Here is a 144,179-nt window from a genome sequence, read left to right as displayed (position 1 = left end):
TAGGCTAGTTGCATGCTTGGAGCCATTTGTGGCTCGCACACAGTGTATCGGCAAGTTCCTTGCATTGACACATGCGACAGACGCGCACATTTTTGGCGCCGCTGTTGGGGAATGCCATACACTAAGCTTGAATGGCACTCTGTGCTTCTTTTGTGGTGCAATTTCAATTGTAGGAAACGTACGGAAGGAAGTTATGTGTGTTGAGAAGAAGGATTTTGTTTTGCTACTGTGTATTTCTTTGTTATTGAAGTTTTGAAAGGTACTGTGTTTTTTCTGTGATAAGGTGTTAGTATTAAGCTTGTTAGTTCTGTATAATGTAAAGTACAGTAAGTAGGAAGTAGATCTGCTAGAGCTAATGAAGTGTGTTAGTGTGTAACATTAGGTGTATTAGTTGTAAGTAGTTAGGTAGAGTGTGTGTGTGTGTGTGTGCTCGCGCATAGGCCACGGCGACCTTATCCTAAAAATAATAATAATAATAAATAAAAATAAGAAATTTTAAAGGTAGGACCGGGATCGGGAATATCTCCCAGACCCAAGCCCAAGCTGACGCTCAGGCTCAGGCCGCAGTCGCCCTTTAAAATTACGTATTTTAGCTTCACACATAGCTAAAAATTGACTTCTTTGAGGACCATCGGAGCTTCAGCGGACCGAACGTTGTGTTGTAAAGCACACCGCGACCCTTTGAGTGATGCGCTCATTTTGAGCTATCACACACTTTAATCAAAAAACCAATCATTAAAAAACATAAAAATACGAGTGAAAACAGACGCCTAAAAAAGTAAGCGGTTAACCTTCGAGATTATTCATCGATGCTTGTAGGGTTCCAAAGGCATATGCATCTACGCTTTGGTCGTGTGCTAGAGATGGAGCAACTAGAGAGAATTTTGACTTATGCGCGTTCTCAATATCCACCTACATCAGGTTCCGAGCCCTCAGCGGGGACCCAAGGTAGTAGAAACCAAGACGCGAACACGGCTAGTGACTCTTCCTCTGACTACGATGTCATGGAGGGTTTCCCAATGTGTAATTCCGATAGCTTAAGCCAAGACATGCATGCCATGAGCCCACGGTCCAGGCCGAGCGTGCTTAGCCGCTTGAAGGAAACCTTTAGTAGAGCCACTCGCTCCGAACATGGAGTTAATGATGTAAATGAGGAGGGTGGGGAAGTAAATTTTCCATTCATGACCAACGTAGACCCTATGCCCTTAGAGAATGTGCACGTGAATACTTCATTCATTGCACCTCCTGACTCTTTAGAGCTATTCCCCTCCGAGGTTATATTACCTGATGGTAGAAGCCTTGCTGAAGTGCAAGAGGTTGAGCAATATATCATTGCGGATAGGGAAAAGGAAATCGAGAGCTTACAGAAGGTGGAGCAACGAAGAGAGTTAAAAGCGAAAGACCCTATGTCAATATCCTTGCTAGGAGAGCAATCAAGTGCTCCTAACTTAGCAACCACTAAGGGCCAACCCCTAGAAAGCAACATTGCATCTAGCTCAAAGGACACCCCTAGCACCTCAAGCTTAGATGGAGCATTACTAAATGAGAACTGGGAATACAAACTACAAACGGAAACTCTAACTGACCTATACACAGGTCACACCTATCACGTGGGTTGGTTAGATGTCCTACAATCCACAATAGGTGCTAATAGTGTGGAGGATCAACAACAAAGAGTTCGTGATGTCATCCATACAGTCATTGAGCTACAGAGACAGAACAAGGGAATCCACATGCCTTCAACGGGTCTCATGAGATTCTTTGATACAGGAAAGGCTAAACAACCAACCTTATTGCAAATGGAGACTCCCTTGGTAAATCCGATGGATCCTCCATATGTTGTTTCGCCAGGGGTCTCACTACAATCTGAGCCCGCAAGTGATAACTTTACCTTTCCAAGTCTAGCTCATCTTTCCCTTGATGACACCATGGCTACCATGCCTACTCCAATGATGCGCATGCCAAGAAACACGCCATGGACCTCATTTGTTAGTAAAGCACCACTACATGGTAGCTCAATGCCTCCAATAGTACCTACAAGTGTGTACCAATCGTACATACCCATGGGTCCTCGTACTCATGTAGCCCCTACTCCTCCCATTGTTTCAACTACCTATGCTCCACAACCACAACACCCAAGTTCTTATTTCCATGGGACTATACCAGCTAGCATTAGCATGTCACATCCGGCGTCTGCTATGCCTAGGGCCACACATATGAACTTTGGGCCACCACATGGCACAACATCGTACCCAATGTGGAATCCAAGGGCTTCCTATGCACCAAGACCAATGCCAATACCTACTCCACATGTAGTCTTTGGAGCGCCTTCACCCACGGTGCCTGCTCACTTAGGTGACTTGGCAACGTTTGCTCAAGCTATTGGTCGATCTATTGCTGAGAATATGCGTAACACGCCTGATAGAGAAACTAGAAGTAAGGCAGTACAAATATCCAAGCTCACACAAAAATTTAGTGGAGATGGGGATGTGAGAAATCATATCGAAGTGTTTGAACAAATATGCGATTCTCTAGGAGAACACAATGACATGCATAAGAGTAATGCTTTAAGTCTAACCTTAAGTGGGAAGGCAGGGGATTGGTATAGAACCCTAAGGGTGGAAGAAAAAACGATTTACCCTACTCTTAGGAGATTGTTCTTGAAAGAATACATACGAGAGGGAGTACTTTGGGGTGTAGCCTCTCAGCTCCAGAAAGGCCAACGAGAGGAAGGAGAGTCGGTGAGAGACTTTATTAGTCGCTTGAAGCATTTGAATTCTCGTTGTAATCCAAATGAACGCTTCAAAAATAACCAATTGCTTTATAGATTCATTGGGGGATCATGACATGAGGATATCTACAATGGCCTAGTCATTAGAGGTATCACCACTTGGGAAGCAGTCACCACCAATGCAATCCAATTGGAGGATAATTTAATGATTCAAGGAGAAAGAGTGTTTGTTGAGCTTAGATCTATTAGCTCACAAGCATCGGGGAATCAACCAATGACCCTAAAGCCTATTGCTAAGGAGCCAAAGATATCTGAGATGACTTTAGCAGATCTCACCAAGGCTATTCATGAAAGTTTTAGAGATCATATGTATCCAAGAAGGGAGCAACACTGGTGCTCAGTATGCTATGGAATGCATAGTACCATTGAATGTCCTACTTTTAGAGTAAAATTCAATGGGAACTGCAATGACTGCGAGAGGTATGGTCATCAAGCTAAGTATTGCATAGTATTTAAGCACGCGATGGCCAATAGACCAACCTTAGCATGGACAGACACACCTCAAGTGCCTGCATTGATGTCGGCCCCACCTCTTGAACAAACAGCACAACACACGGTCCCTAGGGACCAAAATGTTGTTCAAACAACACCCTTCTTACCTCCAGTGCTAGGACGACAACGACCACATCCAAGAATCACTTCTGTGAATCAAGTGGGTTGTGAGTCATCTATTGCTTGTTTGGAAGGCTATGATGAAGATATAGACCCTAATATTTCCTATGGGATGGATGTGCTTGAAGAAAGTCCACAATACTACATAGAGGACTAATGGGGATAAGTCAAACCTGTCTATCAAGTAGTTGCTCTTGCTGCAAGAGGCCAAAATACCAATTACACTGCTAAGAGACCACCTCTTCAATGCTATGAGTGTGGAGGTCCACATCGTGTAGCTGAGTGTCCTATTAGACTACAAAAGAATGCCACACTAATGCAAACCAATCAAGCTAGCACGTCTACAATGCTGATACTCATGTGTAATCGATGTGGCATAGATCATTTGATTGCCCAATGTCCAAATAATCCAAAGGCACTGAAGATCATGCCATTAAACTTGATTGAAGTTACCGAGGAGCCATCACAAAGTACACCTGTGATACCAGTAAACGTACTCACACGATGGATGCTCCAAAAACAAAATTATATTCTTGAGGAAAGAGACACGGCATCAATTGCCCAATCTCAAAAAAAGAAGAAAACACGAAGGAAGAGATCGCAAAAAACAGCGAAGTCAGACCCCAATTCAAAGACCAACATAAGGACTGGTGATGACCTCGTATATATGAACGACGCTGAAGAGGATTTTGATTCAGGTGAAACCATGGAGACCAAAACGACCACTAAGATAGAAACCAACAAGGAAGATCTTCATGAGCCACAATGGCCAGGATCCAAGAAGAAGATAGGAACTTATCCAAACCCTACAGAGGATATTGAGAGAGTCAAGCAATTAAGGAGCTTGGTAGAAGATGCCCAAAGGGATCTAAAACCAGCACCTAGGCAGATCCAGATTACAAACACCGTGTTCCCTACGCAACAACAACCTCACCAAGTCCATAGACCCTTAGCCATACCTAGTGTCATCCAAGAAGAAAGTGACTTAAAGTTATGGGAAAGTGGGCATACGCACTTCTTGATGGAAAGAATGTTTACAGAGGGACTACTTGATCCTATTGAAGAAATGGAGATCCCATCTTCCCCACGTCAAGGGACTAAAGCCCAAAAGGTTTCGTTAAACATTGCCAAATTGATGGATTTCATGTCTTCAAAAGTTAGAACCACCATCATGTCCAAACTATATAAAGACCCTGAGCTAGTCTCAGCTCTTCAAACCTTCCTCAATGGAGAACTAAAGTTTGGGCTACCACAATTTGCACAGATGGATGGAGCTGGGGAGATGCCAATAGAGGAAGAACACTTAGATCCACAACCCAACCTAAATGAGAACCTTGTTATAGAAATACCTGTTAACAAGTTCGGACAATACTTTGAGGGTGATGAATCCAATGCGACCATACCAATCACTACTAAGGGATTAACTGTGAAGGGAATCCTTGATGGTGGCGCTGGGGTTAGCATTGTGACTAAAAATTGATGGGAAACTATGGGAAGACCTCACCTTGCGACCACAACCATAGTAGTGAAGATGGCCAATGGCTCTATTGTTAAACCTATCAGGATGCTAGAAGATCTCAAGATCAAGGTCTTTGGACATAAAATAAGAGCTACCTTCATTGTTATGGATTTCTCCAAGCACACTATGGCATCTGAGTTGATCTTAGGATGTCCTTTCATGAGGGAAGCAAAAATGGTGCATGACTGGTCTAGAAACCATGTCTACTTGCAGTTACAAGATTCTGTTATTTGAGTAGATCTTGTAACTGGTCGAGCACATCCTCTAGGAAACAGGTTTATAATTGATCATAGATCTGACACCACAATTCACTCGGTCCCATTGCAGTATTGTTACACGTGTAAACCAGACACTGATGTTTGGGAAGATTCTCCTTATATGGATGTACTACCTGGGATAACTGAGTCGGAAAATGTGGATTGGGTCCACCTAGCAGCAACCATAGACACTTTGGGAAACAGGGGGACGACCTGGGTAACACCTGAGGGGGATGAAGTGCCTGTACCCTTAAATATGCTACAAGCAATGCATATGGATTCTGACAAGACTCATCCTAATATAACGAAGAAAACATACAAGTAGGTCCCTAAAGCTTCTTTAGCGACCATAGCTAGTGCTAAAAAACAATGCCTTGTAAGAAACGTCCCACTCGCTCCAAGAAATGTAAGGTAATGTAGTGATTAGCAAAGTTCTTTCTTCCCACTGATGTGCCTCCTAGAGGTATTCCTTGTGTTTCCTCGTGTGTACAAGAACGTGTTACTGTTGTTAGGATTTGGACCTTCATGGAATCTTTCTCTCGCTCACACTTCAAATCAAGTGCGACCATCAACACAAACAGGTGTTTCTTGTCCACTAGCATTTCCCCTTATCTTTTTGCATCCATGTTTGTCTGCTTAATTGTAATTGGTAGCATAATATTCAGCACATTTGCTTAGTATCAAACATTAAATTCAATGTAATGTTTTGTCATAATCACTTGTCTAGGTTTAAAATCAAGCAGTCTAACTAAGCTAACTTGACCAAGCTAGGTGTTAGAGATCTTCTCTTAATACCATGGGGAATGCCTTTCTAATTATCAATGGTTACTTAGGTTCTTAATCCGATTTAGGCAGCGTTGTGTGAAATGTACTAGGGCTTTCTAGTGGGCTTAGTCCCTATTGACCTTTAGCTTAAGTATTATAAAGGGAGTTTACTAGTGTGATGAGCCTGGGGAGGGTAACAATGTTATATGACCCCCCAAAGTTACAAAATTAAAATGCTGAAAACGAACAAACAAAAAATCAAAGTGCCACGATGAAAAATCTTAAGCTCGAAGAGAAACCTCGGCTTGATTTGGTACTCCACTCACATGTATCGCCTATGGTACTAGAGCCCTAGAGGTTCCCAGTGTGGGCGCTTTTCCTTGAAAAGCAAAAAACCCAAGGCATACAAAATAAGCACACACATCAAAATTGAATCACTGTGAAAAGACTTTGGGGGGTCAAAGAAAAGGTAATCAGTCAGGCGATGATTTCATGAGAAATTCCTTTTAACTACAAGGTCTTCTAGGTATAGCCTCTAGTCAACCCTCGGACATGAAATACTTGGCTCTCGCGATTAAACAACTTAATTGACCAGAGAAAATTGAGAAACTTGCCCATGGTATTAATAGTCGATCTTTAGTGCCTTTCGATCGTTAAATTAGCGATCCCATACTTGTTTAATTTTTTACCTTTACAATTGTTTATGCGTTTGATTATATTGCAATTTAATGTTTATTGCTGACAAATGGTTTAGAATTCTACTACCAATCAATTTGTCTGCCTAAAACTGCATATGCTTTTTAATTGTATATGAGAATGCAATTACTATGCCAATGTTGTTTGATTTTGCAGTGTGACTGAAGAAGGCTAAGGACGTTCATCTCAAATGCTCTTCCACCTCAATGAATGAGCTTCAACTCAATAGATTTCGAGGATGGAATCTACATTAGGAAGGGGGGCATGTTAACCCTCACGCACATTCCTATCACCTACAATGGGCGCTGTATTATTTATTTGGTAGAGTCAGGTACCGGGCTTGTCGGTCCAATAGGAAAAGGGTAAGAGTGATCGCCGATGAGAGGCGCACTCTAACTGGAACATTCAAAGGATTAGTTGGCTAAGCATGGGTGTCCAAGTGTGAATGGGACGAGCTCATATAGAAGTCAACTAAACCTAAAATTCACTCATTCTCTCATTTGTGCAATTGAAGGAGTGCTCTTGCTCCATCTCCATCTTCTTCTTCTTCATCTCCTTGTGTGTGTGTGTGTGTGTGTGTGTGTGTGTGTGTGTGTGTGTGTTTGTGTATGCGTGAGAGAGTGCGATCGAGCATTGCAGCGGCACGACGATGGCGAGGCGGTTGAGCGCGGCGTAGCGGCGTCTCCCTCTTCTTCGCGGCGAGGAATCCTCCACGACAACAAGCGTAGAGCGATGAGTGACACACCATCGTCTTCTTTGAGCTTACTAGTTTAGGCTAGTTGCATGCTTGGAGCCATTTGTGGCTCGCACACAGTGTATCGGCAAGTTCCTTGCATTGACATGTGCGACAGACGCGTACAACATGTTAGAGGGAAACTCTTATTGCTCCTTCATCAAATTGGCATCAATCTTGTGGACTTGGATGATAAAAGGTGTGTGGCACTCCTTGTGTCTCACTAATTTTTGTGGGGGAGTTGCATATTGTGATTTTTTAGTTTTTCTTCCAATCTTTATCTTTCTTTGTGCTTGGTACTTAGAAGTCTCTTATCTTGCCTACTTGGTTTGAAGCATCTAGAGGAACAACCCATGTAGAATAAATTTTCATCCCTTTCGCTTGTACGACCCCTTAGAATCAAAGTATCATCCATAAAACCCACTTTCAAAAATTATTAGTGTTTCTCTTTGGACCCAAACAAATGCGAGTAACTCTTCCTTCTCAAAGAGTCAAGCCTCTGCTTGGTTTCACTATGAACCAGGAAGATTTATATACACAGCTTGTCCCACTTGCTAGGCAGAATATATAAATCATTGTGAGTGCTAGACTACAATTTCAAAGGACAATTTGTACCATGTTTGGGCCACAAAGGTTAGCTACCATGAATGCATCATTAACCCCCTTTTATCCTACCCATGACTAGATATGAAATGAGCTTCAACTTTTTTTTTTTTTTCTTGTTTTGAGTGAGGGTGTTAACTAAATCAATGTCAGTTATAACAGAAGCTACTAAAGACCGAAAACGTACGGATGCACACCAAGGATGAATACAAAGAAGCAGTGAAGATTGAAGTTACACATTTTTCACGTTTTCTCAAAATGGTCGCGTATTGTAAATTCCGATTTATTTCAAGCCATTGTAATATTTTAATGTGTTACGGGCTCAATGGGAGTTCCAAGCTGTAAAGAACAAATCAGCTAGTGTGCCTAGGTAGCAGATTTAGTAAGTGGTGGAGCCCTAAAGGCCTTGGGCACCCGAACATTGGATATTTTTACCCTACTACATAAGGCAGTGTGTGTAAAAGAAATTAGGGTTCTCAAGTTCATTTGTTGAGAGCACTCTTTGGTGAGAGCTCTTGAGGTGTGTGGCTATGGAGTCCTTGAGCTTCTCCTTGCTCATGAGACTTGATTAACACTAATCATTGATTCATTCTCTCTCACTATGCCTCTCTTATGCTTCTTATGATTAATCGCCTATGATGCTTAGATTAACTAGATCTTAACTAATTAGTGGTTAATCCCTCTCGGAGCTCCCAGGAATGATGGATAATTGTCCACCTCAAACTCTTTATTGGTCTCTCTTCCAATGATTGATTTAATCAAGCCATGAAACATCCTTCATAAAATCTAGTGGTACAACTTGGATCAAATCAAATGTGTAGCTCCAATAGTAGACACTAATGCTAAGAATTGAGAGAGAGAGAGAGAGAGAGAGAGAGAGAGAGAGAGAGAGAGAGAGAGAGAAACTAAAATGTACTATTGATGTCTTCAGAAAGACAAAATGACCTATGAGACCAAAAAGTTGGAGCCATAGTGAGGCCAATACAAGTACCTTGAACCAAAATAAAACTAAGGTAAGTAAAATCAATCACAATGCTAGCAATAGGTGAGGTACTCTAATACAACATATCAAGAGTGATGGGTACAAGAATCACTAGAGAAGAAGAGAGGAGAAATTTTACCGTCGTAGGAACAATTCCAAGAGATTGCAAAGATCTATTCTTCAAGTCTTGAACTCAAAACCTAATACTCCAAAGGGAACTACCATCTTTAATCTACAAAAGTAGACGTTTATGTTAAGAATTGAGAGAGAGAGAGAGAGAGAGAGAGAGAGAGAGAGAGAATTAATTATGGCCGTATGGAAGTCATCATTGATGTGAAATACACAAGTTTTGAGTACTTATATGAATGCTCTTGCTTGTAGAAGTGGAACCATATTACAAAGATCACTTGTAATTAACAAGTCAATCTTGCTAGAAATGCATATTCAAATCCATGCTCCAAGTAACCAATGCACACCTACAAGACCAAAGATCTTATGTCGCCAATTGAGGAATGAACTCATTGTATCAAAAGAAGAAGAGTTTAACGTCGTAGGGACAAACCCGAGAGACCTCAAAGATCTATCCAACAAGTCTAATTCAAGACATGATACTCCAAGGGAAGATCCAAATCCTCTATGTAGCCTCCGCACCTCTTACATACAAAGACCAAACACCCCTTCAGTTTTTTGTGATTATAGCATTTTATGTATAAGCTTCTCTACATCGTATCTCACAACCCCAAAACCTTGTTTTTGACAATGATCGAGAAAAACTAATCTTCATCCTCCACTGCATTTACACCTCATTGAAATATTTGAAGGATTGAGTTCATGAAACTAATAAGGTACACCAATCAGAGCCAAAAGAAACTTCCTGTAGTTATTAGTAGTGTCTGAGTGATCCATAGCCGACAAGGGCTTCTTGTATCTCCGGTAAAAGGCAGCTTTAATGTTTGCCAAGTCAATATCCGCATGAGTAACAACTACACGGATAAGAGTGTCATCATCGGTTCCAAGACCTTTCATGGACTTGTATACAACCTAAACAAGTGCAAACACTAAGTATGAGAATACAACCACCCAAGAAAAAGTATAACACGGCCCACACTCTATATATAACATATTGATCTCTTGAGCGCACATGACATAGAGAGCTTTTGATGATTGACCGCCATTGGATGACAAGCAACAAATAAATAGGCAAAAGCACGACCAAACAATCGCACATTATCAATATGCTCATGCATGGTTTAGTTATACTAATCTCCCAAAGGATTCATACAAAAAATGTAGAAGTATCACCTAAAGTTCCTCATAAGGGGTGTATTAATTTTAATGGAGTTATAGGTTTACATCTACAAGAGGGGATTTTCAATTCAGTTTAGAGAAAGAAATGTAAGCTTCTTAAGAAAGAGGGGACATTTTATCCATAAAAGTATATATGTGAGGAGGGACCCCCATTGAGCACACGTGATATAGGAAATTCTTTATAAATGAACCACCCGAGACCAAACTTCAAGCATGGAAGGTGCTTGTATTGGAATAGTTGCAAAACTGAAAGCAATATTACAACTAAGCTCACATGTGAGCATCTCACACGTAGGCTTCATTATTTCAAGAATCTAGATAACTAAGCCTCATGTGAGCATGCAAAAAAGACATTGTGAGATCGGTAACACTTGGAAATGACCCAAATAGACACCAAATTGAAAACCAAGGTTACCACTGTGTTCGCAAAGCAAAGCAAAACAAGAGACATAATTCTGGACCAATTCTTGAAACAATGTGCAATTGATAGCTTAGCCTCACCTCAGAAAAATATTCTTATGGACTGCTTACACATTTGGCGATCGTCATCACCGTTGTGTGAAATTCATTTTTGCATCTGTCATCCATCTGATTGATAACCTATGCAACCATATAAAACTTCAAAACCTATGCAATTAAACAGAAAAGAGAAGTAGTCCAATGCAAGAGCTTCACCTCATAAGCATCCTGTCCATGCGTGGTTCGATAAGCATCAAAAATTCTGCATAATTGCCTTTGCCTTTTGCTTGTCAAAATATGAATGGCAGTTGTGTCGTCAATGTGTGTGATTAGCACATTGTGGAGCTTCCAAACATCTTCTAACACAAAGTGAGGTTCAAGATCCACGGCCTCATCCTGAGTCCCACAAAGATACTGAACAAAGAGCTGCATTGAATGTGTGCATGCCGCATACATGTGTAAGAAACATGAGCAACACACAACACACCTCATGATAACACATGTAATGGAACCCCCTTTATAAGTACCTTTTGACAAGAGCCTGACAAAGTAGCTTCGATGTCATCTTAAAGAGGCTTGCCATTTAAGAAATGGTAAGCCTTGGCTATGGAATTGACATCATCCATCCTTTTCGTGCTAAAAACCTCAGCAAGGATCCGATTCCGTCGCAGCCCATTGCTGGTCTTCAGCGCTCCTCTAAGGATCCTGGCATCCCTCTCAGGAGCTTCCCTCATCCACATCAACATGGCCTTCTATTCAAGTCACAACATTCCAAGTGAGAGCTCATGAGGGATGTGAATGCGCAATCGCAGGCGTTTGCACAATGCTCAAACCTCACCTCAAAGTGATAATGAAGCTCACTCTTGAGACGCTTGCAAATCTCCTCCTCAAACATATTCTTGTACACCATTCTGATTTGAGCACATTGGGAAGCATTCCAATGGGCGAGTATTCTGATGACCTCCTCTGCATCGCATCCAAGGCCTACCCCGAAAATGCATGTGAGACCCAAGAATGGTTGAGGAATGAAGATCTTAACACATGAATCAGCCCTCTCTCCGTGCGTAGAAGGCTACAATTTGCATTGGGGGTACAAGCAGGGCATCATCATACAACCCTTCTGCGCATCGATAGGGAAAAACGCATGATTTGATCACAAAAATGGTGAGAAAGCAGCATACCTTTGAAAGCTCGATGCAGGTCCAGGAAGTCTAGATTAGGGTTGGGAACCATGGGAGGTAAGCAGATGCTTGACATGAAGAAGCAAGACGCCAACCAATGGATCAGAAGAAGGTCGACAATGTATATGTCCTCTGCGTGAGAGAGAGAGAGAGAGAGAAGGAGATCCTTTGCTCCAAGTTTTGGCCAGCCCGTCGGCTATCAGAGAACTTAGAAGGCACCTTCTGCTTAACGACAAAGTCAACGCTGCCAAGTAGGCACGGAGAGAAGAGAGAGCCTCCGCCATTTTTTGTTTCCCTTGATTTTGAAGGTGAATCTAGGCTACTGAGACTACGCGTACGTCCACCGTCCCCCTCGACTTTGAAAGTAGGCGAGAGAAACACCGCATGGTTGGGCGCTCTGCTGGAGGTAAGGTGGAATGGTGGGCAAAGCTTCGCACCAGTCCTGTCTGCTGAACGCAGTACTGTACGAACAAAACTGAGCTCGCGAGTTCACCTGCAGCGAAAGACTTAAACACAAAATACCCGTCCACATGGACGGCATCGCTTGGAGGACGACTAAGCTGACCCAATACTAGGGCCTTTCTTCAGCAGGCCAAAAAAAAAACTTCTAAAGCTTGCTCCAATTATAAGGCACTCTGTATGTGATGGAAATACCATGAGGGAATTTATGAGCCACAAGATCCACATGGACTCAAGGAGTGTGAGTGAATAGATTGAGATTGATGCGTATCAACACATTGAGATTGATGACTATAGCACACCACACACTCACAAAATGGACACAGCTCCACTAAATTAAAAATGTGAGCATTCAGCACTTTTGCAAGGTCTACATATTTCTCTCTCTTATGCGATCTTACATGATTCTCATGTTACATCCATTCCAAAGGTACGCGTTAGAAAGAAATACCACAAAGGCATATATGAGTCTCAAGATCCACATTGAAACCTATTCAAGGTTTGAGTGAACGGATTGAAATTGATGCCTATCAACATGGTTGCCAACAAAATCTCAAACACACACGCACACTCATGCAATATGGACATTGCTCGAATACATATATACTCTATCAACCGTTCCAAAAACATTACGTTGTGTGACAAACATTTTACACTTTTGCAAGGTCCTCACATTACACTCTCATATGCAAATTTACATAGATGAACAAGCATATTATGGTTTACATCCATTCATTCCAAGGACATTCAAAATGATCCCACTTTTGGACAATATGCTTTTGATTGTATTGCTTTCCATGTGAGATGCTTTTGAGAGGCCAAGGGCCTTTAAATATGTACATATGGCTGTCACTTTGGCATTCTACCGCATGGAAAAACATAGCAAGGTTCTTAGAGCTTGTACTTTGCTAAAGAAATACAAAAAGGGGTACTAAGGTTTGAGGTCCGTTTACGAGTGGAGCTCTACCACTTCATCTCTCTCTCTCTCTCTCTCTCTCTCTCTCTCTCTCACACACACACACACACACACACACACACACATCAGTTGTTTTGAAGTGTTAAAAAGCTTGTTCTTTTTAGTTGGCATGTGGTGCCATCCCATTATAGAAGTATCAAAGCTTCAGACGTGTGCTTTTTTGAAAGCATAGTGGTTCATTCAAGAGCATCAGAGTGAGATGGTGATTCCAATTCTACAAAAAAAAATCCCCTTTTTCAGGAGAGAAAGATAGAAAGAAAGATTTATAGTTCCTGCACTAGTTCGATAACATTTATACAAAGATCTCTCAAGCCACCTCTTTTCTCAAAGGCAATGCTATGCAGTGGTGGAGTTCAAAGTTGCACACTTCAATGACTTGGAAAGCTTCCAAGAAAACTTTTGCTCGGAGTTACATGAAATCCTTCTTTTAAGTGCAACTTCTCACCCACTTCTCACAAAGTGGGGTAATATTAAAATGTTTGCCACAGAAACTATGGAAGACTACAATAGGAAGTTCCTAGACATCTACCTTCAGGTCTCTCTCTTCAAGTTGATACCCTTGGAGGACCAAAGTTACCGATATATTATTGGAGTGCCATCACCGCTATGAAAATACTATTTGAGTAAGCAAGTTTTTGCTAGGGAAGAGCTTATGGAATATGCCACAATCAACTACAACCTTATGAAAGGAAAAAAACCATAACTTTGTGCAATCCTCTTTCGACTTCGACTGACCAAGATCCACCTAGAATAAGTTTAAGTTTGCTTTACCTTTAGGTACTATTGAACTTTGTTTGAGAATACTATTTTGAATTTTTTGGCCTGTCCAAAGGACAAGGCTATAGTGTTGCCTTCTCTTTTTGCTGACTAAAATAGGAAAAAGATTGAGTTGTATTTTTAAGCATTTTTTGATAGGTCAAAAATGTTGATTGGTTGAAATAAGATAGTGGGCATTCATTGAAATGAATTGTGTAAATCTAATGATGGACATGTCTTTAGTTTTGAAATATGGAATGAACTCTCATATCAAGGAAAAGATTTTGGGTTACCCAATGAAAGTTTTGAAAGCATGGAACGTTGACAGCCTTACTTGTTAAATGATAAAGCGTTAGAGGGCTCCACAAATCCTAAGAGTCACCTTTTCATTTTGAAATTAAAGAAGTTCTTTTAGCCACCTTTTCATTTTGAGAATTTAGTTCACCCTATGAAACTTTAGGTGATAGACTAAAGTTATCATTTTTGTTACTTAAAACTTTATGGGAGGAATTTATCATTTAGGGCTTTAACCTTTAAAGATTTTTTATTTTAATTTTTAAACATTTTAAAGCTAAGTTTAGAACTTGAAGATGTAGAACTTTTAAAGTAAGGTCTCCAATGATCTAATCAGGACTTAGAGTTTTTTTTTATTAGAAGGTAAAACTTTGAATTAAAGAAGTTAAAAATGTTACATGGATTCACAGGTAGGGGAAGGTCACCTCGAGACGCTAGAGTTTTAGGACTTAGAACTTTAAAGCTTTTAAAGTGGAATATACAACTTAGGGATCACAATTTTAAATTTGTAAAAAAGGCTCTAGAGCATAAAAATGCAGAATTTTAATAGCGGGGTGTAGAGCATAGGGATCTAAAGCTTAGGGTGTAGAGCTTCAGGGTGCTTTTTTAATTCAACTAGTAAAACGGCGCCACCTTCGGCGGCGGTATGGCCCCTCTTACCCTCAAGCTCCTTGCTCTTGAAAAATTTCATAAAAGGAGATCAAGAAAAGCTCTCTCTCTCTCTCTCTCTCTCTCTCTCTCTCTCTCTCTCTCTCTCTCTCTCAGGCCAGTGGAGTCTTTATTTGTCTTGCCTAGATTTTGAAGGAAATAGCGTTTTAAATTGGCTAGAATCTACTCTAATTTTCACAATTTTCTATTGGAAAATCAATAAAAAGGAAATGATTGCCAAATAGTTTTTCTTGAACACTGTAGCTCTCTCTCTCTCTCTCTCTCTCTCTCTCTCTCTCTCTCTCTCTCTCGTTGTGGAGAATGAGCACCTCAAGAAGGTTCTTGAAATGCAAACAACACGCTTGATGCATCTTGAGAATGAAGTTCAAGAATGTAAACGCTCTCTTGTGGACATGAATGTAGTGAAAGAGCGCTTGAGCAAAGTTGAGAGTGATCATGTATTGAAAGAGGAAACGATAGATACAATACGACATGATGTATGTGAGATGAGAAATGCATCCAAATCATGGGCTGATATATGTAAGGATAATGTGGTTTCTACATCTCCTATCACGCAAGCCGTTGTCCAAGCAAAGAATGTAGAGAATGTGGACACTCAAGAATTGCAAGAACGACAAAAACGCTCAAAGAACATCGTCATTCGTGGAATCAAGGAGGAAAGCATGGAAACACCCCAATCTCTTGCGGTTGCTATTGAAGAGTTTTTTGCTACACACTTTGGCATGTCAGGAATCATGGCTTATGGTGCACATCGAGTTGGAATGGTTGGATCTACCTCAAAGGAACGGGTTGTAATGTATATGAGGATCGCACTCTTATGCAACAAAATGTACGTCGCAAAGCATACGAGGAAAGAAGCAAGAAGGTTAAGGTATCATCTCAAGAAGAAAAGTCACTTGAGGAGGATGTAAGTCCATCCAACAAATAGGGACACATGATCTATGAGACCAACTCACGCTTGCGAATAAGCTTTTGGAATTGTAACGGGTATCCATGGAATGCGGAAATTGGCATTGATGAGCTTACCAATGACTCCGATGTGATACTTCTTGTCGAAACATGGGAGCATGATGCGCAACGAATTCTTGGATTTGACAAATACGATGTACATTCTTTGATGTGGGCCAAAAATGCAAAGCAACGAAGAGGCCAAGGAGGCGTAGCATGTATGACCAAAAAGGGTTTGAAAGATGTTTCCATTGTCAAAGAAGATAAGTATAAACGCTACTTATGGCTGAAAATCAACCCACCAAATGGTCAAGTCATGTTTGTGGCCGGCTGCTACATTCCTCACTATGACTCCAACTTTTATGCTCGCTTGAATATGGATAGAGATCAGCCCTTTGTTGAACTAGAGGAAGACATTGCTCATTACAAGGATCAAGGTGAAGTCATTGTTTTTGGAGACATGAATGCTCGCACAAATATGTTACAACACGACACACAACAAGTCGACATGCCGCATGTATCAAGAAGAGTGGATGACTCATACATGTATAATCGAAGTTCTAATGATGCAAAAGAAGTGGATCACTATGGAAAGTCACTTCTACATATGTGCAATAGTACCGGAATGCTCATTGCAAATGGTGTATCTCTATGGCAAGGCACCAATGACTTTACATGTAGAAAGCACAATGGTGCTAACGTGATTGACTATATGTTGTTCTCAGAAGCCACTCTAGAATGCATACAAAGCTTTACACTTGGTGAATGGAATCCGGAATCGGATCATAGGATGTTATGTATTGACCTCAAGTGTGGTAAACGGCCCGAGCATGTAGCCTCCAATCATGATGTGAATCATTTGTACCTACGTCTAGACTTCAAACGAGCACTTATATATGCTGATATGGTGGACCAAATGTTAAGCATGATAGAGCATCAAGGGAGCCCAACATTAGAATGCAAGTGGAAAGTTTTCAAAGAAGTAATTTTCTCTTGTGCGAAGGAATGCTTTTCGGTGAAACACATGTCTTGCAAAAGGTCTAAGAAGGGTAGCACCAAGAAGAAATGGTTTGACATGGAATGTAGTCAAGCCCGAAAACACTTGCTAAGATTGGATGCAATCAAAGACAAGGAAGTTTACTTGGAATGTTCACACACATACAAAGCACTTGTTCAAAAGAAGAGGAGAAGGTGGGAAGTCGAAAAACAACTTCTTTTAGCACAAGAGAAAGCACATGCATGTGGCAAGTTTTGGCAAAATCTAAAAGGCAAGCGCGTTGAGAGCTTTGGTGACTTGACTCTTGAGGATATGTATATGCATTGTAAAAACCTCTATGAGCAACCCAATGTTGATAAGATGGAGGGTTGTAGCTCCCTTCCATTTATGTCTCCCTTCTTTACCATTGAAGATGTATGCCGCGCGCTTGAGAAACTTGCTACTCGCAAGGCAGGTGAACTTCAAGGTGTCAAGGCTGAAATGATTAAATGGACAAGCAAGAAAACACGATATTGGATATGCGATATGTTTAACCTTGCACTTCAGTATGGCATGCCTCATGATTGGAGTGCAAATTGGATCAAACCTTTGCACAAAGGAGGAGATGTAAACAATGTGAACAACTATCGCACTATAATGGTTGGTTCTTTGATGGCAAAGTTATTTGGATGTATCATGGAGATGAAGATAAGTGAATGGGCTGAAAAGAATGGCAAACGTGCACTTGGCCAAGCAGGTTTTCGAAAGCATCATAGCACTATTGATCACCTTGTCACTCTTCGAGTTCTTATGGAAGCGTCTCGATTGAAAGGAAAAAAGTTGTATTGTTGCTTTGTGGATTTCAAGAAAGCTTTTGACATGGTACCGCGAGAAAATCTTTGGAGACGTATGCAAAGCCTTCAAGTGCCGAGAGAATTTATGCATGCAGTCTTTCGCATCTACCAAAAAGTGATATGTCGATTACGTATGGGAGATGGAACTTCAGAATTTTTTGCAAGCACTATTGGTGTCAAACAAGGATGCCCACTTTCCCCAACCCTCTTTGGGCTACTCATTGAGGAATTGGAATACATGGTTCTTGATTTTATGCAGCAAGAAGGCATATAAGAGGTTAAGATTGGAAATGCGGTGATCATGCTTTTGCTTTATGCCGATGATGTAGTGCTCTTGGCACATACCTTAGAAGATGCACAAAAGCTTATGAGTGTCTTGGAACGCTTTTGCCTACATAGCGGGCTGATCGTGAATGGATCCAAAACCAAGGTTATGCTTGTAAAGACCCTCAATGACGAAAATCCATGCATTGTATACAACAATGAGAAACTTGAAGTGGTAGATCACTTCAAGTACCTTGGCCTTGAGGTTCCATCCAATCATAAATGGAAGGATTGTGCAATGCGTCGCTTGGAAGCCGGAAAGAGGGCTTATTATGCATTTGAGAACATGTGCAATGCAGGAGAGATCAAGTGTTGGGCTCTCAAAAAGTACCTCTTTGACACATTGGTGACACCGGTGCTTCTTTATGGAGTGGAGGTGTGGGGTGGAAGCATCGGGAAGTCTACTTGGAAAGAGTTTGAGAATGTCCAAAAGCGTTTTCTCACCAATTTTCTCCAAGTCAAGACACAAACACCCTACATGCTCTTACTTCTTGAGTCCGGATCGCTTCCCATTGAGGTCTTGGGCATGGAAAGGGTTGTGGAGTACATGCGTAAGACACAACGTAGCCCTTTGCATCGACTTCCTAGAATCGCATATGAAGCAAGTCAAAAGGTTCAAAAGACATGCAAGAGCAAAATACTAAGTTCGGGGTGGATGCTTGATATCAAGAAATGGTTTGGAAGATGGGATGCATGTCACTTGGTCAAGGATGCGTCGATCGACTCCCAAGTTAATGAGGCCTTCTTACAACGCCAATGTATCATGGCTTGGGAGAAATCCGGAGGTTCTCGCTTCAGCCATTACACCACACACGTTGCCCCAAACTACAAATCTCTCTTCTTCTCGGAACGAGGTAACCGAACCCATTCCTACATCCTTGAGCCCATCCCGTTGAGTGCGATCCGCACCATTGCCTCCATTCGTCTTAGCTCCCATTCTCTACGCTGCGAGACAAGACATTGGGGCACTGGCGAGGAGTGTCATCGACTTTGCACCTTATGCCCTCGTCAAGTGCGAGAGAGTGAGTACCACACACTACTTGAGTGCTTAGCTTTTGACCACATTAGGTCCTCTTTTCCCCATATATTCAGCCATGAGCTCTCCCTACATACCTTCCTCTCCCAACCATGACGTGGACTCTCTATTGCGACGCTCATTTCAGCCATTTTTGAGCATCGAGAGTCACTTATGAACTCCACTCACACCACGTGACATGTTCATTTGGTCCCATAGGTCATATTTGACCTCCCAGGACGATAATAGAACTATCTATCTATCTATCTCTCTCTCTCTCTATTTGTTGACAGATAGATTAGAGGTAGACTCCAACGGGCAGCTGGCAATCGGCACCACACAAGAGAGGCTTAGATCTGAATTGTACTGTAGAAGGAGGCCGAGAAGGACCTCTCCATTGATTAGTGGATCAAGAAGCTCCTCAAAATTATGAGCGTCAAAAGACATCTATATGGGCCCCATATATTCCGTGTATCCAAACTCTTGGGCGGACATCTCCAGCACCTGCATCGACAAAGGATATGCCAGTAGGGTGTCCAAATGATGTAGCAGTTGCACTAAGTAGGCCCTAGCAGAACTGGCACGATCCCTTTTGGGATCTTCATGCACTCTTCACCTTCATGACTTGTGACCTCGGCCTCTTCTTCTAAGGTGTAGTGGCTGATGCTAGAGAGAACGATGCCTAGCTTGTAGATGCTCATCATGCTTCATGTAATTATGGATGTTGAGACACTCATAAAGGGGCAGGTGTTTGGAGAGCTGCTCACTACGAGACTTAGCATGGACCGCTTCCTCGGCCTCATGGCCAAGAAGCCCACAGACCGACACCAACGATAATTTATGGCGCTCGAGGTCAATACCTCAGAATCTGCAAGAAAAAAATCTCGACCCGAGCACCAGCCACATTTGTATCGACATCTCTAGCCTTGCATCTCTGAAGCCTGCCGTCCTCGAACAACCAATCCGTCGCATCCACTCTACCTATATCAAAATCATACCATCACAACCTAGTTGGAGTACAACGCGTCTACCCCCTTCATTCGAGTGTGGGCAACCAACAGCAACAGCAACAGCAACCAAGTGCGTGCTCCAAATCCAATTTTGAGCATTGTTCAAAACCTTCGCAGGCAGTATTTGAGAATCACACATCTTTGTTGGAATCGCAATAGCATCTGGCAATAACTCTCAAGCTACTATCCTCTACTGCTAGAGGTCCACCATAGTGGAATCGCAGGAGATGTCTTAATCATCTCCACGCTGCCTTTGCCAAGGCTCCACCACCGTACAATACTCCTACGTGTCAACTGAGCAGCTCAACTACTACAGAGGGAGGGATTGGGGGTTGCATTATGAGCCAGAGAGAGAGAGAGAGAGAGAGAGAGAGTGCCACCTTCTATGGTTTCCTCATGCCCCCACCCTCCTGAATTCATCCGCCTATTGCTTGGATGCCATCGGCTCTGTGCAGTCTGCCCCGCCATGTTTGCCCTTGCTTTAAATGTAAGCGCTGTCCTGCTTGCCATGTGCCCCCTCTCCCTATTTCATCGGCCCTTGTGGCCTAAGCCCCTTGCTCTCAGTAGCTGCCCATGAAAGCATCCCCAACATCGACTTGACTGGTCGGCCTCTAATTGCCTCACCGTCCAGGTCTGCTGACTTCGCGAGGCTGGTTTGCATGCACCCATGGGAGCTAAAGCTTCTTCGGCCAGGTCTCAAAGCACAATCTCTCTCTCTCTCTCTCTCTCTCTCTCTCTCTCTCTCTCTCTCTCTCTCTCTCTCTCTCTCTCTCTCTCTCTCTCTCTCTCTCTCTCTCTCTCTCTCTCTCTCTCTCTCTCTCTCTCAAGTCATCACACAGAGTTCTATGTCCGCAGGTTACCACAACTTGCACCAGACCACCTTTTGCAGGAGGCGAGGAGTTAGGACGAAGGGAGTTTGGGAAGTTTACAGCAACTTGATCTCAAGAACTCTTAGTTGCTCTTACAGGCTAGAACCGTACACGCATAATGGAGTGAAGCCTTCGGCAAGGTCGGCCAGTTAGCTGGGCAGATAAGCTGAGAGCTATCCATGGTGGCTGAAGCTAGGTGCATCTCAGCAAGCCGACATCATTCATGGCCAAGCTTCGACGTCGCATGAGCGGGCTCCTAGAGGATTTCAACGCCATGCTGGGCTACTCCGAGGTTGGCCTGCCCATGGGCAGCACACATGAGCCCTTTGAGACTTCCCCTCCCCCAAGGATTACGATGCCCATGTCCTACTCCACCAAGGCTCTCTTTGCCCAACCGCTTAATTATATAAGCCCCAAAGCTGATTGATAAGCTCCAAACATCACTGTCGATGTTCTGCTTCTCCACGACAACTCTCAGGCTCTCATGAATGGCGGGCCGACGTCTACCCAAGGCACCTGGGAAAGTGTAAAAGTGATGACTATTGACATGACTCCCCCTCTCCGCCATATTCTCTCTCTCTCTCTCTCTCTCTCTCTCTCTCTCTCTCTCTCTCTTCTCTCTCTCTCTCTCTCTCTCTCTCTCTCTTCTCTCTCTCTCTCTCTCTCTCTCTCTCTCTCTCTCTCCTCTCTCTCTCTCTCTCTCTCTCTCTCTCTCTCAGCGCACTGTACCCTCGACTGTAAGCCACACTGTCTAAGATGGCCGTAGAAAGCAAAAGACGACACGTGTCGAGGGGGGGGGAGCCGGAATCCCCTCCCCCATTATCTATTAGTATAGATTCTCTTTGCTTATGTTTTTTTTTTAAAGCTTAAAGATGTAAAACAATCTCAAAATTGCCTGTCATTTTTTGTATTTATATCTTTAAGTTAACGTTATATATGGAAAATTATATAAGTTGACTGCATTGCACAAAGCATATGAAAGGGGGCTTGAAAAATTGCATGTCAAAAAGAAATTTTTATCATGCCTGGCAGGCCTGGTGATTTTATCACTTGTTTAAGTAGAATTTATCTAATTTGAACTTAATTTGGTGCCAATCGGGATTGCTTGATTTTGGTTTTGATGTTGATTCCAATTATATTTTGGTGTATGAATAACTTAGGGCTCGGACATCGGTCTGGGGAGGAGTATTGAATCATGTGAATAACTCATGGCTCGGGTCTTGATCTTGGGAGGAATATTTGTGTGAATGTGTAATTAGAAACCTGTAAATGTGTAGGCTATGGTATGGGGAGCGTTTAGTTGTCGATGGAACCTCTAAATGACGAAGGTTGCGATCTGGGGAGGGTTTGGTTGTATCAAACTTGTGAATCTCATGGCCCGAACTTCAGCTTTGGGGGGGAATATTCATGGGGATGTGTGTCTTTGAATTTCTCATGGCCTCAGATCTCCATACTCAAGGGGAGTATGCATTGGTCATTTTATGTTTTTGTGTCCTGTAACTACATTTGTAATCATATGTGTTGCAGACTTGCCAATTGTATCTGCTCCATATTGGGTGAGATTGCCTAGGAATGTAATTTTAGTGCATTGAGACACCCCCTTTAAAGATGAGCGCAATCCGGGTGTGATGGATAATTTTCTACACAAGAATATCAAGAGCTTCGATATGAGATGAGAAAGCCGATTTACCCTCAGATTTTTGAACTAACTTGATTGAGTTTTGTAGGTCTAATCGTGGATGATTAGTTTTTTTTCAAGAGGGGGGTATGCCACAAATTGCTTACGTGGCAAACCCTACAGACTCGGCCAACTTACTAAAGCCAAGCAAGGGGCTTTAAAACTAGAAACAAAAGAAGATCTCCCAACTAACCCTTAATTGAAGACACAAGGGGTTAGGATTAAAACCCTAACCCTACCAACTTGCAAAACCTTGGTCGAGGGGCCTAAACCCTAATTAAATAGCAAAACACTCACACGCGCACACATACACACACATAAATCGCATGGAGAAAGATGGTGCAGTAGCATGGTATGAACATGCCCGTGGATCACTGAACTGGATATTGATAAGGCAGTGTTGTATGGATAGCCTCATGGGCGTGGGCTTTTGGACCAAACACTTTTGGTTGTACTACTTTTCATGTGAGATTCTTTTGAAAGGCCACATGCCTTTAAATATGTTCACAATGCTATCACTCTGGCATTCTGTCGTGTGGAGAAGTAGAGCAGAGCTCTTGGAGCTTATACTTTGCTAGAGCAATATAAAGAAATGCCGAACGGTGTGCCAAGGTTTGGGGCCAATGCCATCTATGAGTGGAACTCCACCACTAAGTGTCTCTCACATGGGTTCTCTCTCTCTCTCTCTCTCTCTCTCTCTCTCTCTCTCTCAATCGTTTTGAAGTGCTTAATAGTTTGTTATCTTTAGTTGGCATATGGTGCCATCCCATTACACTACATGATATACAAGGATGTTTATTTTTAGGCATTATTATAGAGTCAAATAAAAATGATCAAATTCTAGAAAGTTACAATGTGTGATGAGCAATGCTCATTCCTGTGAGGTCTTGATAATATTCCAAAAACTTACAACTTGCAATGAGTATTGAGCACTTATGAAAGTTCCTCATTAGCAAGCTTAGACTGACTTATAAGCATGTTATGGTTTACATCTAATCAAAGATATTTAAAGCTTATGTAGTAAATATGTTTGCATGCAAGATATGACCGTCCTTATGTTGCTCAATTGGCAAAGCCTCTACATGCATAAATTGGGTTTGTGGCAATGTGCACTTCATGCACCTCATCATGTACTTGTGAACTTGAAGTAGCCGCAATAAATCTTTCATGCTATTTTTTATTGATTACAACATGGCCCTCAATATTTGCCTTCATAGATATCACAAAGTATATTTGTTCAGCAACATCAGCTGAAATTCTTGGACAATACAACACATTTTTTGGCTCTGTCTCACCGATCGCCTTTGAACCTTGAATCCTCCTGCCTCCAACATTCTTAATTCACTTGATGTCAAATTTGTTCCTTTCTCCATTAGCAATGTATTTGGCACTCTACTTGGACATTGGGTAATCGTATTGTAAATTTGCCAATGCAATTCACACTATCATTGCAAAACCACATGTGATGTGCTTTTGCCCCTCAACCCTTCTCAATGTCCTCTCCACTGTCCCAAGTTCTAATTTCCTAGAATGATGGTGTTGTAGTTCCATGCCAATATTTTTTATATTCTTCTTGCATTTTCTAGCTTGACCCCCAACTTCCTTGGCATTGTACTTTACTACCTCTAGGTATTTTTGGTGAACTCAACATCGAAGGAGTATGGAGTTTTTGGACAATAGTTGTAACCCGTTAGGTGATGTAATTGGGTGGCAAATCATACCCAAATCCTCCATCTCTAGCCACCCCTATGGGGGCTGATTTCCCTCAATCTAGAGCAAGTTTCCTTGCCGTTAAGATATCTATCACAGTCAGCCAGGAGTTGGGTGACTTGAGCAAAAATTACAAGGACTCCTTGTGTTCTGGAGATGGATAGCATCCCTACATAGCAAAAAATGAGGGCCCTAATAATCACACCAAAAGAGTTGAACAAACTCAAAAATCTTCCAGGTATCTAGCTTTATTTTGATTGGACAAGTTGTAAAGGTTACTTTATCTCCCTCCCTCCCTCCTCGAGACTTGGGAGCCCAAAGTGGCCTTGGCAAGTGGTTGGGCCACACCTGCAGTCTCTGAAGGCTTTATATGGAAAAGACAATAGAGTGCCTAGCACCCTAGCTACTTCTCGTCCTTGCCTATGATATTCCTGCAATTGCACGTGGGTGTTGCTTCACCTCCCTTCTTGTCCTACGAGTGGATGCATGGTAGGGTGGACTGAAAAGAACTGTCCCGAACATAGGTTCACTACAAGAGTTTGTGTGCACTTGTGACATTTTTAGCGACGAAAATACATTGGGTTTTTATACTCCCCGGCGTCGCTAAGACCGTCGCTAACAGCGTCGCTATGGGAACGTCGCTATGGGCATCGCTATAATCATCACTATATAGCGACTCTTATAGCGACGATTACAGGCTACCTATAGCGACGCTCATAGCGACGTTGCAGAGCCTTATATAGCGACGCCCGAGAGTAAAAAAAAATGTGTGGCAGGGCATTCAATGCCCTAATGCCCTGCCACCCATCAACCATATTGAATGTTTCAATAATAGAGTAAACCTAAATGAATCCAAGATAAGCCCAGATTCACCTTTGAAAGAAAGTGTAAGGTATAGACCCAAAGTAGTCAACCACAAGACAATATAACCATTAACTCCATCATCCATAGTATTGTTTGCAGAATAAAGATACAAAACTGACAAAAGTAAATTGATGAAAGTAAATCAATGACAATTGTACACATCATAGGCAAAATCACTTGATTGTTAAGCTTTGCAAATGTAATAGTTACAAGACCATTGTCGTTATTGAGAAAATATACATGGTTTTCCAATAGTTACAAAAAGACGTATACACATCATCTCATTATACGTGCTATGACAAAAGAAAACTAATGCTATCTAGCTACGGTTAGACTGACGTTGTTTAATCAGACGTCTCATCGCGTCCAAGCGGCGTACCTGTCGGATTCTTTAAAAAAACAATAAGACAGCTTTCTGTAAGTATAAACATATAATTTACAAAACAATACAACAAATAGAAAAGAGTAAACCCTAATACTAACCATGCCGCCGTGAGAACTCAGAATGTCCATCAAGGCGTTTAAGCCCTTTTTGCCTGCGTACTCGCGCTCATACGGTGTGGGGTCACGTCCTGTCATTAACCACTGTTCAAAACATAGAAAGAATCCACTATGTTAGAATCTAAAAGTACAAATAGACGTAACTACCAAACCTAAAGAGCAATGCAAAAACACTTACAAAATCGGCCTCAAATGATGCCCACCCGCTGCTCCCCAAGTGGTGCGAGCTCTCTGCCTCTACTCGCGCTTTGGCTGCCTCCTTTTGTTGCTTCCACTTGTCAGGATTCTCGTGCGCTGCTCGCCTCACATTCTTTCAATCTTCTTTGGCCAAGCAATCTGGTCTGTTTCACCCATGCTTTATTGCTTTTTGCACTTCATAATGCTTGTGCTTGCAGTATTCGCGCATTCAAACCTTCATCAGGTCTTCATTGAATCGCTCATCCCGCGTTGACACGGGAAACTCGTCATGCAGCATGCTGATGACTCTGTCTTTTAATTCGCTTGGTACTTCACTCCAGGTATTTAGTATGTAGTGTCTAAACACCTGAGAGCAAAGACCGTGCATGCGCGAGATCACCTTCTTGCCTTCAAGATGATGTCGTCGCTGAAGTCGACGGAGTACGACAAGCCCTCTTGCCTGTGACACGCGAACCTGGGTGTCCCGACAGGGGTCTCTAGCGGCGTGTCGATGGAGGTACGGACGTCAGGTGTCCACTGGATTTTGGGTCCCGAAGCAAGGAGTGTCGATTGGGGTGACTCCCAGATGAGTAGGTAGGTGTTTAGCCAAGAGCGGCCAATAGCCACGCAAAACTTGGTGTAGATGGCGAGGTTGTGGCTGGTGTGGGGGCGGGCAAAGAAGGGGAAGGTAAAGAGCCTCGTCGAACATGAGGTGGTGTTGAGGCATCAGCGGTGGAATCCCCACAACAACCGCCACTGCCATTACTAGAGCGTCGGTTCCTAGACGAGCGTGAAGATCGTCTCGTCGACACCGAAGCTTCGGAGCACGCTTAATGCTCCGAAATAGAGGGAGACACTGAAATAGTAGAACGACGTGATGGTGCTCCAGAGCGATGACGATCCTCGTACCATTGCCTCTGTTGGGGTGACAGAAGAAAGAAACTTATCATCATCCATACATGCATTAAACACACAAACATTTAATCTTAATATTGAATGGAGAAGAAAACATGGACAAGTAGAGAGACAGAGAGAGAGAAACAGAGAGAGAGAGAGAGAGGACTCATAAAGGGGGAGGGATTCCTGTGTAGAGAGATTCCTGTGAAGTTCTTGTGAATTTGTCTTCTGTGTGCATTCTACGTATCTTGTAAAAGCATTGCGCTCCGAGTGCGATGGAGACTGAGGCTGCAATCGCGAAGGAGGTGATCCGTCTCTACTCACAAGGACTGTTGTTGACTAAACTGCTCAAATTTTGCCATGATTCTACAATCTTGAGTAAAATGCTTTTTGTTGGTCCGTTCCACCCTAAAATGTCGACCCTTACACCTTGCTGTTGTGTATGACTTATACTACAACCAACAAAGATTATGAGTGGCCGTTCAAACATCTAGAAAGTCACTAATCGTACATTGCAAACTTACCTTGGTCGCACAACCCCGAGGGTACTCCCACTCCTTCTCAGTCACAGCCATTACTAGAGCGTCGGTTCCTAGACGAGTGTGAAGATCGTTTCGTCGACACCGAAGCTTCGGAGCACGCTGAATGCTCCGAAACAGAGGGAGACACTGAAAGAGTAGAAGGACGTGATGGTGCTCTAGAGAGATGACGATCCTCATACCACTGCCTCTGTTGGGGTGACAGAACAAAGAAACTTATCATCATCCATACATGCATTAAACACACAAACGTTTAATCTTAATATTGAATGGAGAAGAAAACATGGACAAGTAGAGAGAGAGAGAGAGGACTCATAAAGGGGGAGAGATTCCTGTGTAGAGAGATTCTTATGAAGTTCTTGTGAATTTGTCTCCCGTGTGCATTCTACGTATCTTGTAAAAGCACTGCGCTTCAAGTGCGATGGAGACTGAGGCTGAAATCGCGAAGGAGGTGATCCGTCTCTGCTCATAAGGACCGTCGTTGACTAGACTGCTCAAATTTTTCCATGATTCCACAATCTTGAGTAAAACGCTTTTTGTTGGTCCGTTCCACCCTAAAATGTTGACCCTTACACCTTGCTTCTGTGTATGACTTATACTACAACCAACAAAGATTATTAGTGGCCGTTCAAACATCTAGAAAGTCACTAATCGTACATTGCAAACTTACCTTGGTCGCACAACCCTGAGAGTACTCCCACTCCTTCTCAGTCACTTCTTCACCGCACTATTGTGCGCTTTTCAATTGGTTGTGCAACCATCTGAAGCTCATGAATGTTGGTAGGCTCTCCAGACCCGCCGAATAATGCAATGGTGGTCGTCTTCCCCGTCTCCACTCGATCCGTGCCCTTTGTTGCTCTTGCCTTGCATCCTCGTATTGTAAAATCCACTTTTGCATCACTGGATTATGAAGCATGCAAAATCGATTGATTTTAGCCTCTAGATCTTCCAAGCGTCGTCTTCTTCTCAACATAGAGATTGCACATGACAATCCCAGATATGCGCTTATCATCTATGGTTTGCCATAGTGTGTCCCGGGCTTTATCAAATCCGTCTAGCTACTCTCCAATGTAAACTAGGAACTTTGATACCATCCAACCTTCTACCATGCTAGCCTCTGGATGTGCCTTCTGACGCACATATCTCTTAAGTGTTTTCATGAAACGTTCTAAAAAGAACTTCCATCTGGAATGTACTGTGCTAGCTATTTCCACCTCATCAACTATGTGAACAAGACGATGCATCTGAATGGTTAGCATGGTAGTAGGAAAGTGTTTCTCAAACATGCACACAACCTCCACAGCGTTTAGTTTCTCTAGAAGATACGCTTGATGACCTTCGTAGATTTGTTTCTTCAATGAGGGCGCCCAATGTGCATTAAGTTTAGGTCCACATGTGACACATGCTCTGTATCCACTTGTTTGAAGCCCTGCATGGATACACATGACAATAGATAAGCTTGAAAAAAACCAATATTTACAGTGTTTGAGTTTGAGTGTAAATCACCTGAGCATTCTGTTAGTCCGGGATAGTCACGCATGGTCCACATTAGAATGCCTCTGATCAAAGCATTCCGTCAACCTGTGTGTCGACTCATATCCACCACTTCTATGCCAATCCACAATTGTTGTAGCTCTTCCAATACTGGACGAAGATACACATCCATATTCTTCACTTTATACCGCCCCAGCACAATCAAGCTTAGCCACAGGTCCCCCTTCTTGGTAGTCAACCATGGGGAAATGTTGTAGTTGACAATGACAACGGGCCATACACTGTAAGATGTTGATCTTTGACCAAATGGATTTACGCCATTCATAGCCAGGCCTAGGCGCAAATTTCGAGCTTCCCTGGAAAAATCCGGCCATGTTTCGTCTATATGTTTCCAGGCTGCGCAATCTGCAGGAATCCGTAGCACACCATTCGAAGATTTATTCTCCTCATGCCATGATGCTAGGGTGACCATGGACTTACATTCAAAGAAATGCTTGATGCGAGGAAGCAGAGAAAAATATCGCAAAACCGTTTGTGGAATTTTTGTTCCGTGGAGATCTACTCGATATCTCTCGGGATCACATTTCAGACACTTCTCCATGTCTATGTATTCCCCTCTGAAAAGAATGCAGTTGTTAGGACAAGTGTGAATCGAATTGTAATCCATTTCCAAGTTTTGCAAGATATTTCTTGCTTCCTCTCTGGAATCTGGCATCACATTATCAGTTGGCAGTATGTGCTCTTTGAGCAATCTACTGTGTAAGTAATCTATCAGATCATTATACATCTAGAGTTTTTTATTAAAGTAAACACATTGTAATAGATCACCTGAGAAGCGTTGTGATGCTTGTGTCACTCCATCCAAACTTTGCCTGCATGTTGAGAAGAACCAGGAGCGCCTTCAATCTAGACACACGTGCTCCATCATACAATGGCGTATCGGCTTCACTTTTCATATCATCATAGATAAGCCTTTCTGAATCCATGATCGTCTCGATCATTTTATCGATCTCGGGCTCAAACATTACCTCGTTGGGAATGTGGTCTGCATGATCATCTTCCGAGCTGCCAGAGGCTACATCTTGTGGCCTCACGTATGCTGCTTGACCAAAGCGCCTACGAACACGTCTATTGGGTTGCAAGATTGCTGCCTGTTGGCCAGTATCAAAGTCCGACGAGTTATAATTGGCAACAACTCTATCTATAATAGATGGATCAAACTCACCAAATTTGCGAACGTGTTGCAAAGAAACGCATCTTGTCTGTCGCACAGCATGCTTGCATTGATTACAAGGACATAAGATCCTTGTTGAGAGATAGGTGTTTTGGTTGGACGGCCCCACATCCTCTTTACTACTCATAATAAAGGTAAAAACCTTATAACCTGTACATAAATTTAATCTTCTATTGGCATCCTTCGTATTTTATCTCGTCTTTTATCTCTCTCTCTCTCTCTCTCTCTCTCTCTCTTTGTTCACACTGTAAACTACCTCACATTCTCTAGTCATGTCCAATCCCCGCACACCTCGGTCTAGAGGTGCACGGAGATCAGAACCACCGGGTTATAATCTCGTCTTTATTGGTCAATGCCTATATTTGTGAGTACGAGAAATCTACGCACCCACGTCTACATGATAGTGCATGTAGTGGACAAAACCCCTTTGCCTCTTCTCTAGCTGTAGCAATTCACAGCATCTTAACATCTCTTCACAGCATATCTTTGTTCGAGGGATTACTTAGCACATTACATGTTGGCCTCCAATCTGAGTATCATGTCATTGAAAGCTTTAATTTCCAACTTAAGGTCGCATCCGTAGAGAGGAAGAGAGGGATCACCGTTCGCCTAACTCTAATTTGTTTTACCGTAATCCCGAAGGTAGACTTTAATATAAAAACTAAATCCAAAAACTAATCTTAAATCTAACCTAATTGAACATGTGGTGATTCACTGCTAATTGAATATGGTTAGTGTGTGAGTTAATAGGTGTCAGATTCTAATGGGAATATACATATTGTTGTGTAACTAGTGTTTGCTCTTTGGACAAAGCGCACCTTCATTGACATGCACTAAAATCTAACATAAATCTAATCTAGTCTTAAATCGAACATAAACTCTAGATCTAATCTAATCTTAAACTCAAAATAAACTTAAATCTAATCTAATCTTAAATCTAACTTAAACCTAAATGTAATCTAACTTAAAACTAAATTTAATCTAGTTAATTTTAAATCTTGTCTTAATTTTAAATATAAATCTAATCTAATCTGAAACTCAACATAAACCTAAATCTAATCCAATCTTAAATCATAAACCTAAATGTAATCTGATATAAATCTAACATAGCTAGCTAATCTTAAATCTTGTCCTAATTTTAAATCTAACATAATCTTAATCTAACGTAAATTTAAATCTAACTTAATTATAAATTTAATTTAAATATTAACCTAATCTCTCTCTCTCTCTCTCTCTCTCTCTCTCTCTCTCTCTCTCTCTCTCTCTATTTTCTCCCCTTACCTCTCTCTTTCGTTTTCTCCCCCCTCTCTCTCTCTTTGGTTTTTTATTCTCTCTCTCTTTCTCCCTCTTTCTCTTTCTCTTTGTTTTCTCCTCTCTCTCTCTCTCTCTCTCCTTGTTTTATATATCTCTCTCTCTCTCTCATCCTCTCTCTTTACTCTCTCTCTCTCTCTCTCTCTCTCAATGTGTGTGTATGCATTCTTTGTTTATGCATGTGTGTGTATGTGTTTTTTGTTTATGCATGTGCTCTCTCTCTCTCTCTCTCTCTCTCTCTCTCTTTCAAAGACACAATGTATGTGTGTGTGGAGAGAGAGAGAGAGAAAGAGGGGAAGGGAACATCAGAGAGAGGAGAGGGAAGGAGCATACATGGCTCTCCTTCCTCTCCTCGTGTGTGTGTGTGTGTGGAGGGGGGGAAAGAAAGAGAGAGAGGGAGGGAGAGCGCGGGTTACCTCTTTTGCTTGAGCGCCGAAAACTCAGATCTGAGATCTGAGTTTCTGACGCTCTCGGTTTATTTTTTACCCCTGTCGGCGTCGCTATGCAACAAATAGAATAGCGACGTCCATAGCGACGCTGTGGGTTTTCACTTTTGAGCGTCACACTGCGAGCGTCGCTAATGTGAAGTACCTCTTGTAGTGGTTTCTAACACTGAAAACTACATTTGTTTGGGAGAACATTTTCTTTTTTAAAAATGGGGTTTTTAAAAATTTATGAGTGTGTAACGTCCCAGGAACATGGGTAGTGAACCACAAAATGATTGGAGCCCATAGAGCAACAACTCATCTTTGTGTGTGTGTGTGTGTGCGCGCGCACGTGCACCCGTGCATGTGTGTGATGCCTCTCTTGCTTCTTTTTGCTAGAGACAGGGCATTGCAAGATAGTCAGGCTTAAACGTAGCTCCTTCTCCTTCACCTTTAGTAAAGCTTCATTTCTCTAGAGGCAGGCCCTGAAGAAGATGTTGCTCTTCATCTGCAAGTGTGTGCACGTGTGTGCATAGCTGGAGGCAGGTGCTGTAGCAGCTACTACTAACAATTTACAAGTGTCTACATAGCTCAAGGCTGGTACTGAAGAAGCTTCAGCCAACCATCTACAAGTGTCTGGATAGTTGCCAACCATCTGGAAGTGTGAGCACAACTGGTACAATGCAATATGAAGAATCTCGTGTAGAGCCATCACAAGAACTACCATGCAACTCACTCATAAATTGAACAAGGGACATCATAAGGCAATATGAGGCTGAGCGTAAACAAAGACAACGAGAGAGGGCCAGACTAAACAAACCACTTTGTCCTACAGAAAACAATGATATCAGTGAGCAAAAAAGATGTAAGATCTGCAATGAAGTGGCTCATTGTTTTGATACCTACACGAGGGGCCCAAACTCAACAATAAAAAAAGAAGTGCTTGATCAACTCCTCCTAAATCCGTCTTTGAAGGACATTACAGATTCAATGGAGGAGCAAGCTGTTCAAGTAGCACTTGCCTCAAATATTTGAAACACCCTAACATTTGTGAAGCAACCAAGATCCTCATATGAGCTTTTCTTGAAAAGATCAGCCATGTTGATGCTAGTGAACAAAAATAAGTCTTCTGAATCGAAGGATCTAAACATTGCAAGAGCTTCTAGAGTTTTGGGAGTCCATAGGAGGAATTTCTATTCAGTTGAACATCGCATAAGGCTAGAAGAAGAGGATGGCTCATTTCCATTGGCAACATGCCGAAGACAGCAACATACGAGCACCCTTACCCATGAAGTGAAAGACATTGTTTTTTACTTCTAGACTACTGAAGCAAGGGTCTCTCCATGAAAAAAAGATGTTTGCCATCATAAGCGCGTAGGAAGAAACACTTACGTCCAACATCCTGCTCTCCATAGTTGCATCAAAGGACCTTCGAGCATCTTGACATTCTTTATCAAACCACCTTGATCTATCTTTGTTGATACCATGAACATGCTTTATGGGAAAGCATTCTTCGGCACAAGAACAAATAACTTTCTTGAAAGCTTCCCATTTAGTTTCCAATGGTGTGTCATATTGGAACTTTTTCATCCATAACTTTTGCTCAACCATTTCAATATACATAGGTGCCCATTCAAAATCCATACATAGTGATAGCTTCTCTCCCCTTTGGCTAAGATTATCATGCTTAGTTTCTTCTCTACGTGCAAGGTCAATACATAATGTACGATGGTTTGATTTTTGGGTCCATTGGCCAAGCATGAAACTCTTTATGCAATACATGATGGCTTTGGAGAGTAGCATATAGTCAATCACACTATCCCCATTATGTTTTCTACTTGTAAATCCATCGGTTTCACTTCACAAAGATACACCATTGGCAATGAGCATACCTGTGCTATTAAACATGTGTAAAAGTAACTTTCCATAGGAATCCACTCTTTCTCATCCATTGAAGTACCATATACAAGTGAACTTCCTACAACCCTTGAAATGTATGGCATATCAAATTCATTATAATCCTCCAACCCGTTAATCCTTTTGTGTATCGTGCTCCCAAGTTTCAACAAGAAGTACAATGTCGACTTTGCTCGTTACTTCATCAAATGCCAACCCTCGCGTTCCATGGGTATTCATTGCAATTCCAAAAGCATAATTTCAATTGTAACTCGGCCTCATAGGTCACCCATTCCTATTTGCTTGAGGGACTTGCCTCCTCCTTGGGCACATTTTCTTCATGAGAGATTTCCTTGTTTTTCATATTCCTCTCCTCATATGCAGTGAGACACATATTTTATTGCCTGATAGTGCAATCTTCACATACAAAACATATTGTATCCCTCAAATAGATCCAACTATCATCAAGGATATTATTTTGTTTCGTTTCATCCTGCATGGTGCATACAATTGGTCATTCTCCTGTGCAAGGAGCTCCTTGCTAAGAGTTTGATTACCCACTCTATGTGCTCCGTAAACCATAACTCCTGACATGCCAAAGTGGGGTTTGAAGAAATCTTCAATAACAATGGCAAGAGAAGGAGGTGTCTCTAACTTCTTCTGAGAATTCTATGAATAACAATGTTCTTGGAACGTCCTTCTCGTTCCTTCAACTCCTCTACACCCACATTCTCAACATTCTTGGTTTGTGCCATAGCTTGCATGAGGGAGGAATTAGGACCCACTTTGCTACCATATATATCAGCCCAGGACTTATTTGTGCATATATTTTTCATGTCAACATACATCTCGCCTCATGGTGTCAAATTTCCCCTCTTTCAATACATGGTTATGCTTGACTTTTCTCATGCGCTCCTTCAAGCTTGACTTCCTATTCAAGTTGCATCAAACGTGTTGTTTGCATCTCAAGTGTCCTCTTGAGATTCTCATTCTTAACCACAAGAACCCTTAGCGTGCCGTTTTCCATTGCAAGTGCCAGTAAGTGTTTACGATCTCTTGCAACGATAACAAGTATGCCATGATCATGGTTTTTGATATCGTTGGTTGAGTGGTTGTGTTGTTAACTCCACACTTAGGAGATTTTGGATCATTTTCTACAATGGTTGTGGACCTTGTTACCTTGATTATGCAAGAAAGATTTCTCCCATACAGGAAGGGGAGGTATGCCACTTGGCATGCGTGCGTTGATCTCGTAAAGCTAAAAGCTAAGCTAAAAATATGTAGAAAAGCAAGCAGCCCGTTCTTAGCGTGCAGAAAAGCAACAAGCAGCGTGCACGCGCGCGCGCACACACACACACACACATAGAGAGAGAAATCGACGACGTAGAGAAGAAGAGGTAGAGGTTGACGTAGAAGCTGAAGACGCAGACGCAGATGAGAAGAGGTAATTCGTTCCTTTTTTTTCCCATGCTACTGTCGGAGAGAGAGAGAGAGAGAGAGAGAGAGAGAGAGAGAGAGAGAGAGAGAGAGAGAGAGAGAGAGAGAGAGAGAGAGAGAGAGAGAGAGAGAGAGAGAGAGAGAGAGAGAGAGTGCTGCATGTTCTGCAGAGGCATGCTACTGTCGGGGGGGGGAGAGAGAGAGAGAGAGAGAGAGAGAGAGAGAGAGAGAGAGAGAGAGAGAGAGAGAGAGAGAGAGAGAGAGAGAGAGAGAGAGAGAGAGAGAGAGAGAGAGAGAGCTACTTGGCCAGGAAGCATTGCGCTGTTTTCAGCAAATGCGAAGCGAGAGCCTCTCCCCAGACACAATCGCCTACGCTCGCATCTTGCAGACATGAGTGCATTTGAAGAGATGGCGAGCACATGAAACAGCATGGAAAGAACCGCCACCCTTTGACTGGGAGAAACGAGATGAGGGATAGGAGTCGCCAAGAGGGCACTTATTTTGCCATGTCGAGATGGGGAGTTGTTTGGAGAGTAGGGTGACCAATATATGGAGGATGCACGAGAGGGGGTCGCGAGCGAGGGGCATGGTCATGAAGTGCAAGGAGTGGTAAGAGCCAAAGGAGGGATGCCGCCATAGTGTGTATGAAGGTGATAGCGCTGCATCATGAGAGAGAGAGAGAGAGAGAGAGAGAGAGAGAGAGAGAGAGAGAGAGAGAGAGAGAGAGAGAGAGAGAGAGAGAGAGAGAGAGAAAACGAAAGAGAGAACCTCCTCTGTAGTGTTCTAAGATGGCATGATAGGATTGCCGAGAGAGGCCAGGGGATTATGATCACCTACGCTCGCATCTTGCAGGCATGCGTGCATTTGAAGAGATGGCGAGCACCTGAAACGGCATGGAAAGAACCGCCACCCTTTGACTGGGAGAAACGAGAGGAGGGACAGGAGTCGCTAAGAGGGCACTGATTTTGCCATGTCGAGATGGGGAGTTGTTTGGAGAGTAGGGTGGCCAATATATGGAGGATGCACGAGAGGGGGTCGCGAGCGAGGGGCATGGCCATGAAGTGCGAGGAGTGGTAAGAGCCAAAGGAGGGTTGCCGCCATAGTGTCTGTGCCCCCCATGAAAGTGATAGCGCTGCATCATGAGAGAGAGAGAGAGAGAGAGAGAGAGAGAGAGAGAGAGAGAGAGAGAGAGAGAGAGAGAGAGAGAGAGAGAGAGAGAGAGAGAGAGAGAGAGAGAGAGAGAGAGAGAGAGAGAGACAAACGAAGGAGAGAACCGCCTCTATAGTGTTCTAAGATGGCATGATAGGATTGCTGAGAGAGGCTAGGGGATTATGATCAGTAAGAGAGAGCCGAATGGGGATGTGAGAGGCAGCACATCCTCCCCATTAAGATGGCGCTGGTGTGTATGCATGGAGTTTGAGAGGGGAGAGAGACTTGTCGCAAAGGAGAATGAAAGAGAATAATATCGCGAGAAGGAGCCGAGAGCGTGAGAGGGAGAGTCTCTTTGCAGGATTGCTACTTTAGGACTTTCAAGTACATGTACATAGGTTAGTTGTCATTTATTGTGACAACCTTAGCAGCATACAATTGGCATAAACACAGTGTTTCATACAAGAACAAAGCACATTGAGGTGCACTCCCACTTAATTAGAGAGAGGGTCTTGGCATGTGACATTAACCTTGAGTACGTGGCAACGGATGAACCAATTGCAAATATCTTCACATAGGCCCTTGTAGCGGAGAAGCTAGGGTGATTTTGAGCGATTCTTGGCATACATGAGATGGCATTGAGCTTGAGGGGGAGTGTTGAGATGTCAAGCTCAACATGTATGACTCTTGGATGACTATCACTGACGGTCATTCTCATCGATACACCTTGGTGGATATGCATATATTTGCTAGTGATACTACAACTGTACTACACTGAGTTGGTCTACCTACCAGGGTGATGGCACACTTATCTATTCATTTCACTCACTAACGGTTCACAGTAGACCATTGTACTAGTTTCTCTTTATGTTGTTATTTTCCCTTATGTTTTGTAGACCTCTTATCTTGAGTTTGTGAAGAAGAAGAAGAACATGTCTTGCCTTCATGTGTGTGTGTGTGCGCTTGCAAGAGCTCAAGCTCTCTCCTTCCCTCTCTCTTATTAACACACACTAAGGCTGGGTTCAAACAAGGCACAAACAACTAAATCAAAAGAAGCATGGAAAGTGCATGTTGCTTAACCATTGGAGCTACTTGATGTCTCTATTTCTCGACCCACCTTGAGAACAAATGGCCCTCCCCCCTCAGAAAGAAGCAGACTTCGGCCTACGGTCAAGGACATGCTAAAGTCAGTTGATTGCTGCCAACTGCAATCAACAACAAGATGTCATGTATTCATCCTAAGCCTAGGCTACACAAGTACGAACCAATCAAGCCTTTCTATGCTTGCTTCTACTCATCCTTACTGCTGGCCTTTATGAACAAGTAGGGGGGAAGTAGTAAGATGAGGAGAGTGCTACCACCACTCACGTTTGAACTCAGCCTAAGTACCACTCGATCCTTAATACCCTTAGGGGATGGAATCTACGATAGGGTGAGAATTGGCAATCGAAGGATTTAAAACAACTTTATGACCATGCTACCTATGGGTCTAGAAACCCTCTCCATCTAAGTTGACATGATTAACGTCTAGTAAGGTAATAAATAAATCAAGATTGCCTCTCCTACTACGCTAAGTTGACATGATTAACGTCTAGTAAGGTAATAAATAAATCAAGATTGCCTCTCCTACAACGCTAAGTGGGCATGCCTCCATGCCCAACCTTGTCCATATGTGACATGGGATGGGCATCAAGGGATCAATAACGCAAACATGCCTGCTCAAATCTTGAGGTGCATCAGGTTTGACATAGTGAAGGGATTAAGGGTAGAGGTGAAAAGTTGCATCAAGATTTAATGCATGTCAGAGGTCCGATCACACACTAATTCAGAGCTCGAACCCGCATCCAAGTTTGCTAGTCTATCCAAGAGCGCCATGCACGATTCGTCGCTCAATCGCAATGCAGCTCTGATTATATGCATATCCAATGAAAGTAAATATTTATAGGTTCATCCTACTCAGTCGAAATTCACTAAGCCCATTAATTAGTTTATGAGATTCTAGGGAATCTTAGAGAATTTCAGCACCCCAAAGGCAAAGTTTTCACCATGCTCCCTCGTCCGCCCCTTCGCTATCGCCCCATTGCCATACCCCCCCCACCGCCCCCCAAACACTGTCTCCATGATCCGCGCCATCTCCAATGAGACAGAGACACAAATGTGCCTGCGCTATCCCTCCGGACCTGCCAAAAGAGAGAGTACCATTCTCTTGAGACTGTTCTTCTAATCAAACCCCACATCACCTCTACAACAATGGCTCCAGCCATTGCCCTGATCTACAATACTGCGTGCAGTCCCTCGAGACATCGAGAAGCTTCCAATGAATAGAGACTTCCCTACTCGCATCTAACTACCTTGCATTGCGCCAAGCAACACAAACCTCCTTTGTGCCCATCTTCTCAGATTCTTCTCTGCCATGTGCACATCCCTCCCCGGCATCGCCGACCCAATCCTTGATTTGTGCAGTATGTCCACACATAGAGAGTACTGACTATTTGCACTCAGCTGAGACACACACACACACACACACACACACACACACACACACACACACACACACACACACACACACACACACACACACACACGCGTAGACCTCAAGATCCTCCCTGGCTTGCTCTCCATCCTCACACAATGCTAGATCTGGGGTGTTATGGTGTGCACACACACACACACACACACACACACACACACAGAGAGAGAGAGAGAGAGAGAGAGAGAGAGAGAGAGAGAGAGAGAGAGAGAGAGAGAGAGAGAGAGAGAGAGAGAGAGAGAGAGAGAGAGAGAGAGATCCTCCGTCTTCCCTCTCTGAGTCTGCAGACAAGCACTAGATAGACCAATAGAGAAGAAGACCAAGCCTGCCCTCCCATGCCCGATCACGGCGGACACCAAAAGGCTTACTCTGATCACCTGCCAGCAAAAATCTCTCTTCGTATGCGCAACTGCTGGTGCATGGCGTCTCTCTCCTTCACGTCCTCCACCGTCCGTATTCGCCTCACGCTTGCCATCTGTGCCCCTGTAACTCCCTTTTCTTTTCCTATTCCACTTTTATACCCCCTAATAAGCCCCAAACTCAAAATTGGCAGCCCTATTTGTGCCAATATACTTTTTGTGCAGAGGTTACTTTTTCTGTGGCTACGTCAAAATGGACGATCCTCTTAAATTTGATCCAACTTTTCACCTCTACCCTTGATCCCTTCACTACACCCAGTAGCAAAGAAACTCTGGCTCCCCAGTTTAAATTCGTCGATCCTGTGCCTTAGGCTGGTGTCACATTGGGGCGGGCAAAAGCGTCCCATGCTGAGATGGCGCCCGTATATTGGCTGGGGCGAAAAGTAAAACATGGCCGCGAGACCCTGTCAGAGGGACGGCCTTGCATGCCCGCCCAAGTTTCTAAAGGTGCGGCCATCTGACAAAAAGCAAGGCGCTAATGCTAACTATTCGATTTGAATTCTACACGTCAGCGTGAGAACCGGTAGCTCTACCAAGTGGCCAAAGCTGGTTTGTTGAAACTGATGGACACTTTTTTAACTAAAGCCAAGCGTGACATGAAAGGGACGGCCATGCTCGTGAAAGAAGGGGGGACGCCCGTCCCAGTGTGACACCAGCCTTACTTCTGAGGTCGAGCGCTAAGGGGACTTAGCTGCGAAACTATAACTTGTTCCTCCGTGCCCGACTTCCCTTCGGACCCCGGCCTTACGCCTTTTGCGGAGCAGGTAGACAACCTGCAGTCGAGGACTTCTTCCATGTTCGCCATCCTCGCAGCAGGTAAAGTTTTAGTTGTTACATGCTAAAGCAATCATTCACCCATCAATGCCAATTGAAATGGAAAACAGTGGCTTAACAGATCGCCTCATTTATTGCAACTTCATCTTGAGGCCATGTTAATTTATGATGATTATTGATGGTCAGCAATGAGGTACCAGCTGAAGTAATATAGGGGAATTGTATCTTTGCTCAAACATTTAGAGTAGTGGATTGACAACACATTTCATAATGGAAGTCCCGTAATTTGGATTGGACTCTGGTCAATTTGTTAATGTTGTCTATAGTTTGAAGTTTTGGATTTCTTATCATCTTATTGAAAGTGTGATTGTCGCTGTATGGATGCTTGCTAAGCACTTCTTCAAATCCTATGCCTGCTCAAAGGATATAACACCCATTGTAACAGTAATTACTTTAGATTGTGCACTTTGATTTCCACGTATTCATGTAACGTACTTTTGGGTCCTGAAATTAGTGCATGGATTTATGATTTGTGTATAAGATGAGTTTGATCTATGTTAATAAATGAATGTATAGGGTCAGGGCCTAAATTTCACAGATATACCAGAATTTTTTAATGATAGGTACTATTCCAAGTGCCACTTTCACATGCTTTGTGAAACATGATATAAGTTTGATATGTGATTCGTGCATAAGATGAGTTTGATCTTTGTTATGAAAGAGGAAGAATTGTTTGACTTACTGATGGTTTGTGTGCTCTTTTCTATGACATAAGCAGTGCAGTTCATTATAATTATTTTCTGCATCAGCCTTTTGAATTTAGCACCTGCTGCTAATGTTACCTTTTATGCTGCCAAATAGGTTGCCTGAAGAATGAGTAGGTTATGGAGGCTCTGCAGTGTTATGCCTCTGACAGTGATTCATCAGAGTCAGAAGTTGATATTCAAGAGTCACGGAAGAAAGCGAAGCTAATGGAAATATTTAATGGGAAAGTAGTAGATGCAGTTGGATTTCACACCCCTCACGGAATCGCACATTTGGAGTCAGCTAGTGCTGATGCTTCCTCGTTGCCACCTCCTCCGCCAGACCTGCTAACTGCTTCCAATTCTTGTAATTTTCTACTTGTTTTTATCTGTATTTGAGGTGCTTTCGATGCTATCTACACTGATAGGTAGACACACATGTACAGCATGCATACATTTGTTGTATGTGTGCGTGTGCGCGCATGCGTACATGCGTGTGCGTTTCACCCAGAAAAAAGTGTGTGTATGTGTGGAGTAATGCATAGAAGTGGATGCTTTCCTATGTATGTACTTTTAGACCATTTCCCAGACCAGAGTTTACACATGATTACCCACACCCACACCCACACCCACATGCACTGCATACTCATTCACACTATCACACACGTACATATGTCCGACCCTCTCAAGGGTCCCCACTGCGTTACGGGAGTGGTGTATGCTTTCCATTGCTCAAACAGGCCGTACAACAGATGACATACTCAATGCAAGGACTGACTCCACTCTAGGAAGATTAACGTCATGGAAACTCTTCAAGATAAAGCATCTCCAATACTGATCTGATGCACCGATGAGAACCGAGTCGAGGTGGGCTGCGTATGGTCACCATGAGGTAGATTCGATTTCCACACCTGATGTGAGAGGGTTCAAGGGCTGAGGCTGGTTGCAAAAATGCAGATGACTAGGGCAGATAGGGCATGGTGCCTCCAAGGGAGCCTTGAAATGGGCTAGATGGAGGCGGATATGCCTGCCAGAGGCTGATTGCTCAAGGCTGAAACAAAGCAGCATAGAGGGCTTGCAATCTGGAGCAGAAAGTGCTGGAAGGAGGGGTCGACTTGTTGTTGAAAAATGCTGCCAGAATGGGCCAAAAGCATGCCCTATGATTAGGCCAGCCTCTGTTTCAGGGTTTTTTTGCACCTCGAGCTTCGTAGGTGAGGGGTTCATTTGTGAGTGCACAGTTGCACACATTAAGTTTTAGGGTTCTAACATAGCTGTTTCTCTCAACGCAGTGATGCAAAACCGCAGATCGGAAATGTTGAAATCACATTAGAGTTGCAAAGTTGCAAGGAACATGGGGGTTGGTGATGGTGAAGATGATGGGGGCAGATAGGGCAGTAGATGACGCCTCCAAGGGAGCCGAGAGATAGGCTAGATGGAGGATGATATGGCTGCCAGAGGCTGATGGCTCGACCCATCTGCTACGGTCCCCCCATTCAGCTTTTGGGAATCTCAATGGGCTCTCACACCTCTATGAACCAACATGGCAACAGTAGAGGGCTTGCGATCTGGAGTAGAAAATGCCTGAGGGAGGGGTCGATCTGTTGCAAATACATGCTTCCAAAATGGGCTAAGAAGCATGCTCTATGTTGAGGCCAGGCCCTGCTTTTATTGGTTTTTGCACCTCGAGATTTGTAGGTCAGGGGTTCACTTGTGAGTGCACATTTGCACACATTAAGTTTTGGGGCACTAAAATAGCCGTATCTCCCAACGTAGTGATGCATTTGACTTGGGAACTGGAATAAGACCTTGCAATTATCTCAGGCTACATGCTTGTTTTCCCACATGTCCACCAAGGTGTAAGAACATCCGTCAATCACGTTTATGAACTTTTACAGTTCTGACCGACAAAACCTAATCTAATGGGATTGTTTGGACACGCAGTTTCTGTGAACAAGCTAACGAAATTGCTGAACAATAGGTTTAGCATGTGCACTTGGCACCAGAGTGAATGTGCTGTAGTTTTTACCACTATCTGTTGAAAAAATCATCGAAGAAGATTTTCTCGAGGAAGCTAAATAGACGCTAGGAGGATTTTGTGGAGGCATGCACTGTTTGATAGTTTAAGGACTGTTGTAGATTCTTTAGATATGGTAGGCTGCTTTGCGGTCAAATTCTTTGCTTAACAAGTAAATTCTACAATTTTCTCTAAAATCTTGGCATATTCTTTGGACTTCATAACCTCTCGATCTCAAAATTGTAACAGATTTTAGGATTGGTTTGCTTGTTGGAAAAGCAAACTTTTGAGCTCTGATACTCAAACCCTTTGATGGCTAAAACATTCATTGTGGTTTACGCGATGTTTAATTGAGGAAAATCAAAATGAAGACGTCTCGTTACCCCTTCCTAGGTAGTCTTGGACTTCGTGTTCTATTATGTCTTGGACCTCGAGTTCATGCATGAAACGATAGACTTGGCTTTCTGCTGGGCCTTGTGCTCGCATGTACATGCTCGGAATTGCCACATGGGCTAGCTTTTTGTACATTGTGTGCTTGTGTAGGAAGTTGAAACACTTCTAGTCATAGGCTTACGAACACAGATTGTTGATATCGATGCTCTACCGATGTTGCATTGCATAACATATTTATGTGCTTGCGTGCCTTAATTATGCATGCTACATTCTTGCATGAATATCGTGACCTGTTTTGGAGAATGGGGATGCCCCTTTGAAACCGTGCCTTTGCTGTTTGCTAACATATTTTTGGGGCTTGTGAATAGATGGTAAATATAGCCCTCTTTGTAGGATGAGGAAATCCTACGACTAGAGGCATGGGTGCGGGTGACCAAAAAGTCACTTAAACATTAATAAATGTAATTTCGCCCGCATTTTTTATTTTGAAGTGTACATAAAAGACTTAACGTCACCATACGGAGTGTTCGTACGTATTTGGTACGTCAGGTGCATAGTTCTCTACATGGCTGGTTGCCAGTGGCCAAGGGCTGCCCACTAGGAGTGCCGTGCTGTGCTGCACAATATATCTCAGAGAGGTGCCCCCCTGCCCTATATATATTTTGCCAAAGGCAGCCTGCCTGACCCACACCTCAGCTCCCATGATATGGAAAAGGGGCAGAAAGCTGGGAAAATGTGGATAAGAGCCACAGAGGCAACTGGGGGCACCTAGAAGGCAAGGGAAAATCTGCACCTAGAGGAATCTACATGGCTATAGAGAGAGCGAAAACCGAGGGCTAAACAGAACCCGACATGGAAATACTATCTCCGGGCAGCACAACCACAAAACTGTTAAAGTTAGTATCATCTCAAGTGAATAGCCGAATGTGATCCCAATATTTATTTTGGCTTTAGGTATTTATTTTATTCTATGTCAAAGTCTGGGTAGGGCAATCTACTGAGGTAGGTATGTAAACAACCCATTGTCCCCATTGTATTATCTATCAATTCATTGCCAAGGTTGGCTGGTTCAGAAATCTCTCTCTCTCTCTCTCTCTCTCTCTCTCTCTCTCTCTCACGCGCGCGTGCATTCTCTCCTTGGTCTGGACGCTTCCGCATCGTTAGACTTTGACATGGTATCAGAGCCTTGGTGGAGCAACTAGCATGTTGAGAAGAAGCAGAGAGAAGCCATGAAGACACACCCCTCCCCCCCGCCGCCTTGCCAATGGCGCTATTCGATCCCCCCTCTGCAATATCGGCGTGTCAAAACGCTAACTATCCTACGTTCTTGGTGTTTTTGGTGTTGTTGCCTTACACTCTTGGCGTTTGTCTATACTTTCCTTGCAGCGTTTTGAAACGCAGAAGGAGTTGGCGTCGTCGTCACCTTGTATTGATTACTGCATGCTTTGGCTGGGCCTTTGTTGTCAGCGTCTTGAAACGCTAAGTGCAAAACCACTTAATGTTGGGAAGTGTGCTCCCTAATCACCAATGGTTTAGCGTTAGGCTATGGAGGATGAAGCCTTAGCTTAATCATGGTGTCAAGGTTAGGGTTAGAGAGATGGCGATTAGAGTTAGGGTTACGCTAAGAGCAAGAGCATAAAGAGAGAGTATAGACACAATGATTGTTGCTAAATTGGCTTTATCTGACAAGAAAATAATTCTAAATGAATTATTGGATTTATAAGTGAGAGGGTTTTCTCGCTTGGAACACCAAGAAAAATAATTCTAAATGAATTATTGGAATTATAAGTGAGAGGGTTTTTCTCACTGGAGACATCCGAGTACAGAGTATTCCTAGTGCGTCATTGAAAGTAATGACGGGAGCATTGAGAACGGGAATATCTGTAAGGCCACCAGGAACGAGTACTTCTGATGCGTCACAACGGATGGTGACAGGGAGCATCGGAAAGAAGTATCCGACCATCTCGGAACGGACATCTCTGATGCGTCATAGGATGGTGACATAGAGCATCGTGAAGGAGATTGTACCGTAAGTTTGGTAGGAAAGGACTAGGTGATGGGTATTCCTGATGCGTCACAAGGTGGGTGACGGGTGCATCGGAAAGGGGATATCCATAGTCAAGAGGAAATCCGAACTGGAAAAGAGGAATACGCGTAAAGACGCAAGCACAAGAATAAAGATGGGTTCTGAGAAGCTTTTCTTAAAAAGCGGAATATTTTAAAGAGTTTTCCGGGAAGAGCAGACGCTTTCCCGCGAGGAATCTATGTATGCATTGCATTTGTGTATGTGGTTGCATCCAGGGACGCCTGGGAAGTCTTGTGAAAAGCATTGTTTTAAACTTATAAGGTTTTATTGAGTTTTTGGGCAGGTTCATACCAATTTTAAAATATGGCGGCCGTCCACAAAAAATAAAGCAACAAAACCAGCCAGCGAATTCTCTCTCCTTATTTCGGATAGAACAAAAAAGAAAAAAAACGAAAATTCTTTTTTTGAGGGGGAAAAAAAAAACGGCCGCAATCTCTACGCGAGCAGCTATTCGTGCCGTGGTCAAGGAGCTATAAAAGCACCACATGCCCTCACTGAAAAGGGGTTACCAACGTCAGCAAGAGAAGGCTCTGCCGGCAGATAACTCAAGAGATCGCGAGTCTACGAAGCGCGGAAGTCGCTTTTCCCACTCAAGAGCGAGAGGTATCTATTGTGGATTCGCCATACGAATTGTTGTCGCGTGTGTGTTTGCAGGTACTTCATTGCGAAGGAGAAGCGAGAAGGCTTCGGCCTACGCTTGGGAATTCCGGGAACGGAATTTGGAAATTGTCTACGGAGTCTCGACTCCGAGTACAGACGGAAAAAGGATTGAGAGCTCGTCTCTCGGATTTCCCTTACGAGAAGGAACGACCATCGAGTCAGAGATTTAGAACGGAGGGGTTTTCTCCGGTTTTTGTGCTTGTAAAAAGATTCTCCCTAATAAAGAATTCTCTTTAAAGGGGGGACCAGCCCATCTTTTGGTCCTAGTACTGTGTCGATCTTCTCACTCTCTCTCTCTCTCTATTTATTTCTCTCTATATCCTTTGGCTTCAGTAGTGATAAATTCTATTTATCCGAGTATATTTTACATTGTTATGTGCTCCCGTTTGTGACAGTGGTATTAGAGCATGGTCTCCTCTCTTTCTTTGTAAAGGAGGACGACTCTGGGAAGATACGGGAAGAAGCCATGACAAGCCAAGAGAGAAGTAAGCAGGCGGAAACCTAAGTCCTGTAGGAAAAGGCTCGCAGAGTTGGAATTTTTTTCTCTCTGCAAGAAGTCGACACAAGACTTGGGATTCTCTGAGAAGGCAACAAGAGCATGATGCTCAAGAACCTAGAGAATCCAAGGAGCGGAATGCTCGAGATCCTTTAGAATCCAGAAAATATCCATGAACATCAATCCATAACCATAGCCAAGAAATCCCATCATTCCGGGAAGGATATGAAGAAGGTCTTTAGATCTCAGAACACTCCGGTCAAGTTTGATACTTTTGACGGATGGGAAGATGTTCCAAAAGCTAACGCTTTCATTCAATAGTTTGAAGTTACCTTTGCAAGCGGCAATTTCTAGAAAGCGTCGAAGGTGAGGCATGTGACCAAACACCTCAAGGGGGATGGCAAGTACTTGGTGGTATACCAAAGCTCTGCAAGGAACTTACAACAAGACTTGGATTCAATTCAAGGCTGAATTTTTTGACAAATTTTTTTTCCTCTTTGCTTTGAGGAAGGCATCCAAGAAGATTGGGATCGGTTTGCCCAATAGAAATACGAGCGAGTCCAAGCAAGTAGTGGTTCACTCTTGCCAAGGTAGCTCCATTCTTGATCCTCTCTGAGGAAGGAAAGATGAACAAATTTAACGAAGGACTTTTGCCCGAATTTTGTAAACCCATCTGCAAGATACTTTGCAGCAGATGGTGGAGTCAACAATACAAAGCTGAAAGTGTACACCTTAGTGTACATAGAATCCAATCCCCGTGGTGGGACGGGAAACATTGAACAGAGAAAGTTTGGAGTAAGGGAATTAAATCTAACTCCCGAGTTCTTGAATAGAAGACCCTTGAACTTTAAGTGAGAGGACAGGTTTTTAATCAAAGTTACATCTTTGAGGAAATCATAAAGTGCATTATGCTTGTTTGCTCTTTTGCACGAGGTATGGTTGTGTCTAACCAGGACAATCACTCTCGAGTGTTTATGAGAGTAAGGTTGAGTCAGAACATTGTTTATACGATGAACTGCTTTACTTAACCATCCGGAAGGTCCATGATTGATCTGGTATCCGGTAGTTCTCCAACAAATTACCTGCTATTGCGGGTAGGAAATTATGAAGGAACCATTCTGAGTTTTCAAGCAAAGAAAAGCTTTCATGAAGCTGGAGTACTCTTTAAGCCCACACCCCCTACCCGGTAAGGGAAGATATGGTAGTGCTTTTTGCACAAGTGAATGAACACTCTCTTTACGAGGGAACGAACAAGCGACGACTACGGCCTGTGCTTGAGGAATCCAAGGATTAAAATCCTAGATTATTTGATGAGCGGGTTTTGCTCTAAGATCGAGCCAAGTGAGCATCAAGGTGAGCGTTTTCGCTCTAAGGATCTTACGAAGGGAAGGTAATTTCCCAGGTTCACCGAAACTTTAACACAGCTTAAGAATTATGTACACTTTTGAGTACATAGATAACACACGAAGATGCATACCTATGCTAAGGAACTGGACGGGAGTTTGTTATACTCTCTTGAGCGCCTTTTTGCGCACAAGAATATTCCGACACGAGAATCTCTATTTGAGATGTGTTTGGTAGAAGGAATTTGAGTTTCTCTACGGAGAAGAGGTTTTCTAATGGTCGTTGATCATTGAGTACGCTATGTGCTTTTACCATTACAGTAGCAACTTTTGGTTGCGGTATATGTTTCTCCATGAGCAGGTCAAGTAGCATTTACACGTTGCTGGAATAAATTCGAACTATTATGTTCGTAAGAATATAGTTCGCCAACCGTTTCAAAATGGTAAGCATTACATATGGGAGAACATCCTTGAGAATCAAAGAGGGTTCGCTCTATTGTGAACGAGGTTTCAACGTACGTTCAGAAAATGTTATGGCTAGAATCCTATCTGCCTGAGATTTTGCAAGTCGTCATTGATGCGCGCAAGGTGAATCATTTTTGATGATTTTGTAAGGAAGAGATGCTAATGGGCATCGGGAAAACACTGCTGGTGGTAATAACTCGCAGGAGGAAAAGATTGGAAGGAAGTGCCGCCGTGCACAAGGAATCTTCGGGTTGGAACCGTTTGCCTATGTTGAGCGACGCCCCGGAACAAGAACGTTCTTTAAGGTGATCACAAATTGTGAAAGAAAGACATCGAGCTTAATGCTCTATGACTTGGGCATTCCCTATGTGGGAGGACACAAGAGGTTTAATACCCTCTGGACTAACAGTGCAGGATTATGCGCAAGGACAAATACCTAGATTGATTTCTAGGAAAATTATTCTTCTCGAATTTGAGAAGACGGAATCAAGTTAACAGAGTCTTGGATAAGGAAACTTTGGATCAAAACAATTGGCCTACCCAAAGCAAAGGCACTGAATAAGAACTTACTTTGGTAAGATGACACACTTTGTCTGCCACAGGAAGATTCACAGGAGCTTAATGCTCTCGACATGCCCTATGCGGGAGGACAGAAGAGGTTTAATATCCTCAGGATTAATAGCGCAAGGTTATGCGCAAGGACATAGACCTGGAGGATTATTCTTCTCGGAATTGAGAAGGTGGAATTGAGTCAACACATTCTTGGATGAGGAAACTTCCGATCTGTTGGAAAGAGGCGAATGACGAGTTCTTACATGGCTCGTAAGTTTGGTGATTGGTGAAGGATATCCTCCAGGTACTAGAGGAAGGACATGAACCGGTAGGGTAAGTATTGAATTATTGAATTTTTGTTTAATTTAATTTCTAAGTTCTCTCTTGAGAAAGGACTAGCTCAACTCACCATTGAGCAAGATTTGAAATTTTTCCGGTTTCTCTCCGGGCAGTTGAGTTGGACCTCTACGTTGAGGACAACTGTTGATAAGTGAGAGGGATGTTGCTAAATTGGCTTTATCTGACAAGAAAATAATTCTAAATGAATTATTGGATTTATAAGTGAGAGGGTTTTCTCGCTTGGAACACCAAGAAAAATAATTCTAAATGAATTATTGGAATTTTAAGTGAGAGGGTTTTTCTCACTGGAGACATCCGAGTACAGAGTATTCCTAGTGCGTCATTGAAAGTAATGACGGGAGCATTGAGAATGGGAATATCTGTAAGGCCACCAGGAACGGGTACTTCTGATGCGTCACAACGGATGGGTGACCGGGAGCATCAGTAAAGAAGTATTCGACCATCCGGGAACGGACATCTCTGATGCGTCCTAGGATGGTGACATAGAGCATCGTGAAGGAGATTGTACCGTAAGTTCGGTAGGAAAGGACTAGGTGATGGATATTCCTGATGCGTCACAAGGTGGGTGACGGGTGCATCGGAAAGGGGATATCCATAGTCGAGAGGAAATCCGAACTTGAAAAGAGGAATACGCGTAAAGACGCAAGCACAAGAATAAAGATGGGTTCTAAGAAGCTTTTCTTAAAAAGCGGAATATTTTAAAGAGTTTTCCGGGAAGAGCAAACGCTTTCCCGCGAGGAATCTATTTGTGCATGTGGTTGCATCCAGGGACGCCTTGGAAGTGTTGTGAAAAAGCATTGTTTTAAACTTACAAGGTTTTATTGAGTTTTCGGGCAGGTTCAGACCAATTTTAAAATATACCGGCCGTCCACTTAATAAGTGGACAGTCACTTAGAAAACAAAGCAACAAAACCAGCCAGCGAATTCTCTACGCAAGCAGCTATTCGTGCCGTGGTCAAGGAGCTATAAAAGCACCACATGCCCTCACTGAAAAGGGGTTACCAACGTCAGCAAGAGAAGGCTATGCCGACAGATAATGCAAGAGATCGCGAGACTACGAAGTGCGGAAGTCGCTTTTCCCGCTCAAGAGCGAGAGGTATCTATTGTGGATTCGCCATACGAATTGTTGTCGCGTGTGTGTTTGTAGGTACTTCATCGCGAAGGAGAAGCGAGAAGGCTTCGGCCTACGCTTGGGAATTCCGGGAACGGAATTCGGAAATTGTCTACGGAGTCTCGATTCCGAGTACAGACGGAAAAAGGATTGAGAGCTCGTCTCTCGGATTTCCCTCACGGGAAGGAACAACCATTGAGTCAGAGATTTAGAACAGAGGGGTTTTCTCCGGTTCTTGTGCTTGTAAAAAGTGTCACAAACGGGAGTGCATAACAATATAAAATACATTCGGATAAATAGGATTTATCACTTATTACTGAAGCTAGAGGATATAGAGAGAAATAAATAGAGAGAGAGATAGAGTGAGAAGATCGACACAGTACTGGGGACCAGAAGATGGGCTGGTCCCCCCCGTAATAGTATCTTTATTACTGAGGAGAAGTCTATTCAAGCACTTGAACCGAACGTATTACCACGTTCGTTCTAGAATAAGACTTGATGGTTCCCAGAAGCCTTAGCTTCCGATTCCTAGGGCAAAACCCTATTCCAAGGAACTTCCGTTCCTTATTCCAATTCCTCGAGAATCAAGGTTCTCGCCTCTAGATCTCACCTTCCTGACTCAGGGCATGGCATCCCTGCAACTCTTTTCCAACTCTCTTTCCAGAGTCCTCTTCCCGCAGAACAACTCTGCTTTCCCGGACACGAAGTCCTTACTTGGGAATCCCAACTTCCGGATCACAACTTGAGAGACTACCTCTCTCTGATCCGTGGATCTACTTCCCAAACTCGGGTACGAAACCCTTGGGCTGATATGGCTCTAGTTCCTCAGAGTGCTTTTCTCCTGCAGAGGCTCATGCCTTCCTCTGCTCCTACTCCCTCACGAAGAGGAAGTACACCTGCAATCAAATACTCAAAGATCAGAACATGAAAATCGTTACCTTCAAAGTCTCGACGCTCGAAACGCAACTCGATTCTCGAAAAGCAATTCCTCGGAAGAGATCTCTCCATAGAAAATCCTCTTTCAATCCTACACACAGAAGAGAGGTGTTCTTGGGTTCCTTCTCGTAAATCAGCCCCGTCTACGACGTTTATGGGCTGAAAACAGAGAAAAACAGCAACTTGTCGCGATGGAAACATGCTTCGTAGGCACTTCTTCGCGAGGGAACTCGCGCACTGGGTCTTGGCGACATCTGGTACACTTGGGGCAGCCATGGGCATCACCGGCAACGTCTTCTTTACGGCTGAAATCTGCAGCAGCATCTCCTCCTTGCAAAGATTGGTTCTCCCTAAGTGCGGGCATGTGATGCTTTTATAGCTCCTAGCCACGGACACGAATAGCTGCTCGCGTAGAGATCGCGGCCGTTTTTTTTTTTTTTTTTTTTTGTTCTGTTTTGCCAGAAAAAGAGAGAGAGAAAACGCTGGCTGATCTGTTGCCTTATTTATCAAATGGCCGCCCACTAATAAGTGGGCGGCCGGCGTATTTTAAAAATAGTCTGAACCTGCCCAAAAACTCAATAAAACCTTATAAGTTAAAAACAATGCTTTCACAGCACTTCCCAGGCGTCCCTGGATGCAATCACATGCACAGTTGCAATGCAGACATAGACTTCCTCGCGGGAAAGCATCCGCTTTCCCGAAAAGCAATCCCGCTTTCTCAAAAAGCATCTGTTTTTCCTCAAAGTTTCCTCTGAACCCATCTTCATTCAAGTGCTTGCTTTTTCCTTGTGCACAATTCTAACACAATTCGGAATTTCCTCCCGACTATGGATATTTCCTTTCCGATGCACCCGTCACCCACCTTGTGACGCATCAGGAATACCCATCACCTAGTCCTTTCCTACCGAACTTATGGTACAATCTCCTTCACGATGCTCTATGTCACCCATCCTAGGACGCATCAGAGATGTCCGTTCCCGGATGGTCGGATACTTCTTTCCGATGCTCCCTGTCACCCATCCGATGTGACGCATCAGAAGTACCCGTTCCTGGTGGCCTTACAGATATTCCCGTTCTCAATGCTCCCGTCATTACTTTCAATGACGCACTAGGAATACTCTGTACTCGGATGTCTCCAGTGAGAAAAACCCTCTGACTTAAAATTCCAATAATTCATTTAGAATTATTTTTCTTGGTGTTCCAAGCAAGAAAACCCTCTCACTTATAAATCCAATAATTCATTTAGAATTATTTTCTTGTCAGATAAAGCCAATTTAGCAACATCCCTCTCACTTATCAACAGTTGTCCTCAACTATCGAGGTCCAACTCAACTGCCGGGGAGAAACCGGAAAGATTCCAAATCTTGCTCAATGGTGAGTTGAGCTAGTCCTTTCTCAAGAGAGAACTTAGAAATTAAATTAAACAAAAATTCAATAATTCAATACTTACCTTACCGGTTCATGTCCTTCCTCTAGTACCTGGAGGATATCCTTCACCAATCATCAAACTTACGAGCCATGTAAGAACTCGTCATTCGCCTCTTTCCAACAGATCGGAAGTTTCCTCATCCAAGAATGTGTTGACTCAATTCCACCTTCTCAATTCCGAGAAGAATAATCCTCCTAGAAATCAATCTAGGTCTATGTCCTTGCGCATAACCTTGCGCTATTAGTCCTGAGGATATTAAACCTCTTCTGTCCCCCCGCATAGGGCATGTCGAGAGCATTAAGCTCATGTGAATCTTCCTATGGCAGAACAAGTGTGTCATCCTACCAAAGTAAGTTCTTATTCCGGGCCTTTGCTTTGGGTAGGCCAATTGTTCTGATCCAAAGTTTCCTTATCTAAGACTATGTTAACTTGATTCTGTCTTCTCAAATTCGAGAAGAATAATCTTCCTAGAAATCAATCTAGGTATTTGTCCTTGCGCATAATCCTACGCTGTTAGTCCAGAGGGTATTAAACCTCTTGTGTCCTCTCACATAGGGAATGCCCAAGTCATAGAGCATTAAGTTCGACGTCTTTCTTTCACATACAAAGTTTGCGATCACCTTAGAGAAGGTTCTTGTTCCAGGCCGTCGCTCAACGTAGGCGTACGGTTCCAATTCGAAGATTCTTTGTGCACGGTGGCACTTCCTTCCAATCTTTTCCTCCTGCGAGTTATTACCACCAGCAGTGTTTTCCTGATGCCCATTAGCGTCTCTTCCTTACAAAATCATAAAAAATGATTCACCTTACGAGCTTCAATGACGACTTGCAAAATCTCAGGCAGATAGGATTCTAGCCATAGCATTTTCTGAACGTACGTTCAAACCCGGTTCACAATAGAGCGAACCCTCTTTGAATCTCAGGGATGTTCTCCCATATGTAATTCTTACCATTTTGAAACGGTTGGCGAACTATATTCTTACGAACATAATAGTTCGAATTTATTCCAGCAGCGTGTAAATGCTACTTGACCTGCTCATGGAGAAACATATACCGCAACCAAAAGTTGCTACTGTAATGGTAAAGGCACATAGCGTACTCAATGATCAACGACCATCGGAAAACCTCTTCTCCGTAGAAAAACTCAAATTCCTTCTACCAAACACATCTCAAATAGAGATTCTCGTGTCGGAATATTCTTGTGCGCAAAAAGGCGCTCAAGAGAGTATAACAAACTCTCGTCCAATTCCTTGGCATAGGTCTGCATCTTCGTGTGTTATCCATGTACTCAAAAGTGTACATAATTCTTAAGCTGTGTTAAAGTTTCGGTGAACTTGGGAAATTACCCTCCCTTCGTAAGATCCTTAGAGCGAAGACACTCAACTTGATGATCACTTGGCTCGATCTTAGAGCAAAACCCGCTCATCAAATAATCTAGGATTTTAATCCTTGGATTCCTCAAGCACAGGCCGTAGTCGTCGCTTGTTCCTTCACTCCTAAAGAGAGTGTTCATTCACTTGTACGAAAAGCACTACCATGTCTTCCCTGACCGGGTAGGGGGTGCGGGCTTAAAGAGTATTCAAGCTTGATGAAAGCTTTTCTTTGCTGGAAAGCTCAGAATGGTTCCTTCATAATTTTCCCACCCGCAGTAGCAGGTAATCTATTCGGGAATTACCGGATACCAGATCAATAGTTGACCTTCCGGCTAGTTAAGCAAACCAATTCATCTCAGAAAACAATGTTTCAATTTGATCCTTCTCTCATAAACACTCGAGAGTGGTAGTCCCGGTTAGACATAACCATATCTTGTGCAAAAGAGCAAACAAGCACAATGCACTTTATGATTTCCTCAAAGATGTAACTTTGATTGAAAACCTGCCCTCTCACTTAAAGTTCGAGGGTCTTCTATTCAAGAACTCAGGAGCTAGATTGAATTCCCTTACTCCAAACTTTCTGTGTTCAATGATTCCCGTCCCACTACGGGGATTGGATTCTATGTACACTAAGGTGTACACTTTCAGCTTTTATTGCTGACTCTACCATCTGCTGCAAAGTATATTGCAGATGGTCTACAAAATTCGGGCAAAAGTCCTTTGTTGAATTTCTTCATCTTTCCTTCCTCAGAGAGGATCGAGAGTGGAGCTACCTTGGCAAGAGTGAACCACTACTTGCATTGACTCACTCGTGTTCCTATTGGGCAAACCCATCACAATTTTCTTGGATGCCTTCCTCAAAGTGTAGAGGAAAAAAGAATTTGTCGAAAAATTCAGCCTTGAATTGAATCCAAGTCTTGTTGTAAGTTCCTTGCAGAGCTTTGGTATACCACCAAGTACTTGCAATCCCCTTGAGGTGTTCAATCACATGCCTCATCTTCGACGCTTTTTCAGAAATTGCCGTTTGCAAAGGCAACTTCAAACTTGTCGAATCAAAGCGGTAGCTTTCGGGGCATCTTCCCTTCCGTCAAAAGTATCAAACTTGACTGGAAGTGTTCCTAGGTCTAGAGACCTTCTTCATATCCTTCCCGGAATGACGGGATTTCATGGCTATAGTTCTGGCTTGACGTTCATGGATATTTTATGGATTCTTAAGAATCTTGAGCATTCCGCTCCTTGGATTCTCTAGGTTCTTGAGCATCATGCTCTTGTCGCCTTCTCAGAGAATCCCAAGCCTTGTGTTGACTTCTTGCAGAGAGAAAAAAAATTTTCCAACTCTGCGAGCTTTTTCTTGGAGGACTTAGGGTTCCGCCTGCTTACTTCTCTCTTGGCTTGTCATGGCTTCTTCCCGTATCTTCCCAGAGTCGTCCTCCTTTACAGAGAAAGAGAGGAGACCATGCTTTGATACCACTTCCACAAACGGGAGCGCATAACAATATAAAATACATTCGGATAAATAGGATTTATCATTTATTACTGAAGCCAGAGGATATAGAGAGAAATAAATAGAGAGAGAGATAGAGAGTGAGAAGATCGACACGGTACTAGGGACCAGAAGATGGGCTGGTCCCCCCCCCGTAATAGTATCTTTATTACTGAGGAGAAGTCTATACAAGCACTTGAACCGAACGTATTACCACGTTCGTTCTAGAATAAGACTTGATGGTTCCCAGAAGCCTTAGCTTCCGATTCCTAGGGCAAAACCCTATTCCAAGGAACTTCCGTTCCTTATTCCAATTCCTCGAGAATCAAGGTTCTCGCCTCTGGATCTCACCTTCTAGACTCAGGGCATGGCATCCCTGCAACTCTTTTCCAACTCTCTTTCCAGAGTCCTCTTCCCGCAGAACAACTCTGCTGTCACGATTGTGACGTATTCTTTACCTTCTTTACGTGATTCTCTTGCAGATACAAAGACGTACTAGATCAGAGACCCCTATTCTCGAAAGGATGCGTCTCTTCGACCAAGAGTTGCACGCATCTCCTTCGGCACAAGACAAGGCATCAGGTTCTAAAGCAATTGACTTGTCGGGCCTCCTCAACTGGCTGACCTTGGCATGCGTATGCCGGGGTCCAACTACCTCAAAGAAAGCCCCTGCCACTCTGTCACCCACCTGGGTCCACTGAGATGCCTGTCGACGGACAACAAACTCATGGCGCCTCTCCTCTGTGCTGGCAAGCTCCTGGCGAGCCTGCTGCAACTGCTCCTCCAACCAAGCACTATCTGGATGCTGCTCCTGTATTCTCTGCAAGGAAGCAACGCCCCGTCGGAGACGCTGCTGCTCCTCTCGCTGCAGCCAGGCGAGCCAAAGACTCCTGGAGAAAGAAACGACTAAGCTGAGCTAGTCCTGAGGCCACTCTGTCAGCAGGAGAATCCTGCATGTCTAAGCTCTCTGTCCAAAGAGCCTCCACTCGCTCTCCGAGTGTAGAGTCCAGCAAGACCCTCTCAGGGATGCGAAGCATCGTGCTTCCCCTCCTCTGCCTATCTACCACTGTGCGGATCATTGGTGCATGGTCCGAGAAGGAAGTCCCTGCCAGAATGCCAACTGTCCCACCCATGTCACAGAAGTGGTCACTAGTGTAGAAGCGACTATCCGCGATAGATTCACTCCTCCCACTCTGCGGTCCGAACAAGAGAAGGCCAGGTTGTGAGGGGGTCTTACAAAGCTAGAGTGCTGCCACACATCCGAAACCCTCAGTCATAAAACCTCTCCCAAGCTGCCAGCTCAACTCCATGCACAGTAGCATGGCTACCACCAATCTTGTCAGAGGGGTCCTCCAACATGTTGAAGTCACCCCCTATGCACCACTGCTCTGCCTGCGGTAGAGACTCAACAATCTATGACCAAAACTCTGCTCGTGCACTCGCCACATTGGGCGCATAGATGTTTAGGAAGCCCACAAGGCAATCCTGAACCTGCATAGTGATCCATTGAGTCCTGCCTGGCACAATAATCCCTCTGCCCACAATGGCCTGCTGCAAAGAATCCGCAATAGTCATACATACCCCACCCTGGATGCTTCCAGGTCCTACAGCAGCTGACCAAAAAGTATCATATCGTCCACGCAAAAGTTGACCATATCGTCTAATGCGGCTCTCACACAGAGGATGCTCCTGTAGCATGAGGAGGTCAATCTCTCCTCCCACAAGGCATCGCTGAAGCTCTTGACGCAGACGGCCTCTCTGACGCTGAAACTGGGGCCCACCTAATCCCTGCACGTTCGATGAGACGATCCTCATGGGGAACGAGAGAGAACAGATGCTGCCGCAACAGCTAAACGTGCTATCTTCGAGGCTGGCTTGGATGGGGAGTAATCCGCATCCGAGCGTCCTCTAGATAGGCGTGAGTGCAAAGAGTGCCTGGCTCAAGCCCAAGTAGACAGAGCCGTGCATAAAGCAACCTCCTCTGTCTCATGAATGTGTACATAGCATGGCGGGCACTGCGTATCAGCAAAGAAGTGAACCACAATGTGTCTACATCCTGCTGCATCTGGAGGGGTCATAGCAAACTTGGCCAATGGCCAGAGAGTCTGAAGCATGTCTGTAACTCCTAGGTCTCCCATGTGATGAGAGAACTCTAGGCCTATGTCTGTAGCCACTCCGAGACGTCTGTACCAGAAGAGGGGGTCGCAAGAAAGGCTGTCCCTCTCTCGCCAAGCGACTCGTGGCAAAGGCACTGCGAAGAGATCTCCTAGCAGCCGAGGATGGCCCTGCCCCCTAGGTCGACTGCGGGACTGGAGCGGGAGGGGGGGGTGTAGGAGCAGGGGGAGGTTGGGGAGAAGAAGGGCGAGGGGGATCGGCAAAGATAGAGGGGCGAGGAGGAGAGGCGGCGGGAGCAGGAGGTGGGGGGGGGGGGGGGCTTAGGATGAGGGGGGAACTCGGGGGGAGGGGGGTTGTCGAGGGTGAAGTTGAGGTGGAGGCTGGAGCAGGGACCTCGTCCTGCTCAAGAGGACCGAATTGGTTCCCCGTGGGAACTCACTGCTGCTGGGCAGGCGCCTGAGGACCACTCTGAGTGCCAGGCTGTCGCTGTGGCCCCTACCATCGCCGACCACGAACTTGCTGCGATCCCTCCTCTGCTGGAGCCCCAGGCTCGGAGGGTGGCTCTGCCTGTGTGCTTTGTGTCTCTGCTTGTGGCTGCTGGCCAGCCCTTGAAGGTTGGGGTTGGGCCTGTGGTGTAGGTCGGGGCCTCCTCCGTGGACAGGCCTTTGCAAGATGGCCCATCTGTCGACAAATGAAGCACTGATTCGGGAGGCCCGAATACTCCACGCTCTGTCTAAACCAACCCTCACTCACCTGAGGAAATACGATGACCATCGGAAGAGTGTGAGTGTCCCTAACCAGAACGCGAACTGAGGGAATGCCGGCCGCCTTGGCAGCTACTGAGGCTGCCGTGCGAGGTGTCTCTTGGACAGTCCCAATCACCGAGCCTATCCTGGACAAAAGTGGTAAGTACTCCCTCCTCAAACCAGGAAAGCAGAAGGAGATGGGGAGGTCTGCCTCCTCTACCAGAACATCCGAAGCTGGGTCAAAGCCATGCCTCCACTATCGAAAGTGGGCTCGAACTGCTCAAATGGTCAAAGGGCTCATCGCGATGACCTTGGACACCATCTCGAAGGTCTCAAAAACTATCTGGTAGTAGCCGCGTCCGAGGAACTGAATGTCCAAGATCTTGCCCATCTCTGCGAGAAGGCGGGCTTGGAGGAGATCACGCAGCTCTCCTTTGCTGGGTCTGGTGCCGAGAATCTTGCAGATGACGGAGGTCGCCTGCAGGCGCTCCACCTCTTCGGCTAGGCTTGCTTGCTGTGTCGGTGAAAGAGCAAGTCGAATGGTGGGCTCAGCGGGATCGGGCGAGGGGACTTCACTGGAGTTCCTCTGTGGCGGAGCTTGAGCCTCCATCTGTGTTTGCTGCTGTAGAAGAGAGGCGAAGAAGTGTCGACGAGGGGGAAAACTCCCGCTGGACCAAGCACGCCGAAGGTGCTGGCGAGGCATGTCAAGCAGAAGAGGCTAGGTTGGCGGGTAGACAGGGAAGCGGCGGGGGGGGGGGGGCAGCGAGCAGGAAGCAGGTGGGCAGCGGACGAAATGTGCAGTGGGCAACAAGAGGGGGTGAAGTGGACGGGGGAAATGTGACAGGGCAGGAGTGCAGTGGGCGGGGGTGTAGTGGGCAGGCGGGCGGGGGTGCAGTGGGCAGCGGGTGGGGGGGTGCCGTGGGCAGCGGGAGGGACAGCGGGCAGGGAGGAGATCAACGTGAGGGCAGGGGGGCAGGGATGGCGAGGAAGGGGGGGGTGCGGGCAGCAGCAGCGAGTGCGCGTCATAGAGGATCTGTGGTGCGCAGACTTGAGCCGTTTGGAGAAGATTTTTGAAAGTTGAACTTTGCTCAAGTTGAGTGCTCCGAATTGTGCTCAAGGGTTCTTTTTACTTAAGGAAGGGAGAGCCTTCCGTACCTTTAGTGATAGAGTGCAAATGATCACAAACAAAGTGGTAGACACTATGAGTGAAGGTATTGAGACTGAGAGGTAGAGAGAGAAGAGAATACGACACCAGAAGAGTTGTCAAACCCTCCTCCAAGGGCCCTTCTCTCGATGGCGAGAGAAGTCTATGCCACTGATTGCACCAATCTGATACAAGGTGTTGATGCTGTGAGTCTAAATGAAGCTATGTCGAGGTCGACGATGCGGGCGTCGACGATGATGCTAAGGCTGAAAACTGAATGCTGTGAGTCGGTCCCTGTTGCACCAAGTTGGGGCTGATATGTGAACTTGATGACTGATGAAAAACGCTGCTCTTAGGGCTGGAAAAACGCTGCTATAGCCATATGCAAAAACGCTGATGTAGACCTCTGAAAATGCGGCTAATCTTGGCTGAAAATCGCTGGTTCTACCGGTGATGGTCAAGGCTGAAAAATGCTATCAAGCCAGGCTGAAAAACGCTGTCCAAATGGGGGCTGCAAAAATGCTGGACCAACGGGCTGATCTGCTACGGAAGTGGCTGCTGAAAAACGACGGGCTTCACGAATGGAAAACGCCAGGGCTTTGCAGGGGTTTGTGTTAGGTGCAGCGGAATGAATGTTGTATTTTCTCAAGATTAGTGATCTTTATTGCTCAAGGTTCCTTTTAGTTCTTAGGGAAAGAGAGAGCTTTCCGTCTTATGGAGAGTGCTATGATCACAAACAAAGTGAGTGGATTGTGTGTGCAAGTGAATGAGACTGAGAGAAGGAGAGAGAAGAGATACGACACCCGAGAGGTTGTAAAACCCTCCTCCGAAGGCCCCACTCTTGTCGGCGAGAGTGGTCTATTTTGATTGCACAAAGGTGTACAATGCGAATGCAATGGACTGATGCAACTTGGACTATGCCGATGACGACGACGGTGGTGACGATGACGACTTGATGGCTGAAATCTGAGATCTTCTAATCGCTGAATTTCGGGACTGTTTCGGTGGCTGAGAATGACTGTTTTGGCTGCATTTTTATGGCTGAAAATGAAGGAACATCTGCAACCAACTTGGGGCTGATCTGTTACTGTGTCATAGGCTGAAAACTGTGTGTATCTGCTGCAGTTTAGGGCTGAGAACAAAAACGCTGATGTACCTTTGCTGCTAGCCAAAAACGCTAGGCTGTTCTGGGTCAGAAACCAAAAATGCTAATGTGCTCTGATCTGGGGAAAAACGCTATGGCTGAGTTGTACTGGAGGGGCGATCATGCAAGGAACCTGCTGTTGCCGGCGGTACTGCAATAGAAAGCGCTGGCTGATGCATATGTCCCAAAACGCTAGGAAGTTCTGGGGGTATGGCGAGGTTGGGAGTCCAAAAACGCCAAGGTGCCGAGGTACTGCTGAGAAGTTGCTTGTTGAGCGAGAAGCTCCTGTTGCCTCTTCTGCCAAAAAGTGCTAACTTGGGTTTGCTTATATATTAACTTAGCAAAATTGACCTACCTACTTTTGTTGGAAAGTCACTTAAAAATAATAAGTGAAAATAACCAAAAATAGGAAAATAGGGTAAATGCACTAGAAAATTCCCCTAACTGATGCTAATGGATTCTGATGGGAATTCCGATGATCGTGCTGTGTGCAACCGGAGGATATGCATCTATGCTAAGTGACTAGGCATGCACGGTCTATGAATAGACTCACAAAAGTGCCAGATCACTGCTAATCTAAACTGACTGAACCCTGCTGTGGTGTAGCTTGTCCACGGACACATAGGGTTGGGATGTGTCACATGACATCCCCTCCTTTTCAAAGTGAGGTACTGGTACCGAACTGTATGGCGTCGAGGGAGATCGCCAACAGCATCCGGAATCCTGGAAGGGACGCTTCGTCGGCCTACTCTGATGTGTGGATCGTGCGGTACTTGAACTTCATAAAGGTCTGCAACGCTTGCTTCTTTGGGCCGTGCCGAAAGGGACTCAAAGTCTTCTGTGGCTCCTTTGATGCTTCAACTTCGTCAAGAGATCTGCTTCTTTCGTCTTCAAGAATCTCCATGGCTGAAAATTCCTGAAAGCATCTCCAACACAAAACCATGAACATACCCTTTCCATGTAAAGTGAAGGAAAAAAATCTTGTCTTTTCTAAAGATTGTGTATGCAATGTAGATGAACATAGAGACGGAATGACAAACTGTTCATCAAACATATGCAAACAAAGCACTCGAATCTTTTCTGTTTGATCGAAATCAATCAACTGTGGCAAATCACAATGGAAATGCCCATGCTTGGTGCTCATACAATCATGTGCTCGTTCGGAAACTGTGTCATGCCAAGGAAGAGACATGGAATGTGACTTCCTGACATACAAACTTTTCAGCTTTTCATGAACAATCCGCATACATTCGTGCTCATCCATGAGAGAAATGTGCTCAACATACAATATATCATGCCTAGGAAAAGGGATCACATAACGATGTTGACTAAAATACAGGAAACCTTCACGAATGAAACACTCGAACAATGCGTGCGTATCAATCATGCGAACACATAATACTTCCTGTGAGGGTTCTTTGGACCTAGGCTCGAGAGCCAAGATCGGTTCTTCCTGAATGAGCGAATCGTCCCGTGGGGGTTCTTTGGACCTCGACTCGAAAGCCAAGATCGGATCTTCGTGATTAATCGAATCTACAACGAGGTTAGTTTCGCTAGGAAAAACATCCACTAACACATCATCCTTGTGAACAATCACATCATCTTCATGCAACTCATCATGCTTGTGAGAAATCACATCTTGATCATGCAAATCATCATGCTTGTGAGAAATCACGTCTTGTCATGCAAATCATCATGCTTGTCATTGTCATCCAAATCATTATGCAAATCATTGGCATCCAAATCATCATGCTTATCATTGTCCTTCAAATCATTATGCAAGTCATTGTCAATCAAATCATCATCATGCTTCACACAATCATGCAAATCCTGTGTTTCATGCTTTGGAGAAGAAGAGACTGAGAGAGTCTCCTTTTCCCGAATCTCTTGCATCGGTGCGTGTACTTGAGAAAAGAGTCGCAACATCTCTTGCAGTCGTGCTTTGTTCTCGCGATAAAATTCTGCTTGTCTTGCTTGGTTCTCTGCTTGTCTGCGTTCCATTTCTGCTTGTCTTTCTTTGAATTCACGATCCAATGTGGCTTGTCGTTCTTTGGCTTCCAAGCGTGCTTGCTCACGCTCACACGCTATAGCTGCCATTCTCGCGGCATTTCTTGCTTTGCGTTGTAAATTCTGTTCCATAAACAACAGCTCCAAGTCCTCCATTGGAGTTAATGCAATCGGTGTCGTAGATGGGGAAGGGTCGGAAAAACCTCTTGCTGGGGAAAATTCTTCTTCGTCTCTCTTATGCTCATCACCTCCAAGCGAAGTATCCATTCCGCTTCGAGTGATGATCATTCTGAAGTCGTGGGTTCTTGTGGGTCTTGGGTTCTTAAGTTCACGAGGAACTTGGGTTCTTGAGGGTCTTGGGTTCTTAAGTTCACGAGGAACTTGGGTTCTTGGGGGTCTTGAGGTTCTTGAGGGTCTTGAGGTTTTCTTTCGCTTGCAAATCGCGTTGAGAAGGATCTTCTCTTCACCCGAGTTCTACCCTTTTCTGCGGGCGCACCCCTTGGCGGCTTTGCGCTCACACCAAGGTTGCTTTTTCCCACCTCACGTCGATTGGCCGGCCGCTAAGTGCACGGTTCGCTCTCAATGAGTGAAAAGAGACACAAGGGGAGGCTGGACCATGGCTCGGGAAAAACTTAAAGTTGAACCAGCAAAAAATCCTTCTCATCCTAAAATGAAACGGCTTGACATAATTTGAAGAGGCAAGAACCTCCTCAACCTCAAATGAGACGGAAATTTTCCCTTTCGTCCAATTTCTGGACTCCTTGCAATAACGTAAAGAAATATGATATTTAACTTTTACGTCATACCATAGTGTAAAACTACAAATTTAGAGAAAAACGATCGAATTTCAGCATAGCCCCTTGTAAATTTGTAAAACCATAAAAATATTCTTTTGCATTACTAATATAAAAACCAATAAGCACAAAAAAAATTGAATTCAGGCAATGATCTAAACCAAACATAAATGTTATTTGCATCACAAAAAGATTAAGTAGTAGAACGATAACTTGAAAGTTGAGGACCCAAGCTAAGGTTTAAGCTTTCAAAAGTTCAATCCTAGCATAATCTAATCAACTCAAGTCTAAATGTCTACCCAAAGAGAGTATAACACTCAGCAAAAGCACTTTCAACTTGAATTTAAACATAAGGGAAAATAAAAACCTTGTGTCCTCAAAAGTCAGCTATTAGCTAATAGAGTACCAATTCTCTACATACCAAAAGCATCTACAAATACCTGTCAAGCAAGCATGAACGAGATTAATGTGATAGCCTGTTATGTGTCAATTGCAAACCATAATTATGTGCTAAAAAAAGATTGAGCGTAAGAGGGGAGAGTAAGGGAATTGAACCCCATCACCATCTTAGATGGCTACGCCAATCTCTCTTGGGGAAGAGGAAGAGCAAGTGCACTTCAACCAAGAGCATTGGCAAAGTACACCCACTCCTCCTTTTCCCAAGACAAGTTAGTAATGTGAAGTAAGGAAAATAAACATCAGCAGATAACAAAAAAACACTAAGAAACGCATACCTTCATGATTGTATAATCAAGCTGCAAATACCCTGTGAAGTGTACAAATGTCTGTGAGCTTTAGCACCCCATAAGACCATGCTCTCCTCTAACTCTGTATCACAAAGCTTGGAGGGACCTTCAATATTAATCTTCATTAATGCATCAAGACTTTGCACTTCCATGCTATTACACAACTTTGTTTTTATGAGTGTGCATGCACTAAAGCCTCGTTCACAAATGGCATTAGACGAACACTGTACCAAAGCAATTTGACATACAGTCAAAATGTTGGGATAAGAGTCTCTCCATGTTGCATTGCATGCTATTGCAGATGCAACATCGGGGAGGCTAAGGCGGACCCAACTTATAGATGCTTGTTGTTTAAAAGACCGAAATTCACTGATAAAATCATCCTCACTAATCAAAGGTGCATAATTCACTATTGCCAATGATTTTTCCTTACCATAGAAAGAGGCAATTTCCTTAGTCTCGGACTTACCATAACCCTTGAGAGCTTTCTCGAGCGTAGGATGTTGTGCAGGTACTAAAACTCGGAGATTGCTTAGTACAGAGTTATCCGCAAAACGAGCTTCAAGATTTTTGATGATTTCCTGTGCAAACAAAATCTGAAACTCAAGAGCTCGAGTTAAATCAACTCCAAGTACATCTCAAACAAAATCTGAAACTGAAGAGCTCGAGTTAAATCAACTCCGAGTACATCTTTGTCTATCTCAATATCAAAGTACTTGTTGCCACGAATGGCTCCTCTCAAAGTACTTAAATGACCTTTATCAGGTCCATACTCTGGCAAGAAACTGTAACCACCAGCATCAAAAGTGAGGGCATTGCAATCAATATCAAGGATCTCATTGCAATCAATATCAGGAGGATCTATATAGTATTCTTGGATCAAATTAATCTCTTTCTGAATAATGGCATGAATAGTAAAACAATGGCAAATAAGAAGTTACTATTAAAAATTTTACTTCAAGTGTTAATAACTTTTGTTTTTGTATATTTTGTTTTTGATTACTACAATATAAACTTTTTTAATAAGATTGAATCAATACCGTATCACGTAGATGAGCCTGAAACTTCTACAATAAAGCTAGACGAATCATCAGTATGGTATAAAAACCCAAAAGTTATTGTAGTCACATCAACAAACTCCTTTTGAAACAACTTACTAACCACAGCCATACCTTTAAGAATGTCCGCCAAAAAGTGAAGGCAATAGATGCTATTAAACTTAGAAAGTTCTGCAAACAAATTTGGAGCATTTTCTTTGGTTTCCAATAAAATAGCATCAAGAGAGGTACGCACCTTACTTATGGCAGTTGATCTACTCAACCACCTAATGTCAAAGGTATGCTCCATCTTCAGAACAGGGCATGCAAGCTCCTCTTGTGTACTCTTCAACTCCTCCAATCTCTTGGAACTTGCATTAAAGTAAGATGCAATAGAGTTAACAAGCTTCTCAATAATTTTTGAAAACTCTATATTTTTAGCAACATTTGACACGGCTAAGGCTGCCCTATGTGCCACACAGTGTATTGATGTTAAGAATGGATTGACATGTTTTTTGAACAATGCCGCAACCCCATTCTCCTTACCAATCAATGTTGAGCAGCCATCACTGCCAAAAGCTATAAGCTTGCTAAGGTCAAGCTTACTTTTTTTTAGCTCTGTACAAACAACATCAAAGATGGTTTTTGCTGTTCCATCACTTACACGTGCAATGCCATAAAAACTGTTAGCTGGAATGCACTCATCAATAAGATAAGATAAATAAATAATCAGATGACCATGCTTACAAATGTCATTGGACTCATCAATGAGTACACCAAAGAAAGGACTTCGCAAAACTTTCTTCAAGGTAGAGTCCATTAGGCACTTACCGATACAGAATATCATTGCAGCACAAGCCTTATCGTCGTTGTACAGACAAGTGGAGTATGGAACACGACAATCTTGTAACAATCCGATAAATCAGAAAAACCAGAAAACGCATAATTTTTTTTAACCATGTGATATGCAACTTTGAAGAGTGTAGCTAAAGCTTCATCTTTAAAGCTTTCTACCTTCTTCATACTGTTTTGAATGCTTTCCTTCCCTTCGAGAAGAAAAGCATCCATTGCATTTAAATGGCACTCGGTCCTACAATGAGCTTTTAAATTGCTAAGCTTGAAATTTATAGAACCTTCTTTTGAATATGCACTATGATGATGAGGATATTTCAAACAAAACTTACAGTACAATTTTACTGCCTCCTCATTATATACCAACCATTCGAACTTGTGTAGCCAATCTTCTTGAAATGCGGCGCGTGCTTCGATCTTTCTTTGTAACTCTATCTTCTCTGCTAAAGATAATAAAGAATTCTCATTAGTAGAAACTGCCTTTGGTAAGTTGGACAAAACTTCACCTTTCTTCTTCTTGACATTTATCTTGGATGGATTGAGCCCTGCCCATTGTAACAAGGTACCTTGCCTTTTTTTATTACCTTTTTTACCCTTTTGGGTACCTTCCGTACCATTCAAATCCATTCACAATTCACTCTAGTAAACATGCCAACATATATAAAAAGGTTTAGGCCTACATAAAGTAGCACAAAAAGATATCCCATAGCATAAAAAGATATCATACACAGAGAATCCAACATTCCTCAAAGCATATCCTAGTCACCTAGTTTCAGCAATACTGCATAAGTGCATCAAAAAGTATACATAAGAAAAAAATAGATATATGCAAACCTGCTCAAGAGAAGGGTGTTGACTAGAGATGAAGTTGCAAACAACACAAGGTAGGGACAAATTTGTGAACGCTCCAGAGGGTTGCATAAAGTTCAAAGACCATGAGTGGTATTGCTCGTTAGACTATGTTAACTCATACACCTACACATCAACTATGTAAACTCATACACATATATTAAATATAACAATATTCTTACAATGCATATGTGACATGTGTGTGTGTGTGTGTGTGTGAGAGAGAGAGAGAGAGAGAGAGAGAGAGAGAGAGAGAGAGAGAGAGAGGCCATGTCTCTCTTGTCTCTATGTGATTCAAGTTGTTAGTTTCTCTTCCTAAGACAAACATTAAAATGTAAACCTACTTACATTTTTTCAGAATATAAAATCTAGACTTATATAGATGTTGACAAGTGGACTAATCTTTGATTCTCAATATAAAATCCAGTCTTTTCTTTTCTTTTATGAAGATGAAATCCATATAGCTTAACTAAACAATAAGCTTTTCACTTTGGACTTTCAAAGGCTCAACTTCTCAATCCCTGTCACATCATGAATATCAAATCTGGAGTTTCTTTTCTAACATGAGATCCACATTCCTTAAAGCTTAACAAAACAAAAAGGTATGTCCTAGCGTTCTCATTACATGAAATATGTATTGTTTAACAAAACCTATAAGCTTTCCACCTTCAACTTTCAAGGCAATCAAACTTAATCTGCAGGCTATTGAAATCAAATGAATAAACTATTGCATCAAAGGAAAACTCAAGCACAATAATAATACCTGGAAAGCCAGGTTGCGACTTGCAACAACTTGCAAGAAAACTCCTTTCTTTAAAGAGATTTATCTATCCTTCATCGCTAAGGCTCAAGGTTCAAAGAAACTTGTAAAGGAAGTTGGAACAAGAGTTAATGTGCAGAGCCTCTTGACTAAGGTCTTGACTCTTGACTCTCTGCGTGTGTGCGAGCAAGAGGAAACCTTGAAAGTTGAGTGGTTTGGGAAACTTTGGGGTTTCCCGTAGTTTCTTGATAATATTATGGATATAGAATTATAGTGACTTAATTTCCAATGCATGATAAATCCATGTGGCGTACCTTTTCAAGTTTTCAGTTTCACACTGGAAGATGCATGGCCACGTATGTATATCATACGACATATGTCATAATACATATATGTATTGAAATTTGAAACTTAAGTCTTAAGCCTCAGAGGCCTCTTGGAATCGGAAAATATCCTTTTCCAACTAAAATGAACAAGCCCAAAATCTTTTCGGCAAAACTTTGAGAAAGTTTTACAAACCTTTTGCCTGAACTTTGAGACAACCCATCACCAACTTGAGCAGGCTTTGGATAAAGCGAACCTATCTTTTCCCGAGCCCTGGGTCGCTAGACAAGCCCTTCTTTCTTGGGATTCCTGTCACTCTTCAACAAAACACGATTAGGAATCGCTACGCCAAAGTAAACTTGGGTTCGTGCGACCTCAACAAGCAAAAAAATTTCTTGTGGTTCTTTCCTTGAGTAATGCAGAACACTTCCAAAGCTCTGATACCAATGTTACGTGCAGCGGAATGAATGTTGTATTTTCTCAAGATTAGTGATCTTTATTGCTCAAGGTTCCTTTTAGTTCTTAGGGAAAGAGAGAGCTTTCCGTCTTATGGAGAGTGCGATGATCACGAACAAAGTGAGTGGATTGTGCGTGCAAGTGAATGAGACTGAGAGAAGGAGAGAGAAGAGATACGACACCCGAGAGGTTGTAAAACCCTCCTCCGAAGGCCCCACTCTCGTCGGCGAGAGTGGTCTACTTTGATTGCACAAAGGTGTACAATGCGAATGCAATGGACTGATGCAACTTGGACTATGCCGATGACGACGACGACGACGACTTGATGGCTGAAATCTGAGATCTTCTAATCGCTGAATTTCGGGACTGTTTCGGTGGCTGAAAATGACTGTTTTGGCTGCGTTTTTATGGCTGAAAATGAAGGAACATCTGCAACCAACTTGGGGCTGATCTGCTACTGTGTCATAGGCTGAAAACTGTGTGTATTTGCTGCGGTTTAGGGCTGAGAACAAAAACGCTGATGTACCTTCGCTGCTAGCCAAAAACGCCAGGCTGTTCTGGGTCAGAAACAAAAACGCTGATGTGCTCTGATTTGGGGAAAAACGCTAGGGCTGAATTGTACTGGAGGGGTGATCATGCAAGGAACTTGCTGTTGCCGGCGGTACTGCAATAGAAAGCGCTGGCTGATGCATATGTCCAAAAACGCTAGGGAGTTCTGGGGGTATGGTGAGATTGGGAGTCCAAAAACGCCAAGGTGTTGAGGTATTGTTGAGAAGTTGCCTGTTGAGCGAGAAGCTCTTGCTGCCTCTTCTGCCAGAAAGTGCTAACTTGGGTTTGCTTATATATTAACTTAGCAAAATTGCCCTACCTACTTTTGTTGGAAAGTCACTTAAAAATAATAAGTGAAAATAACCAAAAAATAGGAAAATAGGCTAAATGCACTGGAAAATTTCCCTAACTGATGCTAATGGATTCTGATGGGAATTCCGATGATCATGCTCTATGCAACCGAAGGATATGCATCTATGCTAAGTGACTGGGCATGCACGGTCTACGAATAGACTCACAAAAGTGCCAGATCATTGCTAATCTAAACTGACTGAATTGACTGAACCCTGTTGTGGTGTAGCTTGTCCACGGACACATAGGGTTGGGATGTGTCACGTGACATCTTGCTTGAGAAGTCTTCCGGAGGGCCTGTTGCAAGTAAGGTGCCTGTCCTCTCCTTCCTTCTTCTGCCAGAATCCACTAGCGCTAGGTTTTATTTTATATTTGCTTCGCTCAATTGCCCTACCCAGTTCCCAACAAAAGTCACTTAAAAATAATAAGTGAAAAATGGCTAAAATAGGGAAAATAGGTTTTCTACACTGTAAAATGCTCCTGATGGAATCTGATGGTAATGCAGATGATCATGCTGTGTGCAACCAGAGGATATGCATCTACTCTAAGTGCTTGGTCATGCATGGGCTGCGAACAGACTCACAAAAGTGCCAGAACACTTCCTAAGCTAGGCTAACTGAACCCTTGTCATGCAGTAGCTTATCCACGTACACAGGGTTAGATGTGCACGTGACATCTGTAAGGTGCAGCGGAATGAATGATGAACTTTGCTCAAGATGAGTGCTCCGAACTATGCTCAAGGTTCCTTTTTCTTAGGGAAGGGAGAGCCTTCCGTTCTTTAATGAGAGAGTGCAATGGACAAACAAAGTGAATGGACATTGTGTGTGAAGGTGTATGAGACTGAGAGATAGATAGAGAAGAGAATACGACATCAGGGAGTTGTAAAACCCTCCTCCGAAGGCCCCACTCTCGATGGTGAGAGTGGTCTACTATTGATTGCACAAACTCTACAACTGTGATGCACTTGAAGACTATGATGCAATGGCAACTAGGACGATGTCGACGGCGACGACTTGTCTCTTTCTTCGGCTGCAAATGGTGATAAAGTAGCCGCTGTTTTGGCTGAAGGCTATCGCTGAAAAAACGTCAATCTGCTGGTCCCCTATGGCTGCTGAAAACCTGATCTGCTGCTACTGTCCAAAAGCGCTACAAGGCTGAAATCTGCTGTCCAAAAACGCTGGTTTTAGGCTGAAATCTGCTGTTCAAAAACGCTGGTTTTAGGCTGAAACCTGCTGTCCAAAAATGCTGGTGTTAGACTCCTCCAAAAATGCTAGGCAGCACGGGAAGACCAAGCACTATCTGCTGAGTTTTGTCGCTGCAGTCCTTGGCTGGAAACGCTGATGAAAACACCAGGCAAAGCTGAAAACGCTGATGGGTGTTAGCGTTTTTGGGTTGAAGAAAAACGATGGGGGTTCTTGTGAGGATCCACCTTGAGGGCCTGCTGTTCCAAGGTTGCCTTGTGCTCTCTTGGTTTCATCTGCCAAATAGTGCTAGCCTAGGTTTGCTTATATATTATCTTACCCAAATTGCCCTACTCAGTTCCCAACAAAAGTCACTTAAAATAATAAGTGAAAAATGTCAAAAATAGGGAAACTAGGTTTAATGCACTGGAAAATGCTCTTGATGGATTTTGTTGGACTCTGATGGTAATGCCGAAGATCATGCTGTGTGCAACCAGAGGATATGCATCTACTCTAAGTGCCTAGGCATGCACGGTCTGCGAACTGACTCACAAAAGTGCCAGAACACTTCTTAAGCTAGACTGATTGGACTTACTGAATCCTTGTCGTGCTGTAGCTTGTCCACAGACACATAGTGTTGGATGTGTCACGTGACATCCCCTCCTTTTTAAAGTGAGGTACTGGTATCGAGCTGCATGGCTTCCTTGTAGTCTGCCAACAACTTTGGATAATCCTTGAAAAACTCTTCGTCGACCCACACCGCTTCGTGGGTCCCTCGATCCTTGAACTTCAAAAAGTATTGTCTCACTTGCTTCCTCGAACCATGTTGAAACCGATGCAACAACACTTGCTCCGGCTCCATAACTTCAGCTTCATCGATGATCTCTGGTTCTTCTTCTTCCGAAATATCCTTCGGAGGTGTTCCCTGACACACTTTCAACCAAGAAACATGGAAAACGTTGTGCATTGACCATAAGTTAGGCAACTGCAATTTCATTGAAACCTCATTTATCTTTTTAATGATTGGAAATGCACCATACATTCGAAAAGACAACTTGGGACACTTCTTTCCAACTTGCTTAAGACGTTGCTTCATGATTCTTAAATACACCCAATCCCCTTCCTTGATCGAAACACCTTGACGATGCTTATTAGCCTGCCGTGAATAAGATTCCTGATCCTTGCTTAGCCGAAGCTTCACACTCTTAGAAATCTCATCCAATGACTGACTTTCAGCATTGGCATCAAGCATTTGACTGACCGAGCGAGTCAAAAGTGACTGGAACGGACAGCCAAAAGCTGCCTCATACGGAGTTCGACCAATGGCAGAGGAAAAAGAGTCATTCAAAATATCCTGAACCAATGGGAGATAGAGCTCCCATTGAGATTGCTGACCATGCACATATGACTTTTAAAACATCAAAAGCCAATTGATTGTAAATCTCTGTCTGACCATCTGACTGTTGATGAAAAGCCGATGAAAAATTTAGCTTAGTGCCAAAATTTTCAAAGAGTGCGCGCCAAAAATTGGACGTAAACTTAACATCCCTATCTGAAACAATTGATTTTGGCAAACCATAGAGGGGGTACCAATGCTTAATGAACAACCGTGCTACATCTTGTGCAGTGAGTGTGGCTTTACAAGGAATCAACATGCAAAACTTGCTGAAACGATCATCAATTGTTAAACATTGAGTGTTCCTTCAATGCAAACTTGATGGAAGGTTAGTCACAAAATCCATGGAAATATCTTGAAAAGGTCCATCGGGAATAGGCATCGGAAGCAAGAGGCCTTGCTACTTACTCCGAGGAGCTTTTACCTTTTGACATATAGTGCACTGTGTGACATAACGAAACACATCCTTTCGCATATTAAGCCAATAAAAGAATTTTTTATTTGCCCACCCGTGAGAGAATCATGTGCATCATGCATTATGGTTGGCTTGAGAGAGGGCAACACACATAAACGTTGACGAAAATACAACAAACCATCACGAATGAGATAGTTGCTTGGCCCTTGGGAAGTAAGAGCCTGCAACCAATGCTTACCAAACTTGGAATCCGCATACTGATTCTTCATGCTGTCGAAAGACACACCGTGAATAGAAAATGTGGATCTTGACTCAAGAGCCAAAATCTATCCTTTGCGACTCAACGCATTTGCAATAGGGTTAGCTTTTTCAGGCACACACTCAATCAACCTCCAAATTGCTCAAAACATTGTGACCACCGTGCTTGGCGATCACTCCAATGTGCACTAGGCATAGAGTGGAGCCACTTGAGGCTTGATGATCTGTGCGAACTGTAAACTCTCTATCATAAAGAAAATGCTTCCAATGCTTAAGAAAGTGAATGACAGACAAAATTTCTTTATCATAAACTGAATAATTCTTTTCCACACTGTTGAGCTTCCGGCTAAGGAAAGCTACAAGACGACCATGCTATTGAAGCACAGCGCCTATGGCGACATTGCTCGCATCTGTCCATACCTTAAAGGGATCATCCCAAGAGGTAAGGATAAGACACGATGCTTCTGTCACCGCAACCTTGAGAGCTGCGAAAGCCTCAATGGCTGCTTCGGGCAAGTCTACGCGCTGATAGCGAGTCTTGACCCCTTTCAAAACATTAGTCATAGGTGCAACAATGCGTGCAAAATTCTCTATGTGCGAACTATGTCACGAGGACGTGGCAATTGCTAACCTTAGTTGTTGGTTTTTTTCCAATGATTTTTGTTTAATTTTTGAGACCCTCTTTTTGAAGTTGCAAATGGTCGGACATTGTATGGCCAATGTGAACGGTAGTTTCATCCGCAGACGGGAAGTTGGTCAATACTAGAACTTGTAAAGTAAAAGGATGTCTAGGCTCAGAGCAAGATGATATAGGTCCCCCCGTCGTACTTAGCAAGTTGGTGGATACTAGGAAGTGAACTCAATAAAGGCATAAAGTCAAGGTGGGGTCACTAAAGGAAAGTATCCGATAGTTGGGCCACATTGCACTTTTGGATGTGGTCCCAATGAGGATAGATGCTTAGAAGACCAGTGGGAGCCTTATGGAATCATTTCCTAAAATTTAGGGAACTGCTATTTTGGGCCGTGAAATGTGTTCGCGTCATTACCTTCGGTATGACCAGGGGAACATTTTACAACTCTGCCGCGAAGTCAACTGATGTACCAGTTTGAGAGATTTTTAAGCAGGAAGTTCAATGCGAGAAAATTGCATGTATGAGCGCTAAGTGGCATCAATTTACCAAGTTTGGAGTTTGGGAGAACAGAACCCGTAACTGACTTTTCGGAGCAGTTTTGGAGGTTGTTAACTCTGATTTTGAGCCATTTCTCTCCATTGTTGAGCTTCCCATGACTTTGCCTAGGTCCACGGAGCTCATTTTCAGCATTGGAAGGCATCAAATGCGTGTTTACAGGGCTGTTTTGCTGCGTTTTCAGCGATACACAGGTTTTGGTAGCCATGGAAATCTTCCCCTTTTTGCATCTATTTGTTCACAGATGCATTACAGGTTAAGGGCAGAAGAGGGGGTGCTCGATTTATGCTGGGGGGATGCTTCATTGAGGACCTGTCACAGGTTAAGAGCTATGGAGTGCTTTCTTTCTCTCTCATGTACAGTGTGGTGCTAGGAGTGATGCCCTGCACACTACACACTGCTCTCTCTCTCCCCTACGTACAGTTATGTGACGCCCCACAAGAGGGCTCTTCATTTGACTGATGTACAACTGTGTGGTTTCATGCTTTTGTGCTGAGGCAAGAGCCTCCTTGAGGAGGAACACGGGTAGCTAACTGCTACTCCAAAGCAGGCACTGGTGAGGGTCATAACCTCACCGTACAGGTGCGTTTTCAGCGCTGTGTATGCGCTGTAAATTGACAGTTTTTCAGCCATACGGACGCCAGAACCATTGGGAATAGTGCCCCACTGGCAGAGGACAGTTAGGGGACTGTTTGGGGCTGAAAATAGGGCAAAAACCAATAAATACAGCGAGCTGAATTTACTGTTTTTGGGTAGGAATCAAAGGGTTTATGCCAGTGGAAGAGAGTTCCAGCAGGGGAATTGATTTCGCGCAAGTTTTGGAGTTGTTATGTTGCCGAAATTTGGCCAAAACAAGTGGTATCTAGCTTGATATAGATAAAGGATTCCCAGGACTCTTCTTTGTAATTTACCCTCCTAAAGAATAAAGAAATACCGAAAGGGGTGCCATTTTGGAGCCTACAGGTTGTCGGCGTCTGCTCGGGACATTCTACCTTCCGAGCCGTATGTGTATTCAAGTGTTAATTCCCGTCGCAGGTTCTCTTTGCGAAGTGCTCTGTGTGTGTGTCTAAAGTAAAGAATTTCGGGTGAAAGCCAACGCCTACCGCCCCACCACGGGCCGGTTTCAAACTATATGCTTGATATAAACCAAGAAAAGAGCGCACATCATATGCAGTTTTGGGCAAATCCCAATTACGAACCTGTTCCACCTTCGCGGGATCTAGCTTGACGCCTTCTGCAGAAATAATATAACCCAAATAAGTGACTTCAGTAAGAAAAAATTCAGACTTCATAGCTGCAATGTACAACTGACACTCATCCAAACGGGTTAGTACCCTTTCGACATCCCTTTCATGTTGTTCCCACGATGCAGAAAAAATGAGAATATCATCAAGAAAGATGAACACACATACACTAACCATATCGCCGAAACGGCCTACCATGAGACGATTAAATGTATCCACGGCACCTGTCAATCCAAAAGGCATAACAATATACTCCCATTGTCCTTGCTCGGTGCGAAAAGCGGTCTTGAAGATGTCGCCTTTGAATACCTGTACCCGATGGTATCCACTCTTGAGATAGACCTTGTTGAAAACCTTTGCCCCATTGAGCCTATCTAGGATATACTCAATGCGAGGCATCGGAAACTTGTTCTTGACGGTCATCTTGTTCAATGCCGTGTAATCAACACACAAACGAGACGAACCATCCTTCTTGGGAACAAACAAAATAGGATCAACAAAAGGACTTACACTAGGACGCATGAATCCTCTAGCCACCAACTCCGTGAGTTGTCGCTCTAACTTTTCCTCTCGTGTCTTGTTCAAACGATAGGGAGCCTTACTGATAGACTGTGCCTTCTCCATAAGCTCGATGCGATGGTCCTTCGGCCGCTCAGGTGGGAGACAGGGTGGAAGATCATCCTGCAAAAAGAGATGTTTAAACTTGGTAAATAAATCTGAATACTTAACTGGAGCTTGAATGCTTTGGAACCTGGAGCAGCATAGATGAATGCCGCTAGTGCTCCTCGTCGTAATTCACGCTTTACCTGCACATGAGAGATGAGAGGCAAAGAATGCAAACCCTCCTCAACACGAATGATGAGGGGAGAGTCAGTCTTGGCATTTAATGTGAGAGTGTTATGCTCACGAAACCATCTAATGCTCAAAAGCATATCACATCCTGAAAGAGGAGACACAAGAAATTTCTTACGGAAAGAAGCTTGTTGAACTGTAAACAACACATCAAGGCACTCTTTCGTGATGAGAGAGTCCATACCAGGAGCGAAGCCAGAAACCTCGAGAGGAGATTTCTGACTAACCTCTAGGCGGGCTCTCTCAACAAGAGGCTTGGTTCATTAAAGTGCTTGTGGTTGCTGTGGGTGCCTTTGGTTCTTTAGGTGGGGCTATCTTAGGACAAGCCTTTTTAATGTGACCCTTGACGTGACATTGATAACATCTACCTTCCTTAGCATAAATCACTTGTCTTTCAGCTGTGATGTATCCTCCTATAATTCCTTGTGCAGCTTTTTCATTCGGGGTTAGCTTAGGTTTTGCAGGTGCTTTAGCTTTACCCTTAGATTCATTGTTAGAGTTCAATTAGAGAAAGATGGGCTAGAAGAGTTACCATTCTTACCATTCTGCGGGTTCGGAGAAGTCTGAGGGGTTCCTTGAGAAGTTTTGTTCTCCTTAGGCTTTCCTTTGTTGTGCTTCATCTCCTGTGCGAGAGCAATCGCTACCCCCTTGTTGAGATCGATTGGATCAAGCACCTCCACATCAAACTTGATATACTCGTTCAATCCATAAAGGAATGCCTCCTTGCGCTCCGCATCCAACTTGCGTAATTGAGTGCCGAGCTGCAAAACATGATTAGAGAAAGACATAACTAGCATACCATTTTTGCTTGAGAGTGCGCCAATCGTCCTTCAATCGTGCTAGGTACTGAGGTGGCATAAACCGCGCCTTGAGCTTGTCTTGGAAATCAGCCCAATTGAAGAAAGGGGCGTGAATTCGTCGGCTTCCTCTAGGTGCGCGGCTAACTGTGCCTCTTGCCATGCGTGGTACCAATTGATGGCATCACCAGCAAGGTACATAGCTGGCATCAAAACCTTGCTATTTCCTGTCTTCTTAGCTGTTGCAAAATAAGCATTAAATTGATGCAACCAAGAATGAATAACCGTAGCATCCATCTTACCATCATACTTACTGAAAGTCAACTTCTCTGTGACTGGGTTGTTGGAGTCCGAATCGTAGCTTGCGTCACTTGAGGAACTACCAACATCTTTGGCTGGTTCGGACTTCGAGGCAAGAACCTGTCGAACCAATTCTTGTGCGCGGAGTCTCTCTGAACCTCACGATCGGCCTCAAAGGCCGCTCGTCTTTCTGCGGCTTCCTCCTTTCTTTGTGCTTTTCTTTCTTTTCGTGCATTGCGCTCGCGTTCCAAAGTAATGCGAGTCGCTTCTTGTTGTGCCAGCGCAACGCGATTCGCTTCTTGTTGTTGTGCCATCATGTCCATCATCGATTTCACCAAAGCCTCCATAGGATTTGGTGCAATCCCTGGCGTAGATGGCGAAGGAGGAGGGTTAGGAAAATCTCCATGGTGAGGAAATTCTTCTTTACTACTTTCATGCCCATCACCTCCATGCGAAGTATCAATTCCGCTTCGGGTGATGACCATGCACTGTGATCTTTGGTTCTTAAGTTCACGAGGAACTTGGGTTCTTGTGGATCTTGGGTTCTTGAGGGTCTTATTTCGCTTGCAATCTGTGTTAGAGAAGGATCTTCTCTTCTCCCGAGTTCTGCTCTTTTCCGCAGGCGCACCCCTTGGCGGCCTTGCGCTCACACCAAGGTTGCTTTTTCCCACTTCACGTCGATTGGCCAGCCGCTAAGTGCACGGTCCGCTCTTAATGAGTGAAAAGAGGCACAAGGGAAGGGTGGACAAACCCTTCTTTCTTGGGATTCCTGTCACTTTTCAAAAACACAATTAGTAATCGACACACTCAAGGAATCTTGGGTTACGTGCGACCGCAACAAGCAAAAAAAATTCTTGTGATTCTTGTGGTTCTTTCCTTGAGTGATACAAAACATTGCCAAAGCTTTGATACCAATGTAAGGTGTAGCGGAATGAATGATGAACTTTGCTCAAGATGAGTGCTCCGAACTGTGCTCAAGGTTCCTTTTACTTAGGGAAGGGAGAGCCTTCCGTTCTTTAATGAGAGAGTGCAATGGACAAACAAAGTGAATGGACACTGTGTGTGAAGGTGTATGGGATTGAGAGATAGAGAGAGAAGAGAATACGACACCAGGGAGTTGTAAAACCCTCCTCCGAAGGCCCCACTCTCGATGGCGAGAGTGGTCTACTATTGATTGCACAAACTCGTACAACTGTGATGCACTTGAAGACTATGATGCAATGGCAACTAGGACGATGTCGACGGCGACGACTTGTCTCTTTCTTCGGCTGCAAATGGTGATAAAGTAGCCGCTGTTCTGGCTGAAGGCTATCGCTGAAAAACCGCTGATCTGCTGGTCCCCTATGGCTGCTGAAAACCTGATTTGCTACTCCCTTATGGCTGCTGAAAACCTGATCTGCTGCTGCTGTCCAAAAGCCCTATAAGGCTGAAATCTGCTGTCCAAAAACGATGGTTTTAGGCTGAAATCTATTGTCCAAAAACGCTGGTTTTAGGCTGAAACCTGCGGTCCAAAAACGCTGGTATTAGACTCCTCCAAAAACGCTAGGCAGCAGGGGAAGACCAAGAGCTATCTGCTGAGTTTTGTCGCTGCAGTCCTTGGCTGGAAACGCTGATGAAAACGCCAGGCAAAGCTGAAAATGCTGATGGGTGTTGGCGTTTTTGGGTTGAAGAAAAACGATGGGGGTTCTTGTGAGGATCCACCTTGAGGGCCTGCTAGAAGGTTGCCTTGTGCTCTGTTGGTTTCATCTGCCGAATAGTGCTAGCCTAGGTTTGCTTATATATTATCTTACCCAAATTGCCCTACTCAATTCCCAACAAAAGTTACTTAAAATAATAAGTGAAAAATGTCAAAAATAGGAAAATAGGTTTAATGCATTGGAAAATGCTCTTGATGGATTCTGTTGGACTTTGATGGTAATGCTGATGATCATGCTGTGTGCAACCAGAGGATATGCATCTACTCTAAGTGCTTGGGCATGCACGGTTTGCGAACAGACTCACAAAAGTGCCAGAACACTTCGTAAGCTAGACTGACTGAACCCATGTCGTGCTGTAGCTTGTCCACGGACACATAGGGTTGGATGTGTCACGTGACAACATCGTAGATAAGAGTGTCTAGAATCCTAGGAGGATTAGTACCGGCAATTTTGTGAGTTTGTTCGCAGGACCTGCATGCTGGTCGAGTCCATTAGATTAGGTTTTCCAGTTTTGGAACCCTCTTGCATAAATGGTTTGAACACGTGTTTTCACCGATGTTATTACACTACGGTGGGCATCTGGCATGACGTGTATGTAGTTTTCGGGTAGAGGAATTCAACGAGCCATTCCCTGCGTCGATTGGATTCCTGGATGGACAGATGTGTTTTGGTTTCACCCAAAACTCAGCCCTGTTCCAAAACTTATAAATCAAACCATTTAATGATCTAATCTGTTGGGTTTGGTGGATAGTTTGCTCTACCTAGCCCTTAGCAGATTTATAACCCAAAATTCAGCCCTATAAAAGGAGCACTCAGCCTAGCGTTTTTTGGCAGATTTGCATAGCGCTAGCAGCACTAGCGTTTTCAAGTCCCAGATCAGCTTGGCGTTTTTGGGAAGAGATCAACCAACGTTTTCAGATTTGAGCCCAACGCCACCCTCATCAGCAGATCAGCCCTAACGTTTTCAGGTTTCAGCCCTTTCTGTTGCCGGAAAATGGCTCGGATTTGCTCTCGTGAGGTTCCCGTTGTTGGTCCAGTACTTTGGCAGCCCATCGAGCCTCCCTTCGGCCATTCCCTTGCCGGCATTGAGTGCTCCATTGCTATCCATCATCGGCATCATAGAGATCTGCGTTTCCAGCCCTTCATTCCTCCTACATTGGAGCGCAATTCAGCCCCAGATCTACCCCTGTGTAGCCTTCCGCAATGCCACATAGGGAAGGATCCAAAGGTGCATTAAGTCAGCCCCGGAGGTGCCTCGTCTTGAGGAGTTATCGCGGTGACATTCACCATTCGAGTCTGCAATTGAGGTATTGCATGTGTGTACACATTCCATTTACCCAATCGAAAGCAAATACCACATCGGCAACGGTGTGTGGGGCCCTTGAGAGGGTTGGTTGGGACCCCACTGAATGTCATTCCCCCCCCCCCCGCCCGCCCTCTCTCTCTCTCTCTCTCTCCACATCTCTACCGATCTCTCTCATTCCCTCTCTCAGGGACAGGTAAAAAGAACCATCATTCAAGCTAAAAGGAATCACTAACGCAAGGAAAGAAGTAAAGGATTTGTGGAAGTGTGAAACCTAGATCTTCACCATTTGAATTTCGCTGCACCTAAATTTGGTATCATAGCTTTGAAGATTTTGCACTAATTTGCTAATCCCTATAAATTTTTTTTTCTCTTGTGTTTTTGGTTGTGTTGGGAGCCCTTCGGTGTATACTATTCCCGCTCTTGGAACTATAGGCCTGCCATTGTGCGTAGGACCGTGCGCCTTGAGCGTCGCAAAATAGCAACCAATTGTATACCGGGTGTTGCATGCAGGGTGCGCCGACGAGGGGGTAGATAGTCTCCTGAAGATTAGTCTGTAACCTTCCTTGAACTAAGAGCGGAAATCCTTGCATGGTCAAGACTCGAGTGGTCTGGAGACCTCCATCAATCAGGAAGGTGAGCAAGTTCAACATACGGATTCTCCCATTAGCCCTCCCCCTATCCCTCCCTCTTTGCCACCAATACCATGGATGCAACCTGAACAACTTTAAGCACTTCAAATAACGACTAAATTGAAAGAGATGCACGACACACGAGACGCGGAGTGACGGAGTTCCACCCCAAGAGAGCACTAGCCCCAAACCTTGGCATCCCTTTCAGTATTTCTATATATTGCTTCACCGAAGTACAAACTGATGGGACTCTTGCTCTACTTCCGCTCCTGCGCGAATGCCAGAGAAGAGGTCCCCAGCCTGTATTTAAAGGCCCTAGGCTTACCAAAAATAGTTACATGAAAAGCATCCAGTTCTAAAAGCATCTGGTCTCCAAAAGCAACCAACAAAACTTTAGGGAAATCTGTATAGTATGCGATGTCAGCAGCCACCAACGAAACGCGAAATTCCATACAGCCACATGGTATTGTTAGCGGATTTGTGGGACTGTCCGTACAGTCATGCCATGTCGTCAGTTGATTGTGCAGGTCTTGTGTGTGTGGATCTTGCTTTATTTTAATGTTATGCCCCTAGGCACTTGGGCCCCATAAGTTGGTAGGAACTCTTCTTTAAAAATTGGCCCACTCGGTGAGGATCTGTAAGTTGGTGAGAACTTCTACTTCTTCTACTTCTTCTAGGGTTTAGGCCCCTCGGCTGGGATCTGCAGGTTGGCTCAAGTCTTTAGTGGCTTGACACATTAGCAGTTTGTGACAACAAGGGAAGAACAAAAGCCATACCGAATCAAGGGACCTCAAGTCTGACTTGGGGGGTGCGTGCGTTGTGATTTGCAGTGCAAAATGCAGATGACGTGGTAGGCTATACGGTGATGACATGGTAGCTGGTGACGCATTGCTTTCTGCCAGTTTACCGAAAGCGCTGATTTTTTGGGCAATTACTTTTGGATATGGGGCTTTAGATGCCCTATTTTCAGTAGATTTGCTTTTGGGCCGCGTCCTTTAAATATGAGCCTTGCGGGTGAGCTATGGCAGACGGAGTGCATAATTGCATATTCGCAAAGCAACTCTCCTGCAGTTGTAAGTTTGTGGATTACTAATGTAAACCAAAAGGGGCGCTTGACTTAGGGGCCAATGCATGTGGGTAGAAAACTACGCTCTTCTGTGTCTAAACTTCAATTGTTTTAAAGCTCCAATGTTATCACTTTTCAAATTTAACTTCACGCCAATGGCTTGCCAGTTACAATAGTTTAAGAAGCAGATTAATGTTTTTTAACCTTCAATCTTCCGGATCCATTAATTGCAGCTGTGACCTAAAAATGTCTCAAGGTTCAAGGGTGTTCTAAGACAAATTAAAAGGATCTCTGTTACCTGCTCATGTGTGAATTGTGTGGGTGTTATATAACCTTGTCAGTGCAAGTCGCTTTTGCAAGCTTAAAAAGTAGCCTTTTATTCAATCTTCACACTTAGGGCAAATAGCTTGCTCCTACTTGGCTCTGAATTTAAACATGTTTGCTTTATTTGTCCTGTTTATGTTGGTCACTTTAGAACTGATAGTTTTTTTAAGCTTCAGCATTTTGTAGTTTTGATAACTAAGCTGTTTGGAGATTTCCTTGTGAGTTGACACATTGTCTGCTTTCTGGAAACAGCATACATGTTGCAGTTGACGGAAGCCAATGCTGGAAGGATAAGAAGTTTTCCACATGTGGAGGGAAATTATGCATTGCACGTGTATATTCCGGGTATGTCATACATTGTTTCGGAGGTCTTACTGCCTTGGGTTATTTCCTAATACATGACTTGACACTGCGCATGACTAAAACATGCAGATCACGGTGTGCCTTGGCAACAATTTTGACATTGTAGGCATAACAGGTCAATGGCCATTCAGACTCTAAATCACTGTTAAATTCATCCATGTGATTGGTTAGGAGTTCTTACTGTCTTGCTTTGGCTATGACTTTTTTTCGTTCTTGAAATAATCAAAATTTTGTGGGTGACAATTGCTTTTTCTTTGAATTTCTGTTGAATTGTGTATGCATTGCAAGGATTATGAACACTTTTTAATACAATTCTGCCAGTTCGGTTGGCTTATAGATTCTGGATTAGTATCTTTACTCCTGTAGTGTCATTAATTCTTATGTGGCTCTCTTTGGTTGAATTTTAATTGTATTTTGCAACTCCTGTTTGCATTTTAGGTGCTAAACAGTATTTGATTTATTTGAAGCCGATGGTACAGTTTGGTAGCAGACGTCTAGTGCAGGAGGCTGGATCCACACTGTTGAAGGCGCCCAAAGTAGTCTTTGCAAATTGTCCTTGTGAATTGATAACCACCGCTAGGTACACGGAAAAAGCAATTGGCCAGCTTTAGTTGCACACCAGATTAGTCCATTTTGAAGCAACATCAAGTTTTTTTAAGGAAGCCATGTTGACTGTTCTTTCCATCGACCATTTCTTTCCATTGACCATTATCAGTCTTATTCTTTTGAAATGTATTGCAGTTCTCCCATCTGTGCGAAAGGATGAAACAGGCTGCCTTTTCGATTGACAGCCTCTTGTTTGTTGTATTCAACGAGTGAAGCCAAACGAGCTCTATTTTCCTTTCTTATTTTGTGGTTGTGATGATAAATATTCACATAAGAGTGCAAGTTGAAGATCAAGTATCTGCATATTTGTAATCAACCCTTTTGTTTTCAGTGCCATTCTCAGCGATTGCTAGGCGCCAATTGGAGCCTTTGATGAAGAAGGCGTTTTCTATAGCCCCAGAGCTTAAGCCAATGGCGATGGAGTCGCTAAATTATGCGACTGTCCAGACCAGTGATGAGCTGACACTCGCCAAGGAATATCATATAAGTTTGTCACAGACTGTACCTATTCGTGTGCATCAAATCATTTCCATAGTAGACATGCTTCAAAATAAGTTTGATTGCCAGAAGGGGTTAGTTTAGTGTCTTTTCTTAAACGTAACCAATGCTTATGTGCCCATTTTAGTGTTAAGCACTCTACTTACTCCTCTTTATTCACAGATTCTGGCTCAACCTAGATCAGTGGGAGTTATTCGTAAATGATGAGCAAACACGATCCTTTTTAAGTCTTGAAGTTGTGGGCAAAGGGCTGTCTGAGGTACAAATGTGATTGCACCATTTGTTTCTGTGTTGCAAAAACCTCTTTGTAAACTGGTGAATGTTAGCACTTTGTTTTGCTTATGAGATTTTTGTTTGCGCTGCAAGATGATTAGTACAGACGACATGTTCCATCAAATGAAATATGATTTGAACATCAATAATCGTTTATTGATTAGGATTACCCTCAGTCATGCTATAACAAACACCCTTACTTCTAGGTTGCTCCACTTTTTTCTCTTCTGTATGGCTAAGAGTAGTAGAATTTAATTTGTGGTGCCTTGTGCAAAACATGCATGACACATAAAAAGAACGAACACTAGCAGCAAGGTACTCAATATACGGTGCCGTGTGTCATGCATGCCTGTTGATGTGTGCCATCTGTCTAGAAAGCTTGAATGATACATCAATGACTGAGCATTCAACAAGACAAATCATGTTTATCTCAGATTGAATTAGGGACACAAGTTGAATGGTTGTTGACAGTTTGAATTATCATAGATGAGACATTATTCCCCATGTCTTTAAATTAGGTGCGCTTTTAAATTGTGTATCAATGACTGAGCATTCAACAAGACAAATCATGTTTATCTCAGATTGAATTAGGGACACAAGTTGAATGGTTGTTGACAGTTTGAATTATCATAGATGAGACATTATTCCCCATGTCTTTAAATTAGGTGCACTTTTCGAATTTGGATGTGCGTTTATGCATGTGGACATATTTTAATCAATGTGTTTTTGAAATCCAGGTTATGTTGTGAGCTCTTCTAGAGCTCCTCATCTCCATTTCTCTGTAATTTATTTTTTCTTTCGAGAAAAATATCAGTTAATGAAACTGCCCATAGGGCTACAACCATCTCTACTAGAGAGGGCTACAACAATCAGAAGGGGAGACTCTCCCGATGAAAAAACAGCATATATACAATGAGGCTAAAAAAGGAGTTGGGAGGAGGGAAAAGCGACACAGGTGGACGGTAGTGCCATCCGAGCCCACCCTGGACCATGGTGAAGAAAGGCCCAGGGCGCTAGAGTCGAAGGAAAGCCTCTCTACACTCCCGCATGCGGACGGAGCTGCCCTGGAGTCTCTCAAACTGTCCCGTGAGAGTATGGATCAGCTCTAGCCAAAGATCTCAAACTCTCTGCTTGTGGTACAAGGCGAGTCTCGAAGATGTGGAAGCAGCGGGCCCGCCAGATGAACGAGAGTGTCAGGCCGCAGATGAGCTCCCAACACTCCTCTCTCTCACTGCACCACTCCTGTGGAGTAAGCTCTGTAGAGCAGGCTGGAGTGTAGGTCGACCTGCTGGTGGAGGATAGCTCAAATTGTAGTGATGGGCCCGTGAGAGTGGACCAAGCAGCTGCCCCCCAAGTGTATGTCGTGCTGTGGAAAAAGCTGGCATCAGCCGAAGAACTTGAAGCCAAAACTGCTGTGCCATAGGATAGTCCCAAAGACAGTGACGCTGACTCTCCAAAAGGTGGCCACAAGCTGCCGAGAGACCACTATGTACAAGCCAGCTCCCCACTGTTGTAGCCCTGTGTGCAACCAGCCCACTGGAACAAAGTGACTCGCCGCGGCTATCTGGCGTCCCACAACCTTGCCCAAAAAGCTGACAAGAACTTAGCTGTGAGACCCTCCTCCTGCCAACGAAGTGTTGCAGCAGGACGAGCCTCTCTCCGTGCTGCCAGTATGTGACGTCCCAGTCGAACAGTGTACTGAAAGAAAGGGACACCTGGATGGTTGGCTGAGGCGAAAGGGTCCCGCCAAAACCACTCTCCAAGATCCCACTGCACTCGTGCAAGTGGACAGCTCTCCCAAGCCCACAGCCTCCAATGACGAGTCTCAAGAGTTGCTGGGTCAGGATCTATGACACAAGTCCTCGCACAGATGCCCACAACTCGGATCCTTTGAAAAGAGCACTCTGCAACCTGTGGGGCCTCAACTGACACTCGGTGTAAACGACCCTCACCCGTAGCTCGAAAAACAGGGAAGGTACAGTCTTGGAACAAGCCCGAACTACGATGAGGACCTCCAGTCGCGTGAAGGCTCCCATCCATCTGGGTGCTACTGACTCGAGAGGTGTGAGCCACTCAACTGGTACTGCCTCTGTGATGTCCTGACACATGCCCTGCACCCCTCTCATGCCCTGTAAACTGGATGCTCTGGAGCTCCTCTGACAAGCCTGAGAATTGTAACCAGTCACCTAAGGTGCGTGCTGGACCCTCTGCCATGGGACCCCAAGAAACACGAGGCCTACTACCAACCAAGTGGCCTCTCTGAGTGCTAACCATGGGGTTCCAAACAAGGGGTTGTCGCAAGCGCTCTCCGTGCAAGTAGGTTGGTGCTGCCCCAGGAGCGGAGCAGACTCACAGCAAAACGGTCCTCTAGTCTCCTGCTCAGGCCAACCTTGCGCATCTTTGTAAAAATCCATCTGGTTGAAGGTCTCCAAGGGCCTCGAGCTTGAGGCACTCTAGCACTAAGCCACTGAAGCAAAAACTCCTTCCAAGGCTCCTCCCCTAGAAGCAAACCTCTAACAACGAACTTCCCAAGAAGGGCTCTGCTTTGCTGTGCTGGGTCTATGATCCTCAACCCCCCCTGAGAACAAGGAAGAGTGATGACCTGCCAGGCCACTTTGGCCCGGGCTATCTGAGTGTCGCGCCCTGACCAAAGGAAATTCTTGATCAGCCTCTCTACCTGGCTGATGCAAGAACTCGAGAAGATCCAACAAGATGTAATGTACCACATAGTAGCCAACAAAACCTGGTTGGCCACTACAACTCTGCCTGCCAGAGAGAGTCGTGCGGAGCTCCAATGTAACAGCTTCCTCCTGATGGACAGGAGGAGGGGAGCAATCTGCTGCTCAGGAGACAAGTCCAAACCAACCTGACAACCCAAGTACCGAACTGCAATTCCTGGGGGAATCCACCTGAAACCCTCACCTGGCAACCAATCAGGCGTAGGAGCACTACCGACCGCGAAAGCCACTGTCTTTCTCTAGTTGATCCGTGCCCCTGATGCACAACAAAAGGTCTCAAGAGCCTACTCTCACCTGTGAAGGTTGGCCTCCTGGCCCTCCAAGTACAGAGCTGAGTCGTCTGCAAACTCAACATCCAGTAACTCGTTGCCCCGAATAGGGAGCGCTAAACCTCGTAGACCAACCTGCTGTGAAACCAAAAATCTTCTCATCGCCTCAGCATAGAACAGAAAGAGAAAGGGGGCAAGAGGGCAGGCCTATCTAACCGAACGTGTGTGCATGAAGCGGTCTCCTCTACCACGTGCCAAAAGTACCTAACTGTGTGCCCGTCTGTACGGAGCTGACACACCTCTGATCCAAGCATCTGAGAAGCCCATCCTGTGTAGAGTGCCCTCCAAAAAGTCCCAATTAACTCTATCATAGGCCTTCTCAAAATCGAGAAGAAGTATCACCAGATCCTCACCACAGAGGCGAGCGAGGGTAGAAGCCTCCCAAAACGTAAAGATGTTGTCAAGGATACTACGCTCCTTGACAAAACCAGTCTGTGTCCCATGTATAATGCTCTCAAGAAGTGGCTGAATCCTCAAACTCAGAGTCTTGGCAAGAATTTTGTAGGCTGTGTTAATGATGGTGATGGGCCGCCATTGTCGATTCTCATCCAAGGAGCCACCCTCCTTGGGAATGAGGTAGATCAAACCCTCACTCATGCTGTCAGGCATCTCTCCTGTGTGCAGGATGTACTGAAAAGCGCTATAGAGATCAGACCCAAGCAAGTCCCAGTACTCTAAGAAAAAACTAGGTGTCAAACCATCCTCTCGTGGATAGCTACCACGGGGAAGTGCTCTGAGGGCCATGTGAAGCTCCTCTAGCTGAAGAGGCAGCTCAAGCCTTAGACGCATCTCCTCAATCACAAGACAAGGCATCTGTGCCCAAACCTGCTCTTTGCATGCATTCTGACTCTCTGACTGAGGCTCTGCTGAAAGTAGGTTGCGGTAAAAGTCAGTAGCAACTGCTCGCATGTCCTCAGGTTCTAAAGCAATTGACCCGTCGGGCCTCCTCAACTGGCTGACCTTGGCATGCCTATGCCGGGGTCCCACTACCTCAAAGAAAGCCCCTGCCACTCTGTCACCCACCTGGGTCCATTGAGATGCCTGTCGATGGAAAGCAAACTCACAGCGCCTCTCCTTTGTGCTGGCAAGCTCCTGGCGAGCCTGCTGCAACTGCTCCTCCAACCAAGGACTATCTGGATGCTGCTCCTGCATTCTCTGCAAGGAAGCAACGCCCCGTCAGAGACGCTACTCCTCTCTCGCTGCAGCCGGCAGAGGCGGCAGGCCGAAGACTCCTGAAGAAAGAGTCGACTAAGCTGAGCAAGTCCTGAGGCCAATCTGTCAGTAGGAGAGTCCTGCATGTCAAAGTTCTCTGTCCAAAGAGCCACCACTCACTCTCTGAGCACGGAGTCCATCAAGACCCTCTCAGGGATGCGAAGCATCGTGCTCCCCCTCCTTTGTCTATCTGTCACTGTGAGGATCACTGGTGCATGGTCCGAAAAGGAAGTCCTAGCTAGAATGCAAACTGTCCCAACCCAAGTCACAGAAGTGGTCACTAGTGTAAAAGCGATCTATCCGAGATAGATTCACTCCTCCCACTCTGCGGTCCGAATGAGAGAAGGCCAGGCTGTCTGGGGGCCTTACAAAGCTAGAATGCTGCCACACATCTGAAACCCGCAGAGTCGTACAAAACTCCTCCCAAGCTGCCAACTCAACTCCATGCACAGTAGTATGGCTACCTCCAATCTTGTCAGAGGGGTCCTCCAACATGTTGAAGTCACCCCTAATGCACCATTGCTCTCCCTGCGGCAGAGACTGAACAATCTGAGACCAAAACTCGCACGTGCACTTGCCACATTTGGCGCATAGATGTTCAAGAAGCCCACGAGGCAACCTTGAACCTGCATAGTGATCCACTGAGCCCTGCCTGGCACAATAATCCCTTTGCCCACACTGGCGTGCTGCAAAGAATCTGCAATAGTCATACATACCCCTCTCTGGATGCCTCCAGGTCCAAATGCAGCTGATCAAAACGTCTCATAGCAACCATGCAGAATCTGACCACACCGTCTAATGCATCTCTCACAAAGATGATGCTCCTATAGCATAAGAATGTCAATCTCACCACCCACAAGGCATCTCTGGAGCTCTTGACGCAACCGACCCCTCTAACGTTGAAACTAGGGTCCTCCTAATCTCTGCACATTCCATGAGACGATCCTCATTGAGTCAGTGAGAGAAAACAGATGTTGCCACAGCAACCAACCTCGCTATCTTTGAGACTGGTTTGGATGGGGAGTAATCCGCATCCGAACGACCTCTAGACAAGCGCGAAAGGGGTGACTGTCCCGCCCAGACCCAAGCCGAACGTGCAGCCTGAAGGGCTACATCCTCTGTCCAAGAATCCTCATGTACAAATATATAACAAGGAGGGCTCTGAGTGTCAGTAAACAGATGTATCACTATGTGCCTGCAACCCGCTGCATTTGGAGGCGTCATGCTGAACTTGGCAAGAGGCCAAAGTGTCTGCACCAAATCTGTCACTCCTAAGTCCCCTGTGTGGTGTGAGAACTCTGTAGCCTGAATCTGGAGCCAATCAAGAATAGTGTGCTGGGTCCACTTTGTAGAATCCCTGCCGCACAGCGGAAAGAAGAAACCCACCGCTGTGTCCAGAGCCTCAATGCCTCTAGCTGCTAAGAAGAGGACGTGGACTCGAAAGCAAGCCTCCTCCAAGTCAAGAGAAGAGTCACCCAGGAACCATGTGTAGCTGTAGTTGAAGAAGTCCTAGCGTCTGCAAATGTCGAAGCAAGTCAAACCTCTAGGGATTGCTACAAAAGGAAAAGTCTACTCCAAAAAAGGCAGCCTCAGGTGGGGAAGTCCCTCTCGAGCCACACGGCTCGCGACAAAAGCACTACCAAGAGATCGCCTCGCGGCAGACACGTGTCCAGTCCCCTGCGCTTGAGGAGGAGTGGAAGAGGGGTCAAGGCTGTGGGCCCCACCGGGGAGAGAGGAGGGACGGGAGGCGGAGGTGGAGGTGGGGGAGGGGGAGGAGATGGGGGAGGCGGAGCGGCAGCGTCTGAGGGAGGAGGAGTTGGAGATGGAGGAACTGAAGTGGACGAGGCCTCCTCAGGTGGGTCCTGCTGCTGCTGAACTGCAGAAGGTCGGCCACCAGGGGGAGCAGTGGGGCGAGCCCTCCCCTATCGGCGGCGGCCAGGAACTTGCTGCCAACCGTTCGTTAGCTGTCTGATCGCTGGTCTCTGTCGAGGTACCAGCATGTGCGTCCTGTGTGTCTGGGTGCTGGGCCTACTCAGCCTTTGGGAGGCTGCGCCTGTGCTGTGGGTCGAGGTCTCTTAGCGAGGATAGGCCTTTGCCAAATGGCCCATCTGTCTGCAAATGAAACACTGATTCGGGAGGCCCGAATACTCCACGCTTTGACGGAACCAACCCCCACTCACCCTAGGTAGTAGGATGACCTTCGAGAGAGTGTGGGTGTCCCGAACCAGAACATGTATTGTGGGGATGCCGGCCGCCTTGGCAGCTACAGAGGTGGCCGTGCGAGGTGTCTCTAGGACAGTCCCAATCTCTGAGCCTATCTTGGACAAGAGTGGCAGGTACTCCCTCCTCAAACCGGGAAAGCAGACGAAGATGGGAAGGTCTGCCTCCTCTACTAGAACATCTGTAGCTGGATAGAAACCATGCCTCCACTGTCGAAAGTGGGCTCGAACTGCTCTGATGGACAAGGGACTCATCACAATGACCTTGGACGCCATCTCAGAGGTCTCAAACTCTATCTGATAGTAGCCGCGTCCGAGGAACTGAACATCTAAGATCTTGCCCACCTCGGCGAGAAGGCGGGCCTGGAGAAGATAGCGCACCTCTCCTCTGCTGGGTCTGGTACCGAGAATCTTGCAGATGACGGAAGTCGACTGTAGGCGTTCCACCTCTGCTGCGAGGCTCGCTTGCTCTGTCGGCAAAAGAGCAAGTCGGATGGTGGGCTCTGCGGGGTCAGGCGAGGGGGCTTCCTGAGAGTCCCTCTGAGGTGGAGCATGCGCCTCCATCAGTGTCTGCTGCCGTGGAGAAGGGCGAAATGACGATGACGAGAGGTGGCCCTCTGCTGGCCGAGCACGCCGTAGATGCTGACGAATTGAGCCGAGCAAGACCAAGGGGGAGGGGGTGGGGGTAGCGATGTGGAAGAAGTGGGAGTGCGAGACAAGGATGGCTGAGGTGCGGGGGGGGGGGGGGGGGGGGGGGGGGGGGGGGCTGGTACGAGGCGGGCTGGGGCAGATTCGCTGAGAGCTGGGTGCACGCTGAATCTGCTGCGTGCTGGAGCTGAATGCAGGCAGCGGGCAGGGCAGGGCAGCGCGATGGAGATTGGCGGGGGAGAGCGATGGCGAGAGATGGGGGGGTGCAGAGCGTGCACAGGGGGGATGAGCGAGTGCAGCAGCGAGCAGTCCTCCGCATCCACGTCCTCTCAGTGCTGTGCTTTTTCTCTGTAAATTACAGATTGTGACTTTAATTTAATGCTTGAAGTTAGCTTCTTGAGTAGAGACTGGGTCTCTTTTATGAGCTCAAAGGGCATCTTTGTTTTAATAGACTTTTATGTTTATCACAGATCTGTAGGCAAATACAAGTGGTTGATGAGGTCTTCCGATTGCATAATCTTCCGGCATACTACAAGGTTTGCTACCATTCTTTTCATCGGGAATGATTGATTGCTTTTCCTTAAAACATAGGTTTTCTTTTCCATCTAATTCTTTTCTTGCATCACCTTTTATATTTTAGCGCTCTGTAAATAGTAGAAGCAAATGATAGTATGGAGTTGAAATGTGTAGGAGGGTGGTTCTATTTGAATTGCTATGTCAAAGTGCAAGGGAGGGAATTTTTGTTTGTTGCTTAGATTTTTCCAATGAATGTCCATTCTCCAAGAGCATGAAGTAAACATTAGCAGAATCAGCCTCTGCAACCTCTGAAACATGAGAATCTGACTCTGAAAATCAAGTTTTTGCAGTCCAGGTACTAAACCCTGAATATTCTCTTGTATCTTCAAACCTCCTTGACTTTGGAAATCTGCATATTTAGCCTTCAACAACATGTGTATAAAGACATAATGCTCTCAACAACCAAATAAAAGATGATCCACATGATCCATAAATATTTGTTCTTCAAAATCAAGCATATTAGGTAAATCTGAGACAAAACAAATGCTTCTATATAAAACAATCATTCCACTCAGCAAACTCTATAATTTTGTCATGAAAAACATCCAAAATATCATATCCCTTTGATTAAAGAGTTTAGCTTACGCATGACTCTTTGGTATGGTCTTGGTAGGTATGACTTGTTACAGGCCTTACCCCTGATGGGGTCATGACTTGTACTAAGGTCCTATCATGAAGTCCATCGAAATGCTTCCTCAATTTTGATCCGGTATTTGGAACGGCTGTAAGGATCCGATGCATGTTTGGTGCTCAGCCTCATGAAGCTTGCATTGCGCTTAGTCTTGGACACGTCTTTTAAGAAAGGCTTTGACATGCAGTGGTGTGTGTGGTTGTGTGGAGTTTGTCTTCTGGGCACGTTTTCCTTTTGTTCTCCATTTTAGGTTGGTGTTTGTCTTCTGAGCACGTTTTCCTTTTGCTCTCCATTTTAGCTTGGTGTTTTCTTTTCTTTTGTTACCATATACATGTGGTAGTGATGTGTGTGAACACACTTAGGACCGCCGGGGCATTTTTTCCCTCACAAGGATCTTTTACCCCCCGTGCATTATATATACGCCCATCACTCTAGGGCTATCTTATCTTTCCACTGAACACTAAGTAATATACTCTCTGTTGTGTGCTTTGAGCTTCCTTCGTCTTCTCCAAGCTGTGTGTGTTTCCCTGCAAGCCTAATTCCAACAATTGGTATCAGAGCAGGTTGCGTCCTCTCGGGCTTAGTCGCCAGCCGCTCCAGCACACGCGTGCTCACTTTCTCCGATTTCTTAGAGCTTAGGCGAGCGTCAGCGGTCGAAAAATACTTCATTTGGGCTTTGGGGTTATCAATGATTTGTCGGAGGATATCAATGAGGAACTTATTTTTGCAGGGAAGTCAAGGAATTGTCAAGGATATCAATGAGCAACTTATCTGTAGGTGAAGTCATTTCTGACAGTTCCCTTGTGCAGACTGTTCTTGATGCTTTGCCAGATTCTTACGAGACTTTTGCTAATACCTCGAGACTTATGACCTAAGGAAATTCAGAAGTTGTCAAGTTTGACGCATTATGCACATTGTTGTTGCAAGAGTCACTTTCCAGAGAAAAGAGGGCTAAACAGCGTGCAATTGAACAGGCCTTTAGTGTTGCTCAAAGAAAAGGTGGTAACAACAATGTAGCGACTTCTCATGGTTCTTTTGCGAGTGGTAAATCACCTGTTCCTAATGCTTCTACTAGTAGCAATTTGTTTGGAAATTTTGGTGCAAAGGGAAAAAAGAAGATGCGTTGCCATTATTGTAAAGCTAATGATTACTTGATCAAGCAGTGTCCGAAATTAAAGGCAAAAGAGGCTAAGAAGAAAGAGGTTGGGTCCAATACAAGTGCAGCTATTGTAGAGTCTTCTGTGAAAGGAGATTGTGATGCTGATGTAGATGCATAGTGGGCTTTTAGTGCAGAGTGTACATATGATCGTGTTGTCCATGATGCATGCATGTCAGTTGCTGCAGATTCAACAGGAGAGATTAACTTGGTTTATGTGTCAACATAGGACAACCTTGCAGATCAAAGGCATTGTCTCGTGAGAAGTTCGAAGCTTTCCGCAAAGCTTTGGGCTTACTCCCCTATGTGGACTGATCATGTCCTCAGGACATGGCACTTCCCTATACTCTATGTGCTAGCTCTTGTTCACCACATCATTCCCAGGGGGTATCTGTTACCATATTCATGTGGTAGTGACGTGTATGAACACACTTAGGACCGCCGGGGCATTTTTTCTCTCACTAGGAGGTTTTTTCCCCGTGCACACACACACACACAGCCGTTTTTTGACCTAGTAGGCAGCAGTTCACTCTTTTGACCATAACTTGCTCATCCGAACTCCGATTTAGGTGATCTATAGCCTCAATCGAAGAGCACGAAGCCCTCTACGCATTGATGTAAAGACAGAATTTTTTTGTGTAATGGAAGGCTTTGCTGTAACAGCATCTCAGAACTGAAAAAACTGTCAAAACTTTGCGTTTTTGTCGCCGACTTGAAGGCAATGTCAGACAAAACTCGCAAGGGTGGAAAAGCCACACTCGCCATGGAGAATGATGCAAAATCTCCAAGGAATTTGGATGCTAATCCAACCACATCGTCTACAACAACAGAAGCAATGATCATGGCTTACTTGATCTCGTTACAAGAAACCGTCAACAAGCAAGGTGAAGAGTTGCGCGCACTTGCAATGGAGAATGGTACTTTAAGAGTTCTCGTTGTGGAGAATGAGCACCTCAAGAAGGTTCTTGAAATGCAAACAACACGCTTGATGCATCTTGAGAATGAAGTTCAAGAATGTAAACGCTCTCTTGTGGACATGAATGTAGTGAAAGAGCGCTTGAGCAAAGTTGAGAGTGATCATGTATTGAAAGAGGAAACGATAGATACAATACGACATGATGTATGTGAGATGAGAAATGCATCCAAATCATGGGCTGATATATGTAAGGATAATGTGGTTTCTACATCTCCTATCACGCAAGCCGTTGTCCAAGCAAAGAATGTAGAGAATGTGGACACTCAAGAATTGCAAGAACGACAAAAACGCTCAAAGAACATCGTCATTCGTGGAATCAAGGAGGAAAGCATGGAAACACCCCAATCTCTTGCGGTTGCTATTGAAGAGTTTTTTGCTACACACTTTGGCATGTCAGGAATCATGGCTTATGGTGCACATCGAGTTGGAAAACAAGGAGTCCCTCGCTCGGGAGAAAGACCTATTGTATGTACCATGGCTGATGAGGTAAAGAGAAAGATCATCCTTGACAATGGTTGGATCTACCTCAAAGGAACGGGTTGTAATGTATATGAGGATCGCACTCTTATGCAACAAAATGTACGTCGCAAAGCATACGAGGAAAGAAGCAAGAAGGTTAAGGTATCATCTCAAGAAGAAAAGTCACTTGAGGAGGATGCAAGTCCACCCAACAAATAGGGACACATGATCTATGAGACCAACTCACGCTTGCGAATAAGCTTTTGGAATTGTAACGGGTATCCATGGAATGCGGGAATTGGCATTGATGAGCTTACCAATGACTCCGATGTGATACTTCTTGTCGAAACATGGGAGCATGATGCGCAACGAATTCTTGGATTTGACAAATACGATGTACATTCTTTGATGTGGGCCAAAAATGCAAAGCAACGAAGAGGCCAAGGAGGCGTAGCATGTATGACCAAAAAGGGTTTGAAAGATGTTTCCATTGTCAAAGAAGATAAGTATAAACGCTACTTATGGCTGAAAATCAACCCACCAAATGGTCAAGTCATGTTTGTGGCCGGCTGCTACATTCCTCACTATGACTCCAACTTTTATGCTCGCTTGAATATGGATAGAGATCAGCCCTTTGTTGAACTAGAGGAAGACATTGCTCATTACAAGGATCAAGGTGAAGTCATTGTTTTTGGAGACATGAATGCTCGCACAAATATGTTACAACACGACACACAACAAGTCGACATGCCGCATGTATCAAGAAGAGTGGATGACTCATACATGTATAATCGAAGTTCTAATGATGCAAAAGAAGTGGATCACTATGGAAAGTCACTTCTACATATGTGCAATAGTACCGGAATGCTCATTGCAAATGGTGTATCTCTATGGCAAGGCACCAATGACTTTACATGTAGAAAGCACAATGGTGCTAGCGTGATTGACTATATGTTGTTCTCAGAAGCCACTCTAGAATGCATACAAAGCTTTACACTTGGTGAATGGAATCCGGAATCGGATCATAGGATGTTATGTATTGACCTCAAGTGTGGTAAACGGCCCGAGCATGCAGCCTCCAATCATGATGTGAATCATTTGTACCTACGTCTAGACTTCAAACGAGCACTTATATATGCTGATATGGTGGACCAAATGTTAAGCATGATAGAGCATCAAGGGAGCCCAACATTAGAATGCAAGTGGAAAGTTTTCAAAGAAGTAATTTTCTCTTGTGCGAAGGAATGCTTTTCGGTGAAACACGTCTTGCAAAAGGTCTAAGAAGGGTAGCACCAAGAAGAAATGGTTTGACATGGAATGTAGTCAAGCCCGAAAACACTTGCTAAGATTGGATGCAATCAAAGACAAGGAAGTTTACTTGGAATGTTCACACACATACAAAGCACTTGTTCAAAAGAAGAGGAGAAGGTGGGAAGTCGAAAAACAACTTCTTTTAGCACAAGAGAAAGCACATGCATGTGGCAAGTTTTGGCAAAATCTAAAAGGCAAGCGCGTTGAGAGCTTTGGTGACTTGACTCTTGAGGATATGTATATGCATTGTAAGAACCTCTATGAGCAACCCAATGTTGATAAGATGGAGGGTTGTAGCTCCCTTCCATTTATGTCTCCCTTCTTTACCATTGAAGATGTATGCCACGCGCTTGAGAAACTTGCTACTCGCAAGGCAGGTGACCTTCAAGGTGTCAAGGCTGAAATGATTAAATGGACAAGCAAGAAAACACGATATTGGATATGCGATATGTTTAACCTTGCACTTCAGTATGGCATGCCTCATGATTGGAGTGCAAATTGGATCAAACCTTTGCACAAAGGAGGAGATGTAAACAATGTGAACAACTATCGCACTATAATGGTTGGTTCTTTGATGGCAAAGTTATTTGGATGTATCATGGAGATGAAGATAAGTGAATGGGCTGAAAAGAATGGCAAACGTGCGCTTGGCCAAGCAGGTTTTCGAAAGCATCATAGCACTATTGATCACCTTGTCACTCTTCGAGTTCTTATGGAAGCGTCTCGATTGAAAGGAAAAAAGTTGTATTGTTGCTTTGTGGATTTCAAGAAAGCTTTTGACATGGTACCGCGAGGAAATCTTTGGAGACGTATGCAAAGCCTTCAAGTGCCGAGAGAATTTATGCATGCAGTCTTTCGCATCTACCAAAAAGTGATATGTCGATTACGTATGGGAGATGGAATTTCAGAATTTTTTGCAAGCACTATTGGTGTCAAACAAGGATGCCCACTTTCCCCAACCCTCTTTGGGCTACTCATTGATGAATTGGAATACATGGTTCTTGATTTTATGCAGCAAGAAGGCATAGAAGAGGTTAAGATTGGAAATGCGGTGATCATGCTTTTGCTTTATGCCGATGATGTAGTGCTCTTGGCACATACCTTAGAAGATGCACAAAAGCTTATGAGTGTCTTGGAACGCTTTTGCCTACATAGCGGGCTGATCGTGAATGGATCCAAAACCAAGGTTATGCTTGTAAAGACCCTCAATGACGAAAATCCATGCATTGTATACAACAATGAGAAACTTGAAGTGGTAGATCACTTCAAGTACCTTGGCCTTGAGGTTCCATCCAATCATAAATGGAAGGATTGTGCAATGCGTCGCTTGGAAGCCGGAAAGAGGGCTTATTATGCATTTGAGAACATGTGCAATGCAGGAGAGATCAAGTGTTGGGCTCTCAAAAAGTACCTCTTTGACACATTGGTGACACCGGTGCTTCTTTATGGAGTGGAGGTGTGGGGTGGAAGCATCGGGAAGTCTACTTGGAAAGAGTTTGAGAATGTCCAAAAGCGTTTTCTCACCAACTTTCTCCAAGTCAAGACACAAACACCCTACATGCTCTTACTTCTTGAGTCCGGATCGCTTCCCATTGAGGTCTTGGGCATGGAAAGGGTTGTGGAGTACATGCGTAAGACACAACCTGGCCCTTTGCATCGACTTCCTAGAATCGCATATGAAGCAAGTCAAAAGGTTCAAAAGACATGCAAGAGCAAAATACTAAGTTCGGGGTGGATGCTTGATATCAAGAAATGGTTTGGAAGATGGGATGCATGTCACTTGGTCAAGGATGCGTCGATTGACTCCCAAGTTAATGAGGCCTTCTTACAACGCCAATGTATCATGGCTTGGGAGAAATCCGGAGGTTCTCGCTTCAGCCATTACACCACACACGTTGCCCCAAACTACAAATCTCTCTTCTTCTCGGAACGAGGTAACCGAACCCATTCCTACATCCTTGAGCCCATCCCGTTGAGTGCGATCCGCACCATTGCCTCCATTCGTCTTAGCTCCCATTCTCTACGCTGCGAGACAGGACGTTGGGGCACTGGCGAGGAGTGTCATCGACTTTGCACCTTATGCCCTCGTCAAGTGCGAGAGAGTGAGTACCACACACTACTTGAGTGCTCAGCTTTTGACCACATTAGGTCCTCTTTTCCCCATATATTCAGCCATGAGCTCTCCCTACATACCTTCCTCTCCCAACCACGATGTGGACTCTCTATTGCGACGCTCATTTCAGCCATTTTTGAGCATCGAGAGTCACTTATGAACTCCACTCACACCACGTGACATGTTCATTTGGTCCCATAGGTCATATTTGACCTCCCAGGACGATAATAGAACTATCTATCTATCTATCTATCTATACACCATCACTCTAGGGCTATCTTATCTTTCCATTGCACACTAAGTAATATACTCTGTTGTGTGCCTTGAGCTTCCTTCGTCTTCTCCAAGCTGTGTGTGTTTCCCTGCAACCCTAATTCCAACATCTTTCCCTGTTTCTTTTGTTTTTTGTTTTTTGGATTTGTTTTGTTTTCTTTTACTTGTTTATGGGATGGGATATCGGGCTCCCTTAGTTGGCGCCCCGCTCTCTACTAGGTTATCTACAACAAATTTCATATGTAGGCTCCCATAGTTTCCTTTACTGTCCTCTTGGAGTTCCCTTCCCAGTTATGGAGTTTAGGAGCCACCTTCAGCAAGTGGACTGATCATTGTTCTCTTCCCTGGATGACTATTCCTTGGTTGTTATATTTATAGTTTTCTGTTGGTCCCTTATGTTTCCTTTCGGTATCTCTCTTGGTGATGTGAGTTGTTTCTTCTCTATCATCTTTGTCATGGACTGCTATCTCCCGTCTGCTTTTCACAGCCCTTTGCTTTCAGATGGCCCCCATTGGTGGGCCTTGCCCAACATTGAGCTACTGCCATTGCAGCCGTTCCTTTCTCCATATCACCGCTGGTGAACCCTGGCAGTGTTGGCCTTTGGAATGACTATCTTTCAGAAGCTCCTGTCATGCTCTGTCCTTTTAGCTTGCTAGGGCTCTTTTTACTCTTTGTATGAGAGGTTGTTTCCCATGGCTTTTCAGTTTCTATAGTTTTTACTCAGTTTTACCCGTGGTTAGCTCTATTTGAATTTTTGAATTGTTGCCTTTGGGCATGCTACGTAAACAGTTCGTACGTGACCTTAGAATTGGCACCATTTGGGCATTCCTAGGGAATTTTAAGTCATAGAAATCCGCTCCTTTCTTTGCGAGAAGAGAGAGAGAGAGAGAGAGAGAGAGAGAGAGAGAGAGAGAGAGAGAGAGAGAGAGAGAGAGAGAGAGAGAGAGAAATGAAATGAAATGTAATATTAACGTCTTCAAAAGGCCAAATGACCTATGAGACCAAAAGGTTACATGTGGTGAATCTAATACCATGTCTGGGTACAAAAAGTACAAAGAACTGAAAAGAAAATAGTGGGTAGGGGTGGGGTGAAAACTTATACAAGGGGAATACAAAGAGTGAGCTGATACAATGGAGCTCTTTGATAGTCGAGGCATCATATACATCAGTATCGGGACGGCTCCTATGTCGCGCCAGTATGGTATGGATCCTCTGTCGCAATCTGCGTCGATATCGAGAGGGCCCTCTCATCCGTGGGCGACGGGATTGCCCCAACTTTATCGCCCGATCAAGCAGTATGCCTCTGGTGTTGTTATGTTGTGGGGGCTGCTTGAACTCCTCTGTCTGTGACTGAAAGAAATCTGTAATCTTCCGCTGTCGCTGGATCTCTCTCATTGTGCCCCTCTTCAAGAGGTCCTCTCTGTGTTTGCGAATCTCCAGTAAGTATAATCCGAGGCATCTTTGATCCTGGTATCTCATGACTCTAGAAAGTGGCGCAAAACCCTCTCTGAATAGACAGTGAAAGCGGCCTCGTATCTCATAGTATACTGGGCAGTGACATATGTAATGTAGCTCTGTCTCTGGCTCTATTTAGCACACCTGACAAATCTTGGACTTAGCGGGTACTCCTCTAAATCTGCCTGTCTCGATCTCTTGCTGATGTGAGGATGTGCGTATCTGACCAATAGCACATCGTATCCCGTGGGATAGATGAGTATCCATGTATCCTGGTCTAATCACAAAATCATCTTGCGTGAGTTGGAGAAGATGCTCTCTATAGAAAGTCATCTTCGTACCTAGCTCATGTGTAGGTTGTATCCATGTCCTCTTCGTATCCAACTAAATCAAGTCTTGTTTGATGAGCTTGGTAATCTCGGCCCTTGTGAGGGGGATGGAGGGTGCATCCAGAGAGTACTGAAATGGGGGTAGCCTACTAAAGCCATGTAACTGAAACCAAGATGACATCTCTGCATACCAACATGATCTATCTCCCTGCAGTGCCAGCTGTTGCGAAGACTCTAGTGCTAATCAAGCATATCTGTCTCTAGGGAGAGCCCAAGTTCTATGCATAAATGAAACTGATCGAGTGAGTGCCTCCACTACCAATGGAGGAGCAACGAGCTCCGCCCTAACAATGTCATGTGGTACTGAGGCCTTGGCCCTAATCATCCGAGAAATCATAGACACTAAGGGCTTCTCCATACATCTCCATCAATCAGTACTGCCAGCGCTGCTATGATGATCAATTGAGGGGCCCCATATCTCCAGTCCGTACAGCATGGCCGAAGTGACCAAAGTGTCAAGGAGCCAAAGCTTTGTCCGAGGTTCCTGGAACTGAACCTGCGAACATATCCTCTCAAGTCTCCCTAATGCTGCATAGGCTCTGGTCAATCTTGTCATCCTGGCTCCCGAGTGCATAGCTGCCTGTATATCTCATCAGTGTACACGTGATCCGTCTCCCTCCTGAAGGTATACCGAGTATGTGTGGAGGCCTCTCCCAATGGAGCTGTGTTGAAGTGAAAGACAAGATAGCATGATCGACTGCTACCCCACCCGGCCTAGTTTCCACCACGAAATCCTGAACGGAAGGAATGAGTCCCGGCGGAGCCATAACATAATCCAATGTACTAGTGCCATGCCGATGTGGAAAGCATGTAAAACCACCAGCTACAGGGAATCTTTGTAGGCCATTCAAAATGGCGAATCCATGTGCAGTCCCCATATCAATCAAGTATCTGCCATACTCAGTGTGCTCCTCATCTTGTGATAATCTAGACAGGCCCATTTTTGTAATATCAAGCTCCTACATCAACTCCTCTGAGGTATCATAGAATACTGTTTGGTGATGGGCAGTCCTAGCATTGAAATCCCCCAAGATAATAATGTCGCCGTCTCTGGAAAACTCCCATATATCATCATCTAAAATAGAGAAGGGGGATTGTCCTCTAGGTGATGCATATACTGACGTACTAGGAGGAAAATAGCAAATAGCGACGTAGAGATATCTGCCTGTCTTTGCCTTCAGTCTCACCCACATGTACCTAGCATGCTCATCCCTCCGAGCTATATGTATCAGAGATTGTAGCTCCTCCTTGAATAAGACTGCCACTCCTCCTGAACCTCGTCCTCTGCGCTCTGATCGAGTCTCTTGTCTACAAGTTGTCTCCCATCTGTATCCGCTCACATGGGGCATGGACTGCCCCGGGGCTTGATGCGTCTCAAAGTAGAAAATGATGTCTCTCCTTGTGAAACTATCCTCAAAGGCCCCTACATCAAGGTGCAAAGATCCATTACAATTCCATGTAGCCACTTTGAGTGTGGTCCCACAGGTCTCGCGCCGTCATCCGGGGCGCTTCTCCAAAATAACCACTCGTCCATCCCTGTCGAAGGCTACTTTCCCCTTCTCTCGAGGTGTCATTATCTCGGGCATAACTTCTTTCATATGAGCAAGCTGTGTGAGTCTGAGGTCATCTCCAAGGAATATGCCCATTGTCTTTAGTGTAGGACGCTTCTTCAAGAAGTCCTTTGCTCCCATGGATGGGAAGCGCATGATTAGAGCTCTTTCTTTTGAAGTCTCCCCATTTCCTTGTGTCTTCTTCCCTACCCTCCATGCCTTTGTATGAGTAGCCTCACTACCCATCATGCGGAGAAGTTCTTTGACTTCCCCTTCCACATCATCTCGATCTTTTAGACCGGTTATTCGTATGTGCAAAGCTCTAGTCTTCCTTCGCTGCTCTTCTTCTAAAGTCATGTTGATGATTGTAGGAGTGGGGATAGACGTGGTTTCTTTCCCTTTCCCTTTCTTAGCGGCTATTAATTTCTCTGCCTCATCCGCCTTCTTTTGTGTCTTCGTGATTACATCCACCCACCAAGACGTCTTTGCCCCATTCTGTTTCTCTTCCTCTTTGATCATCCGTACCTGTTCCTTGATGACCTTGATTTCATCGATCACTGAGGTTGGAATTCACCTTCCTCTAGTCCATTGCTTGCTCTATCAACAAGCTCTCGCTTGAGGTTGAGACCTCTTCTTTGAGTGCTTGTGAATCCACCTTAAGTGCTTGTATCACTACGTATAGGCCCTCTTTCTCCTTCTTCCATTACGTGCCTTTGTTGAGGAACATTTGAAGAAGGTTGGCCTTCTCCTTCCACCATCCTTCCATCTCTGCTTTCCATTCCTTCATCTCCCTTTCCACTTGTGTTATCCGCTTGTTTGTAAGCATGAAGGTCGCCTTTGTAAGGGACTTGCAAACCGGTGAACCGCTCATGACCTCCATCGTAACGGCCCCTGTTGTGCAGGCCCTCGGTTCTGCTCGTGTTTAGTAACGCTGCTAAGTACTGATGAGGTTCTGCTGCTCCAAACGGCACTGGCTAAACGCGATGGCAACCTGCTGTGCACACTGTCCCAGGTCTGCTACAACTATACTCAAGCAATCCTGTCAATAACCACGAGGGCTCAACCCCTTCGGGTAAGCTCCTATTACGTGCACCCTTAGTAGTAGCAATAGCACGCGGCCCCTGTTGAGGGAAAACTCGCGGTCTACGTAACCGTGATAGCACGCGGTCCCCCTATAAATACCTGTTGCTATTGTGCACAGCGGAGATTCCTGCTGCTGTTGGGCACGGCGAAGAGACCTTTAAAATAAAAAATAAAAAAATCTTTTTCTTAAGGGTAGGTTTAGACTGCGCAGAAGCAGTTGGTCCACGTCTGTGCCATTTCCATAGCTTCAGCTGCAAGGACGCGAACCCTAAACAACGTAAATCCTAATTGTCACAACTGTCGTGAACCCTAACGCGCACCTATGTGCACAAAGACGCCAGATCGCGGACCCTAAATTGCAGCATCTCTGCTCCTCTGCGCCACACGAGTCATGCTTTTGCTGCAGTTCTTCTGCTGCCGAAACCCTAACTCTGCTGCTTCTACGCGCGAAGAAAACTTAGTGTTGCTGCTTGTGTGGCCTCTGTTGCACCTGTGTGTTGATGTGAACCTGAGAGAGAGAGAGAGAGAGAGAGAGAGAGAGAGAGAGAGAGAGAGAGAGAGAGAGAGAGAGAGAGAGAGAGAGAGAGAGAGAGAGAGAGAGAGAGAGAGAGAGAGAGAGAGATGAAATGTTATATTAAACGTCTTCAAAGGGCCAAAATGACCTATGAGACCAAACTGATACAATCTTGGTGGATCTAATCCAATGTCTGGGTACAGAAATCAAAAGAAGTAAAAATGATGTGAAAGCGAAGTAAAGTGAAAGACTAAAATCATCATCCTCATCATTATCATCAGTGCCTGAGCATGCTTGGCATTGGGCGTTGTTCGAGAAAGTGCATCGGTCGCTGAAGAGCTTCGTCAATGTCCGCCTCTGTAAATAGTCGTATTGGGCGTCTCCCATGTCGTACTAGAATAGTCCCGATCCTCTGATGGAGCCTCTGTGGATGTTGTGGTCGTCCTTGTTGACATAGGTGTCTAGCTCTACCGAGCTCAATGGTTGTGTCAACTAATATACCTCTGGTATAAGTGCGCTCTGAAGTCTGCTGTGAGGCATGCTCATCTAGCTGTTGAGTCCTTGCTCTAAAGAAGTCAGTCATCCACTTCTATGAATGTCTCCCATTGCTTGATCTCCTCAAGAGACTCTCCCTGTGTCTACGTAGCTCTAGCAAAAACAACCTGAGGCATTTTTGATCCTGATATCTCATGACTCTAGCCAATGGTCCAAAGCCCTCTTTGAATAGACAATGAAAGTGGCCTCGTATCTCATAGTATACAGGACAATGACAAATGTGATGTAACTCTGTCTCTGGCTCTATATGACACAATTGGCATATCCTGGCCTCTGTTGGTACTCTCCTAAATCTGTCAGTCTCAATCTCTAGCTGATGCAAGATGTGTGCATCTGACCAATAGCATAACGTATCCCATAGGATAATGAGTGTCCATATAGGCCAGTCTGATCACATCCATCTTCTGCTAGTTGGAGAAGATGCTCTCTATAGAAAACCATCTTCGTACCCAAGTCCTGTGTTGGCTGTATCCATGTGCTCTTGAAAGAGATAGATAGATAGATGGATAAATTTTGTTGTCGTCCTCGGAGGTCAAATATCATATATGACCTATGGGACCAAAGTTACATGTGATATAGTATGTGTGTGGCTAATGAGTGATTCTCGATGCTCTAAAATTGTGGTGATGAGAGTTGCAATGGAGAGCCCACACTGTAGTTGAGAGAGAAAAGTGTGTAGGTCTAAGTCATGGTGGCTAAAAGTGTGAGGGAAGCAAGTTCGGACGTGACCAAAATCTGAGCACTCTAGTAGTGTGTGGTACTCAGACTCTCGAACTTGCAGTGAGCATAATGTGCACAATTGATTTGACTCTTCTCCATTGCCCCAATGCCCTGTCTCGCATCAAAGGGAGTGGGAGGTGAGCCGAATGGCTGCGATAGTGTGTATGGGTGACAAGGGGATAGGCTCAAGTATGTAAGGGTGAGTACAATTTCCTCTTTGAGTGAAGAACATGGTTTTGTAGTTGGGGGCAATATGGGTTGTGTAATGTATGAAGTGTGACCCATCGGATTCCTTGCAAGCCGTAATACATTGGCATTGTAGAAAAGCTTCATTCAGTTGGGAGTCAATTGAGGCATCATGTAGCAAGTGTAATGCATCCCATCTCCCAAACCACTTCTTTATGTCTTGCATCCATCCCATGCTCAAGATTTTGCTTTATGCATCTTTTAAACTTTTTGCTTGCTTTCCATGCAATTGTAGAAAGTCCATGTGAGGGGTTTTGACGCATCTTTATCATGTACTCCACAACCTTTCCAAAGGCTGCATAAGCTCTCGTCAATCTAGTCTCTATTGCTCTCCTCAATGAAAACACCAGTCCACTGAAGACTGCCCCAAGATAGGTGTATGCATCTGTATACTCCACTGTCTCTTGGCCATATGTAAAAGTGGGTGCTGACCTCCTGATCCAGTGTGGTGTGGTGTTAAACACCATGACCTTGGTTTTCTCGAGGCTAACAAACAATCCACTATCGTGGGAAAATGTGTACAAAGCATCTAAATGATATTGCATCCCCTCCAAGGAGTCAGAAATCAACACAATATCATCATCATCTAACAGTAGTGGGATCTATTTCCCTGCCAATTGTGCTTCTCTATCACCATCCCTCTCAATGTAGTTAGCAACCTCATCCACATACATGCCAAATAGTGTAGGGGATAGCGGGCAGCCCTGTTTCACCCCAATAGTGGAGTGAACCAAATTAGAAATCCCCTCTGGAGTACATACATGCCCTACTACTGACCTGTATAGGGCCATGATCCCCCAAATCAACTCTTTGGGTACCCCCATCTCCTGCAATCTACGCATCAATCTAGCTCTAGGCATTGTATCGAAGGCTTTGCAGAAATCCACAAAGCAACAATAGAGCCGTCTCCCACGTGATCTCCCCTCCTCAATAATGGCTCTGAGTGTCAGAATATGATCAAGAGTAGAGAAACCTCTCCTGAAACCCGCCTGTCTTGCTACTTGTACACCCTCTCTCACTACCCATCTACTCAATTGCTGCTCAAGGATGGATGCATACAACCGTGCCAATGTGTGTCCAATCATGATAGTGCGATAGTTCCGAGGTTCCTCTCCCTAGCTCCGAAGCTCGGTCAATGAGAGTACCACGGGTATGAGTATGAGCTGAGTTTTGCGATGGTGGCTGCTCCTTTATCTTTCCGGTGTGAAGAAATCAGTAATCTGTCTCTGGGATTGTCTCTCTCCAAATCTCCTTAGTAAACTATCTCTGTGTCTGTGTAACTCAAGCAAATACAACTTAGGTTCTGATAGCTCATGATTTGGAAAAGGGTCCAAAGCCTTCTTTGAATAGACAGTGGAAGTGACCTCGTATCTCGTAATACATTGTGCACTGACATATATAATGCATCTCGGTCTCTGGCTCTGTATGGCATAGGCGGCATATCCTGCTAGTTGCTGGTATCCCTCTGAATCTACCAGTCTCAATCTCAAGCTGGTGTGAAGATGTCCGTATTTGACCAATGGCCAACCGTAACGTTCTAATGATCTTGTGTGGCACGGAGGCCTTGGCTCTAATAAGCCGAGAGATCATAGATACCAAGGGCCTCTCCACCCATCGTGACCCAAAGAGGGTCCCCAAACCTGGACCCCATAGAGCATAAGTGAAGCAATCAAGGTATCAAAGAGCCATTGAAATGTTTATTAATGTCAGGCCTAAAAGACTTATTAGACCAAACGACTACATCATCATCATGATGCATGATGTCAAGTATCCTATACCAAAGATAATGTAAGAAGTACTAAAAAGTGAACAACTAAGTAAGAGGAAAGAGCCAGCTAGTAGAAAAACACCCAAAGCCTGATCCATTGTGGGTACCATCACATGAACTCTCTCATGGTCCTTTGCAATGTGGCATCATTCTCCCCCTTTGTAAAGAACCTCGTGGGGAGGCAGACTGCTCTATGCCTCTCAATAATGGCCTGGATGCGGCGATGGTAGATAGAACGCCGACATGATTTGCGAGGAAGACGAGGGCATTGAGGTCTACTAATCTCTATAACTCTCTATAACAAAGTCCCATGTGTTGATGAGCGATGTGTCTTGTCGTGCTACTGAGGGGTGCTGTTCTAGAAGAAATCTTTCATTGGCCTTTGGATGGGTCCTTTCCTAGAGCATGTCGTCCTCTGTAATAAAGCTTGTTTGTGTCTGCGTAGCTCTAGCAAGAAAAGCCTTGGCCATCTTTGATCCACGTAATCCATCACCCTAGACAGAGGCCCAAAGCCCAAGGACTTGCGTGTTTGGGCGAGTTCATTTGATTAGGTTTTCGAGTTTTGGAACCTCTTGCATAAATGGTTTGTACAAGCATTTTGACAGATGTTATTACACTTGAGTGGGCATTTGACATGACGAGCATGTAGGTCTAGGTTAGAGGAACGTGTTGGTCCAATCGGTTCGTCCAATGGGTCACAGAAGAGTGAGTCATTGTCAGAAAACTCCCATGTGCGCACACAATTTTCCCAACTTGGCCGAAAATTCCCGACCTAACTTAAAAGTCTTATGAAGGGAGCACATTGCTCAATGTTTTTGCAGTAAGTATAGAGCGCTAGCAGAGATCCAGCCCTAGCGGTTTCAAATGAGCTTGTCTAGTATTTTTGCTCCAAGATCGCAAATTAGCCCAACGTTTTCAGAAGCAGCAGATCAACCCAGCGTCTTCAGTTTTCAGCCCTCTTCCTTGCCGGGAATGTTGTGGATTTGTGTAATGTACCCAACATTTATCCATATAAGTCATTTCAGTTATTTTGCAAAGTAATTGAGATTCTCAATTTTGTGAGTCATCATGAGTTTATCAGAGCAATCGGATTGAAAATCGGGTTCAGAATCCATTTATTTATGATCTTTCTTTATGTGGAACCATAGGTTTATGTGGGAACCTAATCTATGTGTGAAGAAAAAGCTTAGAGATAGTATTTTTAGGAAAGAAAGAGAGGTGAGTCAAAATTAGGATACTTTTTTTTTCTCTCTTTCAAAATAGAATGGGAACTTGTAAGTATAGAGCTTTTTAAAAAATCGCGCATAGGATTCGCGTACAAAATTTTATTTATTTATTTTATTTTATTTTATAGAGCCGCGACGACGCGCGAGCTTTTTCCTTCTCCTATTCTTGAAACCTCTTAGTATTCTTAGCACCCCCTAGGGCCTATATAAAGGACTCTTCTCCTCTCACTTTGAACACACATCTACAGAAGCGGAAGCTCTTTTGCAACGACGCGTCGGAGGAAGCTTCTCTCCCTAAACCTCTCATCTTTAAGCCATCTTCATCTCCAATCGTCGACGTACCGTCATCCGAATTGTGAACACACTCTCTCTCTCTCCAACAACGCGCTTTTCTTTTCTCTATTTCGAAGCTATGGCTCCGAAGCGTGTAACGCGAAGTTCTAAGGACGCCCATGCCGTTGCACCACCAAGGAAGGTGGGAAGAAAGGTGTCTACTCTGAACGTATCTCATGCGGAAGCATCAACCGAAGTAGTCGAAGTCGTCCAACCTCCAGCACAGGAGTTAGCTGCACACGCTCCAAATCCGGTAAGATAAATTTATAATTCTGCATTGCTATTCATGTTTGACTTCGGAAGCTAAGCATAGGAAACCCCTTAAAGTGTCCGAAAAACGTGATTCTATCATATGAAACAAGCATATGTTTTCATAGACTAGTGAAAGGACTGTTTGATAAATTGTTACTGTTTGTTGGATTGTTATTGTTTAATCAATTGTTATTGTTTGATAAGCGATTTCTGATTGATATGAAGAAATGGTTAATCATGTTTGATGAATCATTTAATGAGAAGAATTGTTGAAAGAATAAATTTTGTCCTCGCGGGTAGCGAGATGATCCCGCGGGTAGCGGAGATTAAGCTGAGGTTATCAACTCTCTTTTGTTCCTCGCGGGTAGCGGGATGCCTGGCGGTTAGCAAGATGCCTCGCGGTTAGCGAGATGGGAAGGTTGCGCAATTCGCGGCTAGTGAATAAATCCTTTGCAAAGGCTCTATTGGTTAGACAGAGAAAGTCCGCGGGTAGCGGCAAAATCATGAGAAATTGGAAAAGTTGTTTTTGTTGAATAATAGGGTGGCCTTCATTTGAATTGTTTTGGTATTGTTTGAAGGGCTGTATAAAAGAACCTGTCTTTGGAATTAATTAAGGAACACTGTTTGTATATGTAAAACAGTGTGGAAAAAAGTGTGCGTGTGGGGTGGAAAGTGGGGACTGGCTCAGGTTGCCAGTTAAGGATGGGTGGACTCGATTAGTCGAGTACTTTTCACTTTGTCTCAGTTAATTAGAGATTTATCCCATGTCATATTTTGGATTTAAGGATGGCGGCCGTGCCTCTTAAACGCGGGGAAAAAGGCGTCGTTTTTGGATCCTTAATATGTGAAAGGGATTTTCTTCTCTTATAATGTAAGATCTAAAGTCCATAGAATCTTTAACCTCATCGACCTGGCTTGTGGCGTAGGGTCTTGCAACTACGAACACAATAGGTGGAAATCTTCTTCTCTTTCGTTGCTCGTATCCTTGCTTCGCATTATCGGAGTAGGGTGTCGTGAACGGATTTAGAGGATAAAGAAGGCTATCTTCCAAGTCGCCCCGATCTTTTAGGATGGGGACCTTACAATTTGCTAATGCTAATTCTCCTGCTGTTGCAGCCTAGATCTTCGGCAGCCCATTGAGCCTTTCCCCGGCCATTCCCTTGCCGCATCGAGTGTTCCTATAGCTATCCATCATTTGCTCCATCATCATTTGCGTTTTGAGCCCTACTTTGCGTGTTAGATCTACTTCGTTTTTGCGGTCAGATCTACGCTTTTGTAGCCAGCCTTTAGCCCTTCATTCCTCTCACATCGGGAACACAAATCAGCCCTAGGTCTACCCCTTGGTGGCCATCAGCAACCCCTCATCGAGATGGATCCAAAGGTGCATCAAATCAGCCCCGGAGACATTCCCTCATTCGAGTTAGTAGAGTTTGCATTGAGGTATTGCATGTGTGTACATTTGTTACAACTCTGTGACGTGGCCTGCACAGTATACAACACACACACCCTCCCTCTCTTGGCAAGGACTCCCGTGCAGGACCTCTTTCGATGAGGTGCACATGCAGTGGCAGAAGACCACAAAACCACCAAACCCGCTCTCAAGAAACCTCCTACTCCCAGGAAGTATACAGAGAAAGAATTAGAAGAGGTTGATGCACGAATTGCTCAGCTTTTTGACGCGCAGAACAAAGCTAAAAAGCACGACAAAAAGCAGAAGAAAGGCACCGACTTCCCGGGTTATTTGGGTCGTCAGTCTACTTTTGAAAAGGCAAGAAAGCAGAAGAAGCGTGTTCGATTTGAAGGAGTACCTAGTTCTTCTTCTTCTTCTTCTTGTGACAGTTCTTCTAGCTCATTTGACTCGAGTGAAGAAGACAGAAAAGGCAAAAAGCGAAGCAAAAAGCAACGCTTCGGAAAGGGCAAGAAAAAGGCAAAGAAGTCTAAATCTACCCCCGTGAGTGACAGTTCTACAGAGGACTTGTCTTCAGACAGTTCGGACTTTGATGACATCAACTTTTATGCAAAGAGGAAGAATTTTTATAGAGCCAACCAGTATGACTTTCTGGAAGACAAAAGCAAGAAAGTCCGAGAGTTGGACAATCAATTAAATTTGACACGTTTTCTGGTTATAGAGATGCTTCGAAGGCTTTGTCTTTTGTACAGCAGTTTGACATCGCTTTCGCGGGAGGGCGTTACTCAGAGCACTCTAAGATTTGGAGAGCTGCCTCTTACTTTAAGGGGAATGCTCGAACTTGGTGGTCCACATTTTTATTAAACAAGACTACGCCAGTTAAATGGTTGAAATTCAAGAGGCTTTTTATTTCTTCTTGGCTAACGCGAGAGTATGAACGCGATATACGAACTGCTTGGAACCATCTTCGGATGACCAAGAAGGATACAATGGACGCTTATTGCGAGAGATTCTGGAGCTCTTTTCTACTCGCCTCTTCATTTAAGAAGATCTCGTTCAAGGAACAGATTGAGCGGTTTACCTTGGGTCTTCCTACAAAGATCCCAAGATCACTGCTTAGAACAAAAGTCAGCTTCTATTCATGAGTTGATGAGTCATGCGAAACGGGGTTTTGCCATTCACTCTGGTAGTTTGACCTACCCCACCGATGAGATCATGACACAAAGAGCCGAACAGACTTCGACAAATGAAAGTAGAAAGAGGAAGAGCATTCCAGAAAAGAAAGATGCACCACCCAAACTCACTCCTCAGGAGAGAGCTCGCTATATCAAGGAAGGGAAGTGCTTTGGATGCGGGGCAACTGGACATATCTCCGCGAAGTGCCCTGAAAAGGCACAGAATGACAAGGACGGCGAAAGGCCTAAGAATTCGAGAGCAGCTGAGGAACGTGGACGAAAAGGCAAGATGAAAACAGGACTGGTTCCAGATTGCGTGGGTATCGATCCCAGCATGATGGACGAGAGTACAAAACTTTGTCGAGCTTGGGGCAAAGTGAAAGACCAAGAAGCCCTGATCTTCTTTGATGGAGGAGCCAAGGCCAACTTCATTTCACCGGAATTGGCGGCACGACTCGAGATCACTCCCGATAGGATGGGACCACTTGTGGAGGCAGTTCTAGCGGCACCCGGCAGGGACGTAGCCATTACACCTGTCATTGGCAAACTTTGGTTGCATTGTTAGGGGTATTTGAGGCATGAGGACTTTTACATAATGCCTTTGGAAGGTTGAAATGTCCTCTTGGGAATTCCTTGGTACCACAAGAACAACGCCGTGGTCGACTATGGGGCGAGGAAAGCGAAATTGATCACAGAGAAGGGCAGAACAATAGTACTTGATATTAAACTTAAGGCCCAGTGTGTCCCTATTGTATCGGATTCGGCCATTTTAAAGTTAATGAAATCCAGTCTGGTTGTTTACTCGATCTTTATGAAAGAGTTGAGTGGTGAGGATAGGACAAATATGTTTGAACTTGATAAAGAACGCCAAGATTTTCTCCACTCTCATGCCGATTGCTTCTTAGAGGGCCTGCCAGGCGAGTTACCACCCGCTCGTCTTGAAGATCATACCATTGATCTGATACCTAGAAGCACACCACCAAACCGGCCACCTTACCGTGTGAGCCGAGCCCTGAACGAAGAGATTATCAACCAAGTGAAAGACCTCTTGGAAAAGGGTCTTGTCGAGCCTAGTACTTCACCGTATTGCTCTCCAGTGCTGTTGGTTTTGAAGAAAGACGAATCTTGGAGAAGGTCATTGATTATAGAGCTCTCAACAAAATCACTATCAAGAACAGATTTCCGATTCCTAGAATCAATGATATACTTGACCGACTTCAAGGATCCTCGTGCTTTAGTAGGATCGACTTGAAAAGTGGATATCATCATATCCGAATCGTGCCGGGAGATGTCTACAAGACAGCCTTTCAGACGACTTTTGGGTTATTTGAGTTTTTGGTGATGCCTTTTGGCCTAACCAATGCTCCCGCGACATTTAACCGGATGATGGACAAGATTTTTCGAGAGTACAGGCTATTTGTTGACACTTTCTTTGACGGCATCATTGTTTTCTCCAAGGATGAGGCAGAACATAGAGATCATCTGCTTCAAGTCTTTCATGCATTACGAGATCACAAGTTAGTGATCAATGCGTAGAAAAGTGAATTTTTTCCTACCAAAGATACACTTTTTGGGACACATTGTGTCAGCACAGCAGGAGTGCAAATGGATCGAGCCAAGATAGAGACTATCCGTGATTGGCCCGGATTTGAAGATTGTCCATGAAGTTAGAAGCTTCTTAGAATTGTGTTCGTACTAGAGGCAGTTCATTAGAAAGTTTGCAGAGGTTGCTTCCCCTTTGCATAGCTTGACACAGAAAGGAGTCCCTTTCTCGTGGGGACTTAGAGGTGACTGCCTTTCAGACTTTGAAAGAGAAATTGACTATGGGACCAGTTTTGTCTTTGCCGGACTTGCAGAAGTCACTTGAAGTATATTGTGATGCTTGTGGTCGTAGTCTGGGTGCGGTCTTAATGCAAGAAGGCCATGTCATTGCCTACGAGAGCCGATTGTTCTCAAGGCCGGAATTGACAGCACATATTTATGAGAAAGAGCTTTTGGCGGTTATCCATGCTCTTACTCAGTGGCGGCACTACCTACTCGGAGCAGATTTTACTGTCTTTACAGACCATCAGAGTTTATGCTACTTCTTGTCACACCGTTTGGAAGTTCCACAAGAACCCTATAAAGCCTAGATTTATAGCTGCTTCTTGTAACACCTCTTTGACCGAGGTTTCCAAATGGCTTAGTTATTGTTTCAAAGCCATTTTACCTAGCGTAAATGAATTGTGGATAAACATGCTAAAGGAAGCAGACGTACCTACCGATTCAAGTTGGATTTTAAATGATTCAGTAGGTGTGATTCCTGTTTTAAAGTTTTTGAACTCTTCAAGAAGCCTCAAGGAGAAATCTTCTCCTTTATGTCTCCAAACTTTTGACTTTACAACGCTATACACGAAGCTAAATTTGGAGGACCTTAGATTTAGAGTCAAGTCTCTTATTTCAAAAGTTTTTGCGTACAAGCTTGAGAAGGATAGGTACAAGGCATTGCTAGTAGAAAAGTCAGCCTTGAACTTTGACTTCTTATGGATGAAAACTAAGAATGTAGATGTAGACAAAGGAAGAAAGAGATTCACCAGGATTGTAGATGACATTGACATCATATCTTGGTTAGATTTTCTTTTGGACAATTTATATATAACCATCGGCGACTCTCTTTTCAAGCAAACAATTGGTATCCCTATGGGTACCAATTGTGCTCTTTTTCTTGCTAATTTCTATTTTTTTACTTATGAGTTTGATTTTATGGAGCGTCTTGTCCTTGCTAACACTTGCCCAATATTTTTGCACAAGTTATGCAATGTAAGACGCTTTGTAGATGATCTTTTTGTCCTGACGTTCCTTCTTTTCAAGATTTTATGTACTTGAATTCGAGTTCTTTAGGCGGAGGAATTTATCCCAAGGAGTTTTGTGAACTTAACTGTACCACAAATAGTGATTGTTGTGCCTTTGTAGACCTTAAGATTTTCCAGACTCCCTTGGGATTAGAAGTAGATATCTATGATAAGCGCCTTGAACCAGAATATGCCAATCTAAAAATCATCCGTATGCCTCACATTTCTTCGAACATTTCTCTTTTAGCTAAGAACGGTGTCATTTGCTCTCAACTATTTAGATTTTCTCGTCTTTGTTCTAGTAAATCTACTTTTGTTGCTCAATCTTGCCATCTTATTTCTTTACTAGTTGAAAAAGGATACTCATTCAAAAGAATCATGAAAAACGATCGTTCATTTTTGCATCATAGTAAGTTTATTTTTAATGTTTCTTCCTTTCGAATGTTCAAGATAATCAGTAGTAAATTCAATAGAAGTGGGGAGCTAAAAAACCCACTTATTGTTTGACTTAATAACACCTTATGTTGTTGTTTTGATCTTTAGCGCTTCTAGTATTTTTAATATAGCTTGACAAATGCTAGTCTTTATCATGGCTGAGTATGCCCATCACCTCCGGAGGGTGATAGAAACTCAGCTCGTTGGTTTTGTAGAGTACGTTCAAAGCATGAATGACCTCTATATAAACCTGCACCTACTCTTGGGCACTGACGACGTGAGTAGGGATGTCATAGCTATTGTCCAAGCTATGCATGATAAAGGTGATAATCTTATTCTTCCTGTTTGGACAAGCAGCGAAGTTGAGATCACATATTGTCAAGTTTGGTTCTTTGCTCTTCGTAGGTTTGTAGTAATATTCATTTTTCAATTTTGTATTTAGCTTAAGTGAGGACTTAAGAATGTGTTTCGTTAGAAGTTGTTGTGTGAAGTTTGATTTCTAGGATTAAGTTTTTAAGATGTCTTATCCTTTTTTTGCTTAAAGTCGAGTACTTGTTTTAAGCCAAATACGTAGCGTCAACTTATTTTACACATGCCTTTTTTAAAAATATTTTTAAGTTAATAATGTTTTGTTTTATCTAGTTTTGTTTCGTAGCAAACAAAGTGATTTAGTTTGTTTGTTTTTGTTTTTCTTTTCTTTTCTTGTGTCCCTTGCTTTTATAGTTTTATGAGTGCTTTATTCCCTCTTATAATTCGAGTTCAGACTATTCTGAACTTATGAAGGTATATTCTTGTCACAGAAGCAGCTATTGGAAAAGCAGATGCGGTGGGTGAACATCTTGTCACAGTTTCACTTCCAGATTGTCCATGTGCAGGGACAGAGGAATTTGGTAGCAAATGCTTTGTCTCGGAAGCCGTTTGCTCTAGCTATTTCTGCGATTCACCGTAGGAGCTTCGAGGATATGGTCGATCAGTATGCACGGATACGGATTTTGCAAACATTTTCCTTCGGATACGGGATGGGGAGATAGTAGCAAGATATTCCATTCGGGATGGCTACTTGATGAGGAAGACCATATTGTGCGTGACGGAATGCCACTGTCCGCCGTTTACGGGTCACCGTGGCATTGCTACCACCATGAAAGGGGTAGAGAGATACTTCTTTTGGCCGAGACTCAAGAAGGATGTGGATGAGTTTGTGCGCAGGTGCTTGGTATGCCTGAAGGTCAACATACATACCAAATAGAGTAAGAGACAATGGGCAACCCTGTTTCACCCCAATGGTGGAGTGAACTAAATCAGATATCCTCTCCGGTGTGCGTACATGTCCCATCACTGATCTGTATAGAGCCATAATCCCCCAAATCAACACTATGGGCACTCCCATCTCCTGCAATCTGCGCATCGATCGAGCTCTCGGTACCATGTCAAATGCTTTGCGGAAATCCTCAAAGTTAAAATAAATCCGTCTCCCATGTGACCTGCCCTTTTCAATGATGGCTCTGAGTGTCAGAATATGATCAAGAGTGGAGAAACCCCTCTTGAAACCGGCCTGGCCCTTTGCTCGTACACCCTCACCCTCTGCCCAATTACTCAATTGTTGCTCAAGAATGGATGCATACAACCATGCCAATGTGTGTCCAACCATAATAGTGCGGTAATTCCCACGCTCTGTAGAATCACCTGCTTTGAAGATAGGCACAATAGTAGACAACCTCCAAGTCTCAGGTAACCCCTCACACATAGCACGATTGAACAACACTGCAAGAACCTCTACCAGCATATCTCTAGCATGTGTAAAGTGCTCTGCTTCTAGACCAGCATGATCATATGCCCTGCTGGTCCTCATCTTGTCGATGGCTCTCTTTACCATCTCACTGGTAAAGAAGGTGCTGGTAGGTGGGCATGGCTTTGTAGGATCTGGAAGGGGGTCCTGTTTAGGAACCATATATAACGATGAGGCATACTGGCCCCACAGATAAAGAGAAGAAATCACTAGGGGAGGGGAGTGCTTATGAAAGAATCGCCATGCCTTTCCTGAGTCTCTACTCAAGAACAAGTGATACAAGTCTCGCTCCATCTGGGCCAAGTAAGCTTGTTTCTTTCGTCGCACAAGGCATCGGGAAGCAATCCAAGATTGTGTGTAAGTGATGACTCCTGAAAGAAGATCCCTCTGAAGCTGGGCTCTCATCTCTCTGTACTCCTCATCATACCAACTATTCTGGGCATGCTCCCAGAATATCGCCTCCGACCAGGTTGAGTGTGTGGGTATGCCTCTGATGTTGCACCATGCAGTGTCTCAGTCAGTAAAGTGGTGCACTCCTCCATTGAGAGGCCAGGATCAGTTGTGCATAGACGGCTATAGATCTCCTTTGTATAAGCTGAGTCAGTCTCTGGTGTAAATGTATAACGGGTATGTGACCTACCTCTTGATGTCTGGGCTGTACAATACTGAAATGAAACAGAAAATGTCAAAAGTGCATGATCCACCACTACGCCCACTGGTCTGGCTCCCACTATGAAATCTTGAATACAAGGAATAAAGCTCGGTTGTGCCATAACATAGTCCACTGTACTGGCCTCGTGTCTGTGTGGAAAGCATGTGAAACCGGCTGCTCCAGGAAATCGTTGTAAGCCATTAAGTATGGCTAACCTATGTGCAGTCATCATCTCTGTGAGGTATCTCCTATACTTCGTCTGCTCTCTGTCATGTGAGCATCTGTCAAGCCCCAACTCACCCACATCCAGCTCTCTAAGCATCTCATCTGAAGTGTCGTAGAAGACTGTCCAAGAGTTGCCCGTTCAGGCATTGAAGTCCCCTAGGAGGATGATATCACCATCCTTAGAAAACTCCCATATATCATCATCTAGTATAGAGAAAGGCGATTGTCCTCTGGATGCAGCATATACTGACGTATTGACGGGAGGTTACATATGGCAATGTATAGACATCGGCCTGTGTCAACTCTCAACCTCACCCACATGTATCTAGCATGATCATCTCTCCGTACAATATGTAGTAGTGGCTGTAACTCCTCCTTAAATAGCACTGCTACTCCTCCTGAACCTCTACTCCATGCTCAGATCTCGCGACTGTCTTGTTGGCTGTCTCCCATCTGTATCCCACCACATGTGGCATAAGCTGTCCGGGGGCCTCATGCGTCTTTGAGAAGAAAACAATGTCTCTGTCTTGAAGATTCTCCCGGGCCATCACTCTTCTTGCCCACTCTCCATGCCTTTGTGTGTGAAGGCTTGTCCACCCCCATCATGGATGTGAGGCTTGTGACCTCTTTTTCCACATTGTTTGTGTCCTTGAGGCCAGTTACCCTCACATGTAGAGCCCGCATCCTCCTCCTTTGTTCCTGTTCGAGGGTCATGTTAATAAGAGTGGGTGTACAAGGAGCTTCCTTACCTTTCCCTTTCTTGGCAACCTCAATCCATTTTTCGGCCTCCTCTACTTTCTTTTGTGTTGCGGAGATGACAGCAGCCCATGACTTCTTCTCCTCACCTTCCTTGATAACCCGTATTTCTTCTCTCATGATATTCAATTCTTCCATCATGGATGGCTGAATTTTGCCCTCTTTGAGCTGCCCACTTTTTGGTTGTAGATTTTGGATGATGGAATCTTGGATGACCACTTTCTCCTCGAGCGAAGCGATCCTCCTACACATGCCATCTCTTTCTTTGGTCCATTTTTGAAGAATAGTGCTCCTCTCCTTCTTTCACTCTTCAACTTCGTTTCTCCGTTCTCTCATTTCCTTCTCTATTGTCGACATCCTTTTCCCTGTCCGCATGAAAGAGGCTTTGTGGACGGCCGGCGAGAGATGCGTCTACTTACACGTGGGGGAAGCCGTTGGCACTTCTCCGACGCTTCCTATGATTGAGAGAGAGAGAGAGTCTAAACAACAAAAAAAAGAAACCCTTAAAAACAACAAGAAACTCTTGTGAAACCTTAAAAAACAGGAAAATACAGATTTGAAACCCTAAAAACCAGCAAAAAACAGTGGCGAAATCTTTAATAACAGCAAGAAACGGTGACGAAACCCTAAAAAACAGCAATAAACAGTGACGAAATCCTTAAAACAGCAAAAAAAAAAGTTTCGAAACCCTGAGAACAGCAAAAAAACAGAGACGAAACCATAAAAACAATCAAAAGGCATTTTCGAAACCCTAAAAACAGCAAATAAATGGCAAAACCCTAAAAACAGTGAGACCCATGTGTGTGTGTGTGTGAGAGAGAGAGAGAGAGAGAGAGAGAGAGAGAGAGAGAGAGAGAGAGACAACACAGTTACAATGCTAATGCAGAAAGAGAGATGAAGATTCTGAGAGGCTGAGAGTCTACGCGAGAGAGAAATGAAATGAAATGTAATATTAACGTCTTCAAAAGGCCAAAATTACCTATGAGACCAAAAGGTTACATGTGGTGAATCTAGTGGGTACAAAAAGTACAAAGAACTGAAAAGAAAATAGTGGGTAGGGGTGGGGTGAAATCTGATACAAAGGGAATACAAGGGTGAGCTGATACAATGGGGAGAGAGAGAGAGAGAGAGAGAGAGAGAGAGAGAGAGAGATTGAGATTTTGACCTCATGTTCAAAAGTCAGTCTCATGCATTCGATTTGTGCTGAGCTAAGCTATAGGTACTAAGCTACAGGTGTTTGTGCTTTGCAGACACCACGACCCCATGCTTCAATTGCTTGGGCTCTCGGAAATGCAATACCATCTTTGCAGAAAGCTGTGGAAGAGCTGAAGAAAAATAGTGGAGGAAGTGGCCATGTGCCTCTTTGCACTTACTTTGTGAAGAGAATTGAGTGCAAGATTGGTAGTCGAACATATTGCATTTGGAAAGAGAAGGTGCAGCTGAAGGCACCTTTTTGACCCATTCACAAGCTCAAGAGATGAGAAGTTTGAAGCTTCCAGTACTCGGGTGAGACGGTGAAAGGTGGCGATGCTAGAGTCCAGGATTGCAGCCAGGCATGCCCTTTCTGTTGTATGCGTACAAATACTGCTTGGTGTTGGCTTGTGTCCTCTTTATATATGCAAAATTGAAGTATCAAGCAGAGTTGGGGCGTTGATGGCCTCATAGAGCTTAGGCCTTTTCGCAACAAGCTCTGTTAGAATAGTACCCTTCAATATGCTGTGCCTTCAATTGAATTTTTTTGACAAGCCATTTAAAATTCCCTTAGCTGCCACAGACTAGTGTACACATGGGCATCATGATCTCCATGTCTTGACATGTAGCAAATTGGTAACATAACTGCCAGAATTTCTATTTTACAGAGTGAAGGATGCGCCTACAAGAAAGGAACTAGTATGTATAGAGTGGCAAATTGATTGATGGCCTGCAAGCAATAGAAGAGTATGTTTGTAGTACCTCAATTTAAGCTGAAATACCTTTGTAATCTTTGGTGGAAGCCCATGGTAACACAATGAGGGGACATGTTGATTAACTGCGGGAGTTGCATGCTTGGAACTTGTGATTGTGACTCACTCTTTGAGATCTTTTGGAGCACCCTAAGTGAGGAATTGCAGGGTACATCTCCTCTCATTTGGTGCCCCATTTGATACCCCAACAAATTCAACTGCTCAACTAGCTCATATATGGTCATTTCTGTGGACATGCAATTTAGTGATGAGCCCCGAAACTATTTACTTTGTGACAGTCATGCATAACTTCTGCACATTGAGGTTTAGAGAATGCCAGAGGACATCATTGTTAGATTTATTCGCAATGCAAGTTTAACTGGATGTGGTATAGATTAGTAAAATCCACATCAGATATGTGAAATTTCACCGAGTTATGTTTAAGTTTTGATCATCGAGTGTGCCCAAAATAGCGAGCTATGTTGAGGCAAATGGCATTTAAACAAAAGGTCACCCCACAAAGTTCTTCAATAAGACATTGTCAATTACTTACCTTATTCTATAACATCTATGGAGAAACAAAGCAGCTACTCTTAATGTTTCTAATTCATTTTTAAAAGGTCCTTGTAATATGTACATTGCTTTGATTCAAGGTTTGCATATATATGTTTGTTTGATCCGAGCTTGGCATGAACGGTGGCGTGAAGTTTAATGTAGCTCCTGCTATCTTGTAAGAATGTGCACAAGGTTCAACCTTGGACCACTTTGACAATGTTGAAGTTTTATGGTTGGGAGTTCTTTGTGCAATGGTCTGATTTGCTTGTAGATCCTTTGATTTGCTTGCCTCTCCTAGCTATGGCCCAATATTGAAGGTTGGCTTTATCTAGCTCTTTCCAAAACAATTGGTTTATAAAATTTTGCAAAGATGTCCCCAAAAAGGTGGTCTAATGGTAAGGCTTTGGCTTCTCAACCTACGGGTTATGGGTTCAAATGCCCTGTTGGGTTCCCTCTAAAGGGCACCTTGTGCTCACCTCGTGTTAACGTTGCTAGGGCTCTTGCCCTTGAACACTCGAGTGCATCCTCCTTTTGGGATGGTCACCCGAGGAGTTGCTACAAGTTCGCTCTGTTGTTCCCAGTACATGTGGTGCATTAATTACGTGGCCATGGTGATGCCTATGCGTGGCTCTTGTCCGATGGTGCGTAGCCTTGGCTAATATTTGGAAGGGATAAGCACCTCCCCGTGTGGGCCCTCTGGTGTGCTGTAAAAAGAAAAGATTTTGCAAAGATAAGTTGAGACAAGTTAAGGTTCTGCGTTTGCCCATTCGGTTTCAATAGTGTCAAATCGAAGGAGTCACATTAAAGAGCTTATTACAAACGCATTGACATACGCTAAACAAGATGTCCTCATGCATGTAGATGTCACAAAAAGCTTTGATAAGGTGATCACTTTGACTATGCAGCACATAGTTCCGAGGCCTAAAATGCAAAGCATGGTGTAGAGACGCTATATTTTCTTGGCTCTTAATTACTTAGTTAAGCACGATAGATGTTTGAATGTGTTGTCGTATGCACTATCCTTACTATTGCTAATATCGGTGGCTCACGATAAGTCCTTGTAATGCATCCAAGCATATGTGAACTTAAGCGAACCTCAAGTGTGGAGAAAAGTTGATAGTTTTGAGGGAAAACCACTTGCTTAGAATCTCAACAAGCCCTTAGACCTGAGACATAATCGAATAGGAATGGTGATGATATCACATGAACATGGTGTCATTTGATAATCGATCACATTTGCCAACCTATTATGGGTAGTTTTGAAGAAGGCACGGTGTCATTTGATATTAGGTCACATTTGCCAACCTATTATGGGTAGTTATGAAGATACCATGGTGTCATTTGATAATCAGTCACATTTGATAATTGGTCTCTCTCTCTCTCTCTCTCTCTCTCTCTCTCTCTCTCTCTCTCTCTCTCCCCCCAATCGTCGAGAATCGGGAAAAAAAGATTCTAGAGAAGGACGTCTTGTGCTTTTTTGAAAGATTGGGTCTATAGCGCAATAGTCATATAGCATGCACCCTTTACAAACGTTGTCTCGTCTTTGTCCTCAAGGGGCTATCAAAATGTGTATATACTCACTAAATCCTTCAAGAAATCTTTTGATTGACTACCCCCCAACCACAAGGTTGTTTTGAGTTGATAAATCAGCAAGATCTGCCTTACTTTGTTGATCACGTTTGCGATTGTTCATCTTGATTGCAAATTCATGATTTGGAAAATGCTCACTACTTTGAACACGAGAAAAATTTTCTACGGATTCATTGAGGACATTGAAATTTTGGATGAGAGCAATTTCAACAACGGGAGCAATGATAGGAGCTCTCATATTAGAAGCACCCATGCCTCTTGTACTCCTTTGTTTCTTTCTTCCTTGACTACTTTGATAAGATGTGGAGTAAATTGAAAATTTATAGGGGTAGCATAGCCATACTTCCAAAAACATAGGGGTAGAATCCTTCTTCAAGCTACTCCTACATATGCAGAAATTGGGATCTACTCCTTTAATGAAAATGTCTTGCGATGTATCCTTGTTTTCCTAAACGATCAACTTAAATTCTACTTGAAACGATACTAATTTTGACACGCTTATGTTCCTCTTTGGATGTACCTTAAAGTTAATGTACCTTGACCATAGTAATCCTACTTTTGTGTTTTTGTTAGTACAATCTATTGCATGTTGATTTTTTTCCCAAGGATATGTGATTTCTCTTGCCCTATTCTACATCTAGTTTGCAATTCTTTGCCTCTTTTGAATTGCACCATGTATTGTATTTTTTTTGTATTGGTCTAGGATCTTCTCCATATCAATATCAAAACAAGTATAAGGTGCATATGCGTTCTACCTTTAGTATTAATTTTTTTCTAAAAATAGACAAACCTTTAGACTTTAACTCTATGTGATACATAAGAGTGATGCATTTAAAAACACTTGCTACTATTGATAAACAACCTTTTTTCTACCAATTGTACGAAGTCAAGAAATTGAACAAAGTATCCATTCAAAATTAAAGCGAATACTCTCACCTATAGAACATTAGGCTTCTCTCTTCATCACCTCTAATAGGGACATCATCAATAGAAAATGGATAAGTTGAATTATCTAAAACATAACTTTAATAAGTTGAAAACAAAGTCTCACTAATGGCCTCTCCAGCCTCCCTATTATAGATGGTCACACTATGCCCTACACGATGCCACAAACAAATCGTGAGATCAAGAACGTTCCTTGGCAAGCACGATATACCTCATTTGCCAAAATCCCATATGCATAATCACTAGGCCCACAACCCACTTATAGGAAGTTGGGTGTAAACCATCTAGATGTCAAATAGTTGAATATAGTTGATGAATACTGCAACTTTTAACACATTGCATCACATCTTTGTACATCCCTCTCGACCAGTATAGTTCTTTGATCTTGGCATAGGTAGCCAAAATCCTCTATCTCTTGCCCATAAATTCTCATGGAACTCTTTGACGATCTTTTGTTGAATGTCTTTGCCGCTCCAAAAAACCCTTTGTGGAGCTCCTCTTCTTTGTTTGGATGCTTCCATAGGGGGTTCTTTCTTAAGAAATATTTCTATGCTCTTAGAGTACTCAATTAGCGCCCAATGAGAAGCCATTCTCCATCATACTCATCCTCTAGAAATACTATAAATAGATGGATATTTGCCTTGTCATTCGTATGAACCTCTGAAGTCTTGTAGAACTGTAATCCCACATTATCCTTTGTAGAAACTATATTTTCTTCATGATCATAACTTGTTATTGATAACATATCTACAACTGGATTATCTTTTTCTTAATGTGGCAAAATTGTGGGTCAAGAGACTTTATAAATGAAATCCATCTAAGCATTGTTGAGTGTCGAACATCTTGCAATCATCCCAAGTAGTAGTAGAACATCTGTATCCACAAGGACTTCTACCCCAATAAAGTATTCTTTGTCGCTCCTTAAAGTTGTAGCAACACCTCATAATTCCATTTTGACCTATGGATAATCTCTCTATTGTGTGAGGCAGTGTGTCTCATGCTAGTGTGCGTGCAAGGAAGGGGGAGAAGAAGGAGAGCCACAGTGTGGGTGGTGCTCATAGTGAGTATAATACCATCATGCTCCTTATTCTCTTATATATATAAAGAATGAGATAGTTAGTAGAGATGGGTTAGTAACAAGTGTCCGGCTAGTTGGCTTGAATCCCAACAATCTCCCACTTGAAGGCCAGTGTGGCCCAAGTGGCCTATGTATGTACAACATATACAACCCTGAAGCATTCCAATGGATTTACCCTACACCCATCATCTCAGTACAATGTGCAAATCGCTCTAAGGCTAGGCTTTTTGTGAACGAATGTGTAGGGCTGCCATCCATATGAACCTTGACTATCTTGATACGCTTGTTATCCAACATGTCCTATATCACATGATACCTAACGTCTATGTGTTTTGACTTGGAGTGAAACATGGGGTTCTTCACTCTAACACACTAGCACTCTAACTATCACAATACAATATTGGAGTCTGATAAATGCCAAGGTCTCCCACTAAACGAGCTAAACATACATCTTCCTTGCTACCACCAAAAACTGCAATGTACTCTGCCTCTGTGGTGGAAAATGAAGTGCAATTCCTGAGACATGATCTCCATGACACGAGTGCTCCGGGACATAAGAATACATAGCCAAACCTAGATCTTTAACTATCCACACAACTCGCATAGTCCACATCCCTGTAACCCAATTTGAATGCATCATTGTTCCCAAAGTGTACGCACTTGCTTGTTGTGCCCTTAAGGTATCTTAGAATGTGCTTCAATGCTTCCCAATGCTTCTTGCCATAATTTTCCATAAAACTGCTAACCACTCCCACTGCAAATACAATGCTTGGTTTGGTGGGTAGCATGGCGTACATGAGACTACTACTGTTGAAGAATACGACACCCTTTTCCATTTTTTATTTCTTAGTATCAATTCTAGGAGCATCATCCTTGCTAATTTTTGCATATGCTACTCAATTTAGCATTTTCCCCCTTCATATTAAAACTTTGCAAGGCCTTGTGGATATGTGTTTCCTGAGTTAACTCCAGTATTCCACCTTCTCTATATCCCTCTTGATACACATACCAAGAAAGTGACTTGCATCTCCTAAATCTTTCATAGAAAATTGCATGCTAAGTGACAGCTTCAAGATGGAAATCTTGTCTTTAGACTTCCTGGAAATGAGCATGTCATCGACATAAAGTATCAAGATGATAAGTGAACCATTGCTCAACTTTTTGGTACACAAACAGTGATCTTCTTGGCTCCATACATATCCTTTGGAATGCACGTACGTGTCAAATTTTTGGTACCAATTCCTTTAGCCTTCCTTCATCCATACAATGCCTTACGCAGTCTATACACCAGTTCTGCCCTCATAGGTGTCTTCTTCTAGATCCTCGTGAAGGAAATCCATCTATACAAGTTTCATGTCCTTAGTGGCCACTAGTCCAAGCACAAGACGCAATGTAGTCATCACTGTTGGAGAGAAAATCTCATCAAATTCCATGCCTTTCTTCTATTTGAATCCCTTAGCAACCAATCTAGCCTTAGGCTTGGGATCTTTTGCCGTGTATTTCTTCTTATACACCCGTTTGCAAGGCCAGGCTTGTTTTCCCTCTAGGAACTCTGTCAGTTTCCAAGTGTAATTTTGCATAATCAAGTTATACTTTGATTGCATTGTCTACTCCCACTTCATGCTATCTTCTATTTGAATAATCTCTTGGTAGCAAGTAGGCTCTCCATAGTGGTTGACCAACAAATAGTCTACACATGGTTAAAAACGCTCAAGGGAATGAGAGACTCGCGTAGGTCTCCTTGTTAAGTATGGAGCTTGATTTACCCTTGTAATTTTCTGTGGTAAAAGCGCACATTTGTAAGGCCCCCATTATGAGGAGAAGCCATCGTGCGTGAAGGAAAATCACTCACCGGAAACCAAAATTTTCACGGCCAAGAATCAGGGGCAACTTTAGGGGCCTCGAGGGCGGAAGCCCCCGATGCTTTTTTTTCCCTCTCCGGAATATTCCTTTTCGCCGGAATATTATGGCCGAACGGCGGCCGGAAAGTGGTCGGAAAACAACCATCGGTTGGCCGGTGGCCGGTAGTCAATGGCCGGTGGCCGGTGGCCGAATTCAAAAGCGGATTTGTCTACACAAGGGCGGCCACACATAGGCGGATTGGAGGGTCCGATTTGGACTTATTCACACAAGGGCGGCTACACATGGCTGCCTCTCCTAAGAGAGGGCAGCCCTTTTGGCCTATAAAAGGAGGCCATTTCTACACACATTTCATAGTGTGAAGTTGATACAACAAGGTGAGTGTGAGGTGGTGAGAGTGAAGCAAGGCGGGAGCTCCATTAAGGGTATAATCCCTTTGTAAACTACTTCTTGTTTTGAAGTACTAAAGCCATTGAGTGACTGCTTTCCCGTGGACGTAGCCCACATTGGGTGAACCACGTATATCATGTGTACTCTCTCTCTCTCTCTCTCTCTCTCTCTCTACTCTATAATCTCGTGTATGTAAATCTGTCTCTCTCCATTAAGTAATCTACTCAATTATCTATTTAGCTACGTCTTATTTCCTAACAACTGGTATCAGAGCAAGATTTTCTCGTAGCTAAATTATCTCAAGGAAAGGATTCCTTGAATTGAGTGGGAGTTATGGCGGAGGAAGGGAAGCTCAAGATTGAGAAGTTCAACGACAAAAACTACCAACATTGGAAGATGTAGATTGAAGACTATCTCTACCAGAAGGACCTCTATTTTCCACTAGGCGGTCTTGCGAAGAAGCCCGCAACAATGGCAGATGAAGCATGGATTGTCCTTGATCGAAAGGCACTGGGAACAATCTGGTGAAGCTTGGCGTCAATGGTGGCCTTCAATGTTTCGGAGATGAAGACCACGGAGGACTTGATGAAGTCACTTGACGACTTCTACGAGAAACCATCGGCATCCAATAAGGTATTTCTGATGAAGCGCTTGTTCAATCTAAAGATGGCAGAGAATGGTTCAGTTGCAGAACACCTAAATGACTTTAACACAAACATAAGTCAACTTCGATCGGTGAAAATCAATTTCGATGATGAAGTACGAGCTCTCCTTATACTATCATCTCTACCGGATAGTTGGGACAGCCTTGTGATGGCTGTAAGTAATTCTATTTCTGGCACACATACTCTTAAGTTTGATGATGTTGTGGGTGTTCTCCTAAGCGAGGAAATACGAAGGAGAAGCACAGGAGAATCATCAGGTGTTGCACTGTCAGTGGAAACAAGAGGAAGGCCTAAGGAGAGGTTCAAAAACCAAAAGGGTCGTGATCGCTCAAGGCGGAGCAAGTCACGCACAAAGTCAGTTCTTGAATGTTGGAAGTGCGGCAAGAAGGGCCACGTCAAGAAGGATTGTTGGTCTAAGAAGAAGAAGGAGACAGAGTCTCAAGACAACAAGCCAACATCGGAGGCCAATGTGGCAGGTAAAGTAGAGCAAGATGCTCTAATTCTCTCATTAGACAATGTGTCTAATTCCTGGATAGTAGATTCTGGGGCTTCATTCCATGGGACACCACACAAGCAACATTTCCAAGACTACACCAAAGGTAATTTTGGGTATGTATACTTGGGAGATGATGAAGCTTGTGAGATTGTCGGCAAAGGTACAGTTTCTGTCAAAACTGCTAACGGAAATGAATGGAAGCTTAAAGATGTTAGGCATGTTCCTTCTCTTCGCAAAAACTTAATCTATACAGGACAATTGGACGATGAAGGTCACAACATTGCAGTCAGAAATAAACGGTGGAAGATCTCAAAGGGATCTTTGGTGGTTGCCAAGGGAGAAAAGGTTGGTACACTTTACTTGTGTATTGTTAGCATGCAACCTTCAGCTTGTGCAGCAACTACAGAAGTTGACAGTGCAGTGTGGCACTACCGGTTTGGGCATATGAGTGCCAAAGGAATGCAAATCCTTCAAACAAAGAAGCTTCTACCAGGTTTGAAAGAAGTGGATTTAGAGTTCTATGAAGATTGTGTTTATGGTGAACAAAAGAGGGTGAAATTTCAAAAATCAGGAAATGAAAGAAAAAATAAAAAACTTGAGTTGGTTCATTCTGATGTTTGGGGTCCTACAAGTACACCATCACTTGGTGGCTCATTGTACTATGTAACATTCATAGACGATGCGACTAGAAAAGCATGGGTTTATATCATGAAGAATAAATCCGATGTATTTTCCATATTTCAAAGGTGGAAAGCCTTTGTGGAGAATGAAACAGGTACCAAGGTTAAATGCCTCAGATCCGACAATGGAGGTGAATATTGCAGCCAAGCTTTTATGCTAGGTATGGCATTCGGAGGCAAAGGACAACCCCAAGGACACCTCAACAAAATGGGATTTCGGAAAGGATGAACAGGACAATCATGGAGCGAGCACGAAGCATGCGGCTACATGCAGGCCTACCGCTTGAGCTTTGGGCGGAAGCTGTAAGTACATCAGTGTACTTAATCAACCGGTCATCCTCAACGGCATTGGATGGGGGAGTTCCAGAAGAGGCATGGACAAGTAAACCGGTGAATTATGCATTTCTCAAAGTGTTTGGGTGTGAGGCTTTCATACACATAGATAGAAGCCTAAGATCAAAGTTAGATGCAAAGTCCAAAAAGTGTTTCTTCATTGTCTATGGAGAAGGTGACTTTGGGTATCGCCTATGGAATCCTGAAGATGGTAAAATCTTAAGGAGTAGGGATGTAATTTTTAACGAACAAAATATGTATAAAGATTACTTGGAAAGAAAACAAACAAAAGAAATATGTGATGAGTACATGGAGCTTGAGGACGGTGAAGACTCAAGGACTGCAAACGGTGACAATGTGTAACAACATCAACCAAATGAGGAGCCTCAACCTATTCCCCAAAGATCTACAAGAGCAAGTAGACCTCCAGAAAGGTTTGTTCCTTCCTTCAACCATCTCTTGATTTCAGATTCTGGAGAGCCAGAATCATACGAAGAAGCTATGCAACATGAATCCAAAGAAGAATGGACGAAGAGCATGCAAGTGGAGATGGGCTCACTACATCGCAACCAAACATGGGAGTTGGTTGAGTTGCCTAAAGGTAAGCGGGCACTTCAAAACAAATGGGTGTACAAGGTGAAGGAAGAAGAAGGTAGGAAGAAAAGGTACAAGTCTAGGCTTGTGGTAAAAGGTTTTTCTCAAAAGAAAGGTATTGACTTCAATGAAATATTTTCTTCTGTTGTAAAAATGAACTCAATTAGGCTTGTCTTAAGCCTTGTGGCTACTCATGATCTAAATCTCGAGCAAATAGATGTAAATACGGCATTCCTTCACGGTGACTTAGAGGAGGAAATCTACATGCTTCAACCAAAGGGGTATGAAGTAAAAGGTAAGGAGAAAATGGTTTGCAGATTAAAGAAGAGCTTGTATGGTTTAAAACAAGCATCAAGACAATGGTACTTGAATTTTGATCGATGGATGTTGGATCATGGATTCACAAGATGCAACTCGGATCACTGCGTCTACACGAAGAATTTGGGAGATGGGAAATTCATCATCCTAATGTTGTATGTTGATGACATGTTGATTGCAAGTGCTAACATGCAGAACATCAAAGACCTGAAAGAGGAGCTGTCTAAATCTTTTTCAATGAAAGATTTAGGTGCTGCAAAGAGGATACTTGGCATAAAAATATCAAGGGACAGGACGAAGAAGACAATAAAGCTATCTCAAGAAGATTACATCAAGAAGGTACTAGAAAGGTTTGCAATGCAAAATGCAAAACCAGTTTCTACACCTTTGGTTGGTCATTTTAAACTAACGAAGGATATGTGTCCAAAGACACAAGAGGAGATAGCCTATATGTCTAAAGTTCCATATGATGCAACGGTGGGTTCTCTAATGTATGCTATGGTCTGGACAAGGCCAGACATTGCACATGTTGGGGTGTAGGCCAGGTGGCCGTGGGAAACCACCCTTGTACACTTGATTTCACCTAATCAATATAGGGAGAAAAAGAGGAAGGGTTGATTCTTCTCTCTTCTTCTCCACTAACCCAACACAGGCTGTCTGTGTATCACCCCCTTCCCCATTTCTCTTCTTCCTTTCTCTCGCACACATTCCGTACACGCACTAGACGCGCACAACAATTGGTATCAGAGCAGATATCCCCGCCGGGATCACTTTCACTGCATGCAGCAGTTCTTGGCGCCTGTTTGAGCGCGGTTTTACTCATGCACGTTCAATTGCGGACACTGCTCACTGTACTACGTGTGGAGCCATCTTTTGGCTATTTTGGCAGTTTTTCTCGGCCGTTTCTAGGACTCGGACCGGAAGAGCCCTTTCTGAGACTGTGGCTAGTCCATTTGTGTCTGCATTATCCTTTTGGAGGGCCGATAGGGTGAGGTTCTCTTTGAGCTGGGGTGTGCTCGAATGTTGAGACACTTTCAGTGATACAGGTAGCTGGAGTTCCCCTTTACGGTACCCTCGCCATAGGATATGTATCTGGACAGTTATTTATGCTTTTGACGCCGAGTTGGCACTCACATAGCAGTTGTTTTGTGCAGCAGATGCCCAATTAGTGTAGTTGGCACATTTATATGCATTTTGAGTTGAGTTTTGACTCCTCATACAAAGGAGACTCTGCCGGATTTACTTCCTGCGAGTCGTGACTTTCATAGTTGGCACTTTTGAGTCTATTTCGGTTGAGATTTTACTCCCGATACAAAGGTTACTCTGCCCAAATTTCAACAGCTTCTCGCCATAGTTTGGAACCTCTCAAACCCTCTTATCAGCGATGGCTTCTTCTTCAGAAAAGGAGGAGTATTTCATTCGGAAGTTCGATGGCAGCAACTTCACCATGTGGAAAGAGCGCATGAAAGATGTTTTGATAAACAAAGGCCTCTCAGAACCGTTGAAAGAGCGCGCAGAGGATGATGATTATACACAAGCTCAATGGGAGCTTTTGGATGCAAAAGCCATGGCTACGATACGTCTACATCTAGCCGAATCAGTCTTTTTCACTATCATAGGGAAGAAAACAACCAAGGAACTTTGGGATATCTTATGTTCAGCATGGGAGAGCAAAAGTGCATCCAACAAGGTTTTTCTCATGAAAAAGCTTATGAAGCTCAACATGAAAGAAGGTAGCATAGTTTCCAGTCACTTAAATGAGTTCAATTCCTTGTTTAGTCAGCTGACATCTCAGGGCTTTAAGGAGTTTGACGATGAACTCAAGTCTATCTTCCTGTTATGCTCTCTACCCAGTTCATGGGATATCTTTTGCACAGCCATTAGCAATTCTGCTCCGAATGGCAAGTTAGAGTTCAATGCTGTCACAGACGCGTTGCTCACTGAAGAGATTCGTCGTAAATCTCTCGATAATGCTAGTCATGGAGATGCATATATGGCTGGCAGTTCAACAAAGGCAAGAGGCCGTGACAGGAACAAATACAAAAGCAAAAGTAGAGAGCGAAATCCTCGTAGTCCTAGCAGACACAGGAACCAAAGTAGAGACCGCAATGCCAAAAATGTCGAGTGTTACTATTGCCACAAGAAGGGTCATTACAAAAAGGATTGTCGCAGTTTCCTAAGAGATCAGAAAAACCTGCAAAAGGATAATTCTGGCAAAGGCAAAAGTACAGTAAATATTGAGGAGCTCAATATTGTTGAGTCTCCCATGCCTACCACTGCAGTAGAGGATGCTCCTCCTCCAGTGATGCTCATTATGCCCACAGAGATTCATGCCGAGGTGACAGCAGATGCCTCAGATGTTCTCATTTTCACTTCAGATCTCACTCCAGATGCTTTGGTTGCACAAGATGAGGGCTATTCACAGAATTGGATCCTTGATTCTGGTGCAAGTTTTCATGTCACACCGCATAGAGAGTGGTTTTTCTCTTATGAGCTTGGTGATTCCTATGAGCTTGAAATTATTGGCATTGGTTATGTGAAACTTCAGATGCATAATGGCACTACTTTTGTGTTGCACAATGTTAGACATGTGCCCAAGCTTACAAAAAGCTTGCTTTCTATAGGGCAATTGGATGATCTTGGCTACACTACAGTTTTTGGTAATCATTCTTGGATGATCCGCAAGAACAACCTTATCGTGATGAAAGGCAATAAAAATGGATCCCTGTACTCTTTGTTTGTTTTGAGTGTCGACGAACACTCTCTCTATGTTGCCGAGCTGCCGTCTCCTGAGTTGTGGCATAGCCGGCTAGGGCATATTAGCCAAAAGGGAATGAAAACACTTCAGCGTTTTGGCTACTTATCTGTGTTAGATTACACGGACTTTCCATTGTGTGAGCATTGTCTATATGGCAAACAGACTAGATTGGCATCTTCGCCATTGAAGAAGAAACTAAGAGAACCTCTAGACTTGATGCACAGTGATTTGTGTGGTCCAATGCCACATAAAACTCTAGGAGGGGCGAACTACTTTCTCACGTTCATAGATGATTCTACCAGAAAGGTGTGGGTGTATCTCCTTAAGCATAAGGAAGAAGTTTTTTTGACATTCCAAAAATTCATCGCCATGGTTGAGAACCAATCAGGAACAAAGCTCAAAGCTTTTCGCACGGACAATGGTGGAGAATACGTCTCCATAGAGTTCAAGGATTTTTGCAATAGAAGAGGCATTCGGCGGCAGCTTACTGCTCCGTACACACCTGCACAAAATGGGATAGCTGAAAGAATGAATCGTACGATTCAAGAGCGAGTTGTCTCTATGATGTCTATGGCGAAGCTTACTCCAGAGTTTTGGGGGGAAGCTGTTCTGACAGCAGTGCACATCATCAATAGGTCACCTAGTTCTCCTTTGAATTTTAAAATTCCAGAGGAATTATGGACTGGCAAAAGGCCAAGCTATGAGCATTTACGTGTATTTGGATGTGAGGCATATGCACATGTGCCCAAAGAACTTCGTCGGAAGTTAGATCCCAGATCACACAAATGCATCTTTATTGGCTATGGTGCAAACGGAGAGATGGGATATCGTCTCTGGCACCCAAAATCAAACAAAGTCATTCGTAGCTCACATGTGATTTTCAATGAATCAAAAATGCACAAGAAGCCCATCAAAGATGTTGAGTACAGACGTGTTCGTTTTGAGGATGTAGCCTCTGAACCAACTCAGTTCAGTAGTGTTGCACCTACTCCTCAAGTGCAAGATACTACTATTGCTCCGGAGAGAGCAGAGTCCAGCAGTCAGACACTGAGACGCTCTGAGAGAGTATCACGTGCGCCCAAGCGCTTTCAGCCGGGTATACACCACATTTTGGTCACTGACAGTGGAGAGCCAACCTGCTACAAAGAAGCTATACACATAGAGGATAGCGTTAAGTGGGAGCAGGCTATGCAATCAGAATACAATTCGATTATGGCTAATGACACATGGGTTTTGGTTGAATTACCAAAAGGCAAAAATGCTTTACCTTGCAAGTGGGTATACAAAAAGAAGTATACAGCGGAAGATCCCAAGCCTAGATATAAGGCTCGTCTAGTTGCCAAGGGTTTCAAGCAGCAAAAAGGTGTGGATTTTGATGATATTTTCTCTCCAGTAGTCAAGATGACTACACTTCGCACCGTGCTTGGCTTGGTTGCTATCCAGGACATGGAACTTGTCCAAATGGATGTGAACACAACATTTCTTCACGGGGATCTAGATGAAGATGTCTACATGAAACAACCAGAGGGATTCGTATGTGAAACCCAAAAACCAACGAGGACATAATTGGTTTGTAGACTTAAAAAGGCACTCTATGGCCTCAAGCAAGGTTCAAGGCAATGGTATCAAAAATTCGACAAATTCATGCAGTCTCAGGCTTACATAAGAAGTCAAGAGGATCACTACTTATACACGAAAAGATTGAACGATGGTTCTTTAATCATCTTAATCTTGTATGTAGATGATATGCTTATCGCAGGCAAATCAATTGATGAAATCAATCAGTTGAAAAAGATGCTAAGCACTCAGTTTTCCATGAAGGATTTGGGAGATGCCAATCACTTTCTTGGTATGCACATCAAGAGAGATAGGCAACGTGGAATTCTTGAATTATCTCAAGAAAAGTACATTCACAAAGTCTTGCAACGTTTTAGTATGCAGGGGGGGAAGTCATTGAGTACCCCAATGCAACCATACTCCAAACTTAGCAAGGAAGACTCTCCCAAAACAGTGGCTGAGAAAGAGGAAATGGCGAAAGTATCATATTCTTCAGCAGTTGGCAGTTTGATGTACGCTATGGTAGCCACAAGACCAGACTTGCACATGCAGTGGGAGTGGTTAGTAGGTACATGGCAAACCCTGGAAAGAAGCATTGGGAAGCAGTGAAGAAAATCCTCAGATATTTGAAAGGTACAGCTAGCAAGTGTTTACGCTTCGGAAACAGTGATGCATCTATTGTAGGTTACACGGATGCGGATTATGCGGGTTGCATGGATCGTAGAAGATCCACATCTGGCTATGTGTTCATGTTTGCTGGAACAGCTATCTCTTGGAGATCGTGTCTCCAAGATTGCACGTCTTCATCTACCATTGAGGCAGAATATGTTGCTGCGTCTGACGCCAGCAAGGAAGCCATATGGTTGGCTCGTCTAGTGGGAGATTTGGGCATTCACGAGGTTCTAGTACTACATTGTGATAGTCAGAGTGCCATTGCTTTGGCAAAGAATCCAGTGTTTCACTCAAAGTCGAAACATAGAGAGGTCAGATACCATGTCATACGAGATGCATTGGCTTGCAAGCGTATCGAGCTTGTCAAGGTTCACACTGATGACAACCCCGCAGATGCTCTCACAGAGAGCCTAGCCTCGGAGAGATTTACACATTGTATAGAACTTATGGGTGTAGGATGAAGCCTCGGCAATGCTTCATCAATTTTGTATAGACTAACTATACTAATGCCACTATTGGCCACCATGACCTTCAAGTGGGAGGTTGTTGGGGTGTAGGCCAGGTGGCCGTGGGAAACCACCCTTGTACACTTGATTTCACCTAATCAATATAGTGAGAAAAAGAGGAAGGGTTGATTCTTCTCTCTTCTTCTCCACTAACCCAACACAGGCTGTTTGTGTATCACCCCCTTCCCCATTTCTCTTCTTCCTTTCTCTCGAACACATTCCGTACACGCACTAGACGCGCACAACAGCACATGCAGTGGGAGTTGTGAGTAGGTTCATGGACAACCCAGGTAAAGAGCATTGGCAAGCTGTGAAGTGGATACTTAGGTATCTAAAAGGGAAAACAACAAATGCTTTGTATTTTGGAGGAACTGATATTTTTCTAAAAGGGTATGCTGATGCAGATATGGCAGGTGACAAAGATACTCGAAGGAGCACTACTGGCTATGTGTTCACGGTTGGAGGCACAGCAGTAAGCTGGGCTTCAAAGCTCCAGAAAGTGGTTTCACTTTCTACCACGGAAGCAGAGTATGTAGCAATGACGGAGGAAAGCAAAGAAATTATGTGGCTTCACAGATTCTTAGAAGAGCTTAGATTCAAACAAGACAATTGTGTCTTGTACAGTGATAGCCAAAGCGCTATCCATCTTGCGAAGAACTCAGCCTTTCATTCAAGGACAAAGCACATTGAGGTGAGATATTACTTCATATGCACTCTTTTGGAAGAGGGATAGCTAAAGCTAGGAAAGGTGCATATAAGTGAAAATCCTGCAGACATGTTTACAAAGGTGGTCAACAAGGAGAAGTTGAGCTTTTGCTCATCTTCAATCGGCATTCAAGGATAAGAAGCCAGGAGGGAAAGCAGTCACAGGTTCGGTTTGGAGATCAGTCTCCAAGTGGGAGATTGTTAAGTATGGAGCCCCATTTACCCTTGTAATTTTGTGTGGTAAAAGCGCACATTTGTAAGGCCCCCATTATGAGGATAAGCCATCGTGCGTGAAGGAAAATCACTCACCAGAAACCAAAATTTTCACGGCCAAGAATCAGGGGCAACTTTAGGGGCCTCGGGGACGGAAGCCCCCGATACTTTTTTTTCCCTCGCCGGAATATTATGACCGGACGGCGGCCGGAAAGTGGTCGGAAAACAACCATCGGTTGGCCGGTGGCCGGTAGTCAATGGCCGGTGGCTGGTGGTCGGAAGTCAATGGCCGGTGGCCGGTGGCCGAATTCAAAAGCGGATTTGTCTACACAAGGGTGGCCACACATGGGTGGATTGGAGGGTCCGATTTGGACTTATTCACACAAGGGCAGCTACACATGGCTGCCTCTCATAAGAGAGGGCAGCCCTTTTGGCCTATAAAAGGAGGCCATTTCTACACACATTTCATAGTGTGAAGTTGATGCAACAAGGTGAGTGTGAGGTGGTGAGAGTGAACCAAGGCGGGAGCTCCATTAAGGGTATAATCCCTTTATAAACTACTTCTTGTTTTGAAGTACTAAAGCCATTGAGTGGATGCTTTCACATGGACGTAGCCCACATTGGGTGAACCACGTATATCATGCGTACTCTCTCTCTCTCTCTCTCTCTACTCTATAATCTCGTGTATGTAAATCTGTCTCTCTCCATTAAGTAATCTACTCAATTATCTATTTAGCTACATCTTATTTCCTAACACTTCTCATTATATGTTGACTATTGGACTTTGTTCTCTCTGGAGCACTCCTAGTGGTAGGAACATCACTAGTAGACTAAGTTGTTTGTTTGATCTCAATTGAGGCTACGTCTTCAAATCTGACATTGCGATAACCTATTTGAGAGGCCATGTGTGCATCTTTGACTCACTAAAGATAACTTGTGAGCTGCGGATGACTTTCTAAATTTTGGGTGTGAGAGACGATAGCCCACCTCTCCATCTACACTATATCCAATGAAGATGCATTTGTGTGATTTGGGTCTCGCTACATAGATCTTTAGGGACATGTGAGAATGCCTCACACCTTGATACACATAATCTCTCATAGTTTGGGGTCTAGATTTTTGTGTGATTTGGGGTCTAGCTTTTTGTGTAGATCTTTAGGGACATTTGAGAATGCCTCACACTTAAATACATGTAATCTGTCGTAGTTTGGTTTCTTGCCAATCAACATCTCTTGCAAAATCTTATAGTTCAATGGTGTACTACGCGATCATTATGGAAACTACTATCAGAACAACCTCTTTCCAAAACTCTAGAGGTAAGTTCACCATGGACAACACAATTGTGACTCTCTTGGATTTTCCAATTCATACAATGTCATTATGAGTAGGTGTATACAGTGTAGTAAACTATCATTGATGTTAAGTACTTTGATTAAAGTGGATAGATTAGGCTTGTGCAACCACACTAAGCACAATTACGAGACTCAATGCACAAAGAGAATAGGCACAAATTGGATTGATTATTGAACAAGAGTGCTAGTACATAGTGAGCCATTATATAGGCTTCTGGAGGGAGCTTTGAATGACATCATAGGTGATGGTAGGCATCAAGATCAACCCAAATCTCTTCTAGATCATGCATGCCTCTCCATGAGTGTGTGTGTGGGTGTGTCTACCATGTGGAGTCAATGCAAGCATCAACTGAAAGTGGTAGGCAAGTCTAGTAGGTAGGATACATTGAATCTAGACAAAGTGAAGTAAGGGGAGAGCTAGATAGGTGTACACAAGAGTGCCTCCCCTAGAGAGTAGTGGCAGTAGGGTGTAGGCCAAAAATCCCTCCCCTAGAGAATTGTAAGCAACTAGGGTGTAGGAGAATGTAAGTATCTAAGAAGTACATCTACATAGCATATTTCTCCGTTGACTTCGTCAATAGATTCTTCAATTATGTTGACTTTGCCTTCATCTTTGTTTTATCTTTGAACAAAAAGCAATTAGATCCATGATTATTTTTACTATAATGCACACTAGGGTTGATTTTGTAACATTTGTTCGATATGTGGTTGGTGTGATTGCAATGTTTGTAGCTCTTGTTCATTTGGTTCCTTGATTATATATCAATAAAAGCTCCTTCTGAAGACTATATTTTGGATCTTCTTCTCGTGCTCTTGTAGAAAGTTGATGACATCCTCCAAGTTTGGTACATGCTCCTTTTCTTTGAACATTTGGACAATCTAATGTAGCCTACATCTAGCTACTTGGTCTTCGTTCTCCATCGGGCATTTTATGTATGCCAACTGGGTGCAAATGTTCTTCATTCTATTGACACGAGAGAGAGATCTTCTCTTGGTTCCATGGTAAGACCATAGAGCTACATTTTGAGAGAGATTTTGGAGTGTTTGGCCATGGCTCCAAAGTGTCTCTCAAGCCTGACCCGTGCATCATAGGAAGTAGTGCTTTTGTTTGGATATAATTATCCCCTACAGCAGTGAGAAGGATCCTCAATGCTTGCTCATCCCCTGCTACTGTGAACTATGCTTGAGACCACCTAGTTACAATCCTCTCTCCCTCCCCAATGGCTTGATTGTGGACTACAATTGCTTCTTCATTAAATACACCTTTGTTATTATTCGCCAAGTATGGAATCCTTGGCCGTCAAAAAGAGTGAGATTATCCTTGCCATAGTGCACCCCAAATGTGTATAGGAAGATGGTGGGATCGTAGAAGTGCGTGGGAGGAAGGTCTTACCCAACTTGGGGTGGTGTCTAGTTGTCGTGCGATTTTTACACTTATCTCTCAAGAGATTTTACAAAAGAACTCAATGAAGTCACTCTTCAGTGTTGTAAAGCACCTCTTCACAAAGCATAAAAACTTTTTGAACTCAAGATTTACAAGAGGGTGTTGCAAAATAAATCTTGGGCTTTATGTAAGCAAGGAGTGGTCGAATATGGATCTTGCACAACGGGGCTTTCGGTGTGAAGTATTTTGCCCAAAATGAACTTGGTACTCTGGGACAGTGAGCTCCAAAAGGGCTATGGGAAAGGTTTCTTCCTGCTCAGAGCACTAATGGGAAAGTGCCTTGTGTTGGGCCGGATGAGGGTGCCTCTGGCTCGTGGGATGACACCCTCTGCTAGGTTGAGGACCTTGTGTAAGGACATAGGTCCTATGGGCAAGGCCACCGGCACGGCCGGACAGTGTGTACGCTAGGGGGAGGCTATAAGATAGCATGGTTGGGTGGAAACTCATGCATTACCACCATCCTTTCACTGGTATCCTATATATTTTTGGGAGGAGACGAAAAGCGGGTTGCATGTGCATGCGACGTGCTGCTTCCCTCACACGTTCCACAGACAACGACGTCTCCATTGTGCAGCAAAAAGAAGACATGCACAATTTCTTGTGCGAAGCGTGCATTGACAGACAACGACGACAACCTACCACGGACGTCTCAGTTATGCCCTCCACAACGCACGACTAAGGCGGATGACCAAGGCAAACTCGACCGGCAACTCAACAGCATCGAGGCTCCGAAGGCTTCCATTGGTTGCATGCGTAGGAAGGCCCGCTTAACCCTTGCATGAAGGAGGGTTGAACCCACCCCATGAGGTCAAGAGGCTAACACTTTACCATCAAGCTATTGACCCTTGTTGTGTATAACAAGGAATGATAGCATACTTGTGTTGACAGGAAAGCTAGAAGAAAAGGGAAAGCTTCAAACTTCAAGGAAGTAGTTTGACCCTTCCTTTTCACTTCTTGGAGGAAGGCAAGTTTTCCTCCAAAATTTCTTTTTTCCTCAAGGAGGTAGCTTTAAAGTGAGCAAAAGCCTTCACAAAAACGGCAAGTCTTTGTGAAGAGGCAACAAAGGTATTCCTACGACGAACGACATGTGAAGTGCTACAATTCTCGCAAGGCGAGGTTTGCATGCAACGCAAATGGCGGAGCATACAAAACACAAAGACTTCAATTTCACAAGGTACAAGTTGACGTTTTTTCTCTGTTTACATTAGTGTGTGTTTACCATGGCCAGTGAGGATATCCCACCTATACACCCTTTTGATTTTGAGCGCGTAGATCAAAATCAGGGCACCATGGGTGCTGCTGACACTAATATGCACGATGATGATGATCTAGGAGATCCTGGGCTTGTAGGTATGGATTCTTTCAAGACTTTGGAACATCACCAAAGCGTACTTGAAAGCAACCTCTCTGCACTCAATGCAAATGTTATCAATCTTACGGAGTTACTTGTGAAATTTATGAATTCATAGACGACTCAAGGAGCCACAAGTGGCACGGTTCAAGGGAACCAAGCTTGCACAACTCAAGGAATCCAAGAGACAAGTGCTGCAGAAGATGCAGAAGGTAGCAATGCATTACTTAGGAATATCACCATTCTTGAGTTTCACGGGGAAGAGCGTGACCGCAACAAGGATGCGGTCAATACGTTCTTACACAAATGGAGTGATATTCATAGATTGAGACACACCCCGGATATAAATATGGCTGTGGAAACAAGTCTATCTCTTAAAGGCAAGGCCTATAAGTGGTGGATGACATTTCCAATAGATGCTCGTCCTCCGTCTTGGGCTGCGTTTCAAGCTTCTTTCTCCAAGGAGTTTTTGGACTCCAATGAAGAAGATAAGAATTGGTTAGCATGGGATGCATTGCGCATGTCTGGCCTCTCTCTCACTCAATACCTTTCAAAGTATCGGAAAATCATATTAAAACTAGAAGGTCTAGATGAATTCCAAAAGATACGGGCTTAATAGGCGGTCTTGACAAAGACTATCCTCTTCATGTCAAGACCCAACATCCAAAAACTTTGGAAGAAGCCATCAATCATGCCCAAAGATATGATGATGACCAAGAGAGGAAAGGAAATGTTCCCTACTCTAAGAATACTTTTGCTAAGAGCAATGTGGCTAAGAGCCAATGGCGAGGTAGATCTCCCACACATTCCAAGAGATCTAAATTTGTGTTCTAAATGTCTTTCACACCAACATAACAAGAAAGATTGTCCTCTTTTGCAAGGCAAAGAAAAGGCCATGCACACGGTGCAGCGCCTCACATTAGATTCATCTCCTAAATATTGTGTTGTAGAGGTTCTTCATATGGAAGAAAAGCACAAGTATTGTGTGCCTGCTTCAATGTGGCAGCCCACCTTTAGCCCCCATGATTTGATTCGCATGCATGGACTATTAACGGACAACGTGTTCGTATTTTAGTGGATGATGGTGCAACTCATAACTTCTTGAACTTTAAGCTAGTCAAGAAATTGAAGCTTACACAGACTCCCTGGTCTCAAAAGTATATGGTGGAGCAGATGTCTGGGAATGATAAAGAAGTATGGGACACGGTAGTTCAAGGGGTTGAGCTTATTGTTCAAGATCATACAATGACCCTTGACTTCCCAGTTATGAACATGGACCGTGCTGATGTAGTTTTAGGATGGGAGTGGCTGCATGGTTTAGGAAACACATTGCACACTAGTTATGAACACAACTCCTTATCCTTTATAGCCAATGGTAAACATGCACTTTTGCTTGGTGAGAAAAATATACCATCTGCACCTGTTATACGTACAGCCGAGCTTTCTATTTTACAAAAATCAGATTTAATAGATGAAGTCTTTTTGTGTTACTGCTTGTCTCCAAGTCTTGTGAATTCTCAAGAGCAAAGTGCGGTGAATTCTAGTAATGGTATGCAAAGTGAAATGAATTCTAATGGTATGCAAATTGCAATAAATTCTACTGATAAACAAAGTGTTAACAAATCTAACGAGCAAAGTGCTCTCAATTTTAATTCTATAGAGCAACGTGCAACTGTTGTAAAACAAACATTACAGGAATTTCAAGATTCTCCATCCTAGAATAACTCTAGTTTACTTTCTCCTTTTGCACGACAAAAGCTAACTCACTTACTCATGGAGTCTAGTGATGTGTTCTCAAGTGATTTACCACCAGGTTTACCCCCTACACGTGATGTGCAGCATGGCATAGATGTCTTGACAGGCACTAAACCAGAAGTAAACCACCTTATCGTATGGGTGCTTAAGAAGCCAAGGAGGTTGAAAGTCAGTTGGTTGACTACCTCACTCGTGTTTTCATTAGACCTAGCACTTCCCCTTGGGCATCACCAATTCTGTTGGTAAAAAAGAAAGATGGTATTATGTGCATGTGCGTAGATTATCGCGGATTAAATACTATAACCATCAAAAACAAGTATCCTCTACCTCGAGTGGATGAGTTGTTTGATCAACTCCACGGGGAAAGATACTATATAAAGATAGATCTTCGTTCAGGATACCACCAGGTGCATATCCTACTACAAGATATCTCCAAAACTGCCTTTAGAACACGGTTCGGGCATTTTGAATTTTTGGTTATGCCTTTTGGTCTAACCAATGCTCCAGCTACATTTATGACACTCATTGATAGTGTCTTACGTCCCTATCTTGGAAAATTTGTTGTGGTTTTCCTTGATGACATTCTCATTTATAGTAAGACTGAAGATGAACACATAGAACACTTACGATTAGTGTTCGAACAGCTACAAGCTCATGCGCTGTATGCTAAGCAAAGCAAGTGCAATTTCTTTAAAATAGAGATACATTACCTCGGTCATGTGATCTCTTATTTTGACATCAAAATGGACACTGACAAGGTCATTGCCATTCTTCGATGGCCACATCCCAACACAGTTGAGGAGCTTCAAATATTTTTAAGCATGGCCGGATTTTATCGACAGTATATCCGTGATTATGCCAAAATTGTTGTTCCTATCACGAATCAACTCAAAAAAAAAGGTAAGACCTTTTCTTGGGAAGAAGCCCAAAAACGCATTTTTGAACAGCTCAAGGTAGCTATAGCCACTGTTCCCATCCTAGCAATCGTCGACCCACTAAAGCCGTTTGTGGTAGAGACTGATGCTAGTGATAAAGCAATTGGTGCGGTACTTCTCCAGGAGGGAAGACCTATAGCCTTTGAAAGTAAAAAGTTAGATAGAGCTCAACATAATTATTCTTTCTATGAGAGAGAGCTCTATGCCATAATTTATGCTTTACGAAAGTGGCGATACTATTTATATGGTGCCGAGTTTGAAGTAGTTTTTGACCATGAGAGTATCAATGGTTTACTACTCAAACGGACTTGAAGGGCCGTAAAGCTAGATGGGCCGAAATCCTTCAAGATTATGATTGTAAGTTAGGATATTGCAAGGGGCGATATACTGTATAGCGGATGCACTAAGTCGGATGCCTCAGATTAATTCACTTACTTTCACGGGAACAAAGAGTGGATTTTTAGAGTCATGATGTGGCAAGTGTGCACAAGATCAATCATATGCTAAAGTGTGGAGTGCAGTTTTAAAAAGGGATCCCTCACACTCACATGTCTCTGAACAACCAAATCAACATGTCTCTGCATGCGCAGATAGAAACTCCAACACAGAGAGCTCCACCCCTACTCAGGAAGAGCTTAAACGATGGAAGAAGTTTTCCATTGATGATGGCTACTTACTTCACAACGGTAGAATATGTGTGCCAAAAGACTCACACACTAGGCGCCAAATCTTATTTGAGTGTCACGATAGTCCAAGTGCTGGTCATCCAGGTATTCGTAAGGCGTACGCCTTAGTTCGAAGGCAATTTTATTGGTCGGGCTTACATCATGATGTTCAAGAGTACGTACTAAACTACCAACAGTGCCAAGTTAATAGGCAAAGCGCCTCAAGGTAGGTGGCCTTTTACATCGTTTAGAGATTCCACAAGTAAGTGGGAGAGTATCTCTATGGGGTAGATACGTACATTTGCTAACTCTGATTTGTAAGAGTTGGAAGTAGTGGGTAGTGTTTGCTGATGCCAACAAGTGAGGGTTGAATCTTGGCCATGCAAATCCAATCTTATTTTCAGTTATGGATTAGTGCCAAAGAGGTAGTTATATGGGGTAGTATATAGCGAGTACTCAATTACAGATGCTTGCTCTTGTTTATCGTTGTAAGGTAGTGAGGACCCTCAACTCTGCCACTCTTGGTAGAATGGAGAGAGTGAAATGGCATTCTATTGTGGCCTTAACATGTGGCCTCATGAAACCCTTTACTAGATAGAAGACGGACTTGTAAATTGATGTCATGACACATAGTTCCACTATGGATGAGAGGGACATAGTTTCACCTATGGAGTTCTTTGATATGCTCATGCTAGAGGCTGATGAATTGATACCAAGACACATAGTTCCACCTATGGATGAGAGGGATAGCCATCCCAGTGTCAATGGTGACACATCTAGATGTGATTAGTAGTCTCGATGATGCAGTATATGTAGATTGCACTAAGAAGGCTAGAGCAGTGAGGGTTCTACAAATTTTATTAGCGTTCATGCATTTCATGTACGACCTACTAGTGTTAAGGCCCAACCAGAAGCTATAGTGGGAGCATTTGCAACAGAGATTATCGATCATACAATGACTGAAACTAGCATGATGCATTGTGGAGCTATGCAGACCATATAAAGATGTCCACAAGATAGT

General features: G+C 43.9%; 2 protein-coding genes and 1 pseudogene across 3 annotated transcripts; 1 reads left to right on the top strand and 2 right to left on the bottom strand.

Annotated features, from left to right (window-relative positions):
- Positions 1-9,639: 9,639 nt before the first annotated feature.
- Positions 9,640-11,709, bottom strand: LOC147440029 (annexin D5-like; annotated as a pseudogene). Its single transcript, XR_015184486.1, has 5 exons — positions 11,564-11,709; positions 11,253-11,477; positions 10,942-11,151; positions 10,768-10,866; positions 9,640-9,999 (listed from the first exon to the last, which is right to left on the bottom strand). The product of XR_015184486.1 is annotated as an annexin D5-like (transcript).
- Positions 11,710-39,947: 28,238 nt separating this feature from the next.
- Positions 39,948-119,995, top strand: LOC147440027 (uncharacterized). The gene is made up of 7 exons (XM_086485726.1): positions 39,948-40,133; positions 40,953-41,201; positions 82,311-82,403; positions 83,359-83,599; positions 83,688-83,784; positions 91,415-91,480; positions 119,049-119,995. The coding sequence occupies exons 2-7, from the start codon at positions 40,976-40,978 to the stop codon at positions 119,253-119,255; spliced, it is 930 nt and encodes a 309-aa protein (XP_086341852.1). The 5' UTR covers positions 39,948-40,133; positions 40,953-40,975; the 3' UTR covers positions 119,256-119,995.
- Positions 64,219-66,744, bottom strand: LOC147440028 (uncharacterized). The gene is made up of 7 exons (XM_086484508.1): positions 66,684-66,744; positions 66,450-66,557; positions 66,097-66,168; positions 65,553-65,727; positions 65,344-65,384; positions 64,922-65,137; positions 64,219-64,868 (listed from the first exon to the last, which is right to left on the bottom strand). The coding sequence occupies exons 1-7, from the start codon at positions 66,742-66,744 to the stop codon at positions 64,219-64,221; spliced, it is 1,323 nt and encodes a 440-aa protein (XP_086340634.1).
- Positions 119,996-144,179: the final 24,184 nt, after the last annotated feature.

The sequence above is a fragment of the Adiantum capillus-veneris genome, chromosome 16 (genome assembly GCF_014529385.1).
Source record: "Adiantum capillus-veneris isolate H3 chromosome 16, ASM1452938v2, whole genome shotgun sequence".
Classification (NCBI taxonomy): Eukaryota; Viridiplantae; Streptophyta; class Polypodiopsida; order Polypodiales; family Pteridaceae; genus Adiantum; species Adiantum capillus-veneris.
Note: the sequence above shows the minus strand (reverse complement) of the source record. Positions and strands in the feature narration are given on the sequence as shown.

Bases quoted from the DNA above. Each gene is read 5' to 3' on its own strand.
- LOC147440027 (XM_086485726.1), top strand. From the start codon at position 40,976: ATGGAGGCTCTGCAGTGTTATGCCTCTGACAGTGATTCATCAGAGTCA. The intron at 41,202-82,310 runs GTAATTTTCTAC...TTCTGGAAACAG, and splicing joins GCTAACTGCTTCCAATTCTT to CATACATGTTGCAGTTGACG. The intron at 83,785-91,414 runs GTACAAATGTGA...TGTTTATCACAG, and splicing joins TGGGCAAAGGGCTGTCTGAG to ATCTGTAGGCAAATACAAGT.
- LOC147440028 (XM_086484508.1), bottom strand. From the start codon at position 66,744: ATGGATTTGAATGGTACGGAAGGTACCCAAAAGGGTAAAAAAGGTAAT. The intron at 65,728-66,096 runs GTAAGTGCCTAA...CACATAGGGCAG, and splicing joins TGCAATGATATTCTGTATCG to CCTTAGCCGTGTCAAATGTT. The intron at 64,869-64,921 runs AAGATGTACTCG...CAGATTTTGTTT, and splicing joins CTTTGATATTGAGATAGACA to GAGATGTACTTGGAGTTGAT.